This window comes from Juglans regia, chromosome 6 (assembly GCF_001411555.2).
Source record: "Juglans regia cultivar Chandler chromosome 6, Walnut 2.0, whole genome shotgun sequence".
NCBI classification, from domain to species: domain Eukaryota; kingdom Viridiplantae; phylum Streptophyta; class Magnoliopsida; order Fagales; family Juglandaceae; genus Juglans; species Juglans regia.
The window spans coordinates 38,577,256-38,711,426 of NC_049906.1; the positions used below are offsets into that span (position 1 = coordinate 38,577,256).

A 134,171-nucleotide genomic window follows, 5' to 3' on the forward strand; every position below is an offset into this window, starting at 1 on the left:
GAGTCTAAAGAGCTTTTTCATACCTATAAATTAATATTTATACCGAAAGTCTAAGGGGATAGATCGTGTCTACCCTTGTGGAGCCCATGTTCTCCTATTGTTCCCTTCGTCAAGGTCATTTAATGCGGCGTGCCTCTGCGACGACGTCATTAATGTGGCATATTGCTCAGTTAGTGGTGTCATTAATGCAGTGTGGTTCCCCGATTTGCTTTACTCTACTGATGTCTTCAGTGGTCCATTGATGTCACCTTATCAGAGGATCGAGGGTCCTCCTTACTTCCCGCTCATTAATGTGGGTAGGTACACAACGCTGGACTCTGTTCGAGGGATCTCCAGGATGACGAGTCTCATCCCCATGCAATCTACTCCCATATGGGGGTTGCATCCAGGGGAGTCTATTGCAAGCCGGGCCAAATGGCCTATTTGTTCTGGGTTGGACCTTCGTTTCTTATTCCCTTAGTTGCTTCTCACAAGCCCACTAAAAGGGGAGAGAAAATCTCTTACAATTACCTCGCCAATTCTCATCGGACTCGTACGATAGGAATTATTTTCAATCTTAAACTCATCTTGAGTCGAGGTCGAGGTCGCCCTGATGACGCGTGTTTGGCTCTGAAATTTGAGGGGGTTCCTTATAGCTTGGCAGCCCTATTAACAGTTCCCTTTCTGCCTTTGTGGGCACTTTTTTCAATAACTATACTTGTATTCAGTGGCGTCCTTTCAGTTGTGTCAGTATTGAAGGCGCCAGGCGACTCTTCGCCTTCACGTTGCTTTAGGGTGCGTATTTCCCGAGATTCGAAGCATCTCACACCCTTTTTTTCTACCATGGGGCATGGGAGATTAACCACTGCCTCCTTCCTTTAAGCGCGATTGAGCCGTTGTCTTGTCTTCTTTCTTTGTACCGTAATCTTCTCGCCCTTTTTTTCTTTTAACTTATCTTAGGAAATGGAGTGTTACATACACACACAATACCAACGTATTGATCTTTGATCTTAGATCTTCAAAACCCATCAATTTTCCTTTAGACTCCTTTCTTATTTCTCTGTTACTTTGTTCCTTTTCATCAATGGCCCTTGAGAAGACCGCCCAACCTACAGTTCCCGACGGGGTAGACACACTAGAAGTTAGCGATGACGGATCGTCCTTCTTGGGTAGCACTTGGCGTTCAAGCGTCCAAACCGCGACGCTGGCATCTCTAGCCTTAACCTACCAGATCCCTGAAAGAGTGGTCTTTGAGGTCCCTAGCGCATACGAGGGTGTCATCGACGCCGAGGGTCACTCTTCTAAAGTTGCTTTTTTTCCCACCATGTTTACATGTGGCTTGAGGCTGCCTTTCCCTCGCGCTATTTGTGATTTGCTAGATCGTCTCGGTTTGGTTCCATCTAAGCTTCACTCGAATGCTTGGAGGCTTTTGATTTGCTGTAGCATCATCTGGTGGCAAGTTTTGCTAGAGTCGAACCTGGAGCAGGTTGACCTCACCGGCCGTGAGTTCCTCATTACCCACAATGTTTTATGGCTTAAAGGGAACATTTGCAGTTTCAGGGCGTGCATGCCTTCGTTAATTTGGATTTGCGATACCACAGGGTGAAGGACTAGTCTCCGAAATTCTTTTTTGTGTCCGACCATGAATGGGAATTCCCGATTAGTCAGGTGAATCGCTGCGAGTCAGGTGAATGGAAATTCCCGATTAGTCAGGTGAATGGGGGAGGGTTCCTAAGGATAATGCGGTGGGTCCAATGGCTACCCCTGCTGATTCGGAGTGTATCACCATAGCAAAGGAGTGGGTAAAGAAAACCTTCGACAGCGTCTTCTCGGAAACCCTTCTTTCACAGGAGAGCATAAGGGTCTCTCTGCCTCCCCTTGGCCATGTTCTTCTTGACAATAGGGTGACTCTTGCCTGACCTTGGGTTACCTCCGCTCAAAAGCGTCCTTTGAATTCTCTTCCCATGGGCAAGGGAAAAAAACCTCTCTTGGAGGAGGTTGGGGTCAACAGCATGCCCCTTTCCGGAGTCTCAATTTCTGAAGGGCGAGCATTGCCTACGCCGGAGGCCCATCATCCTGTCATCTTGGTGGTGCCAGTGGAAATGTGGAGGTGCTGGTGTAATCCTCTTCTTTGGAACCCTTAGTACCGTTGGTGAGAGACATCCCGACCGAGGTCCCTGTTGTGCTGCCCGCACCACTCAGTGTCCGTGGCATGTCCTTGGAAGCTGGTGACCTTGAGGTCAGGGTAGGGGTGTCAAATCGTGTTAACGGGTCGTGTTCGTGTCGTGTCAAGGTATGTACATTACACTTAAGGGGTCAACACGAACACGACCCCGTTAAGGATTTTTTGTCAAAATTTCAAACCCGAACACGATATGGTAAGATAACGGGTTGACACGACACGACCCGTTATGACCCGTTAATGAATAAGAAATAAACTGACATGACACAAACCATTTCGTTTCAACCAGTTTACATTAATGGGTTGAACAGACACGATACGACACGACCTGTTTGACTTGATTGATTTTATATAAATATATAAATATAAATAATATCTATAAAAAATAAAAAACTAACTACAAATCTAAAATTACAATCCAAACAAATATGATCACACAATTTCTAATAATATTCATTATTAAAATTACATCCCAAATATAATAAATAAAACATATAATGTAAATATATTAATGTTACAATCCCAAATATAATAAAAAAATTAAAAACACAAATTTAAACAAATTTAGAACTTGAAGAAGGAAGTAGAGCATCCTCTTTGCCCTTTAGGTCTAAGGGTATAAAGGTAAATTTAATTTTCTTAATAGGTCATAACGGGTTGACTCGTTAGTGACCCGTTAAGCAATCATGCCTTAACGGGTCAACCAGTTTTGACCTGAACCCGTTAAGGCTAAACCCTAACCCGCTTTTATCGTGTCGTGTTCATATTGAGTTAACGGGTCGTGTCACATATTGCCACCCCTAGGTCAGGGTGCCTTAACAGGCTAACATGAGGGAGCGTCCCTTGGGTGTAGATACACTTGTCTCCTCCATTTCTACTACTCGTTCTATTGTCGGCGACCACGCTTTGAGGCTCACTCGGGGGCCCTAGTTCTAAGGTCGCGGCAATGCCTTATGTGGCGTATTTGCCCGCTGTCGTGGGACGGGACAATCTAGCTCTTGTGGTTGGTGGAGAGGAGCCAGAATTGCTCGGAGGCTTGGACCTCGTTATTAAGAGGGTGGTCACCACTGCCTCCAATAACCGTGCCGCAGAGGTTGAGCACCAAGCGGAAGGTGGGATCCTTCGAGATGTTGTGGTTAGCGAGGGTTCGGTAGGTTTGTGCAAAGATCTGCTCGTTCATGCGAGAACGATTGGTGAATTGGCGATCCCGTCTTACGTAGAAGGCGTTGAGGGCTACCTTCAGATCCTCGGGACTGGGGAGGTTGCTAACGGAGCCTGTCGAACTAAGGTGACCACACAAGCACCTGGTGGAGCGAGTTCGGTGGAGGTCATCCCCCTTTTGACCCAACTGGAAACGGGGGTTGTCGGGCTGGAAACCAAGTCGTCAAGTGCTTGTATGGCTTCTTCTACGAGGAATTTTTTTTGCAACTTCTTTTCTCGTCTTTTTACATTTTTTTGTTATTTTCTAGATTCTTTTTATTGACTGTTCCATGTTAGCTCCTCTTGTTGTCAGAGTTCCTATCATGGCAGCCTTCATCGTGAACGGCTAAAAGGCCGTTGCACAAGAAAACCAGGCCCTTCGCATGATGACCTGAATTGCTCTATGGTATGCTCGTGGCTAGAGGGATGAGAAGGAACAATTGGAGCAAGAGTTGAGGAAGGTCCAACTTGCCCTGGAGGAGGGTAGTAAGAAAACTGAGAAACTTAGTCGTCGCCGGAAGGAGTCAAAGGAGAAGGCGAAGAAAGACGTCAAATGGATGGGGAGCTTGGAGTGACTTGTCGCAGATCTGCGGAGCGACTTGTCCCAAGTGCAGGGCGTCGCCTCCCACCTAGACAGCCAACTAAAGTTAGCCATGGGTGTTCGCAATACCACGTGGGAACATGGGTGTGCTGAGGGCCTTAGGTCATTGTGGGACCACATTCTAGAGAGTCTGCAGCCATTTCCGTGAGCCTTTGAGAAGTATTTATGGGACCGCCATTGACAGTGAAGCCTTTGAGTTTGGCTACAAGCTAGGGATGGACGTGATCCCTAACGCCTTTATGGGTCCCGCTGTCCAGGCCATGTCCAAGCCTGCAGTTCCCAAACACGGCAACCTCGAGCCTAACGTCCCTGAGGTCGATGCTCCTGATGCCGAGGTCTTTGAGCATGACGCTGATGCGCCGACACCCTAGCTCATTTGCATCGTTGCTATTGTTTCACCTTGCTCTTCTTTCTTTTCTTTTCTTTTTGTAAATATACATACATGTGCTCAGTTTCCATGTGGCTTGTGTGTAACTCTTGATCATTAATACAACTGCCTTATACTTTGCTGTGCCAAGTTGCTTTTTTTGGGTATTCTTCTCTGATGTTTCCTTCTTCTTCTTCCCCCCCTTTTTACAACCGGCTTGGTGGTTTTGATGTAGGAAATTATGGGGTTTGCGTTAGGCGGGGGGATTACTGTCATCCAGAGCTTTACGGTCTACCCACCAGTGCCTAACCTATTACCGATGACCCCGTTGGTCGATGGCTCTCTGCTTATATTGTCCTCGTTCGCCCTTGTTAGTCAATTTTCCTCTTGGTGCCTTTAGCGACATTGTTTGACGAGGCCAATGACTCTCAACTTTTTATTTAAGCCAATTTCCTTCTTTTTGTCGTCTATCTCTCGTATGCACTTTACCCCGCTTATTCCTTTGGTTTTTCCATTTTGCAATGTCGTGCTTTTATTTTCATATGCAACTTAAAAAGAAGTGTTATCAGTGTATGTCGACCTTCATTTGCTACCGTCGACTTAGAGGGGATGTAAATCCCCACTAAGAGTTAAGCCGAGAAGACTTCGCCTCCGCAGGGAGAGGGGGTGAGGAGGCCGGGAAGCATTTTACTAACCTGCTTCTTTGTTCCTTCGAGCAGTATTGTAGTTGTGGAGTCAAATTAAATCTGCTCATTACTGCAATGGGGGCCGAGATAAGTATTTGGGTGACCAGGAGGCCATACCTGCTCTCCGTCATGGGGGGAACAAGGCGGCCTTTAGCTATACCTGTCCCTTTTGTCCCTACAGGAGGTAGGTTGTTAGAGCAGTTTGGGACTAGACTCACTTCCACCCGTTAACATTGTGTATTTAATTCTTGACTGAAAAATAAGCAGGCTATCACAACTTTATCCTTAGCTTCATAGGAGTTAGACTTCGCAAACCTAGGTCCTTTGGCCTATGACGCGATGTGTTTGCTGCTTTTTACCATGTTGTTGATGTTCACATTCATTGGTGCAGCCTTTGGGTTGTCGAAAGACCCGGCCTGCACTCCATCGAGGAGAGGTCAGGATGTCTCAGGCCAACCTGTCCCGAAGAGGTAACTTCTTTGGGTGGCCATGAGGCCAGTTCATTTTTTATTGCAATGGGAGTCGGGGTAAATAATCGATTGACCAAAAGGCTATGCCCACTCTCTTCTGCGAGAAGGTTCGAGAGGGCAACTCGTCCTTACTACCCCTCCGGGAGATAATTTGTTCGGGCAGTCTGGGACTGAACCTACTCTCGCTCGTTGACATCCCGTAGTTTGCCATTCAGCTAGGCTACTTGGCCTTCAAGGTGGCGCACCCATTACTTCGACGTTTTATTATTGGAGACTTTGTTTACATCGGGTAGTCGAAAGACTAGGCCCGCACTCCATTGGAGAGAGGTCGGGATGCCTTAAGTCAAACTCGCCCATTTGATTCTCCAAGGAGGTAACTTCTTCGGAAGGCCGTGGGGCTAGTTCGCTCTTTTGCTGCGATGTGAGTCAAGGTAAGTATTCGGGCAATTGAAAGGTTGGACCTGCTCCTTTCACCCTGAGACTGAACCTGCTCTCGCTCGTTGACATCGCAGGAAAATGTAAGATTTGGGTCAGGTTGGCGCTGAACCCACTCAGTCTTCAGGCCGCCACGGGGGTTGGACTAGCATTCCTCCTCTGGAGGGGTAGTGCAGCCTCTAGCGTGACTCACCCATGTAAATCCCCTGGGGAGGTAAGTTTTCAGGCAGTTTTCAATTGCACTCACTCCTGCCTGTTGACACTTACGAAGAAGGTAAGCCTTCATTTTTTAGTAACTGAATACTGACCCGTACTCCACTGCGAGAGGGGCAAAGCAGCCTTAGGCATTACACTCATCCCTTTGGTACCCTGCGGGGGAGGTAAGTTCGGACAACGATATAACTGGTCTGCTCTTCACTGTGATAGGGGTCAGGGTAAGTTGTTCTGGCTACCGGGAGGGCGAGACCCGCTCTCCATCACGGGAGGGGTAGAACGGCTTTCGGCCTAGTTCTCCCCTTTGGTCTTGCGGGAGATAGCTATTCGGGCAGTTTGAGACTGGACCTGCTCTCGTCCATTGATTCGCAGGAAATGTAAGTGTTGGATCAGGCTGGTACTGAGCCCACTCTTTGTTGCAGCGGAGGTTGAGGTAAGTTGTTTGGGCCACCCGGGGGGATAGGATCCGCTCTCCATTTCGAGAGGGGTAGAGCGGCATTCGCTGAAGGGCCTATATGTTCTGGGCTGGGTCTTCTTTTATTATTCCCTTAATTACTCCTCACTGGCCCACTAAAAGGGGAAAAACCCCTTACAAGGAGTATGGGACAAAAGTGGATAGATGGGGTTTTATTTTCATTTTTTCCCCTCCACCAAATGAATAAAAATGATTGGCAAAGTAATGGAGTGTTTTCGTCTTGAAAAGATGGAGGCAAATGGTCCTGCATAGTCATGTGCCTTTAAAGTTTGCATTATAAGAAACTTTGGTACAAGGAAAGTGAGGTTGGTGGGTTAAGCATGACAAAATTACCTTTAAGGAGGGATAGCACGCAGTAAAAAAAAGGTATAAGCAACCACATCAACATAATTTAGAAGATAGAAGATGGGAGAAAGAGCGAGAGGTGGCCACAAAAGAGAGACATTATAAAGAAACCATGTTTCACAAATTTCACATCTTAAAAAAATAAAACATAAACACCACCTGCCTACCCGTAAGGAAGAAGGTTTGCCCTAAAACCCTCAAAGATTTTTTTTTTATTTCTTAGACATTTAGAAATTAACATTGCATCAGAGCTTAAAGAATAGGTTCAAGTCCAAAGGGTAAGAACGGGTAGATTAAAGTGACAAAAAATAATTGTTATCAAATCCCACTCTAGTACCAACTAGAATATAACTTTTATGTTTATAGCATAGGAAATACCCTATAACTATTTATTTACTTGAAAATTTAGTCATTTATACATGTCAATATTTCCTGACTTATGAAAATTTGTATTGTCACAATGTTGGTAAAGGCATGTAAGCAAAGGTTTTCAGTGTGACGTGTCTGGTCCGCACTAATGTTTTGGCAGAGTATCACGGTCTTGGGATATGTACCGCACGGGTCACACCCTTCGCCTTGTGTGAAAGGTTGGGTACTCGTTAGCTAGGCACACATGTATAAAAGAATCACAACGGAAAAATAATAGTCATGACATAAGACCACCACTTTTGAGTGCCATAGATAATATTAAAAGCACCAAACTCAACATCATAAACATCCATAAGTCACACTGTCTCATCATCACAAAGTTATTACAACCATACAGTTGTCCACCAACATCAGTTAGATTATACAACTTAATTAATTATAGGATCATAGTTCAAATGAAGACAAGCCCCCATCTCATTTGTCGGGCCGTGATGGGTCTTCTTTCTTGTATCCGCCATCATTGCCTATGTCTGCATCAATGAATGAAATCATAGTGAGACTACCACGGTTACAAGAAATCTCATTAAGTATAAGCCATGACAAATCACATAATGTATGCAATGACAGTAATTATGCAAAGAGAGAAACATAAGGTAATCTGAGCAAAGATGCATGCTTGTTGAGATGGGAGAACCAAGCAAACGGTATTTCGCTTCAAGGATATGCAGCATCCTGAACAACATGAATTAATAATCACATGCATGCTTTTATATTAAAAAGAAGCGAGGATATCGAGAAATTACTATTCATAATTTTTAAACCTTGAAATAGTTAGAAACATAAGTATCGTGTTCAAGTCAAGTCATGAAAGTCCTTGATGGGAACCAAGGTGAGCCTAGTCTTAAAGATATTTTGCAAGTTCCATATGGGCTAATTACAAGTTCAAGGGCCAAGAAGATCAAGGATGAGGTAATGCAAAAATTGATACAATCTACTTGGAACGTGTTTAGCAAGAGTCCAACATTCAAGATGGGTTGGTTCTTGAGACAGGTTCTTCCACGAGTTTAGATTTTAATATAATCTAGGTTATTGAAATGAGTTCTCATCAGGTCTAGATTCTCCATCCATTGACTTGATTTTGGCTTTCTTGGGTAAGTTTTCAAATTGATTATAGGTTTAAGGGATTTCATTCCCACGGGTTCATATCAGTCCCTAGCAATCATAAATAAAATAACTTCAACACAATAACATTTCCAAGTATCCCAATGCTCAACATTAAAAAAATGAAAGTTCATAAGTCCAAGAACCTAAGGCTTTCAACAAACCCAAGCAACTGAGGACCCATCTCCTCCCATTAACCAAATCCACCGAGGACCCAGGCTATTCAATTAACCAAACCATTGAGGATCCAAGGCCTCATTCCTTAATAAACATATTAAACCATCCATTCTTTTTAATGTATGCACCATGACCTCTCCTATAAGGGTTGTGCACACACCTTGACTCTCTTTGCCACATTGCGGATCGTGCATATGACTTCGATATAAGCAACGCTTGGCTTTGCATACCTGTCCTTCCAAAACGTCATCTAGCCTCCGTCAACAGAGAGGCAACGATTTCAACCCGAGAGCGTTACTATCTTGTCTCAGTCCTTGATCACCCAGCGTCAACCTAAAATATGTCACTCAATTATTACATACTTTTAAGTGACCAAAGGAGCACCATCGAGATAATACCCCATCTCGAGTTGGGATAATGAGACACACACACACTCATTTTTGTTAAAACAACCAACATCCCCTTTAAAACATTGTCACAAAATCGAAATATAACCTTATAAAGATTTATCAAAAAATACACGTATAATATATATAGGATAATCATCCCAAAACATAAAGTGGGATAAAACCATGAAATCGCATGAATAATCTTTGTATGAGCTAACGAGATGACAAGATCCTTTCTCAATTACGTAAGCTAAATGCACATAGTGTACTATAATAAGTATACATTGTAAGCATCGTCAAAGAAGACACTTACCTTGAACAATTTGATAATGACCTCAAGTGTCTAAATGTGTGTGAGTTTAAATTTTAGAGAAGTATAGTTCATTTTCTAAAGAGGAAGTTAGAACAAACAAAAGAGAAAGAGAAAGAGAGAGAGAGAAAGAAGTTTTGAGTTTTCAGACTCAGAAAGTGAGTGAAAAAAGAGGCCGACGAGGAGAATAAAAGGGAAAAGAAAGTGTCACTAGTTTTCTGCCACAAGTCTTGGAATTGAGAGAGAGGTGGCTGTGATTGAAATGATGTATCTTTTCGTGTTCCACAAGCTCGGCCAAGGAGAGATGAGTTCCTCAAATGAGGTTGGTCTCCCAGTTTGCCGCTGGTGAATGTAGTATATGTGGTGATAAAGATTTGTGCCTGGTTGGGCGAAAAGTGAGTTTTTGATTCTCCTTGCAATGATGTGGTATTGGTAGGAATAAGGAGTTCGTGAGGACACTTGGTTGAGAACTTGAGAGATCATTTCGAGCACTTCTACATTATTTATGAGCACTCCAATTATTTCAGGGGCTCGCTCAAATTATAGATATATATATATATATATCAATGATAAATACATATTTGACATAATAAATTATAGGGTTAATTACACTTTACCTCCTTGAACTTTCACTCAATTGACAATGTATTTTAGAAACTAATAATTGTATTAAAGTGGACCCGTTTACTTTAAAAACTTACCAATCCTCCCATTCCGTTTACCAGCAGCGTCAAATGTAATGAAAATTCACTGAATGTACTGCTCATGTGAATAACATTCACTACAAAGATGTAATTTTTATCTAATTTATTATCATTGACTATATAAAATATAAAATAATATATGTTATCAATTAATAATAAATCATTAATCATATATAAAATATATGATATTATTAATAATTATGCATACTAAAGAGTAAAGTTTAAGTTAGTAAGTACTAGCTATCAACATCATAAATATAATTATAGTAAAATATTTTTTTAATGAGTTAGTTACATAATCCACATTAATAATTCACTTAATTTTAATTTAGTAATTTAAATAACTTTTTTTTATTAATTTATATATGGTTAATGAATATCAAATAATTTCATTGTGTACATAGATTATTCATATTTGCTTGCAATTTAGGTATCAAATAATTTTATATATGGTTAATGATTTATGATTGGTTAATGATTTATGATTTATTATTAATTGATAGCATATATTATTTTATATTTTATATGATCAATGATAATAAATTATATGAAAATTATATTTTTACAGTGAATTTCCTTTACATTTGATGCTGCTGGTAGACGAAAGGGGGGGATTGGTAAGTTTTAAAAGTAAGCGGGTTCACTTTGATGTAATTATTAGTTTCGGAGGCACATTGTGAATTGAGTGAAAGTTTGAGGGGACAAAGTGTAATTAACTCTAAATTATAGGACAATGCTATGGTGCACACTAAATGTGCACCCCAAGTATGCACATCGGGCCAAATAATTTTTTTTTTCCCTTTTAAACATGTTTTTTAAAACATCCTTAATCATTAAGAAAAAAAATACATATTAACTAATAGTCATTTTCTTAACAATTAAAAAAAATTAAAAATACATGAGGGGGCACATTTGGGAGTCATACTATTATTTTCCTAAATTCTAATATATATAATATATTATTTTTGTAAATATTGTTTTACACATTTGATCATATATACTCATATAAAAATTCTAGAACTTATATAGGATATAATTAAATTCAATACTATACTAATATGTGTTAATTATTATAAAATAATATATTTATACTATAATATAAATAGACTAATAATTTAGTATATGTAAATATTATATTATTACTAAGAGATTTACTGTGCATCAACTACTATTCACTCTCACACTCCACACCTCTAGCTTTTTCATAAGGTGTATGGATGTTTTTCATAGGGTATGGAAGTATTTTTCATGAGATGTGAGGTGGTGAATAGTGGTTGATGATAAGAATTCTTTTATTACTAATATAGATAATTTGTAAAATAAAAAAAATCGAATTAGACCAGACCTAAATCGGAAAAATAAAAAATTCCAATTTCGATAGTAAAATGGTTTGATATTGATTTTTAAATTTTCAGAAGTGGTGTATATACTGATTTGTTTTTCAATTTTTTTTTTTTTTGAAAGAAGAATTCCATTTATAGACCTTCAGAAACAATCATGAATACAATGGAGAATAATTCTCATATCAATAGAAGAGATGGAATGTAACAAAGCATCCCTAGCAAGCTTATGAGCAGCTTGATTTCCTTCCCTCCTAACATGTGAAACTGACCACTTTTCATAGCTATTCAACTGAATCTTGATATCTTCAATGAGCATACCCGTAGCTGACCAGTTCTCCTTTCTGTTGTTGATTGTTGAGATCAATGTTTTGAATATCGTACCGGAAGCAGTACCGGTCAAGACACTGAAACGAAATATTTCAATACTAGTACTGTTTCGGGATAGTCGATATTTGAATAAATTATATATAAATTATATTCTAAAATAATAGTCTATATATGAATAGATTATATATAAATACATATATATAAATTATAAATAGCCTAGTCTGAATTGGAGACAAAAAAAATAAGCTTGTAGTTTGAAAAAAAAAAAAAAAATTGAAGGCCGAAATATCGATCAGTATAGGCCGAAATATAGGCCGATACAGGCCAAAATTGAGGCTGGTACGACCGATATTTGGGTCGATAAGAAACGTATATGGTAACTGTACCAGCCCAGCGGCTGGTAAGGCAAATACCAGCCATACCGGCCGGTACAGTACGAGATTAAAAACAGTGGCTGAGATGACTATCTTGGAGTCGCCTTCAAGGATGATCCTTTTGATTCCCAGTTGTAGACCAAAACAAGAGGCTTCCATAGCTCCCATAGCCTTTGCCAACAAAGGGTTAGGAGGGGTCTATATTTCCTTGAAGTTTCCACAACCCTCCCATTCCAGTCCCATAGCATCCCAGTTGAGTGTATATATGTTTTCAGGGTGTGGGCTCCATGATGAGTTCCTATGCTGCACATAAATTTGTTGAACTGACTCATTAATAGGGCTAGAGTTCAATTCATTTAGAATTTCCTTAGCCAGTTTAGCTACTGAGTTGGGACATCTAAACTCTTGTTGGAAAATGAAATGATTTCTCCACAACCAAACTCTTCTAGCCACCACAACAAACTCTTCAACCAGTTCCTTGCCTCCTGAATCTTCCAGCTCTGTTATGAGATTCTTGATTGTAGGTTTGGGGGAGGAACATTTTTGAAGTTTCCTTGAGCATTGGTGCCATACATCCTGAGAAGTAGGGCAATTCCAAATGGCATGAATGACACTCTCCTCTTCCAGGTGGCATATAGGGCAGAAAGGCTTTTCCATAATCTTCTTCTTAAAAAGATTTTGGTTGGTAGGCAGTCCCTCATGGCTGGCTCTCCACAGGAACAGTTTGTCAGCAAGAGTGATCTGAAGGTTCTACAAGTTCGACCAAAACCTCTCATCATTAGAGCTACTAGAAGCCTAGCCCCTCACAGATTCCATAAAGTCCATATGCAAGTGGTAGGCACTCCTCACAGAGAAAGACCCCTGAGTAGTACCTAACCAAATTAGTTTGTCGGGGCTATTCTTATAGCTAATAGGGATCTGCTTGATCAAAGTAGCTTCTTTAGGTAAAAATAGATCCTCCACCATACTAGTCTTCCATTGTTTTGTGCCAGGATCAATTAAGACACTAACAGAAGCCTCAGGACTTAGTACCCTCACTGGACTCATAATTTTAGCATATGGAAGTTTTGAACCCATTTATCCTCCCAGATTTTAATAGCTTCACCATTTCCTACTCTCCACCTGGTGCCCCTTTTAACAAGTTTTCTAGCATCCATTATACTTCTCCAGATGAATGAATGCCTGCTTCCTAGTTTGGCTGAAAAATTTCACTGTGGGGAAAGTATTTAGCTTTCAATACTTGAGAAGCTAGAACTTGAGGATGATGCAGTAGCTTCCAATCTTGTTTTTCCAGCATTGCAAGGTTGAAGCTATGTAATTCTCTGAAACCCATGCCACCAGTTGCTTTCGATTTTCCCATAGTCTTCCAAGATATCCAATGGATTTTCCTTTCCTCTTCAACCTGACCCCACTAGAAATTTCTCATTACCTTGTTTATATCTTTCAGAAGGGACCAAGGTAGTTTAAAACCCCCATGCTATAAGTTGGCAAAGCCTGCACCACTGCTTTTAAGAAGATTTCTTTTCCAGCTTGTGATAACAATTTGACTCGATGGCTGCTTAACCTTTGTCTGACTTTGTCCAGGATAGACTTGAAAGATTTGTATCTTGACCTGCCTATTAGAAAGGGGAGTCCAAGATATTGTTCATAAGGAAGGCTAGATCTCACCCTTGCAATGTTCAAGATAATATACTAATTTGGTTTTCAAACCGACTGAACCGGCATGTTAGCCCCTACCTAAATAGACCATTATCGTCTTATGTTTTTTTAGAGAAATCTCTCTCCCATCTTTGTTTTAGGTGAGGTTTGGATATAATATTATATGTTATTATTATTATTATTTTAAGATTTTAAAAAAGTTAAATTATTTATTATATTTTGTATAAATTTTTGAAAAAATTATAATAATTAAATGATATGAGTTAGATGTCTTTTTGTATTCAAATTGGGCCTAGAAAAAATGATTATATGCATAAAGGTTGTTTGGATTTAGAGATGAGATGAAATTATTTTAGATAAAAGATAAAAATTGAAAATAAAATTATTAAAATATTATTTTTAATATTATTATTATTTTAAAATTTAAAAAATTGAATTGAAATTTAAAAAAATAAATTATTTATGATATTTTGTATTAAAATTTTAAAAAATTATAATAATAAGATAAAATATTTCTAAATCCGAAAAAAGATTCAGAATCAGTTCGTGGGAGCATGTATGCCATGTAATTTCGGAAGATCTGGACGTGCAGCAAAACAAGGTTGATAGTCGTTCCATCGGTCGATGCCTTGGTTACAACCATTGCGGCGCTTATCTTCCCGAATAACGCCCGCCGAAAAAGACCAGAAAGAATAAGATCAAAACCAGCAAAACGGTAATTGTTACCGTAATCATCCATGCCACGGCACCCTTTATTTTTTATTATTCATGTTTTTATTTGTCTCCCGAGAGATTCGTTCTGTTCTTCGGATTCTAAGATGTAATTGAAGAAGGGAATTTCCATTTGTTTGCCAGGTCTTGGTGTTGCTAAGATGTCGCGGGGAAAAAGTAAATCCCCCGGTTGGGCCGCCTTTGACCTCAAGCACCGACAAAAACAAACACTTGAGCCTCATATTCCGGAGGAGGATCCATTCCCACCCATAGGAAGCTCTCTTACCACTCCTGATCCGACAAATATTATGCAATTCTCGTCACTACTCATTCCTTCTCCAGATAATGGGAACCGCAAAAAAACAGCTACAACAGTCGGTGATTCTAGCAATAATTTCGTCCAGCAAGATGACCGTGTTTTAGCCGTCCAGAAGCTCAAAGAGCTCCACCAGTGGGCTGACAATAGTTTGGTTGAGGATGTCTTGGCAGCTGCGGATGATAACGTGGATAGTGCCTCCACTTTTTTGAAAGCAATGTTTCCCATTAACGAAACCCTTGAGGATGAGCCAACCGTAGTTGCGGAAACAAATTATACCTCTAACGAATTATGTGGCGCGAAGAGAGATCAAAATGATTCTTTGGGAAACACCACGAGCCTCGCCGACCGGAGCTCTACGCTTGAGGACTCTCTTCAGTACAACAGCCACGAATCGGAAGATCAAAACTTTTCTTTTGGAGAAAAGCTATCTGATGACACTAAACTGATTTTGGAGCGTCTGAAGTCTGTACCTGTTGAACCCGAGTGGGAAAAAGACGATATCTACTTGATCCACAGAAAAGATGCATTGAAGATGATAAGGTACATGTGATTGTGACGGCATGTGTTTGCATGATCAGGATGATGGCTTTTTTCTTTTTCAGGATAAGCCTTTAAAAAAAAAAATTTATATCCCAAAATCCCTGTTGTTATTGCTTGTGATGGATTTTGTTGAAACAAATGTTTTTCGTAGTTATTTTAATTAATTTTATGCTTCGATTGATGATGATTGCGGCATCGGTCTGTTTTAACTTAGTAGGAATCAATTTATCCTGATTGTGATTCCTTTGATTAGTGCTATAAACTACAGTACCTCTAGTCGATAGAAAACGTAGTTATTCAGTCTATGTAGATTAAAAAGAAAAATTACCGATGATTGCAACTTAGTTTGTTACGATGTAATATGGTTTGCAAACTTCTATTACATTGAGTCAGACAAAGTCATCAATCTTTGCCTACATCTAAACGCAATTTTCTTCAGTCTGAAATGCATTTTAGAATTGTTGTACCCTTGGTTGTTATTGCCTCTGACGGGTGTATTACTTATCAAGGGAAGTAAAAAAGGCACTGACTGATATGTAGGATTTCATGAATATATTATGGTCTTTAATAATAGACATTGAATTTTCCTTGTTTCCAACGAACAGATCAGCATCCCAGCACTCGAGGGCAAGCACAAATGCCTTTCTAAGAGGTGATCATCTTTCGGCCCAACACCACTCTATGAAGGCTCATGAAGAATGGTTGGCTGCTGAAAGGCTCAATGCTAAGGCAGCCAAGGAAATTTTTAGCATCAGGAATAGCAAGAAAAATATATGGAAATTGGACCTGCACGGTCTTCATGCATCAGAAGCAATTCGAGCCTTGCAAGAGCGTCTTCAGCAGATTGAAACCCAAGCGCAGCCAAATCATTCAGTATCTCCAAACAGGGTCGATATGGAGAGTGGAATTGTATGTTCCTCATCACATGAGTCATTTAACTGCCTGGACACAGAAGATTTAGATATACGGCAGGTGTTATCAAGGCAGAGGCCGGCATCATTACAAGTCATAACAGGTAAGTAGGTTTATAAAACTCACTGTAAACATATTCTAATATACCTATCTGTGCTGTATGTAAAGTTTCCATTTGATATTTTGCTGTCGTGCACATGCATGTGTGTCCAGATCTGTGCATTGTTTAAATTTACGGGTTCATTATTGTGATTGAGATACTTACAAAAGGGTCGAAAGGGTGGCAACACTATTTAGCTATCTTTTTTTTTTTTTTTTTTTGATAAGTAAGACAATAATTTTTTAAAAGTAAATAGGCATAGCCAAGTACACAGGAGGTATACAAACAACATACACCTAGTTACATAAAAAGGAGCTATTTAGCTATCTTCTTTTCGTTACCCTAGCATTTTTATTCTTTTTGAAAGCTGCGTGTCCAACTAAACATTACTTAGGACTAGTTTGAGTAGTGGAGTATTCTTATTATTACTTTTCACTACTATTCATTATTATTCACTACTATTCAATATTCTATCATTATTTTTTCATTATTATTCATAGAATATCTGAGATCACTAATTAGTGCCTGCATTAAATTTGATGAACTACGATACTAGAAACTTTTAAGTGCCTGCATTGAATTTGATGAAGATCAAGTGTATTGTGATTAATAAGGCCTGTAATGTTGAACCACTGCCCAATGAAATGAAGATTCAAATGCTTCACGCCTTGTTCAGACTTCGTAGGGGAAGTTTGAAATGTGTACTCCAGAATGGATTACAGTGCAGGACTGACACTAATTACTCCTGCAGGTATAGGAAATCATAGCAAAGGACATGCTGCAATTCCAACAGCCGTGAGAAGCTACCTTAATGAAAACAGGTTCAAACTATTTAAATGCTCTAGTTTGAAATGGTGTGGTTGAGTTTCTTTATTCTCTTTTATTTTCTTTTTTAAAAGTAAACGATCAGTAATGTTTTCTTGCAGATATCATTTTGACGAGTTGAGGCCTGGGGTGGTAACAGTTCGGACTAAGTTCCGTCAGCGGTGATTGGTGAAGTAACCAACTCTGCCAATGTGGAGTTGTGCACTTGAATCTTTAAGTGCAATGCAGTTCATTCTTGTAAGGACTTGCCTCCCGAGAAGAAGCTCAGCTGTTAATAACCTGTTTAGAATAGAGCCGTGTATATTTATTAGTGATAGGAAGCTAGTTGTGTGTTATTAACTAGGTTTGTATTACTAATCTAAATTATGCATTCTCTTAGTACAAGAGTCCCATTTACAAGTCTACTATGTATTTTGTAGAACCCTCAACCTTATTTTGTACAAGAGTCCAATTTACAACTGCCTCTCCTTTCTTTCCACTTGTTTAAAGAGAAATGCTTTAGTCCATGCTGTTAAACAGTTCAACAGTCCGTTCTTATTCATCAGTCCATGCTGTTATAAAATGGGGTCAGTCTTTTTGTTGGCGCAAACAATCAGGCGCACGAATTAGTACACCGGACCAAACCTCTCGAGAAGCATTCCCTCGAGCTATGTTACACCTTCCTTGGACACAGTGGCACTGGCAGGGGCCCATCTCGTGTGTCAGCCATGTAAATCACGTGTAGCAAACGCTTGCAATTTAATGCCAAATTCGAGTCACAAGTAGATCTAGTAATTTAACAATGACTTATATTTGTTGTTTTCATATTGCAACACGGTATTTAATATTTTACCTGCGCATTTTTGTAAAGAGTAGAGTATGATGCCTTTATTGTTTTGGTAACTTGTACCACCAGGCTTCTGTTTAACAATATCCAACCAGTTCTTTTCTTTAGTAGATCTAGTTTATCAGAGGAATGCCATTTGGCTACGACGGATATTAACAAGTGCGAATGGAAGTGGGCTTTGTAACACAAAGTAACAACAACAATAATGATAATAATCCTGATAATTCAAGTCGGTAAATAATGCTTTGTCGCCCCTCGTTTCAGATAATAAGCCACTCGATTGTACGGGCAACATTAGCAAGTGCGAATGGATTATTATTGTGGACAAACACTGAAATTAGACAATACTTCTTTCAAGGGAAAAGCCACTGAATTAGGCAGAATTATTCACAAACTTTTATGTCCATCCTTTGGGACAAAGCTCTATTTGTTGCGTGCATTCTTCAATCCAAAAGACAATGAAACATTGCTGATACTATGTAGAGCTCTTACTGTCCATAGCTTCCTTGAGTTTTCCTCCTAGGGCAAATGCCAAAGGAGGTACAGCATTTCCAATCTGCTTGTGCTTGTGTTTTTTCAACCAGCGAACTGGTAGTTAAAATGGTTTAACGCCCCAAGAAAGACAGAAAATTTATACTCCAATAAAGTAAATTTTTTTGTACTTCCAGTAAATGGTCTATAATTGCAGAAGTTAGTTTTGAAAATCCTAAAATGGTTTAACGTTGTTTCCATGGGTTGATCAAACTTGAAATTAAGATACAAGACAGGAGAGGAGAAGACCGGGAACCTGCTTGAGGGAACCTATAGAAGGATCATACATATATTACAGAAGAAAACGTGTTGGAAAATAGTGGGAGCATTGCATGCCGGAACATCATTCTTCTTTCTGATTTCACATTTATCTTCTATATCTAGAGCAACCATAGCATGTGTTTCTTCCCTGAAGTAGACCTGACAATTTGAACCATGAAAAAACCTTCAAAGAAAGGTTATACAAGAAATCAAAGGTGGAAATGCAGTTGAATTCGCTGAACATTATCACCAAGAAAATCAAAGTATCTACAAAAAGAAAGCCCAAAGAGCTATGCCATGCACTTAGAATAACATGATTTTCTTAAAGGAGCTCTTACTTCCTGAATGTCAGAGCTGTATGCCTTCTCGACTGAAATGTCTTCTGGTCTGAAATGTCTTCTAACTTTTAACGGTTTAACCTGTGTAGAATTTTTTTCAACTCTTTTAGGTTAGGTTTGGATAGTGAGTTGGGATAAGATGAAAGTTGAATAAAATATCGTTAGAATATTATTTTTTAATATTATTATTGTTTTGGGATTTATAAAAGTTGAATTGTTATTATATTTTATGTGAAAATTTGTGAAAGTTGTAATGATGAGATGGATTGAGAATGTTTTTCAGTCCAAACTGAGCAATTTCATTTGTGACAATAATCTCCAACACTTGCACACAACATAAGGTTTCAAACCCACTTTCCTTCCACTCTTGGAAGTCAGATGCTCCAGACTTTCCACCACAAAGTCATGGGGGCTGACATTGATATAATCATGAACAAAGTACTCAGTTCCCCTGTACACGAAACCAGTCTGAGATGAATTTAGTTTAAAAGTCTCCTTGTCCTTATGCGCTTCTTTTTATTTTGCAAGAGTGGCAAAAGCCTGACCCAAGACCCATAAATTCAGAGGGAAGAGTAATGAAAGCACCTTTACCAGGATAATACAAGCTTTTACAGTAATATTCAAGTGGCAACCCTTTTCTCTTCCTCTCTTCTGGTTGTGCTCTTATCAGTTTTATCAGCATTAGCATTATCCTTCCTACGTTGATGACCCCACGGCACTAAGCGAACATCTACAACAACTGTCTGTTTAACATCCTCCAATCCCAAGGTAATGCACTCATTTGTCAGAGATACCTCCCTATCATTAGCAGCATTGCCGATAACAGACTGAGAGCTCGCTGTAAAAAATAGAAAAACAGAGAAACTATAGAAGGAGAATGCAATCAGTACTTCTCATTATTGATCAAGTGAAAAAATATGCTATACAATCAGTTTGTTTATATAGATACAATGACTATTTACAACTTGCCATCTGGACCACTAATACTCATAGTTGGATAACTAACTTAACTACCTGTTCCATGAACGTAAGCCTTTTGTTTCTGTTTGGCTTCTTGAGCTTTTAACTCCAGACCTTCTATATGGTTTTGTAAACTCCAACACTCGCTGCAAAATTCTTCCATGGAACATTTTGCTTCCATCTGCTGCTTGAAGCATGTACTCAACAAAATAGATCATGGGAAGGTCATACGATTCATTTTCTTCCATTACAACAGCAACCCCTACAGCAATTGCATCACCGTGAACAATGGCGTTTTCATAACACAATTCACCAGTTGATGTTTTCCCAAATGGCTTCCCATTCCAGCTTATTTTTTTATTCATAGAGCATAATCTAGTTGTTCTTGAGATTGTAATAGGTTTCTGAGTTCCATCTGAGATTAATAGCTTATCCTCTTCACAATCATTATCTTCATTTTCCTCTTTCTCCTCAACTTACTCCTCATCTTTCAAATTACAAGTAATTTCTTCTAGTAAATTGTCTGGTGAGTAATTTGAATAGTACCCCCCCAAATTCTGTTTATTAGCCTTGTTGTTGTAGCCTGCATAGCCTTCCTCTTGGATTGCACAGGTGCCATTGCTGCTCTTGGATTCAAATTTGATTCACTCTTTTGCAGTATCCTTTTCTTCAATAACCACATTTGTTTTCATAACTGCTCTCAACTCATCTCATTTTATCATTACAATTTTATTAAATTCACATACAAATAAAATAAAAAATTCAATTTTTTCAAATTTCAAAATAAAAATAATATTAAAAAAGTATATTTTAATAATATTTTATTCAACTTTTAATTTTAATCTCATCTCTTCTGCGAAAACAAATGAGGCCACTCGGCTCTGGATCAGAAGAAACAAATGCACACCTTTTAATCTTCTCATCTGGAAATTCTGCAAACAACTGCAGTATTATTTGTCTATATTACATATACGTCCAGTGTACTTGGTTACTCCTATTGATATATATATATATATATAATATTTGAGTAATTCTACATACAATTGTGAAGTACATAAACATCGTGTAATCGCTTTGAAAAAGAGTGAGTTCTACTATTAAAAAATTAATTTTTTTCACGTAAGTCCCATGTTTTGTTCACTTTTTTCAAAGCGATTACGTGACGGTTGTACAATTCATAGTTGTAAATATTTTTTCTCATAATATTTTTACTTGTAAAAAAAATGTTTATCATGTATAGCCAATTGACTTGAATCATAGTTAATCTTGGACTGTAGGATAGATCAAGTTTATCTTGGACAACTGATTAGTGCTACTGGGAGGAATACTTGCTGACACGTATGATTCATATATATCAGGGGACAGTAGTCATTACCCCACCGAAGAAAGTCATACGTTACAACGAAGCAAATGGGAATGCTACACATCACAATTCCGTTTTTCAAACTTGGTTTGGGTCTTTGCAAAAACAACAAAAAAATCAGCCGGACAAATCGTGAACTTTTACTCTCGCAGGACAGGAGAGCGATTATTTGGAGGAATGCAGATACCAACGAATAATTTAATTAACAAAAGGAAATATATTAGAGTATCAGCACAGGAACACTGACTCGAAAATCTCTAAAAACAGTTGCATGTGAATTATATCATTTCTTGTTGTATTACAAAGGGCTCCACTTACGTGTATTTATCCACCAACAGCATATAGAATGGTCTCTATAATGTGGTCATATACATTGTTCTCGTCGATTGGAAGACTCAAATTTGCCTGTGATATCTGTATGGCTCAGCAAGTTTGCTTTCAATTACTGTTAAAAGTAAAAATCTCAATTCCATGAGTCCAAACACCAACTTGATCACCCACAACCATAGAACGGAACACTATAATATAAGAGATGACCCCTTAATCAACATTCAGCTGCTCTACTTATCAGGCATCACATGAGGATTGAGTCCCAAAATGTGCTCTGGCATGAAGTCATGCCGAGTCAGAATTCCAACAATTGGAGGCCTCTGCAATGCGTCAACAAAGTCACGTAAAAATTATGCTCACAAATTCATTGCAGTATTTCCAAGGGTAACTGGAGCTATTGTGCAACTTACAAAATCAAAAGGGCCGACCAAAAGAGTATGGCAGGGGACAAAGTTGTCCTCTTAGTTCTAAAAGGAGAATAAAACAAATAGATTGCACATAATCTCCTCCTATTTCTAGAAAAATAAAATGCAGCAATTTCTCCAAGAATAAAGGTGTCAAATAACTTGGAGATTCACTGAATATATCTTCATCTAAGACACACTAATCATTGAGAGAGAGAGAGAGAGAGAGAGAGCTTACCCCTTGGCTCTTCGGGACTACACACATGTGCCTGAGACCAAGTTGCCGAAAGAGAATTGCAGCTTTGGCTAGTGACATTGTCTCAACCACTGTGTATGGGGATGAATTGGTAATAGGATGAAGATCAACATACATCTCCATCTCTTCCTCTTCAATATCTAGATCCTCTAGTTTGATTCCCTTCCCGGACCCTGCCTTGGCAAAATCAAATGCAGCAAATCTTTGCAAGATATCATCTCCAGTAACCACCCTATCCCTCGAAAAATTCTTTCGTTTCAGCAAAACTAGCAAATGAGACCTCAAAACAATTCCACACAATTCGGGTGGCCCCGAGAGAGGTGGTTCATCAATAACAGGAAACCCATTATGCCCTGTTGTTTTCAAAGCATGCAATATATTTCCTACCTTTTCGATGCCAGAAAAGGTGACCAAAGGGCCAGTAATAACATCACGTGCAACCAAATGCCTCATGTAAGGTTCTGCATGGGCTTCCATGTAAGGCAGTCCCTTTATTTTCAGTATTTGGTCATAGACACCCTTGTTGAAGTTATCAGCCACGGTTTTAGAGATTAGGAGAACCAACATCACGAGAGGAAGCAATTGTAAGTCATTGGTGAGCTCAAGCAATATAATACACAGGGAAACAGTCATTCTCATGGTGCCACCAAGAAAGGAGGCAGCTCCAAGAAGGGCAAAGAGACCCGTGTCAAGCGTAGACATTGATTCAAACAATCTCCCAACAAGACGTCCATAGCAGGCTCCGGCTAGTATGACAGGGATAAAGAGACCCGAGGGAATAGCAATGCCATAAGTGATAATTCCCAGGCAGTATACAGCACCAAAGAAGATGAAAAGACTGGAAATATGAAATTCTTTTGTGGTACTAGTGCTGAATAGGTTGCGGATAGCATCATCATTAGTGTTTAGAAAGAGGGAGGCAAGGTCATTGTAGTATCCAGATGAGCATTGGAAGCTTTTATAGTTTCCAGACTCACCAACAGTGGGACAGCTCACTGTTAGATCGGTGGGGCAAGCGATGCACTTTGCAAACCATGGCAAGCCAAAAGAACAACATGATGTCAAGCAGGAGATGATGATAACCAGTAAGATCTTGAAAGCAGCACCTCTTCTGCAGCATCAAGGGAACGAGTGGGTGGTAAGAATTGGTATGAGAAGAAAATCATCTGACTAAAACAGGTTAACTGATTGCCATTGTTCCGTATCCAGTATTTTATGATAAAGCATGTGGTCAACTTTGACCACACCAGTGGGATTGGCATGGTTACATGGTTTATCAAAACAAGTAAAAAGGACGTTGATGATAAGTATAAATGGCTTGCGGTGCTTTCATTTTACCAACTACGGTTTCATGTTACCAACTATTTGTATTTCTTATATGAGTAAAAAATAGCCAACATACATAACTGAAAAGGAGAACATACTCGTTGATGATGCTATAAGTACGAAGGACCTTGTCCACAAAATAGTTATATATGCTTCCAAGAATGCCTCCAATAGTTCCTAGGAAAATTACTGCTAATATATCTGAGCCACTATATGTTGTCTTGGCAGAACTGACATCATACATTATAAGACCTCCTTCGCCAAATAGCCCACATTTTCCAGTGTTACAGTATTGTATGAAAGCTCTCAGAACTATGGCAACTACTGCTGTTGTGAAAAAAGTCCTCCAAAGAAGAGCGCTCCGCCACCTGAAATAAGGCCAAAGAAGAAGAACACATTGGTTTTCATACATTACAACACAACCGATAACGTTAACAAAAGAACAAACCATGAAAAACCCAATGAAGCTTGAAAATACATGAAGCTAAATTTTTACACCTCAGCAGTGATCCTATTAATGGCACTGTGATCCTATTAATGGCATGACTATCATCAACGCACATCCTCCAAGAACCATCTTTCTTAGGAGTCAAAAGGGCAGGAACTGCACAAGGACTTAAACTCTCACGGATAAAGCCTTTGTGAAGAAGTTCACCCACTTGCCTTTGGAGCTCAGCATGCTCAGTGGGATTCATCCTATAATGAGACAAGTTTGGAAGGGACGCTCCTGGGACAAGATCAATGGCATGTTGAATATCTCGTAGAGGGGGTAAGTGGTCAGGGAGGTCTTCAGGGAAGACATCCCGAAACTTCTAAAAAAATGATTGGGCCTCATCAGGGGCCACTATTGGAGACTCCAACGGAACCTCCATAACAACCACAACAAACACAACAGAAGCACCCACGAGTGTACGCTCAAACTCCATAGAGTTAATAATATTTAGCCCTTTTCGTTCCACAATTTTCTTTGTTTGCTGTGAGCCAACAGGTTTTGGGGGTAAAGAGTTAAGATGAATCTTCTTCCATTAAACACAAAAGGTACATGAATTGGATCGACCATGGATGGTCACATCTAAGTCGAATAACCAAGGCCTTCCAAGAATGACATGACCAACATCCATAGGAATGACGTCACACCATATACGATCCTTATATTCTAGGAACTGGATAGGCACCAGACAACGCTCTTTCACAACTATAGAAGAAGTATCAACCCAAGAGACACTATAAGGCTGAGGGTGAGGCACTGGTTGCAACCCAAGATGGGACACAATAGCCATAGAAACCGCCTTAATGCAACTCCCACCATCCACAATGATTTTACAACCCTTATCATTGATTTTGACATAAGTATGAAAGATGGCATGATGACGCCAATCATCAGCACCTTTAGGTTGGGTAAGGGTACAATGTACAACACTTAATTGGGGTGTGTTCGGAGCAAGGGGTACAGAACCTAGATCCATAGGAAGGGTTTGGATACAACCTAAGAAGGTATCCTCATCATCACCTAAATCATCAAACTCCTCAAGCTTAGGCTCATAGACTTGATCTTCTAACGGTTCATCAACTATACCCTTATGTTCCTCAATGACTAGGGTTCGACTAGGAAAATTGGAAGAAATGTGGCCAAAACCCTTACATTTGAAGCACTGCAAACGGGAGGAAGTCCTGGGAATTTCAGGACCTTTACCCTTATTTTCCCATGCGGGGGAAACATTAGATGGTGGAGGCCCTAAGAGAGACTTAGAGGAAAGAGTGGGCGCTGGGGTGATGGGAGGGCGGTTGTCACCACGCCTTCCATACGAAGTCCTCATAACCAACTCATAGTCTCGGACTAAAGAGTAAGCGTGGTCAAGTGTAGCGACATCCCGAAGGACAAGCTCACGCCTAAGATCATCTTTTAGGCCTTGTCTAAACCTACTCAAAGTCATGGCCTCATCCTCAACAATATGACATCTCATTTGGAATTCATCAAATTGAGTGACATACTCAGTCACTGGCCGATTGCCATGTGTAAGGGCATTCCATTGGTCTAGCAAAATTACCCCTGGAAGATTGGGGCAAGTACTTCTCTTAAAGACGACGTTTCATTTCTTCCCAACTGCCAACAGAAGGCGCATGACGCCTCTCAAGGAGATCCTCTACACTTTCCCAAAAAAGTTGGGCAGTGCCAGTTAATTTCAGACTAGCAAATTGAACTCTCTGATCCTCAAGGACTCTATACCAGGTAAAGAAACGGTCCATATCCCTAATCCATTGAGTAAAAACTTGAGGATCTAGGCAACTGTCAAAAGTAGGGGCCTCTAGCTTAATGTTTCTGAATAAGCGCTCTTCATGGCGAGTAGGAGATTGAGTACCCTGACAGTAATGGTCTCGTTCTCACTCATGATCATAATCCCTATCCCCACGATCATGTCTAACATGTTGTCGATCACCTCGTTGACGACGATAATGTCTATTATGGGACGCTTCAGAGTTGCCAGACGAATAAAGGGGTTCCTCAAAATTGTTCAACCTAGCAGCTAGGTCCCTGTTCTCCTCACGAGTAGCAGCTATCTCAGTTTGGACAACCGCTAATTGAATTTGTACATGTTGCAGGTTAGTGGCTAGTTGAGCTAATTGTCGGGTGAGGGCATCAAATTGGGAAGGATCCATGGTAAAGGTACTGGAGCTAGAGGTGACAAGACGACCACTACGCAATTGCATGCAATGCAACAACAGCTAATTGAAGTGCAATGAAGAGATCAATGAACAATAAGTGCAAGTCATGAAAAATATCAACTGAGCAAAATAATTTTTTTTTGGGGATTAAGTAAATCCAAATGAGACAAACAAATAATATTGATATTTAAAATAACAAGGCAAAGGTCAAATACCAATCAAGAAAATCCAATCACGTAGGATTGATTTTTTTTTTTGGAAAATTAATGAAAATGGCAAGCAATGGTACGGAATATTTTTTTTTTTGATCGGTAAACAAAATTTTATTGATCAAAAGTGATACAAAGGATGCCCAAGTATACGGGACATTTACATGAGCAATTTAAGTCTAGCTTAGGGATACAAGGAAATCGTGAAAAGACCTGCCCTGAAAATCAATTACAATTGACCAATGGAGTAAAGTATTAAAAAACAAAGTTCTAAGCTCTTCCATTGATCTCTCTTGATCTTCAAAGCATCTTGCGTTCCGCTCCCCCCAAATGCACCACCGTAGACAAATAGGTAGCATCTTCCATATGTAGGCAATTTGAGAGTTGCCCCTAATACCTCTCCAAGAGGCTAAAAACTCACTTACCTTTTCTGGCATCACCCATGCTAACCCCACCCGTGCTAAGACCTCGGACCATAAGGACCTGACAATCTCACAATGTAGTAAGAGATGGTCTGCGGACTCACCACTCTTCTTACACATATAACACCAATTCATAACTATGATGCCGCGTTTCCTCAGGTTATCTATGGTAAGAATCTTTCCCCACGTGGCAGTCCAAACAAAAAAGGCTGCCTTTAGAGGTGCCTTCGTCTTCCAGATGCTCTTCCATGAGAACGGGACTGAGTTGTGCACATGTAAGGAATGATAAAACGAGCGGGCCGTGAAAACTCCTTTCTTAGAGGGACGCCAATATAACTTGTCTTCTTCTTCCCTCGACATCCGAGTGGAGTACACAAGGTCAAAAAAGGCCGACAAATGTCATCCATCTCCCAATCTTGTGCATTTCTATTGAAAGTAAGGTTCCATTGGAAGGAGCCATTTGTAAAGCTAAGTAGATCAGCAATGGATGCATCTTTCCGTCTTGCTAAGCTGTAGACTCCTGGTTATACATCCTTGAGTGCCCGATCACCACACCATAAGTCATGCCAAAATTTTACCTTAACACCGTTGCCGACTTTGAAGCAAGTGTGTGCTGCATAGATGTCTCATCCTCTTTTGATATGTTTCCAAAGCCCTACTCCGTGGGGACCACTCACCTCATTGGAACACCACCCTCCCCATGATTCCCCGTGCTTCAAGGCAATGACGGTTCGCCAGAAGGCCTCCCGTTCATGGTGGTATCTCCATAACCATTTGCCAAGCAAGGCTTGGTTAAATTCTCTCAAATTCCGTATACCTAAACCTCCTTCCTTAATGGGGGAGCAAATTGTAGCCCATTTCACCAAGTGATATTTAAACTCTTCCTTGATCCCTCCCCACAAGAAATCACGTTGAATTTTCTCCATGCGATGAGCCACCTTGGCGGGAAGTGGGAATAGTGAAAGGAAGTATGTTGGTAAGTTAGAAAGAGTACTTTTTATGAGAGTTAACCGGCCCCCTTTAGATAAGTACATCCTCTTCCACTCAGCTAGTTTCCTTTCCATTTTTTCTATTATTTCATCCCAAATAGCTTTCGATTTGAATGCTGCCCCCAACGGAAGACCGAGATATTTCATAGGCAACTGAGATATCTTGCACTCCAGGATGGACGCCAGACTTTCCACATTGGGTACATGTCCCACTGGCACTATCTCTGATTTAGCCAAATTCACCTTCAAACCTGACACAGCTTCAAAGCATAATAGAAGAGCTCTTACAGCTCGAATTTGCTCATGTCTGGCTTCACAAAAGATTAGAGTATCGTCAGCAAACAATAGGTGGGAAATGTTAAGTGACCCTGAACTTGTCTCTCCTACTGAGAATCCTGATATGAACCCTCCCTCTACTGCCCCTCCAATCATCTTGCTGAACGCTTCCATCACAAAAACAAATAGAAGAGGAGAAAGGGGGTCTCCTTGTCGCAAACCTCGGGAGCTTTTAAAAAAACCTTTGGACATCCCATTCACCAATACTGAAAAGCATGCTGTGGAAATACAATGAAGGATCCAAGAACACCATTTAGAACCAAAGCCACATCTCTCCAACATATAAATTAAGAAACTCCAATTGACGTGATCATAAGCTTTCTCCATGTCTAACTTACAAAGGATTCCAGGCTCTCCGGATTTAACTCGACTATCCAAACATTCATTGGCTATCAGTACCGAATCAAGGATTTGCCTACCTTGAACAAATGCATTTTGAGGCTTCGAAATCAATCTTTCCATCACCTTACTCAGTCTGTTTGCCAATACTTTAGATAGAATTTTGTACATACCACTCACCAAACTAATGGGGCGGAAATCTTTCACTTCTTCCACGCCTGGCTTTTTGGGAATGAGAACTAAGAGAGTAGCATTAAGACTTTTCTCGAACCGCCCGCTTCCATGAAATTCCTGAAAAACCCCCATGATATCATCTTTAAGCACATCCCAACACGTCTGAAAAAAAGCCATGGAAAAACCATCCGGACCTGGAGCTTTATCACCCGCCATACCCTTGATCACCGACCGGATCTCTAGCTCTTCAAAAGGCCTTTCAAGTCGTTCCGCAACTTGTGGGTCAAGAACATCAAAGGCCATCCCGTCAAGTCTCGGCCTCCACTCAAATTGTTCCGAAAGCAATGTATCATAAAACTGAACAATGTGGTTTGAGATCTCGGAATGGTTGGATGAGACCACCCCGTCTATCAATAAGGTATCTATCGCATTGTTCCGCCTATGTGAATTGGCCACTTGGTGAAAGAACTTGGTGCTTCTATCCCCTTCCTTCAACCATAACACCCATGATTTCTGACGCCATGATATTTCTTCCAATAGAGATAGCCGTTCAATGTCCGCAACCACTTGGGATTTGCGGGCCCGCTCGATTTCAGAGAAATCCTCACCTCTTCCACACCTTCCAAAGCCTTAAGCTCCTCCATTAGAACCGATTTCTGGCTTTCCACATTACCGAACTCTTGTATATTCCACTCCTTTAAGTCTTTTTTCAACGACTTTAATTTGCAAGCCATTTTGTAACTAGCAGTTCCATGGAAGTGGTAAGAAGACCACCATTGTCTTATTCTGTCCAGAAACCCCTCTGACTTCAACCACATGTTCTCAAATTTGAAGTGCCTTGGACCACTTCTAATGCCCCCACAATTCAACAGAATAGGGAAATGATATGAACACAACCTGGGTAGTCTCTTCTGAATAAGCTCCGGGTAGTGTGCCTCCCAATCCGTTGAAATTAAAAATCTGTCTATCCTTGACCAAGATGGAAGATCTCGGTTGTTAGACCAAGTGAAGGAACCGCCTGCAAGAGGTAAATCTTGTAAATTCTGCTCAGAAATGAAGTTAGAAAAATCTACCATAGGTTGGTTGTAGCCCCCTCCACCCGATCTCTCACTCGGAAAACGGGTTACATTAAAATCACCTCCAATACACCAAGGTAAGTCCCAAAAGCTGCTAATACCGGCCAACTCATCCCAAAGTAAGCTTCGAGACCGATCAAGATTAGGCCCATAAACGCCTGCAAAAGCCCACTGATAGCCATCGATGACATTCATAAACGAACATGCCACCACATAGTCCCCCAAGAAATTTTCCCTATTTTCCACCACTCTTTTGTCCCACATAACTAATATACCCTCGGAAGCTCCATTGGACGGTAAGTAATGCCATCCCACTTGCACACAGCTCCACAAGCTCCTAATGATGCGAAGAGAAATAACTTCCAACTTAGTTTCTTGTAGGCAAACAATGTCTACTTTCCAACTTCGGAGGAGGGATCTAATATATAGCCTTTTGTTCACTTCATTGATCCCTCTCACATTCCAGGACATTATTTTAGGCTTCATTAACAGAAGAAGCGTCCCTCCCTTTTGTTCTATCTCTGCCCGAAGCGCCCTCCTTATTATCATAGTTAATGGAGCATTGCAACCGTTTCAGCTCTCTCTCTTTTTTAACAGCTGACTTCGTTACCGTGGATCTACCAGCTTCCATGGCTATTAGAAGGGCCATGAATTGGTCTTCATACCCATCACAGGAAATTCCTACCCAACCATGAAGCTCCTTTACTTTTTTTAGTACCCAATCTGATGCCTGAGGAGCTATTAGCTGTGGGAGCATCTGTAGGGGTGATGGGCTTCCCATATTCTCTTCCTCACTACCCACGGAGTCCATAACCAGAGCCAAACAGTCAGTACCCATCTCCTGTCCATCGACAGAGTCTCCTCCCGCCAAGGATGTGACCATTTTCTCCACTTCCGGCCCCAAAAACCCCTCGTTTGACCCACCCATGGCCTCCTCCACTACAGTCGACACTATCTGTGTCTGTTTAGAAGGCGAGGGCTCACCCACAGTCGATCCTTTTTGTCCCGAAATTTCTCCTTCCTCTAAGGTGAAGCTTCCCGCCTTTTCACTACTCGCAGACGTCGCCAATGGCTTCGGCGACGTTGTCTGTGCGTCGATGGTTTCCATCGTTATGGTCTGTGTACTGTTTGGGTCTTCGTGTTCATTCGAGGCAGCAGAAAATCCTCCTCCATGCTCCGAGACTGCATTTTCCGACGACGAGCCATCCATCGGCGTCACGGCAACTTCCGACGGGGTCGCCCGACCCTTCACCGCCGGTGGTGGCTCGGCCCCATCCCCTGATGGGCCATCGTCCTCCATCAGGGAACGGGGGCTTTTCTTCCTCCAGAAGGCTCCAACGTTCTGTTGGGCCTTAGTGGGCTGAGGCCCATCGCAGCCCACGGACGTTGCCTTCCCTCTGGGCTCACTCGGCTGGTCTAAGTTTTTCCTCCCCTGGCCTAGACTCGATCCCTCCCTCTCATTAATTTCAACGCAGCGTTTTAAGTATTCCACCCTATAAGTCAGCTCTCCCAGCTGCGTCTCCATTTCGCACAACACTTGCAGCAGATTTTCCTCTTTCATCCCAGCAACTACTCTGCCACCTCCATCCCGCAACTGAGCATTCCTCAAAGAAGTGACGGGTCCTGACTTCAACAGGTCTACTTTCTCAGCACTATTCCCGTCTCTAGTCCTCACCAACTCTCTGCCCCCTGCAAAATGTCTCTATACGAAGGAAAGCTTGAGTTTTGAGTCGTCGTTAATGGTAACGACCGCCTTGAAGCACCACCACTGCTGCCCTCCTTCAGCACCTCCACTAATTTTCTCCAGCCCATTCTGTCCTTGTCACCTGGGATGAAGATGAAATTTCGACGTCCCCCCCCCACCATACTCCACCAACGCCATATATTCTCCCCTGGAGTTACAACACCTTTGAGCAATGTATCCCCTGTCCCCATCCCGATAAGCAGTGTAGAATCCCTTACCTTCTAACAACAAGCACTCTTCCAACGCATTAGAGAACCAACGTACTGTCCCTAACCCCAAACTCAAATTTTTTACAACTTTCCATCCCTTCTCTGTAATGTTTACGTACCTCCCAACCCCAGCCACCTCAAACACTTTAGACTCAATACTGATGCACTTCATGGGTAGCAACCTATCGAATGAAAACTAAACTAATGCACCATGATACGTTAGGCTTCAAGGGGAGCTAAAGCCATTAACGAATCACCCCCAATCTTCAGGAAAAGAAGATGGAACAGAAAAAAAGAGGAGCTTGTACTGAGAGAAAAATTTTAGGAGAGAGAAAAAATAAGAAAATGAGAGAATGGGAATACAAGAAATGTGAAGCAAAATAAAATTTAAGTGTTGAATAAATTGGACAGTAGCAAATGTGGGGTAAAATTATCCATGGAGACTAATTCAGCCAAGGAATTCAAGGGGTTCATTCAGAGGGGTTTTGAATAAAATTACTACAGATGACAACAACACATAGAAAACAATTGATACCCTTTTAAAATGAACAGTTAGTATAAAAACCAAAGAGAGATAGGATACGATGACTCCCTTTTTGTTCACTGAGAATTCGAGGCTAGCTTTCTTTCTGGACATTTGGTTGAAAACAATCTACACAAGGTTTGCACTTTTCTTAAAACTTCTTCTGCTGCTATTTTTTTTTTCGAACTTGCTGTCTCTGGGTGTTTTTGCATTGGGAGAAAAAATAAACTCGTGCGTGAGAGGAGAAACCGAAAGAGGGAGAGACGTCTGCTGGAGGGAGAAGGATCAGAGCTGAGATTTCGTGTTTCTGGCACAGTCTGTCTCTGGTTTGGTAGTTTCGGTGAGGTCTGTCTCGAAGGGGAGCTGAGCTGTGGTTGAAGGTCACTGCCGACTCGGCAAGGACCAAAAATCACAGGGAAAAAATATAGAACTGGGTAACGACGGGAAGGAAGTCGGAGGGAGGGGAAGAAGCTCGTAGAGGCTTATCGGCATGGGCTTGTGGTCGGACGTCGATGAGCTGGTGACGGTAGTGGTGTGGGTCTGGTGTCGTTGCTGGTTGCAGCTCGAGCACAGAGAAGAGAGAGGTCTTTGGGTTGGCGAAACTGATGAACAAAAATTGGGGATCAAAGGTTACTCTAGTGTTTGAGAAAACAATAGCGACTGGCTCTTGCTACCAAATATGATGTAGGATAGAAGTGAGAACAAGAAATAGAAGCAAAATAATAGGAAATAGAGAAGAAAAGGAAACCAGAAGAGAAGAAAGGAAGAAGAAGAAAGCAAAGAGAGGGGTTGGAAGGAGGTGGCTGTGGCGCTCAATTCTTAATTCAAAACCTACTGTTCCAATGTTTCTTACAAGTCCTTAAATAGTAGGGCAATACAACCCTAAATAAAACAAATAACACATTAATAAAATAACAATAATAGAAGATGTCCTTAAATAGTAGGGTAATACAAACCCTAAACAAAATAGATAAGACATTAATAAAATAGATAAAAAACATTAATAGTAGATGTCCTCATCATAAACTCTGCAATAATATTAGTAAGGATTTGTCTTCCATACATTATATTAAGGTTGCGTTTGGATGTTGAGTTGAACTGAGATGAGTTGAGTTATTTATGAATAATAATGAGTTGAGATTGTGGAGTGAGTTTTGTGAAGCCCACCTAAGATGAGTTTAGATGTGTTTGGATGTTAAGATGAGTTTAGATGTATTTATGAAAAATTGAAAAAGGTTGTGGGTCCCGCGTGTAAAGAGGTATTAAGTTGAAAAAGGTTGTGGGTCCCATGTGTAAAGAGGTCTTGAGTTGAGTGATGTTTAATCATTTGAGAGTTGTGTGTTTGGATGTTGGGTTAGACTTAGATTTGAACTCAACTCAGATGAGCTCAGTTGCTTCCATGTTCCAAAGTAGCCATCCTAAGCATTAGAAAATCCCCCAATGTTATATTATGGAAGTTAGACTTAGGACTCACATCTTAGTGACTTTACAGGGCATAGCTGCTGTCAAAGCAGCCAAGGATTTCTTCCAAATCCACCTTGGGTTAGAAAGGGTAAGAAATACCCAACTTTTAGAAGCACTAAGAATCTAGGTTGCTGCCAGCAACCTAGACAGCCCTCAGAACCCTACCCCTACCTAGTACTACATGTATAGAGGCTTAGAAACATGCATGAGAGATTCATATACATACTACCTTGACATAATAGGCATGGCACACACAAAACACATGCTTTCAGGAGCCTGACAACAGCACAGCAACATCACACAGTTAATAAAGTCATGGATCTTCATGCTTAACATACTTAGAGGTAAGGGACACACTTAAAGCACATGCATGAAACCCACTCACTGCATGTAAAATGTTGTAAATATAGTTGTGTAACTCAAAACCAGATTTTTATCAAAGGTAGAAATTTCAGCATATAAAGCATATATATGATCAATCATTCAGTAAGCCATGTTTTCTTGCATATTGACACGTCATGATTGATTACTTCACTGTCGTATGATACACACACAGCAGCTAGTGACTAGGAAGGAAAATGTTTTAAACCATGTGCATACCCAAGACATCACATGCATAGTTGTTTAAAGATTTATCAATACTCTCTAAAGTTTTAAAAGGGGTTACTGTTAACAACCCCAAATGACTCTAAAAAGTCACATTTGAGCATGTTGGCATCTGTTTTTACCAAAAACTCATGTATTCCTTGAAATGCATAAAAAACGTGTTGCTGTCAGCAACCCTAAGTGGACCAAACAGCCACTGTTTTGAGATTTACATGCATTCTAACTTATCAAAAATCATTAAGGCACGTCTACTCACACTTAGAAAGCATATAGTTAAACTTAAGAGTAGAATGCACACCCAAGGTCGGTTTACTCATTGTCACTATGTAGACAGCAAGCAACACTAGAGTATAGGTCATGTCTTAGTCAATATTAAGTGTTTGCATTGAAATTAACATGGGATTTGTATGCAACTTAATAGGTGCATGAATTGCGTGCTTAGTTGATTCTCAAAGCTAAGGAGATAAGGTAAGTGGCATGATCATAACCTTCATGTGTGCTGTAACTATTCTATTTTGCATGAAAAAGTGTTGTTCATCTATGCTATGTATAGCCATATTCAATGTTAGCCCCCTTTTTATGAACCCTCGATGAATTATGAGAATGTGCTTGTGGATGCAATTATGTTTGATATGCTGATTTGGTTGTTTGTGTAGAATGGATGCTATGTCATGAAAATCACTCTTACGTTATATCATGCTTATTGAATGCCATGTCACGATAAACGTTTTTATGTTAATATGCCATGTCTAGTGCTGTGCCATGCATATGAGTATGACAAGCCCTGAACATCATGAAGTCAACATGTTCACATGCATCATGATAAGATAAGAGAAGCCCCGTGAATGATAAGTAAGTGTTAATGCTTGGCCTTATGTTATGGGTGGATGTGTAAGCCACAGATTTAAGTGTGGTCCACCATATGTTACGCTTTGATTTATGCGGTCAATGACAATTGGACAAATGCACATATGTTATGATGGCCGTTATGCAAGTGAAAGACAAGATTAACAAGTCATGCATGAAGCATATTAGATGCATGGAATAAATCATTCACTCATCCAAGTTATATGAATTGCCATGATCACTTCTTAAATTCCGCCTAAGTTACTACTGAATGATCCATATGCTATATATATGTATGATTATGCATGAAAGTTTTCAAAGCCAAGCCTAAGGTCAAGTTAAATTACGTTTACAGTATGATGTGCTATTACAAAGTCTTTGACTCTTTTTTTTGTTTGTTTTTTATGTTTTAATGTCCCAGATGATGATGGCGTGGACATGAAGCAAGAGGGCTAAGAGTCAATTTATTTTCCAGAGTTGGACCTTCAAATAAGTGTTATTGCCACATGGGACTAGTTTATGCTTACATTATCATGTTTTTGTCTTCATTTTATGAAACTTTGCTATGCCAAACTAGTTTTATGATTCAATAAATGAGGTATTATTATGGTGTTGAATCTCTTCACTAGGCGTAAGGTTATGAATGTACGTAACATTCCTGACCTACGGGAAGTGTTGTTACATAACCAGATAAACATAAATATGATTTGACTAGTTTACAGATTAAATCACATGGCCACATTATCTAGACCTGAAGATATAAAAAAAAGTCCAAGTATATCTCTTTCATACAATCTAACATGCTAAATTTTTCTATAAATCAACAAAACAAAGGAGACAGAATTTCAAACAAAATAGTGAAGAGTAACATATTGCATGTAGATTCCCTACACCATCTCATTTAATATGCAACATTAGTATTTCCGTCTCCATATATATCATTCTTAATTAACTCTTGCCAAGAGATTCCTATCAATACATGTCAAAAGCTAAGAATTTTGGTATCCCAAGTAGGTTTTTATATCGGTTTCCACTGGAATAGGCACTTTATACCTATTTCAATGGAAAAGAATTTAAAAGTGATTTCCTTTCTCAACAGAAAATCATTCAGTCAATTTGAGATTACAAGTACTTCTAGTAAACAAGGATCTAATGGAGCTCTACAACTTTCTAGCCATGACCCTTCTTCCCATCCATATACACTATATTTGAAAGGTTCCCATCCTTTAAAGGGAAAAAAAAACCACTAGATACCTGGCCATGTATTGACACGTACCAAGCTAAAGGAAGAATCATTTAAATAAACACGGGAAAGAAAAGGAAAAGGCAAATGTGCACATGAGAGAGAGAGAGAGAGAGAGTGAGGGATACCATGAAGCTGCCTCTTCTAGAGCAAACAGAACACCTCCAACTGGAGCACGAAAGGCAGCAGCCACTCCGGCCGCTGCACCACAAGTAATCATGTCTCGCCGGTCCCGGTCATTTTTGAAGTATCTTAGCCAAGTCCAAGTCAAATGGTACTTGCGAGAACCCCCTTGCCCAAGTAAATTGGCAATGCAAGCACCTGTGTGTACCATAGGCCCTTCTTTACCAACTACGAAGCCAGCAGAAACACCAAGAATGGAGCCAAAAATCTACCAATATCATAATTGCAAATATCATAGAAATTCCTGAATGGTTTTTTCCTTTCAAAAATAAGAAATCAGCTTAACTGATTTTAAATCATTTTGTATCACTATTCAAAACTATATCAAGTCAAACAAGAAAAAAAAAAGAGATCTAAAATAACACAGGCAAATATGTGAAAAGCTCATATTAGAGAGGCAATATAGATGATGATTTTTTAGATAGGATAGACTGGCAGAAGAATATCTGTGATAATCCTGATTAATTAATGAGGATTTATATGCAGTCACAATTAGGGGTGCAAATCGTCCGGTCTAGTCCGGTCCATCATTTTTCCGGACCGGACCGGACCGATAGCTAGCGGTTCGGTTGGTCCATTCGGTCTGGCATAATTTTTTTTTATTTTTTTAAATAATTAATAAAATTTTTTTATTTAAAATACTAAATTAAATTAAGTGACTTATTAATGTGGATTATGTAACAAACTCAATAAAAAAATATTTTATATAGTCAATGATAATAAATTAGATGAAAATTATATTATTAATTTATATAATTACTGTATAATTAACTAATTGATATTATATATTAGTTAATTCATAGAATATTAACAAGTGTTAATAACATATTTAAAATTTTCTATTGTTAATAGTGATAGGTTAAATGAAGATATATATAAAATATTGTTAATTTATAGAATATTAACAAGTATTAATAACATATTTAAAATTTTATATTGTTAATTGTACAATTATTATATAAAAAATATATTTTTTTTATTTTTCATTTGGTCCGGTCCGGTCCAGAAAAATCCTGGACCGTGGACCAGGCCGAAATTTTTCGGTCCTCTAAAACATGGACTGGTCTTAGTCTCGGTCTGGTCCGGTCTGGACCGAAACGGTCGGTCCGTTCGGTCCGACTGGACCGTTTATCACCCCTAGTCACAATTTAATTGAGACTAAGGCTTAGTTGCATTGAGTTGATTTTCAAACTTATTTCAGGACACAAACATGTGATCTGAGCTTCTCAAGGGAAGCTCACTTTTCTATCTATCTATTGTTTACAAGATATGATCATTTTCAAATTTATTCCTTCTGTGTTTGCAGAAGGGGGTGACACAAACTTCTATTCACCTTTACGAAAAGAGTGCTAGGAGCTAGTATTGAATAAGCATCGATGCCATTGAGATAGGCTTTGACCTCAGGAATACCAGACCCTGCTGCTGCTGGAGCAATGAAAGCACAAAGAGCTGCCGCAGCAACAGCTAAAACTACGTTGCAACCAGCATATGCTGCGAAAGCCTTGAAATATCTGCACTGGAACCATTATGGTGTCATTGTCGTTATAGAGAAATGGCATGAGGATCTCACATGCATACAAGACCAAGCATGTGGTCAGCAAACCGATGTAATTAGATATAAAGTGAAAATTAAAGTTATTCTTATAAAACAGTAACACGTTCAATATTATTTGAATCTCATGTATTCAACCATTTACCACAATAACATTATTTGAAAAAAGAAGGATAAGGAAAGATAAAACAAAACTGTGTAGCTAAAGATGCCTTCACTATTTAATGAAAAGGGCAAACTGTTATCATTCACTTGGCTCAATCTACACAGTGAAAAATCCAGAAATTGTGTGAAGTACTCAACCCCTAACAGTCCCACCAGAAAGTAATATCTAACGCGTGTCTGTGTCTCATCCAAGAATATAATTATACATCCTTCTTAGACTCCCATCTCAAGTAGCAGAGAGAACAAAAAAATTGAGCATGACATCTCTTGAAAATGAGACGAGGATGGTCAATTTCAGATAACGTTGGATATAAATAACTTATAGCAGTGTTTCAAGCCAGGAGTAGTCTCACTTGTGCTTAGACATGAGATCGCTAGTCAGCAGCAACTTGAAACCAGATATGTTCTCAACTGCAATATTATTGAAGAAGCCAACTAGTCCAGTACCTAGGCCTATAAGAAGTGCAAATGCCCACTTGAGTAAAACGTACTGAAATATTTGAACCTTCTTCCTTGACCTCCAGTCTTGCTTAAATAATTCATTTTCAATAATCCTGAAACAGAATAAACAATAACAGCCTTAGTCTTCAGCTTTGATATCAGTGAACAAACTCCTAGATAAAAGTGAGCTAATTCCTGAAGCTTCAATTTGTTGTTTTGGTTAGCATGGAAATTGACTGAAGGCTTATACACCGCCACATACAATACACTAATTTGAAAGAAGACAAGAATGTAAAGAAAATTTTGTTTGTGTAATATCTTGCAATATAGAACCATGTTAATTAATATCCATTTTTTGATGTCTAGCCCAATATGGTACACAATATTGCACATAGTACCAAAAAATCAGTTGGGTAATTCACTATGGACTTAAAGTCAGAGTCGCATTATTGCTTCTTTCTTTCCCTCTTTTCCCCTTTTTCCTTTTATAAGAAGCAAGGTTTTTATAGAATAATGAAATAATTGCAGAAATAAGGGATGGGAAAGAATTTTCATGCAGAAGCCCCACTTCTGGGCAAGAAATGTACCTATTCATAAAAAGAGATAAAGGTACATCTAGCATCCACAACCAGCTTAGAAGAAAAAGATCTAAAAGTATAACATGAGACCAGGAAATAACAAGCAAATCACCCTTTGACAGGAATTGACTCTCTCCTAACAATAAAGCACCCAGTGGATCTTCCAAGAAAAAATCCAACACGGCATGGTTTCTGTAATATACCAGCACATCTTTCATGCTAATTCAATCACAAGTGGCCAGCATAGTACCGGCTTGTAACAGCATGGTTTCTTAAAAAAAAAAAAAAAGACAGCATGGTTTCTGTATACTTAGCACATTTCTCATGCTAATTCAACCGCAAAGTGGGTAGCATAGTATCAGCTCAAATCTTTGCCCTTTCTTCACCGCAGAAAAAAATAAACATGACAGCTAAATATCCATCAAGACTCAGAAAACACCTGCCAAGATTTGTAACCTTTAGCAAAGGGAATGAGAAACAGGACAATGAATTGAAACATAAATGGAGCATTTTGTCCATACTTACCTTTTCATTCACAACAAACCATGCCCAAACCTTGACTTAGGGAGGAACTTTGGCCATCCAAATCAATGTTGGATGGAAAAAAACACAGCTCAGATCCTTACGAAGACAGTGGAAGAAAGATCTAAAGATAATAAGGCACAGTTTCTGAAATAACAGCATTCTCATAAAGAGTACAACTCAATGACTTCCAAAACTTGAAGAAAATTAGAAACTTCATTAGATCTCCATCCATATAAACTAAAGAAGAAACTGTCAAATATTCACTTGATCACAGCATAAGCCCCTAGTTTCATTCAGTCTAAAAGAACAACGAAGAGCTTCAAAAAGAAGTCATCCCCACCATTCTCAACAAAAAAGCTTTTTTGAGAAGATTTTAAAATAGTGCTTGCTAACAGAAGACTGACCAATTTTGAGAGGCCTTTTGAAGAGACCAAGATGCATAAAGTAGTGAAAGATTTGAATGGTGGTTAGGCCTTGGACCAGGATGGTTTCTCTATGGCATTCTTCCAATTTTTTTTGAAATGTGATTAGAGAATTTTTTTTTTTTTTGATAAGTAAAGTCTTATTCATCCAATCAACTGTCAATTACAAATCAGAATATGCCCTATTTAATTAGGAGCATTAGAAACTAAAAACTCATGGAGATTCATGCTATTAAAGTCTACAGCAATGGCCCAAGTACAAAGAGTCCTAAAAAATAACATTTTTAACTCCGCCATAGATCTCTCTGTCTTCAAAAATCCTCTCATTGCGCTCCTGCCACAAGCACCACATAATACAAATAGGAATCATCTTCCAAACCGCTTTGATCTGTCACACACCTCGAATTGCGGTCCAGCAAGCCAAAACATCCAGCATGGTTCGCGGCATAACCCACGCTATGTCCATTCTATTAAACACCTCATCCCACATAGTCCTGGCTACCTCGCAATGTAAAAGTAAATGATTCACCGACTCACCCCATTTTTTACATATGCAGCACCAGTCTGCAATGATTATGCTTCTTTTTCTCAGATTATCCGTAGTGAGAATCTTTCCCAAAGACGTTGTCCACACAAAGAACGAAACCTTGGGAGGAGCCTTATTGCGCCAAAGCTTTCTCCAGGGAAACTGTATCTCAGGAACTTGTGTGAGAACCTTGTAGAAAGAGCGGATAGTGAACACCCCTTTCCTTGCTGGACACCACCATAGATCATCTACATGCTGGAAATTTGGACGACAAGAGTACAAAAGACTATAAAAATCTACAAAACTCCCCATCTCCCAATCCTGTGCTGCCCGATTGAAATTGATATTCCAGTGGATGTTACTTCCTTCTACTTCCAAAACCTCCGCCATCATGGCATCTTTAGCATTTGCAATCAAGAAAAGGGTAAGAAACAAGTCTTGAAGAGCATTATTGGTACACCAAACATCCTTCCAGAATCTGATCTTGGAACTTGTACCCAATTGCATTCTTGTGTGTCGATGGAAAACCTCCCACCCTCTTCTAATGTGTTTCCATAGCCCCATTCCAGCTGCCCCTCTAACTTCTTTAGTACACGAACCCTCCCCTAAACCACCATATTTGTTCTCAATCAGTCTTCCATAATGCTTCTGGTTCCTTAATATATCGCCACAACCATTTGCCAAGTAACGCCCGATTGAACACCCTCAAATTTCTGATACCCAAACCGCCATTGGAGATGGGACGGCACACCATCTCCCACTTGACTAAATGGAATTTAAACTCTTCGCCTAAGCCCCCCCACAGAAAGTCTCTCTGTAGCTTCTCAAGACGACCCGCCACATTTGTCGGTATAGGGAATAAGGATAAGAAATAAGTGTGTAGATTAGAGAGCGTACTTTTAATAAGCGTAATCCGGCCCCCTTTTGACAAGTACATTCTCTTCCAACCTGTCAATCTCCTTTCTACTTTCTCAATCACTGTATCCCAAATAGAGCGCGCTCTCGAGGCTATACCCAGTGGTAATCCCAAATAACTCATAGGAAAAGACGCTATCTTACAACCCAGAATGCTAGCCAGCTCTCTCATATTCTGAACTTCTCCAATAGGCACCAACTCAGATTTAACATAATTCACTTTTAAACTAGACACTGCTTCAAAATAAAGTAATAACGCCTTCACAGCCCTCAACTGATATGGATCGGCATCACACATAATAAGCGTATCATCTGCAAATAGTAGATGCGAAATAGTAGTGATGCCCCTACTCGGCGAGCCAATCTGGAAACCACTAATAAAACCATTAGTCACTAAAGTTGAGATCATCCTGCTTAGTGCCTCCATAACAATAACAAAAAGTAAGAGAGATAATGGATCCCCTTGTCTCAAACCACGAGAGCTCGGGAAGAAACCCTCCGGACTACCGTTGATTAGCACTGAAAATCTTACCATGGATATACACCAACTGATCCAAGACCTCCATCTTTCTCCAAACCACACCTACCCAGTAGATATAAAAGAAAATCTCAATTAACATTATCATACGCTTTTTGCATATCTAACTTACACATAAGCCCTGAGCTGCCAGCCTTCAATCTACTGTCCAAACATTCATTAGCAATTAGAGCCGCATCAAGGATCTGTCTACCCTTTACAAAGGCATTTTGAGGCTTAGTAACAATCTTCCCCAAGACCAAACTTAAATGATTAGCAAACACTTTTGCGATGATCTTGTATGTCCCATTCACTAGGCTAATAGGTCGAAAATCTGTAATCTCCATGGCCCCTACCTTTTTAGGGATTAAAGCAAGAAATGTGGTATTGAGGTTTTTCTCAAATTTTCCTACCGAGAAAAACTCCTGAAACACCTTCATAAGATCCCCTTTTATCACCTTCCAACAATCTTGGTAAAAACCCATAGAGAATCCATCAGGGCCAGGGGCCTTATCTTTTGCCATTTTCCTTACTACATCATAAATCTCTTCCTCTTCGAAAACCCTCTCCATCCTAGCAACTTCTCCCGGCTCAATAGTGTCAAAAACCAACCCATTCAGAGTAGGCCTCCACCCCACCTTCTCAGCGAGGAGCTCTCCAAAGAAATCCACCACATGATCTTTTATTACCTCTTATTCTCTGCATTTGACCCCTGCAATTTTCAGCATCTCAATGGTGTTATTTCTTCTATGAGAGTTTGTAATTTTATGGAAAAACTTCGTGCTCCTGTCCCCTTCCTTTAGCCAAAGAGCTCTCGATTTCTAACGGCATGACATCTCTTCTTGTAGAATTATTCTCTCAAGACCTGCACCTAGCAAAATATTTTGTGCTTGCTCCTCCCCAGTAAGTGGTCTCACTTCTTGTAATCTTTCTAAATCTTGGATTTCCCTCCACTTAGTATTTTTATTTTCCTCTACATTGCCAAAAGACTATTGATTCCACTCCTTTAAGTCCCTTTTTAAAGCTTTCAGTTTATTTGCAAAAATAAAACTGGGAGTACCTTCGAAACGGTACGAAATCCACCATTGTTTGACCCTTTCCACAAAACCTTCAGACTTCAACCACATATTTTCAAACTTAAAAATACCTTCTACCGCTACGAATACCTCCACAATCAAGTAAAATACCTTAGAGAAAATATTGTGTGAGTTTTTTGCAAACTCCAGGGAATATGGAAATTTGAGAGAAGCTTAACCGCTACTTTTATTGCTCTAATACAACTGACGCAGTGGATATTAAAGATTACAGGCCTAACAATTTAGTGGTAGGACTTTACAAGATCATATCCAAAGTGCTTGCTAACAGATTGAGTATGGTGGTTGTAAAAACTATTTCAAAGTCTCAACCTGCCTTTGTTAGAGGTTAACAAATTTTAGACTCCATTCTTATTGGTAATGAGAGTTTGGATAGTAGACTTAGATCCAAAGTGCTTGGGGTGCCATACAAGGTGGATATCAAGAAGATGTGATCGTCTTGGCTAAGGAGAAGATGAAGGTAAATCAGCTGAAGGTTAGCAGGGATTTCATATTATATTTGGGGAGGAGATGAGTTTTTAGGGAAAGATGGTGATCTTTGGATAGCACATGGTATTTCTATGGTGTGCTTCTCAGTATTAATAAATTGTACTCCATATGGTTTCTTTAACAGTTCTCGTGGCTTGTGACAAGGTGATCCCTTGTCAAAATTTTCTCTTTAGTAGTGGTGCCAGCATTGAGAATGAATACCTTATCAAAACAAATTTTCTCTTTAGTATAGTCATGGAAGCTCTTAACGCAATGCTAACGACTTTGATTAAAGGGAGTTCTATTGCAGGATTCTCGGTGGGGGCTAGTAACACCCATGAAATCAACCCATCTCATCTTTTGTATGTAGAAACTAATTTTATTTTTCTGTGAGAATGACCTTGGTCACCTTCGGTGTGTGCGAGCTTTATTCTTACATTTGGAAGATATCTCCAGATTGAAGATTAATTTAGCTAAGTCAAAATTGGTTCTAGCAGGTAACATTACTAATTTGGATAGCTTGGCAGGTAATTTGAATTGTAAGGTGTCGTCCTTAACAATGAAGTATCTACGTCTTTCATCAAGGGCCACCTTTAATGCAAAGGCAATTTGGAATGAGATTATTTGAGAAGATAGAGCCTCGGTTAATTGGATGGAAGGGTATGTTCAAGGACCAGCTGGGATAGGCCTATGGAGGTTTATTAGGAAAGGTTGGGGGAAGTTTTCTGACCATATCAGATTTGAGAAAGGAGATGGATTCAATATTAGATTTGATGTGGAGATAGAATCCTCAAGGAAGTCTTCACAGTTCTACATAGTTTTGCTTGTGTTAAGGATGATTTTGTGCTGTTTAGTGGAATGTTATCAACAGAGCAGCGCAAGATTGGGAGATCTATGCTTTCAATTAGTTCTTGAATTTGTTATATTCCCCTAGAATGAGAATAAGAGATGAAACAAAATTTGTTGGGCTCCGTCCAAGAGAGGGCAGTTCAATGATTGTTCTTTATATAGCATTATAATTCCTTATGTTAACAATCCATTTCCATGGAAGAGCATTTGGCGAACGAAGCTTCCATCGAGAGCGGCTGTTTTTACCTGGACAACCACTCTTGGGAAGATTCTCACAACGGCTAATTTAAGGAAGAGATGTGTAGTCATGATCAATTGGCGTTATATGTGTAGGGGAAGTCCAATCATCTTCTTCTTCATTGCGATATTGCAAGCACAATGTGGAGTGACTTATTTGGGAGAGTTGGATCGGCTTGAGTCATGCCTAGAAGAATTTCAGAGAGACTAGGTGGCAGCCCGCAAATTGCAAAAATATGGTGGATGGCTCTACCTCATTTGGTGTATTTGGAACAAGAGAAATTATAGAACCTTCGACGACCATAAGTGGATGAAGGAGGAGCTCAAGAATTTCTTTATCAACACTCTTCCTTTGGACAGTATTTATAGACTTCAATGGACTCAACTTGCATGAATTTTTAGTATATTCTTCAACTCTTTTATAGGTAAAATAAAAGTTTATTAATAGAAAAGTAGGCGTAGCTCAAGTATGCAGAAAGTATACATAGAAAACACCTAACAACAGCTAAGAACTAGAAATGGATGCAAGCAAGTAATGAAAACTAGGCCCATAACAATCAATGACAAGCCTAAGACAATAGCGTGTTGAAAAAGAATTGCTTATACTCATCCAAGGAATGCTCCCAATCTTCAAAAAACCGACCCTCTCTCTCCATCCAAAGACACCACATAATACAAAGAGGAGTCTTTTTCCACACATTCAGCTATATGGATGTTACCGCTAGGACCCCTCAAGCAATAAAAAATGTCCACCACCCTCCCAAGCATAACCCAAGCTACACCATTCTGGTTGAAGCTGTCATCCCACAAAAACCTAGCCGCCTTGCAATGTAATAACAAATGATCCCCAGTTCCCCATTATTCTTGCACAAGTAACACCAATCTGTCACAATAAGGCCATGTTTCCTCAAATTGTCAATGGTGAGGATTTTCCCAAGAGAAGCAGTCCAACCAAACAAAGCAACCTTGGGAAGTACCTTACATCTCCAAATGCTCTTCCAAGGAAAATGATTACTATGTTGAACCGAAAGAGCCTTCTAAAAATATCGTATTGTGAATCTCCAACTCCCAGCCTGAATCCAGATCATCCCATCCTCTGCAACAATACCAATATTCACAGCACAACAATAGGCTGAGAAATTCTGCAATGAATCCAAGTTCCCAATCCTGGGCCACTCTAAGAAAACAAATGTTCCACTGAGTAGAGCTATTGGAATGATCCATCAAATCAGCCACCATGGCCTCCTTATCACTTGCTACCCATAAGAGACTTGGTCAAACACTCTTGAGGGCCCTAGTTCAACACCCAAAATCATGCCAGAAAAGAACTCTAGAGTCCATACCTACCTCAAAACTGAAAAACCTAGAAGCCACCCCCCCATCCATTTTGAATATTTTTCCACAATCCCACTCCATGAGAACCCCTAACTTCATTGGAACACCACCCCCAAACACTCCCATACTTAGAATCAATCACGACCCTCCACAAAGCCGCCTCCTTCTGATGATACCACTGCATCCACTTCCCTAGAAGAGCCTTATCAAAAGTCCTCAAATTACGAACCCCCACGCCAGCACCCGAGATCAGAGAACAAACTTTATCCCAACTGACCAGATGGAAATTAGCTTCATCCCCAACACCACCCCAACGAAAAGCCCAAAATACTTTTTCAATGGGAAATGCTACACCTGTAGGTAAAGGAAAAAGAGAAAAAATATGTTGGGAGACTAAGAGGATGCTTGGGGAATGAGATGAAATGAGAAATCTGTGAATAGTATTGAAATAGTTTAAGATAAGATGTTTTATGGGATTTTGGGAAAGGAGTAGGGCTATAAATAATTCGGTTCGTACCAGCAAAACTAACCGGATCGAAATTTTCGGACCAGACCAAATTCTGGACTAGTTGGTCTCCGTCCCAAAATATGTGGACCGATGAAATCCAGTCCCATCTCGGGGTCTACAAATTTTGGACTAGACCAGACCGAACCCCTATATATATGTATATTTTTAAAATATTTTTCATAATTTATTATATTATTTTTATATAGTAACTATATAAGTTAATGATGTAATTTTTATCTAATTTATTATCATTGACTATATAAAATATTAAATAATATATGCTATCAATTAATAATAAATTATAAATCATATGATAATCTATGTCATTATATGTAAATATTTAATACATTTATACATACTCTATTATTTACACTTAGGCCTCGTTTGAATTCAAAACCTAACTCAACTCAACTCATCTCATCTCATTATTATCTTTCTCAAATTCCCACACAAAATATAATAAACAATTCAACTTTTTCAAATCTCAAAACAATTTTTCCAAATTCCAACACAAAATTTAATAAACAATTCAAATTTTATTCTACTATTCACAAACTATCTTAACTCATCTTTGAATCCAAACCACTCTTTAATTAAAGTAATTACGTAATTTTTTTTTAAATACCTAAGTTGTAAGCAAGCATGAATAATTTATATACAATGAATTTATTTAATATTCATTAACCATATATAAAATGTATGACATTATTAATAATTATGCATACTAAAGAGTAAAGTCTAAGTTTGTACGTAGTACCTATCAACATAATAAATATAATTATAGTTAAATATTTTTTTAATGAGTTAGTTACATAATCCATATTAATAATTCACTTAATTTTAATTTTAGTAATTTAAATAATAACTTTTTATTAATTTATTTGCAACAAAAATAAAACAAAATAAAAAACTAATTAGGCTGGACCGAACGGATTGGATCGGACCGGACCGATAGCTACCGGTCCGGTCCCAATGGGTGTTCGGTCCGGTCAGGGAAAATGATGGCCTCGGACCGGACCGATTTACACCTCTAGAAAGGAGAGAAAAAAAGTTGAATAAAAAGATCGTAAAGTTAAAATATTGTTATAATATTATTTTTGTTTTGGTATTTGAAAAAGTTGAATGATTAGGTAATGATTAGATGAATAAGTTGAAAACTTGAAATGGAAAATGATTTGTGCTTGAGTGATATGTGAGAAGTAAATTATGAGAAATTTGATATGAGATGAGATGAGATATGTTTCCCAAACAACCCCTAAAAAGTGTGCCTTTAATTAAGGTGATTTTGCCCCCTTTAGACAAGTATGATTTCTTACATCCTACCGATCTTTCAATCTTTTCTAACAGGGAGAAGGTATGTAGCCTCTCTCGAACGGTGGTTTGGGTATTAGAAATATGAGATCTTTCAATCGGGCATTACTGGAAAAATGATTGTGGAGATACCATAAGGAATCCGAAGCTCTTTGGAAGATGGTGATAGAGAGCAAATATGGGGGTTTTGGGGGGGGCAGGGGTTGGTGCACAAAAGAAGTGAGAGAAGCATATGGAGTGGGGTTGTGGAAACATATAAGAAGAGGGTCAGAAGTGTTTTCTCGGCACACTAGACTTCACCTAGGAGAAGGAGCTAGAATTAAATTCTGGTATGATACTTGGTGTGGCAATGGCGCTCTAAAAGATACATTTCCCTTATTGTTCCGGGTTACAAGTGATGAAGATGTTTCAGTAGCGGAAGTCATGGGGAGATTGGGGGAGCAAATTCAGTGGAACATCCATTTCAGTAGTGATGCACGAGATTGGGAAGTTAGCAGTTTTGAAGCCTTCTACAGCCTTTTGTATTCCATAAACCCAAGCATTGCACATGATAGACTGTGGTGGATACCTGCAGCTAAAGGTTCCTTTTCGGTTAGCTCTTTCTATAAGTCCATCACTCAAGAGCCTTACACTCAGTTCCCATGGAGGAAGCTTTGGAGACATAAGGCGCCACCCAAAACGACGTTTTTTGTGTGGACTGCTGCATTGGGTAAGATTCTTACTACAGATAATTTGAGAAAACGTGGGTTGATCATCGCTGATTGGTGTTGCATGTGTAGGAAGGGGGGTGAATCAGTGGACCATCTTCTACTACATTGTGAGTTAGCTAGAGGGTTATGGAATGAGGTTCTTGGAAGAGTAGACTTGGCTTGGGTTATGCCTGAGACAGTTGTGGCGGTTTTGGCCAGTTGGAAAAACATGAGAGGTATTCAATAGATTAAGGCTGTGTGGAAGATGATCCCTATATGCATCATGTGGTGTTTGTGGCAGGAGCGTAATGAAAGGATGTTCAAGGACAAAGAGAGAATGATGGAGGAATTGAAACTTTTATTTCTTAGAACTCTTTGTAATTGAGCCATGGCAGTAGACTTTAATGGCTTAGATTTTCATGATTTCCTTATCTCTATTGCCCCTACTTAGCTAGGGCACATTATACATGTATCAAACTTTGCTTATTATTTGATTAATAGAATTTATTTACTTACCAAAAATCTTTTCTAACACACCATCCAATATATCCTTCACCTTAAAAGTGGCCCCCAAAGGAAGGCCAAGATATATCATAGGCAACAAAGTAACCTTACATCCCATAATACTTGCTAGACACTGAATATTGCTCACTAGGCCCATGGGTACCATCTTGGACTTCAGAAGATTCACCTTCCATCCCAAGACGCTTCAAAACAAAGCAAAATTGCCCTCAAATATTTAATGCAGCCATGGTCCAGATCACAAAAAAACAATGTATTGACCTGACCAAGATTAGAACCTCCCACCAAGAATCCTGAAAGAAAACTTCCACCAATTGCAGCATCCATAACAATGACAAATAGAAAAGGTGAAACAGGAAGCCCTAGTCTCAACCCCCGTGAACTATTAAAGAAACCCTCCTGAGATCCATTCACTAAAAACTGAGAAAAGACATTTGAAATACAATGCTTAATCCAAGAACAACATTTCTCTCCAAAACCATATCTCCCAAGTAAATAACACAAAAGTACAAGTTCACATCATAAGCATTCTCCATATCAAGTTTGCATAATAATCATGGCACTTAGCTTTGTGTAGACTATCTAGGCATTCATTAGCAATAAGATTCGAGTCCAAGATTTGTCTTCCTTCAACAAAAGCTTGGAAATAATACTCCCCATAACATACTCATATGATTGGCAAGGACTTCAGAAATTTCTTATAAACTTCATTTACAAGACTAATGGGGGGAAGTTCATCATTTTCGAAGCCCCAACCGACTTAGGAATAAGAACAATAAAGGTGACAGACTTTTCTCAAACTTACCAAAAGAGTGAAGTTCGTTAAAAACCTTCATGATATCCTCCCAATCACCTCCCAACAATGAACAAACATAGAAGAAAGCCATGGAAAAACCGTCCGGACCGGGCACTTTATCCTTAGCCAACTACTAATCACCTGATACACCTCATCAGCTCAAACAGTCTTCCAAGCCAATTAGCATTCAAATGATCAATAGACTCAAAAGCCAAGCCATAGTCTTGGCCTCCATGTAAATTGCTCCGTGAGAAGTCCTTCGTACTAAATGACTATATGACTCTTGATAACATCATGTTCAGTAAGGACATGACCATCCACTTGTAGCATCTCAATGGCATTGTTCCTCCATTGAGAATTACCCACCCAATGAAAGAACTCAGTGCATTGATTCTCTTCTTTCAACCAAAGAGCCCAAGATTTCAGTCTCTAAGAAATTTCTTCCATTAGATGCATCTTCCCAAGCTCCAAGGTAATGAAGCTTTTTCTCAAGATGTCCTCAGCAAAAAGAGAACCCAATTCCTCCCTACCCTCTTCAAAGAGAGACTTCTTTTGACCATCAATATTCCCAAAAACATCCACGATCCACAACTTCAAGTCCTTCAAAGCTTTAAGTTTTCCTGCAAAATAAACTTTCTAGTGCCCTCCAAATGATAAGAAGACCACCACAATTTTATCTTCTCCAAAAATTCATCAGCTTTCAACTACATAGTCTCAAACTTGAAGTATCTACTACCCTCATGAATGCTAGCACAATCAAACAAGATAGGAAAGTGATTCGAACAGACCCTTCATAATCCCTTCTAATACATTGAAGGGAAATGAGCCTCCCAAGAAGGAGATGCCAAGAATCCGTTCAATCGAGACCAAACCCGACTATCCCCCCTGCCAATGGCATATCCATGAGCTTCATATAAAAAATGAACTCAGAAAAATTGGCCATAGCAGAACTAATGAGATTATCTCTTGATCTTTCACTCAGAAACCCCGAGTGATATTAAAGTCACCAATGATACACCAAGGCACATCCCGCCAGCTGTACAAACCTACTAACTCATCCCGTAGAACTCTCCTGGTAATCCACATTCAGCCCACACCACCAAAAGTGCACTCCGACCCATCTTCTACATTCCTAAAAGAACAAGCCACTGAGAAATCACCAGTGCATTCCTCCCTTTTGCACTTATAAAAAGATTTATTTCTTATCACAAAAAAAATAGATCCCTTCCAAATAACAAACTTTGTCGTTTTCTCGAGCTGCCAATATGAAGCCAATCAGGTTCTATTAAGGCACTTACCTTAAACCGTGGAATGATGTAGCGAATGCGCTTTTAGAGAATTCTATGACCACTTATTAATCAAGGCCTTCTTGCTTTTTTAATGAGAATAAATTACTTACACCAAAGGCTTTCTTCATCAATGTCACATTTAGCGACCCTAGTGCTTACCAAATAAAGGTTGATAACAACATCCCACTTAACCAAGAATGAATTACCTGACTCCCCCAATCTAGACATAACTTGCTCTTTAAATTCTTTCAATTATAAAGGCCAGAACAAGAATTTTGTCATGTATCTAAGGGCTGAGACGTTTCCTGATAGTAGTTCGCCGAAGATGTACCGCTAAAATAAACAAGAAACAAGATCCAAAATATAAGGTAGCAGCAATAAACAACACCACTTCAATTAGGGTAGCAACCTCCCCCGGCCCTGGAACCAACACACAAAAAATAAATAAAAAATAAAAAACAGATCTGCACCCTGCCACGGTCACATAGTGCGGTGAATAAAAGGAGAAGACGAGGAGAAGGAGAATAGAAGGAGACTAGAGGGGTCATGCGGCTATAACCAAAATTAGGGGGAAAGATAGAAATTAGGGTTTTTTTTCACATTATACATTGCCTAACCCAGAGGGTGGGCGGATACCCCACCCGCAACCCGCTTGCTTAGAGATATATCTTTGACGGGTCGTCCGCCTGTCCACTAGCAAGATGGGCCAATTGGGAGGGCGTGTGGGTCCGGGTGACCCGCCCCCCACCCCTAGTCTTCAATTAAATTTTGAATATGCCCTCATTATGTACTCTGAAAATCGTTAGGCACCAATATGTCCCCTCAAGCATCTGTAAGTGAATTTGCTCTTTGTATGTGAAGAAATTGATGATCTCCACCATAATCAAATTAAAATTTCAATGAATATTATCGCCTTCAAAGCTACCTCCAACCATATTAAATCAAAACCCCAACTCAAACTTCCAAGTTGTAAGGACCATTGACAGTCACCTTTAATTAAAATTGTCAAAGCAAAGGACTTAACGTGGTTACATTATGTTTTTCCATGCATAGTAAGCTTATAAATGTATGGACTTGATATAACTTGTTTAACTTGGAAAAATTATTCTTGAAAAAAGCAATGGAAAAGCAATCAATTGGGGTTGCTTACTCGTAGTCAAGGCTCTCAATGGGGCAAACATTAGCACCAACAATGGCAATCTGAGAGGTGGTGTTGGTCCTTTTCACCAAAAGCGGCTCTGTGTATGTCATATTTTTGTCAGATACCTCTGACCAGTACCTGTCAATCCCCTTCCTATCCAACAGGCCCTCATTTTCAATGTCATGCACATCATCAACAATATTTTCTTGATCCATATCCTCACGATCTATGCTTGAATGAGCTTTTTCCGCAGCTTGCTGTTATACTTAATATGTATGTCTACCTGCAGGCACACACCACAAAATCCTAATGATGCTTGAGAAATTCGGTTGGCACATTCAAACCTAAACTGAGAACTGTAAAAACATATGATGATCCCAACAGCTCCAAGAAAATTAGGCAGAGCAATGAAATCTTAGACAGAGTAAATAACAAATTTAAGTAGATAAACAGAGAGATATAGGAACAAAAAAGAGATAGCAAATCCATTATGGATAAACCCCAGAGAAAATAAAGCGTTGTGTACTTACAATAATAGCTTTGATGCTGTTTTCGCTTGAACTCCGTTAACAGTCGCACCAAAATCTACGAAAGACTGATTCGGGGATTCCGCTACTCACAAGTATTTAGTTGCAATCCGATCTCCAAATCATGGTAGTACTAATTTCAAAGGAACGATCAATTTCAGGACCATTTGACATAAGTATAAGAAAAGTAAACAGACTACAAAAATGGGAAGGAGTATATGTGGACCACCGCTATCAGCGTTGACGATAAATATATATTATGGCTGTGGACGATGAAGATGATAAAGACAGCGACGTTGTTCCGATCCAGCGATGTTGGCGGTAGTAGGTGAATCTCAGGAAGATGGGCAATTGCCGTCCAAGTATTTACTCACCTCGCCTGACCAAAGAGCAAGTAACGCAAAAAAGTACATCAATAATCAAACCAACTAACCACGGGTTGTTTGCAGCTTGCTAGTTGTTGCGAACCGTGCCTCTTTGAATAAATTTATTCATGGTCATTTTTCTTATATTACTCTTATTATCTCATAATTTAGCATAACGTAACATTAAATGATAAATTTATAAATAAAATATAATGAATAGATTCTAATCATCTAATATCATATCATAAAATGATGAGAATTAAAATCATAAAAATTGAAATAATCGGTATTTATTTAATTTTTAAAATTTTATTTATTTATTAATTAATTAAGTGATATTAATATTTTTTATTTTTTAAAAATATTTAAACACATAAATTGAGAGGGTATAGTAGAAGTACCCTGGCTTTTTAATGGCTTGGACGCAACTTTTACAGCCTCAGCAAAACCTATACCACGGACTTTTTCATTATGACTAAGGAAAAAGCTATGCTTCCCGGAAATTTTTTAGGGTGAGTTTAGATGTTGAAGTGAGTTGAGTTGAGTTGAGTTGAGATGATAAAATATTGATAAAATATTATTTTTTAATATTATTATTATTTTGAGATTTGAAAAAGTTGAATTATTTATTATATTTTGTATTGGAATTTGAAAAAGTTGTAATGATGAGTTGAGATGAGTTGAGAGTAGTTTACTAACCAAACGCAGCTAATCTCCGTTGACCTTTCGAGGTGGCAGCGTCCACCCTTACTGACGACTAGAATACTGTGTAAAAAAACGTTCAAAAATAATTAACATTAGATTAGGCTTACGTAGTAAGTTAAGATGAGATGAATTAATATAAAAATTAAAAATTAAATAAAATATTATTTTTTAATATTATTATTATTTTAAAATTTAAAAAAATTAAATTATTTATTATATTTTATAAAAAAATTTATAAAAATTACAATAATAAGATGAGATGAATTAAAATTAAACCCTCAATCCAAACGAAAAAAGTTTTTAAGAGTCCAGAAATCATATTTTATAAACTTAAGTTTGACATATTAACTTACGTTAAATTTTAAAAATATTTTATTATAAAATATCTCTAACATTTCCTGTTAAATTATGTAATTTGCAAATTTTTTTTTTTTTTTTTTTAAGATCTAACACCTCTTAAAGTAATTATTAGATACCTCTATATATAGTACGAATATGTGTTGCTTCCATCTTATGACAACATGCTATATCAATTAAAAGTAATGCTCACGTAATTAATTTTAATTAAACGACATGTTGTGATAGGATAAAAATACCACATCATCTATACTAAAATATTTAATAATTTTCTCAAATTTTAATGCAAAAATTTTAAGGATACAACTAGTATACAATTCCCGTATGGTTACATAATAAAATATTATGTATCCTTTTTTTTTTTCTTATACAGTATCACATGACCAACTTGTTTTAATTCTATTATTTTCTCTCACGTTCTTGTTGATAGAGGAAAAATTTTAGAAGATTTGCATTATCTAAAAATTGTACAAATGAATGAAATACACGAAATACGTTAAGTAATACAACTAAGGTACACGTTAATTAAGGTGCACGTGATTACATGTGATGATTAGACTAAAATTAATATCATATGCACAAGTAATAGCCTCTGTCAAGCTGGAGTGTGTAAATTGATGACACCCAGCATGCCACGAAGAAAATGAAACTTGTCTGATGACAAATGTTTTGAAAAAGTCAGCCAATTGATGTGCAGAAGAAACATGAAGAGTGACTACAACTTTATCTTGAACCATATCTTTGACTAAATGACAGTCTATCTCAATGTGCTTAGCTCTTTCATAGAAAACTGGGTCAACAACAATATGAAGAGCTGCTTGACTATCACAATACAATACAAGAGAAGAGGAATCAGGACAAGTGGCCCAGTCTAAATCACAAAAGCCTCTCAATTGCAGGGAAGAAGAACTGGGAAAGAATAGTCATTGGCCTGCAGTAGCTTTAACATATTTGACTACTTTAACAACTGCATCATAATGGGACTGCCGAGGTTGATCCAAAAACTGACTCGAAGTATCAACATAATAAGATAAATCAAGTCGAGTAAGTGTCAAATAAAGAAGACAGCCAATTAACCTTTTGTAAGAAGCTGGATCATCCAGCAAAGGACATGCAAATTCTGTTTTAGAGAGCCATTTTGATCCATTAGACAATTAACAGGTTTCCCAGCTAATAGACCAGTATTAGAAACAATTTTAAGAGCATATTTTCTTTGAGAAAGGGATATACCCTTAGCATACCTTGCAACTTTAAGCCCCAAAAAATATATCAAAACACCAAGATCTTTCAGCTTAAAGTGTAAATGCAAGAAAGCTTTAAGATCAACAACAGTTTGAGAGTTATTGGAAGCAACAACAATGTCATTCACATAGACTAACAATGTCACAAAAGAATCACAAGAACATTTTGTAAAGAATAAGTAGTCAGACTTTGGTTGATTAAAACCACACCATAAGTAACCCGAGTAGAAGAGAATTTGGAGAACCATTGTCAAGGAATGCATTGTTTACATTCAATTGATGTAACTCCCAACTATGTATAGCAGCTAAGGCAAGAAAGCAATGAACAATAGTTAGTTTTGCAATAGAAGAAAAAGTATCAAAGTAATCAATTCCCTCTTTTTGAGTATACCCCTTTGCAACAAATCAAGTTTTATACCTTGCCATCAGATTTCAACTTGCACTTATAAACCCATTTATAGCCAATGGGCTGTTTGCCAGGAGATAAATCAGTTAAGGTCCAAGTTTTATTAACTTCAAGAGCACTGATTTCAGCTGCCATTGCATCCCTCCAATGAGGATATGTGATAGCTTGATGAAAGTATTTAGGTTCATATAGAGAATCAATTGATGAACAAAAATGTTGATATGAAGGAGAGAACTTTGAATATGACAGATAGGAATAAATGGGATAAGAAGTACTTGAATGTGAAGAACCATCAACCAAAAGAGAAGTAGTAACTTTGTTATTGGATATCAAGGAAATAATGCTGCAAGTAATCAGATGGTCTCCAATTTCTTGTGGATGAGTGAGATTTGATGGTGGTGGATACTGAGATGTTGAAGACTGAGGTATGTCAAGAATAACAAGTAATAAATTATGTACAGATGAGTAAATGGGAATATCTGAAAGAAGAGTGGGCAATACAGGGTTTGAAGATAAAGAAGGAATTTGAGTTTCAGATGACTGATGACGAATAGAAGAATATATTTTAAATGGAAAAATAGTTTCATGAAAAATAACATCACGAGATATGATGATCTTATGAGTATGGAGGTTATAGAGTTTATAACCTTTAATACCTGTGGGATATCCTAGGAAGACACAAACTTCTGGTCGAGCTCGAGCAGAAAATTTATTATAGGAAGGATTGCCAAGAAAAGAAGCATAACAAAGACAATAAAAAATCCTAAGATGTTTGTATTGTGGTTTAGCAGAAAAAAGAATTTTATAAGGTGATTTGTTTGAGAGTACAAGTGTGGGAATTCTGTTTATAAGGTAAATAGTAGTGAGTATGCAATCACTCAAAAAATGTAAGGGAATGTTAGATTGAAAACGAAGGGCTCGAGCAACATTTAATATATGTTGATGTTTTCTTTTAACAATAGCATTTTGCCAAGGAGTATAAACACAAATGTGTTGATTTATCATGTATAACTCCTTTACTAGCAAAAAATGATTTCATATCAATTTCCAATGCATTATCAGTATGAATGGTTTTAATTTGGGTATTAAACTGAGTTTCAACAAAGACAAAAAAAGATTGTAGATATGATCGAGTTTTAGACTTAGATTTAAGCAAATAGACCCAAGTACATATACTATAATCATCTAAAATAGTTTAAAAAAAAAATACTTGAAACCATTATATGAAAGAATTGAGAATGGACCACAAACATCACAATGAACGAGTTCAAAAATTGAATTAGAGACTCATGTACTTAATGGAAAATAAAGTCTTTTCTGTTGGGCAAGAGAACAAACATCACAATGACTATTATTAGGATTAGTATAGTAAGAAATATCAAAAGACAAGTCATGCAATCTGGAATCAGAAATATGTCCAAGGTGACAAAGCCAAAGGTGAGAACTGTTTTTGACTGAATTACAGTAAGGAAAAGAAGTGAAATTGCAAGAAATAGAAGTGCCTAGAACTTGTAGTAGATGGTACAATCCTTGTGAAAGTATATATACTCCAATCGTCCTCCAATTGAAGAGGTCTTGAATATAACAAAAATCATGTGATAATAATAAGAAGCAAGATAACTGAGAAGTCAACTTGCTGACTGAAATGTGATTAAAAGTAAAGGTTGGAACATAAAGAACATCAGTCAGAACCAAAGAATCAGAAAGTCTAACCATGCCAATATATGTAACTCGAGTACAAGAACCATTAGGTAATTTAATAGAGATATTGACAGAAGATGTTAGAGAGGAAAATAAGGAAAGAGAACTACTAATCATATGATTGGTTGTGCTAGAATCAAGAATCCAAGATTGTCGATAAAACTTGTTTGTTTCAACATTGGGTAAAACTAAAGATTGAGAGGAAGCAGTAATCGAAATACCTAAAAATGGAGTGGGTGGAAAGGAAAAAACTGTACCTACTTGATTTACAGAAGATGGGATAGAATGAGATTGAAGAAATGTAAGGAGCTGTTGACATTGCTCTTGAGAAAATGAAAGTTTGGAACCGAAACCAAATCTGAAATAGATTGGCTAATAAGGGCCAGATTAGCAGTGATATTTCTAGGTTCTACTTTATATCCAGGTGGGTAACCATGGATTTTGTAACATTTATCGATTATGTGACTCGGTAAACCACAGTGTGTACAATAAAGGCATTCTTTGCGAGTAGCAAACTGCTTGCTATTCTTGGGGCCATCAGAACCTTTCATAGAATCACGATTGCTAGAATCACGGGTAGTAAACATAACAACAACTTCATTGGAAGGTAAAGAGTCAAGAAACAATCTCACATTATTTTTCTTCTTGAAGAATAAGAGAAAAAACTTTTTTTATTGGAGGAAGCAGATCAAAAAGTAAGGCCTGACTCTGTAAATGAGCATAAGCCTCATTGAGTCCCATCAAGAACTGTAGAACATAATCCTCTTGTTGATATTCAACAAACATTTTCATAGCACCACATGAACACGGAGGCATGGGGCGAAAATGAACCATCTCTTTCCAAAACATTTTTAGTCTAGTGAAATAAGAAATTACAAAGGATGTTTCTTGAGTCAAGGAGGTAATAGCTTTCAGAATTTGGAAAATACAGGGCCGATTACTTTGGACAAACCGTTCCTTCAAATCATTCCACATTTCTTCAATTGAATCAATGTAGATGAAAAAATAAGTGATTTCCTTTGGGAAAGCATTGAGTAACCATGAAAAAACACGTGTATTACATCGAATCCATATGTGATATATTGGATTTGTTTCAAAAGGCATCGATAGAGCACCATCAATAAAACAAAGTTTGTTTTTGGCGATGAGAGAAATAGACATGGATCGGTTCCATGTGAGATAATTTATCTCTAGTTAGTGGTTGGGAGACAAGAAATGCTCCAGAATGATCACCACTGTGAAGGAAGTAAGGATTCAAATAATCCTCATGAGCATGGTGTGGAACAGTGGAAGAAGAAGAAGAATCGACGATGGGCATACTGAACCGTCACTGAGTTAGGGTTAGGGTTGCGTCTGATACCATAATAGAGGGAAAATTCTAGAAAACTTGTATTATCTAAAAACTGTACAAATGAATGAAACACACGAAATATGTGAAGGAATACATATTTTACTTCGTCATGTGCTGTCTAGTATGGCTTTACATATTTTTGCAGTTTTACAGGTTCCTCATTCTATTATTAAAATTTTAAATCGACTGTTGAGCACATTTTTTTGGGGTGAGATTAATGGTAAAGGAAAAAAAAAGTGGGTGGCTTGGGAGAATATTTGTAAGCCAATAGAGGAGGGTGGTCTTGGTTTGCGGAATTTGGGGGATATTCAAAGAGCGTTGCATATGAGGTTTGCTTGGAATCTTTTGAAAGGAGAATCTTTGTGGGCTAGTTTCTTTAAAGGAAAATATGTGGGAAATTCGAGTTGGTGTCTTATTGATATGAGAAAAGGTACGAGGTTTTGGAAAATGATTGTCAAAAGTATTCCGAGTGTTTTTAATAATTCTAAATGGAGAGTTCGAGATGGTAATATTTTATTTTGGTATGATAAATGGAGAGATGAGGGTCCTCTAATTGATGAGTTACAGATAGTGGGTAATCCGATGTTGCAAGTTAAAGAGTGTAAGTTGTCCAATAGTTGGGATGTGGAGTTTTTGAGTACGTTAGTTGGTCAGGATAAGGTGGAGAGTATTATTGAGGCTTTGGCTGGGTGTAAGGGAGGATCTGATGTATTGATCTGGATGAAGAATGACAATGGGAATTTTTCGACTAAATCCGCTTGGGATTATATTCGGGTTCAAGGTTCTAGTATGGAGTGGCATCCTTGGGTATGGCATAAATTACTTCCACTTAAAGTTTCGGTTTTAATGTGGAAGGTGTGGTTCATGGCATTAAGTGTTGATGATCGTCTTCGGCGCATTGGGATCCAGATTGTTTCTCGTTGTGATTGTTGTGATGAAGGTAATTATGAAGATCAAGATCATGTGTTACTTACAGGGGAATTTGCATCAGCTATATGGCACTTCTATGGATCTATTTTTGGTATTCCTATTGGTCGTACTTGGAGGGAGACGGTTCAAATTTGGTTTCGAAGGGCATCTTTTAATTCTCAACTGGGATTAATAGTGGGGATTTTACCGTCTATTATTACTTGGCACCTTTGGACTAGACGTTGTGCTGCACGTATGGAGGGAAGGTTCCAGTCTATTTTTTCGGTTCGGCTTTCTATTAGTAGATGGATGGGAGTTGTAGTTCGAGATATGAAAAAGGTTAGTAATTGTTCCAGACATGATTTACAGGTTTTACAGTCATTGAATATTCCTGTTTTGGTTCCTATTAGAAAGCATGTACAACCAGTGGCTTGGCAAAAGCCAGCTCATGGGTGGTTTAAATTGAATACAGATGGGAGTAGTATGGGTAATCCTGGTTGTTCAGGGGTGGGCGGTATCATTAGGAATGATCGTGGTCTTATGGTTTATGCTTTTAATTCTTCTATTGGGATCGGTACAAGTAATAGAGCGGAGTTGTTAGCTGTTCTTCAGGGGCTCAAAGCATGTAAGGAGTTGGGGATTAATTTTGTGGAAATTGAATTAGATTCGCAAGTGGTGATTTCGTGGTGGCATAGGAGAAGGTGTGGTGTGTGGTATTTAGAAGATTTTTGGGAAGATACGTTGTCCCTCATGGATTCTATGGTGTGCGTTGTTCGTCATGTTTATAGAGAGGGAAATAAAGTTGCGGATTGGTTGGCTCGGAGTGGTGCATTGGGTCTTAATTCAGAGTGGAGATTTGTTAGGGAGGTGCCTAGGGTGCTTCGTGGTTTAATCCGTTTGGATAATTTGGGTTTGCCTTCTTTACGTTATCGTTAGTGTCTTGTTCTTGTGTAATGTTTGTCCGTTTTTAGTAGGTTTGTAATTTTGTTTTGTAATTTTGACATCTGGTAATATTGTTTGTAATACTAGGTGTCGGTCTGTAACCACGGTATTCCTCCGCCACAAGTGAGGGTTATTAATAAAATTTGGGACGGGGTCACTCATGGACAGGTGGCTTCGGCTCTTCTATAAAAAAAAAAAAAAAATGTGAAGGAATACAACGAAGGTACACGGTAACTAAGGTGCATGTGATTACATGTGATGATTAAATTAAATTTAATATCATATACACTGGTAATGCTCATTTGCTTCATTTAGAGCACTTCCATTTGGATCCCCAAATCAGGGTTTGAATTTTGGGATGCTATAGTAGATCTCCATATTTGGAGAGCCACTATGCATTACATTTCTCATTGTTTATTATTATGACCTCTCTCTCTCTCTCTCTCTCCAGCCTCTCGCGTTCAACTCTCTCTCGCACCCTACTTGTCCATCGACGATAGCCCCTCCAATCGTCTTCTCCAGTAAGTTTATGCCTTACCTCTGACACGCACAAACTCACACACACTTTCTCTCACGCATGGGAATGTTATGAGAAAAATGGATTCTCGAATTTGTTTTTACTCACTCTCACATAGCCTAGTGTTCCATTGGTGATTTCTGAGCCATATGATGAAAACCCTAGCCTTACTCTTTTTGGGTCTCTGTCTGTGCTTGTTTAGGTTTTCTATAACTAATATTTTGTTTGTAATTTGGCAAGATTTATGTTCAATCAATTCAGTTGCCATTTGATTCTACATCTTGTTTTATTTGTACTTTGTGTAATATGTGTGAATTGAGATTTTTACTGTATAAGTGTTTGTGTTATGTTCCTTGCCTTGGCTTTTCTGTGATTATTGGCTTTACATGATTTTGTGACAATTTTCATTATTGTTTGATGAGTTTTTGTAAACTCAAGCAATTTGGGCAAGCTCAGGCTTGAATTTGCTTCCATTGTAGCTTTGATATTTGGCTTACACAGTTGCTATGATATTTGGCATCCACTATTATGATTTGTGATTTGTTGATTCCTCATTTATGTTGTTGGGTCTCTGATTCTTTAAATCATTGGTTATTTGCTTTGATCTTGAGTTATAGCTTTGTCTTTTGCAGCTTTTGGTGTTGATATACATGGATTGTCGTTGAGGTTGTATTTGTAATATAATGAGGCTGTGATGATGGTTGAATTGAATGGTGGGAGTGTAAAATCAGCAGGTATTGTGAATAAGGCTTGGTTTCTATAGCAGGGTAACCGGGATGACCATATTTATTGTAAAAGTTTCACAAAGGCAATTGAGATTAAATGTTTTGTAGCCTTTTGAGCTTGTGCTCATTTCCTACACTTGAAATTAGACCATTTTGAGTCCCTGTTCTTTAGTTTAATACTTGGTTGTGGTATTTGGCTTTGTTAATTTCTTTTGTGCTGTGATATATCCATACTTAACATCATTTTCTTCTTAATTAAAAATGTCAGCCCCAATTGCTATATAGCCTAACTTGTTATGTGCTAAAAGTGCTTTATTCATTGAATCATTGTCTATTATATTTGACTTTGTTAATTGCTAAAAACATATGGTATACTTTTGGCAGCCGCTTATGGTGGAGAATTCACTAGCCATGCTTCTTTTTTTTTCCTGGATTTGTTGGTTGATTTTCTTTTTGTGCTGTGATATATCCATGCTAACATCGCATTGTGCTTAATAGCATAACTTGTTATGTGCTTAAATCCAACTTTCTTCATTGAATCATTGACTGTTGTAGCTGGCCTTGTTAATTGCTAACAGCATATGGTATATTTTTTGTAACCCTTTGTGGTGGAGGATTAATCCACTAAGCATGTTTATTTATTTTTTTTGGATTTGTTAGTTGGCTTTCCTTTTATATTGTGATATATCTGTGTTCAACATCCTTTCTTCTTAACTAAAAATGTCAACCCCTTATGCTCAATATCATAACCTGTTGTGTGCTAAGTGAATGCCTTATTCATTGAGGCCCTATTTGGATGTTGAGATGATCTTAACGCATCTCATCCCATCTCATCTCAACATCCAAACACCACTAAAACACAAACACTTCCCAATTTAAAATTTTCAATTTTTTATCTAATCATTATTTAATCATTACAAATTTTTCAAACTTCTAAATAAAACACAAAAAATAATTTAATTTTTTCAAATCTCAAAACAAAAATTATATTATTTTAACTTTATAATATTTTTATTCAACGTTTTTTTCTTTTTTTTTTCCAAAACCCTATAAAACATCATAATTCAAATAATTTTACTACTATTCACAAATTATTTTAATATTAGTAACAGATTTCTCATCTCATCTCAACATCCAAACGAGACCTAAATCATTGGCTGTTGCATTTGGCTTAATTAATTGCTAAGAACATATCATATACTTCTGGCAGCCCCTTTTGGTGGAGAATTAATCCATTAAGCATGTTGTTTCTTTTTTGGGATTTGTTGGTTGGCTTTCTTTTTGTGTTGTGATATATCTATATATAACATTATTTCTTCTTGTTGTTGCTTGTTTGTTTGCTGGGCTATTTTTCCCTTTCGGCAGTGATGATGTCCAGCTTCATTGAGGACAAGGGAAATTTGGCACATACTCCACGGTAGGGTAACTCGGATGGCCAATATCTATTAAAAGTCTACAAATATTCGCAATTTATTGTTGTAGCCATTAAGGACAAAACCACTTCGTTTATGTCACCATGCTTTTCCTAAGCCAGTTTGCAAAATGTTGTTACCATTGATTTTGAGTTTCTAACATGTCTAAATTCTTTCATTGTCTACAGTTTTATAGAGATAGATGGAAATATGTTTTTCACGAACATCCTGAATCAAGACCCTAACACTGATCACACTTTCTTGAGTCAAACTCAACACAGTCTAGTGTTGGTGGAAGACTCTCCACCCCCACCCCAAGTAAAGGTTTTAATAACAAAAATAAACAAAGGGGTGCCAACTTCATTTAAGAGGAAGACAAACTACTTGTCTCCACATGGTTAAATACTAACTTAGATGCAATCCAAGAGATTGATAAAAAACTAAGTCCAAATTTGTGGAAATGAAATCATCTTCACAAATGTTGACCACTTTGGATAAATACTATCAACAAGGTAGTACTCCATAGTGTAGTCATTATCATTAATTGAGTAATTGACTGGAGGAGCACGCCCTTGGGAAGTTGAGTGAAAATAAAAGATCTTTCCAGCGTATTGATATCATTATAAGAACTGGGTAATCCAAAAAAGGCATGCCATATCCAAAAATCATATGATGCAACTGATTCTAATATAATAGTTGGTTCAGGACTGTGACACGAGTATATACTTTTCCATGCATACGAATAATTTTTTCACTTCTAAAGCATGCAATCAATGTTTTCTAGCATCCCTAGGAATTCACGTTGTTCAACAATAGCAATCAATCGAGCAATATTATTAGTATTTGGAGATTTCAAATATTCATTAGAAAAAACATTTACGACTGCTTCCAAAAGTTTTTTCAAGCTCTCCATTGCGATTTTTTCTCCAGTCCATATGTATTCATCATTGAAATCAGTAGTTACTCCATATGCAAGCATTCTAAGTGCAACGATTATCTTTTGCAGGGAAGATAGATCGAGTCTTCCAGGATTATCTCTTCTTTGGATGAAGTATAGCTCGTAAGCCTTTACATCAGGCTTAATACAAAGAAAAAGAGAACGATCATATGAAATCTCATTTGAAATATATTCAAGCGATATATTGGTATTTTGCAAAATAGTCATGAAATAGCCGTTCGTGCCCTTGTATATGATCATGCCTAATGTACTTACCACGTTGACGAGTATCACTACGAGTAGATCTTGATCCTCCATCTTCGTTGAGAATTATCTCCAACTCATCTTCAGAGTCTAAGTGAAGAAGGAATTTGTCAAAGAAAGAACGAGCAATTTAAAGACTAGAGTTCATAATGAGACCGGAATGAAAATTTTCTCTTAATTTCAAATAAAACTTAGGTTGGTCTGAATGTCAATGAAAGAATAAGGCTCTGTTTGGTTCCTGAGATGAGATTAAAACCATCTCAGTTGGTTACGTACAAAAAGGGTGTTTGTGTATCCAAATGGTTAGTTAAATCTATCTCACTTGATTTCATATGATCTCTCTGTTTAATGAGGGAACATCATATGTTTGTCTTTTCTCCCTGTTTGCCTCCATCCATGCTCATCTCCCTGTCTACCTACCTCCATTCCCTTCAATCTTTCACACTGCCTCCCTCCATTCCATTGAAAGCCAACCCTAACACGAAGCTCAACGTTGTTTCCTATCGTTTGTTCCTCCATTTCGCATTGCACATTTCACAAAGAACCGAGATTGGAACAAACAGTCGACAATGCCTTGTAGAATCCCGTATAGAGCAGCCATTGTGGTGGTAGGGAAGCCCGTTGGTCTTGCAAAGGCAGTGATATATCCATGCTTAACATCTCTACCAAGGCAGGGATGTCGCGTGCTTGGTAAGACCATGGTTGTTCTTTGTTTTACTCGCGTGCTTAATCTGCCCAAATAACTTTTGATACAATCGGTACCTAGAGATTCCCTTACCCTCTACCCTAAGGAAATTTTGGCTTTGTGTACTTTGTGGAGATTTTGTAATCTCTTCAATAGTGGTTATTCGGAATATTGGCATTTCATAAATTTTGTATAATTCGAATTAAATAAATTTGGAATAAACTAAAGTTGAGAATTTTCAAAGCTGAAATCAAGAATTATAATAGTATATTTCTATCGCTATTTTATGTTATCATTGAGATTTTTGAATTAAATAATTAAAAAAATACAGTTTCTAATTTTCCAACTTATAACCTAAAATTATTATTGTGTATTCTATGTTGATAATTGATAGGAATGTTTATAATGGTATAATTTTGTGATTTTAATATGTTTTTGGGTATTTCATTTAATAATTGATACTAGTTAATTGAAAATATATTCATAAATAATACCCAATCATTAAAACACTTTCTAATAATTGGACAGACCCACCACTATATCAAATCTTCATTAAGAGTTAAAACCATCTCATCTCATTTCTACATCCAAACACACGCATTTTTACAAATTAACTCTTCTCATCTTAACTCAAATCATCTCTCTACTATTTACAGATTTTTCATCTCATCTTATCTGACTATCCAGATAAGACCTAAGTGCTGTTATTTATACACCAAAATATTACCGTTTGAAAATATAACCATTAGGGAAATGACAAAAAATATTATCGTTAGAAGAAGGAAAAAAGCATTACAGTTGAGAATTCTAACCGTTACAAAATATTAACATTGGAGAAGGTGAATTTTGACAAAAAAAATTAAATTATTCTTAAAAACATAATGCCCATTATTATCGTACCCGCAAAAAAATAATTTAAAAATTCTTGTTTAAAATATTCGCTAGATAGTAATAGTTCAAAAAAGATGGAAAAAGACAAAAAATGGAGTAGTTAAGATTGTAAAGGGACGTGAGAGAAAAAAAATAATAAAAAAGAATAGAATATATTTATATAGAATAGAGAAATGATAAGGAGTGAGATGTAGGATATTTCGGAAGGATGAGAAGTTAAAATATGGAAATATGATTTTTGACTAAGATTTAGGAAAACAATTGGTCATCCCAATGTGGATGCTAATTTCCATAAAATGTAAATAAAGATGATTTATTATGTTACATTCTAATTTGCATGGAACATAACAAACATAATTTTAAAACTCATGTTTTGTTTAAAAAATAAAAAAAATAAAAAGTTAAGAATGGGCCACTTGTTGTGACTAGCTGATGGTCATGTTCCAATCACCACAAGGATGGCTGGAAGCCTATGGTGGCCAAAGTGGAGCAAGGTCATGTCCACCCTATGGTGGCATCAAGGCCACCCATGTTGATGTTTCGGTGGCCCATCCTAAGATTTTTATTTTTAACTTTTCTTTTAAGATTTAAAGAAAAATTAAAGTTAATAGGTGACAGCTTTTGAATGAGTAATGTATATTGGATAATGGTGATAAAATAAAAATTGACCAATAGTTTTATTTCTAAATGAAGGTGGTGTATGACCAAAACTACCTATTTTATAATGTACATATAAAAATAATAACTTATACCATTAATTTCATATATATATATATAAAATATAAAAAGTTGTTTTTATGATAAATAATATATATGTATTTTATTTTAACTTAAAACTTTATAATATAATTTAGTTTCTTTACCATTGCTACTCACCGGTAGGGTAGCTCCGATGAGGGAGAACGTAGTAAACTGCAAAAGTCATGAATGATCAATCACAAGAATTTAGGGGTGTAAAAAAAATCGAAAAATCGGTTGAACAGACTCAACAGGGGGATTCAGTCTGGTTCGCTACCGGTTTTCATATTTTTAAAAACTAGTTTGAACCAAATTGGACTGATATATATATTTTTTGATTTTCTATATTATATAAATTTTCTATATTATATTATATGCTAAATTGTTAATCAATATAACATGAAGTTTTAACCTTACTATTCTTATCTATTAATCTCATAACTAATAAGTTAATCTTACTAATAATGAATAACTTAATATCACTAATAAGTTAGACACTACTTATATTATACTAGTATAATAGACACTAATGGATTAGTAATTGTTAATAATAAATACTAAAGTCTAACAATTAAGTTTAGTATTCATGAAAAACATGTGTAAAAATGGTAAACCAGAAAAATTGAAAGTTTAGGTTTCGGTGATGGTCCATATCGGTTCCAAAACTTATCTAAAACCGGACCGAATAGGACCAATTACACCCCTACAGAAAGTTGAGGTGCAATCAAAGACAATAATGTTATCTTCAGTATCTACAAATTATGTACATCCTCTAGAGAAGATATAGGAAAATTGAAATTTTACTAAAGAAGGGGGAGTCTTTCCATCTTAAACTACTTTTCATTCACCAAGTGATAGTGATATTGAAATGGGAAGTCAACCCAATATAGCTGTTAGAGAGAATGTGTAGCAAAAGTCTCAGAGGGAAATGAGGTACATGACAGCATGGACCTAGGTGTGATTGATATAGATAAGGTCTCTACTAATTCTCACGAGGATCCTAGATCATGCATCAACTCAGTAAGTTCTACTAATATTTTCCTTATGGATCATAAAAATATTGATGCTAAACCAGCCAAGAATACCAGGTGGAAGAGACAAGCAAGATGGAACTTTTTATTAGAACAAAATGCTCTTGTAAGTATGGACACAATAATCATGAAAGGAAGTTCGAAAAAGAGAGGGATTTCTGTTTGTGTAGATGTTAGCTTGGACAAATCATCTTCTAAAAGGTCCAAAACTAGGCTCACTCATAAAAGGAGCATAACTCACATTGGATTGGTAGAGGATGCTAGGCAACTCCACCGGTAGCAATGAATTGCTTAAGGTGGAACTGTCGAGGGCTTGAGAATCCTTGAACACTTAGAGAACTCCACCATTTGGTGAGAAAACAAAGTGCCCAAACATAGTTTTTCTCATTGAAACTAAATGTAGTAGGAGGAAGGTCGAAAATGTAAGAAATCATGATAGGTTTGTTTAAAGTTTTGTGGTGGATAGGGATAAAAAAAAAAAAAACCAGTGAACCGGTAAACCAGACCGGACTGGACCGAAGTGGTAGGTTAGGTCCAGTAATGGGTTCGGTCTAATTTGGTACCGGTTCCATTTTTCTCAAAACCGATCGAAATCGGTCTGGTTCCAATTTTCTTTTTTCTAACACTAGACCAAACCGGACCGGACCGGTTCGTATATATATTTTTTAATTTTTTATATTGTATAAAATAATTTTTATATTATATATAATTTTGTATTATATGATAAATTACTAATTAATATAATATTAAATTTTAAAATCCTATATAAATAACTATATATTATTACTATAGTCTATTGTATTAGTAGTTATACTAATACTATATCACTATATATTATAATATACTATAATATATCATTATATTGTATATTATAATATATCACTATAGTCTATAATACAATTATAATTTATATTATAATATACTACAATATATTATCATTATATTATTATATACTATAGTATATAAACTATATTATATATACTATATAATATAGCTAAAAAATCAGACTGGAATCGGTAAAACCAAAAGTACCAGTTTAGGGGTTTAACCACTGCGGTATCGATTCTTCAAATCTCAAAACCGGTATATATCGGTCTGGTTCTAAAATATGTCCAAAATCGGACCGAATTGGACCGATTACAATAGTAGAGGTGGAATGGTGGTTTAACGTTCTTTTGAAAATCTCAAATGCAGGTAGAATTGGATTATTTTACTCAAAAGCACAACATTATTAAGGTCACCTTGAATGAGAATGGGAGGAAATGGTTACTAACTAGTTTTTATGGCAACCTGTGATTGCTAAAAGAACAGAAAGCTAGAGGTTTAAAACCTCTTGATAACACTGTCTAGATGTGTATAGGGGATTTCAATGAGATACTTAAACAAAATGAGAAATATGGAGGAGCTATTAGACCTTATGCTTAAATGGGACATTTCAGAGAAGCTATTGAGGAATGCAATTTAAGTGACTTGGGCTACCAATGGGACATATTTACTTGATGTAACAACAAAGAGGGAAGTAAATTCACCAAAGAAATACTTGATAGAGCACTTGGCAATTCTGAGTGGCACAATTGCTAAATTGAAACCAGTGTCAGACCATAATCCTATATTCATCTCTATGCATAATATGATGGGAACATGAAGGAAATTGAATACTTTTAGGTATGAAGTAAGCTGGGCAAAAAGAGGGGAGTGCAGGGACTTAATTAGTGAAGCTTGAACTTGTTCTACAGATGGCCTGAAAAGATGCAAAGGGAGTTTGGTTAAATGGAGCAAGGATGTGCTCAGAAATTAGAAGGGAGTTGTTGAGGCTAAACTAGAATAGATCAAATACCTCCAAGGGGCTAATCTTGGCAATCATAATATGAAAAAAAAAAAAAAAAACTAAAGAAGAAGGTAGATCATTCGCTTAAAGAAGAAGATTTAGAATGGAAGCAATGAGCAAAAAAAATATTGTTGAAGGAGGGGGACATAAATACAAAAATTTCTCATATATGTGCTAATAAAAAAAAGGAAGCTTAATACTATCAATAACATCACATATGAGGAAGGAAATTTTGCTGCTTCACCATTGGAAATAAGTCAACGTTTCGAGAACTTTTACCAAGAGTTTTTCGCTACCTCTTATCCTGAACGTATTGAAGATTGCATGCAGCTTGTATGAAGTAGTCATAGAAGGGATGAATGGGAATTTTGTAAAACAGTTCACTAATGATAAAGTGTTAAAAATTACATAATTAAGTTGCTAAATGAATGATTTGTTTAACAAAAAAATGAAGTAAGCACTTAATTATATAGTAAATTTTAATACTTGACTTAATGTTAAATTCTGATTAATATTCCAAATTTTATTCTGATATTTTGTTAATGTTGCAGGGCATTGTGGGAAAGATGTTAAAAATATATGGGTATTCTTGGAATTACCCAACTGACACGGCAACTACAAAGAATGTTTTGAAAACTCATGCAAAACACTAGTGACTTGAGGGGCAGACATGAGGATGGTGGCTTCCAGGAGACGCAGCACGCAGGATGAACCTGGGCTGGATCGAGCGGCTCAAAGTGCGCTGCAGAGGCTGGAATGGTGCAGGGCACTCAAGCGTAAGAGGAGTAACTTGAGATGCGAATTGCAGTTGAGGATTGGAGTCAAAACGCAAGGGGCTGAGGATGAAACGCGGATCTGTGCTGGGCTGAGACGTGCGCACTGCAGGACGAAACGCGTAGCAGAAATGGAGAGGTGCTGAGCAAAACGCACAGCAGCAGACGCACGACGTGGATCGAGCAAGTCACACACGTACAGCAGAGAGCCAAAACGCACGAAGCTGAGAGTCAAAACGCAGAACGGGGCTGGACGAAAGGGGGCTGAAACGGCAACGCACAGTCTAAAAAGAAATTTTTCTGTTGTGCGCCGCTCTCTTGTTTTTTTTTTTTCAGATTTATTTTTCCAGTCAGCGTTCCTCTTCTTCTTCATTTTAATTTCCAGTTCTTTTTACAGTTATTTCATTTTATTTTCCGCTTGTTTTTATTCTTCTTAGTTTCGGATTTCAGCATCTTTGAGGGATACAGTATATTTTTATTCAGCAACTTTCCTTTGAAACAGTATTTAGTGATGTTAGATTTTAATCTTCTTGAGCATTTTGTTAATCTAGAGATGATAGGCTAGATTTTTAGCTTGGGATTCAATGAGTAACCAAAGACTATTTGAGGTTGGATTTTCTTCAATATTTAGTGCTTTTGATGATTAACTTGATGGATTATATTTCAATGTGCATCTAGAAAAGATTAGATTTCTTTGTTCTTGGTTTAGATCAATTGTAGACGTGAAGGCACAATTGATACTTGAACAAGTAACATCACTTTGATGTTTTTCTTTCACTTTTCTATGATTGTCATATAATTTGTCATGTAGTTTTATTAAAATAAAAATTGTGATTCATTGCTATATTATCCGACCATGATTTCTAGGAATGAGAGAATGGTTGAAGAGAAGTAAATCCATCACCAAATTAGTGAGCGAAATTTGCATCCCAAGTGTTTGTTTAATTGTTTCTTACAAGTTTAAGTCAACTTCCGTACATTTTCTTTAAATCTCTTGATTCTTAGCAATTTTAGAAAAATAGATTCACTTTTATTTTCAGCTTTACTTATGCTTGAACTTCCCGACAATTTCTCTCATAATTCATTCCACACTCTCTCAGTAAATAGCCCCATTTAGGTGTTAATATTGTGAGCGGTTAAATTCTAAAACTTATTTTTCTTTTCTTATTATTTTTGTTCATAGCTAGCTCATTTAGTTTACTTTTTTTCTTATCATTTTAAACTTTCGTGTCACTACAAACGGTAATATGTTGTCTTGCAAAAATGAAATGTTTGCTAAATTCTCATTGTCCCTGTGAATTCGATCTTGGGATTTACCCTTGTATTACTTTGACAGCTTCTACGCTTGGAAGTCGAAATTAAAAGCTGATCAACTACCATAAAAGTCCAAGAAGCTATTTTTCAGATGAATCCCATAAGTTCTTTTGGCCCTGATGTTTTTCTAGCAGCATTTTTCCAAAACCATTGTGTTACGAGCACGAGCGATTGATCGCGTAATTGGTGGTTCAACAGGAAAAGACATAGGATCAGCCCGGAGTGCTTTACCTATTGTGAATAAATCAAAGGAAAAAGTGGTTTGTTTTGTGAGGGACCCCACTTTGGCAACACGTTGCTGGAATATTTTCTGATTCCTTTATTCATAGCCTTCTCTTACAATTTATAGCCAACTCCTTATTCACTATCCAAAAATATGGATGATAGCATATTACGTAAATTAAATGCTAATTGATATACTTTCGAAAACAGAGCAATACTTTCTAAAACAGAGTAATATTGCCTAAACGAATTATTTATTATATAGCCATAAATGTGTTGGAAGCTCCTTCCTTTTTAGCTGCGCACCTTCCATTTTAATCCTCCGTAACATTCCTTCCCTCTTCAAGATTTTCCTTGTCCTCAAGGAAAAATTTCAGAAATTAAGCTTTGATCACCCGTAGTCTACTACGACTTCTTCTTCTTCTTTAGAGAAAATTCCTTCGATCAAAAATAATTTTTTGTAATGATGGCCGGGCACAAAGTTCTCGTCGCAATTAAAGCAGAGTCCTTTTTTCCTCCTTTCTTGTAACTCGCCAGGATTGAGACACTGAATAGGTGGTGCTTTTGTTCTTGATAAACTTGCCAAAGGCAACGGGGGTTCCGTTGGTTCCATGCACTCAAATTGTTTGGCCTCTACTGTCAATAGTTTCTTATCGTGTCTTGCTTCAAATAATCGGGACATGCCTATAGCATCTGTGATGGACGCTAGCCTTGCAGCTTGCACATCTGTGCGTATGGGCTCCTTGAGTCCGTTGATGAAGCACCCCAGTTGGTGCGCGGAAGCCAAGCCTCCCACTCGACTCAAAAGTTGCTTAAATTGTAACTGATATTCTCGAACTGTTCCCGTTTGGCGCAACTTGCTCAAAGTGCTGAAATGATCCTCAAACATGGTGGGTTGGTAGCGAATACGAAGTCCTCTTTTTAGCGCCTCCCAAGATGTGATTTGTTCGGTATCTTTAAATAATTGGTACCACATCTGCACCTCCCCCTCTAAGTGATAAAATGCTAACGGTAATTTTTCAATCTCTTTCGTTTGTTAGTAGTTGAAAAACTGCTCCACCCGGTAGATCCAACTGGTCGGATCGTCTAGGCCATTGTACCTCGAAAAGTCCAACTTGTCCAGTTTGGGAACTGCTGAGTTGTTCCCACTGCCATAGTTCCATCCATTCCTATTCCTTGACCCCGATCCTTCTCCATCACCCGAACTCTTGTTGGCCAAAGAATCCACTTTCGCACTTGTCTCCTCGAATATTTTCATGAAGCATTCCATAAGGCTCCCAAAATTAGCCATTTGTTGTTCCAAATGCTCAACTTGAGAGTTCCCCATGACCTGCTCTGATGCCAAAATGTGACGAGCACGAGCAATTTATCGCGTAATTGGTGGTTCGACAGGAAAAGACGCAGGATCAACCTGGCGTGCTTTACCTATTGTGAATAAATCAAAGGAAAAAGTGGTTTGTTTTGTGAGGAACCCCACCTCAGCAACACGTTGCTGGAATATTTTATGATTCCTTTATTCGTAGCCTTCTCTTACAATTTATAGCCAACTCCTTATTCACTATCCAAAAATATGGATGATAGCATATTACGTAAACTAAATGCTAATTGATATACTTTACAGAGCAATATTTGGATTTAGAGATTTTAAAAATTTTTAACATTGCAATGTTGGCAAAGCAATGTTAAAGATTGCTGCAGACCCTAAACTCACCAGCAGCACGAGTTCTCAAGCTTAAATACTTCCCAAAGTTTGGTTTCCTTCCGGTAAAGATAGGTAGTAACCTTTTTATTTTATTTTATTTTTTATGTTTGGAGAAGCTTACTATCAGCAAGATCCCTTCTTGAGGAGGAGACTATTTGGAGAATTAGCAATGGTGAAACAACAAGGATATGGATAGACAAAGATCCCTCAACCTACATCCTTCAGGCCTCAAAGTGCAATTAGAATACTAGATGCATATGCTAATGTAGCTGCTCTTATTGATATAGACACAAAGCAATGGAAACTCAGATTGCATAAGGAGGTGTTCTCAGTTGCTAAAGCATAAACTATCTGCAAAATCCCCACAAGCCATTGCAATAGGCCTGATCAATTGATATGGAGGTGCATTGCAAATAGAGTCTTTCACTAAGGAGTGCATACTATCTTAAAAGAGAATTACAAGAAAGATTACAAGGTCAACCATTATGTAGCAATTCTAAGAGTGAAAGCTGGACAAGGATTTGGAAGCTAGCACTCCCAAATGCAAGAAAGGTTTTCTTATGGAGAGCTTGCCTCAATGCAGTTCCCACCAAGTTAAGCTTGTTCAAGAAGAAAGTAGTAGATGATCCCAGTTGTCCTTTTTGCTTACAAGAGCCAGAATCAATTGAGCATGCTTTAGGGGAATGTACCTCAGTAAGAGATGTTTGGGGGCAATGCTCAAGAAAAATTTAGAAGAGTAGGGTTATTAATAAAGGTCTTAAGGACACTATGGAAGCAATGGGAGAGATGCTAGATAAGGAGGAGTTGGAAGAGATGGCAGTAATGTTATGGAGGATCTGGAAGATGATGAATGATTATGTTTTTAAGCATGTTTTCACTCACCCTAATACTCTGGTGAAGCAATCAATCTAGCTACTGCAAGATTTAAAAGAGCTGGTCTCTAAGGTGACAAACAAGGCAAAAAACTCAACCAATCCAGAAGGTGGCTAGGAGGCTCCTCTAAGGAAAGTTTTTAAAATCAATGGGGATGTTGCGTTAGACAGTGTTCAGTGCAAGGTAGGGATTGGGTTCATAGTGCGTGATTTGGATGGTAATATTATGGCTACAATGAGGATAAAAAGAGTCTTGTTCCCAAACCCTTTCTTAGCAGAGACTTATGCAACTCTCCAAGCAACTCTTTTCGGCATTGATTTGGGATTGAGGAAAATAGTCTTAGAGGGAGATGGTCTCAAGGTGGTCAGGGCTATCCAAGGATCAAAAGCATGCTGGACTAGCATAGGAATGCTCATTTTAGACATTGAACAAATGCTCAAAAATTTTGATTAGTGGTCAGTTAAATACATCGAAAGGGAAGTGAATGTAGTTGCTCATACTTTAGGAAAAAATGCTTTGGGCATCACTGACTTGATTATTGATATGGAGGAAACTTCCCATTGTATTCAATCTCTGTTATAGAGGTTATATCAATAAAATTTAATTTGATTTAAAAAATAAAAACTCCCAAAATCATCTCCCACTTCAAAACCCCAGCCTCCTGAAATCCATCCCCATCTACCCCTTATTCCCATTTCGACATCGCAGACCCATACAATGCCTACAGTAAGTGATGACACAACATGAAGAGGAAGTCGCGACCCCAACAGGGTTAAGTTGAAAAATCTATTTTCTCTGTTTTTTTTTTTTTATTTCAACTCCTCCATAGTCATAAATTGTAGTATTTATCTTCTTCTTCTTCTTCTTCTTCTTCTTCTCCTTCTTCTTCTTCTTTTCCTGATTTAAGCTGTTGTCTAGAAATTCTTGGGGTCTACTAGACTGACAACGGATGAAAATATATGCTTTTGCGGCATATGAACTCCGACGAGGACATTGTGGACTAATAGTAACCCTGGCCAGTACTTCGTTGGGTGCGCTAAATACAATGGAAAATTGGTATGGTTTGCTCACATGTATTAAATTGTCTTTTACTGCATTATTTCCTCCTTGAGATACATCGATGCTAAAAACGTTAGTGTACTTTGGCAATCGGAGCGTAACACGTCAGTGCATTGTCATATAACCATGTTTGTTTAAGCTTGTTTTTTATTCGCAATTTTTATTGACAATTTTGTATATTGTGTACAGGTAGAGGTGCAATGCAACTTCTTTTGTTGGATAGATAGAAGAAAGTTTTCCCGTGGGTTCGGGGCCCTACCTTCTCCCCCAAACCACCCCACAAAAAAAATCTGTGGCTTCTCTAACTGAGTAGCAACACTAACATGTGGGGAAAAATAGATGTGTAAGTTGGAGGAAAATACTTTGAATCAAGGTTAACATACTACCCTTGGATAAATATATTCAGTTCCATCCAGCCAACAAACATATTGATGCACAATGGTTATGGTAAAAAGGTGACAAAGAGGCATTGGGAGTGTATGAGATAGTTTAAAGATACAACAATGACCTCTATATGGATTTTCTTTGTTTCTTTACTTGAACTATGAATTGGAATTTCTTATTTGCTTTATAACATAGACATGATAGATTGGGTTACTTATAAAAAAAAAACATATATTCTGGGTTGGATTGTGTATAACCCTATTTTATTTTAGATTCATTATCAATGGGCATTTGGATGCAACTCATTTAACACCACCAATAACTATGTCATTTAATTCTCCAACTGTACATGGGAGACGTCGATTGTCTGCACGAGCTTATGTGCTTTAAGCTGCACGTTGTTTAACGATATATCGCAATCTACTTATCCAAAACATAAATATGATGTGTTGTAATCTACTTGTTAAAAACATAAATGACATATAGTTGTCGGCATGCTTGGCTCTTCAATCTACTTGAGGGTTAGCATAATGAATCATTTGTTCTGTTCATTAAGGGAACTAGGAAGGGGAGCAGGAGCAAGTACTATGCACCCCAATCGACTCCGTTTGCAATGTTGTGCATTTTATTGTTATAAGGTCTTATTTATTTTGTGGATATATGGCAGAGCTTTAGCAATCTTAAGAAACAATCTACCTGACCAAGTAGTCGTTCAACGCAGAGGAGAGACTATTTGCTCTAGGAAATTGCATAGCTTGCAACGAACATGTTGTCCTTACACACATATCTCGACAGGGTTTCATTATGTTTTGAGTTCCTCTTTGAAACAGATCGGCTGACCTTGTGGGATTAACAGCCTCCAATTAGAATGAAACACGTAAGCTACTTCATAAAAGGTAAAATACACCCTTTTTCATCTGATTGCACCCCTGAAAGCCATTCACTCGTGCACCTCAGGTCCTCACTGCCTCTAACGAAAGCAGACCTTGGAGAATGCAGAAAAACCAGACGTCCTTCAAGCCGTCTACACCCATGGCCATTAGATAAATAAATGGGGAAATGAGCGTCCTTAAGAATAAATTGAAGAATGTTCTCTCTGATAAACAAAGCTGCATCTACACCCCCATAGCCATCAAAGACCTGCAGCAGGACAATAAATTATAATGATCAACAAGCTGCATTGTTTATTCATTGATATAATACTTGAAGTAATCGACAAGTCAGAACTATAATTTCTAAATAGACGAGTCCGGCAATTTAGTTACAGACCCCATAGAAAGCTCCAGGAGAAGAAAAGTGTTCAATTGGACCTAGACATTCAAGAAGATTATCTACACAGATGTGCTCATCCTCCATATATGGTTTTGGTCCAATCTTCGAACAGCTTCCAGAGTGAAAAACAAGTTCAAACAAGGTATTTCCATCTGATGGTGACTTTGTATTCTCTGGACTTGGTCAGGGTGGAAGACGAAGGGGGCACCAAAAATGGAAGCTTGTTTTCTTTCGGTCAGTCCATCGCTTGTTTTGGTCAGTGTGGAAGACGAAGGGGGCACCGAAAATGGAAGCTTGTTTTCTTTGGATTTGGTCAGTATGAGGGGCATGGGACTTGCGGAAGCTTTTCGTGGAGTTTTTTATCTTCTGTAAAATGAATGCATGATATGTAAATTGAAACACTGACGTGGAGGACTATTATTGGAGGGATGTTATTTGGGATTGGACAGCCCAACCTGCTTGAAGGTATTCCTTATGTTTTAGAGTCATGCTACCCATAAGCCCCACATCCTGTACACTCACTTTAAAAACATGTCATTTTACATTTTTATCCTATTTTATTCACAAACGTGTCTGAAATCATTTTCATTATATGGGTAAAAAAGTAAAATGAAATGTTTTTAAGTGAGTGTACAGGATGTGAGACTTATGTCTAGAATTTTTCTATATTTTATATATAACTAAAATCTTAGGCTTTGAAGTATTCTTCGTTTGTTTCAGTCAAACTTTTATTCTTCATACAAGTCTATGAAACACATCTTTGGTTGTTTAGAACTAAAGGTAGCAATATGTGACATGACCCGTTAACCTAATACAAACACGACACGATAAAAGCGGATTAGGGTTTAACCTTAACGGGTTCGGGTCAAAACAGATTGACCCATTAAGACACGATTGCTTAACGGGTCATAACGGGTCGTTAAGAAAATTAAATTTACCTTTATACCCTTAAACCTAAAGGACAAGGAGAACGCTCCACTTCCTTCTTCAAGTTCTAAATTTGTTTAGATCTATATTTTTAATTTTTTATTATATTTGAAATTATAACATTAATATATTTTCATTGCATGTTTTGTTTATTATATTTGAGATGTAATAATGAATATTATTACAAATTGTGTAGATCATATTTGTTTAAATTGTATTTTTAGACTTGTAGTTAATTTTTTATAGATATTATTTATATAAAATCAATTAAGTCAAACGGATCATGTCGTGTCATATCATGTCTGTTCAACCCATTAATGTAGACGGGTTGAAACGTAACGAAACAGGTCGTGTCAATTTATTTCTTATTCATTAACGGATCATAACGGATCGTGTCGTGTCAACTCATTATCTTACCATGTCATGTTCGGATTTAAAATTTTGATACAAAATCTTTAACGGGTCATATTCGTGTTGACCTATTAAGTGTAATGTATATACCTTGATACGACACGAACACGACCCGTTAACACGATTTAACATCCCTATTTAGAACAGAAATTGGCATATGAAGATAGCAATGTAGCAGGGGAAAAGGGACGACAATGATTTAGTATCCAAGCTTTAGGGTATATTGAATTAATGAGGATTTGGGGTTGCGTTCAGCTTATGAACCCTTCTCCCCCCATTGTCTCGACATATCAAGCCCCCTTTCACAAAGTTCTCTCGGATTTCAAGGAAGTGGCCATAAATTACCGTGGCATAAACAAAAGGGGGGGTTGGGGGGATGCATCCCGATTTGAGAGCCAGAATGAAAATGAAGAAATTACTTTGGACATCGACAATTGGGAACAAACAAATGTGCATAGGTGGATGCATGAATACTATGTGTGAACACCCCCCGAGAGAGAGAGAGAGAGAGAGAGAGAAGAGCATGGAGGTAAAAAAAAAAAAAACTGTTGCATACTCTTGGCGATTACAACTCAAAACTCATTCCTTCTTATAAATACTGAAAATGGCAAACAGAAGCCACCCTATTAACTTTGGCAGCCACCCAGGAAAACAACTGCGTAACTAGAAAACCACAAAACCATATTCTTTCCGAGTTGAAATTTGCTGTAGAATATATGTACGCTACTTGTTAAAGAATAGACCCCTCTTCTTTCCTTTTCTCCTCTCACCAGCCTGAAAAGAAAAAATATTACATTGTGAGAAGGACAAGTCAAGCCACCTCTTAACCCAAGTTAGCTTAATCCAAAATTGACTGGATCCAGTTTGTCAAATAACCAAAAGATACGCAATTAATAGAAGCATAATTTCTTATCCCACCAACTGCCAAGGTAAGAAGCATACATAATAAATACATAACAAACCTAAACATTCTAAAATCTTGTGAACTAATCAAGAAATCCTCGTTTATAAATTTTTTAACCACTAAAAATCTTAAGCAGTCTTTCTGAAAAATAAAGACACCCAGATGTCACCCAGTTGTTTTTAGGGATTTAAGGCTTGTTGTCGTAAAACATGATCAACCCCAATGTGGCCCTTTGCTTTCTCCTACCCCTTTTCTCTTTTTTTTTTCTTCTGTTTTTGATCAGTATTCTTTCTTCTTATTTTTGAGAAGTATTGTCTTCTCTATCCTCTCTTTATCTTTCTTCCGTTCTCCTCAATATTATATTTTATCCTCCCCACTATCAATTTCTCAACTATCATCTCTGAATTTGAGACAAAAACACACAATGTGGCCCAATATCTTTGCTTCTCTCTATACTTTCTCCCTCTCCACTTCCATCTCTAACCAGACAAGTAATTGTCTGTTTTTGCGTGGGCCAGTACCCCCAACTGCTCCAGAGAGAGACACCATGGCACCCCAGAACCGACATCCCAGCAGCAGCATCTCCTTCTGTTTGTGGAACACGTCCCTTGGATTTCCCACACGACAGATCAAGATAGTTCCGGTACTATTAAGGAAATATGTAGGTAGCCCTAGATACACAACCAAATTAGGGGTCTCTACAAATCCATTTATTCCTTGATGATCTGTGCCTTGTAATATCAATATTGCAATTGCAAGTTCCACAACATTTGAAAAAAAGAGCGCGCGCACACACATACACACACACACCTGTAGGTACATACAAATGCTATATTGAAGTAGATGCAAAGAAAGAAAAAAGTTAATGTTCTATGTGGCCAAAAAATAAAAAAACACAGATAGGAAATAGAAAATTATACCCTTAGGATGAATAATCTCAAGGTGAGCACAATGGTATCTCTAGAACTGCATGAGTAAAAAAAAAAGGAGAAAAGCAAAGAGTCATTCAAATTGAAAAAGAAAAACAAGTCATAAAACAGACTACATTAAAGAGAACAACAATTAAAAATTACTATAAATATAAACCATCAAACAAAGTTTAAAGAAAAAAAAAAACGCTGCACCAGGTTGAGAAGCAAAGCTTTAGATTCGTGACATCTATAATTACCCAATAACTTAATTTGGAGCTATTCTCAGGAGGCAAGATAAATATATCCTTCCCATTTGAAATCGACTATATCATAGCTGAGTGTCAATCAACATATGAAATACGAGAACTTGGAAGACTTTACATTGTCTTCTCTCTCTCTCTCATTTCATTTGATTCTTTTATTCTTTTTTCATTCTCTTACATCTCTTCATCCTCAGCCCGAAGCAAGCCCCCTCAGCCACGCAATGTTGTTTACAGCCCTCAGCCATGCAACACATGAACACATTGCCTCAGTGTCTCCTCCGTTTCTCTCTGGTTTACAACCCTTAGCCACACAACTCATCGACCTCAGCCATTTACAGCCTTAAGTATGTGACTGTCTGTCTCTAACTCTGTCTTCGTGTCTTGGTCTCAGTCTCTCAGTCTCGTTGTTTCCTTTCCATCTCTCTATTTAGAGGATCTCAAGCTCTCCACTGAGAGCAAGCAGCATCTCACTCTCCGTCTCAGTCACCATTTCAATTTCTCGATCTCATTTTCTGTGTCTCAGTCTTGCCTTGCCAAGTCAGGTGAGTTAGTTGGATTTAAAATTTTCGTGGGTTTGGAGTTAAGAGTTGAAATTTGTGGATTGTGGAGTTTGGATTTGTGTGTCTACTGTCTTCTCTTTTATGTCTGGTTTAGGGTTGCAATTTTGAAGTCCTCATTCAATTTAGGGGTCAAATGAAACCTTAATTGGATTTAGGGCTTCTGAACCCCTGATCAATTACAGTTTCACTAAGGGGCAGGGGCCTAGGCGAGTGGCCTCCCAATCCACTGGCCATTCAACGGATACGGGTGGGCATGGGTTGGGACGGGTTGCTCTCGCTGATTTAGGGCAGGTAGCAGCCCTAAATGACAATGACAGTAGAAAGATAAGCTAAAAATTGGAGAGGTATGAAGAAAGATTCTCACTCAGACAGGAGATGAGGATGATTTCTGCCCCAGCTCCATGAAGCATGGAAGAGGACTAAACCTAATCGTATGCATGGTTTAACATAAGTGTACCCAAGTTTCTATGTCGCTTAAAGAGTATTATTTTAAACCCCCTTTTCGCATGCTTTACTATAGCATATTTTGACTAATCAGAAATACTAATATCGGCGAGCCACTGACATATTCAAGTAGGATTTCTATTACTACGGAAACTTCCTATGGATAGGTATAGGACATGGATACATTTGAGACAAAAGCAATTAATTATACATACAATTAAATCGAACACAAAAAAAAAAAAAAAAAAAACTTGAAAAGAAATTTTAGAAATTAGAAGTGAAACAAAAACTGGAGTGTTTTGCGCATGACGACCAAAACTTTCCTCTAAAAAACACAGCAACTGATTAGTGTAAAAGAAAGACGGCACTGGCATACAACAAGTGACGCTTGAGTGCATGGAGCTCTTAATCTGAAACTGGACATAATATCCTGCCTTCTTTGCGTCTTTCCTAGGGGCTATGCTATTTTGTGCCTCAGTGTTTTTGTTTTAGAAAGCTTTCATGCTTAAAACATCAGGAACGTGGACATTAAAGGGCAAGGGATTACGATGGTGTATAAGCTGACATAAGATTCAGGTGTCCTAAGTGATGGATTTTTCATAGATCTGGGCTGTTGATGCATCTTTAATTTTTTATGGGTTATTTATGATGGATCCAAATAATGCAATTTTTTTAAAATAAAAACTGTAACTTTATTAATAGAAAAATACAGCAAATCAAATTAAGCTCCAAGATCTGACCTAGTCACAACCCATGCCACGTGACATCGGTCTAAATTCCTACCTCATTTCACGTTTCATGCTTATTTGAATTTGGAAGAAAAAATAAAAAGAGAAAAAAAGTTAAAACCTAGCACATATGACGTTTTGTTGGGCCTAGCCCACCTGCTGTACAAAAAATACTTAACTGTAAAAGGGGGCATTAATTTTAACCCTTACTTTTCTTAGCTGTAATATACCATCTAACTTTTTATGCTTGTTAGTTACCTTTCAATTCAAAAGCTTTTAAACATAAACAAAATTAATTTATCCTGATGTCCCTACCATATTGTAGTCACAGTTTTCATTGCACCTATATTGTGTCGCATACTCGTATTGGTACTTAGGTTCTATCAACATTAATTGGTCTATAATGATTTTCTTTCAGTGGGAATCACCACCACATACAGTAGGCTGCACAAATAAGGAACATAGTACAATAAGTTTACTTTATTTTAATTTTTGCTTTGAGAAGCACTACTTACATACCCGCTAACATCGGTTGAGTTGTTATCGGCTCGTAAGACTTGCTCAACACCACCGGAGCCAGTTATTAAAAATTCTGAATGATGTCCATAGGGAATTGTAACCTGCAAAAAGCAAAAAAGAAGAAACTGAAATCAAGAATTACCAGAAACTTTATTTTGAATAGATTTAGTTTATATTTATAGTTGGCACCCTATTAGAGATCCCAATGGATCCAAAGACCAGTGACATCACAAAGATATGGTTGGCAAATTAATCAGTGTCAAAATATTAGCTTATATGTCAAAAATCCTAACATTATCAACAAATCAAGGTATCTTGTTCCTTTCAATACCACATATGCACCTAAATGCTCACATTTACGTCTATGCATGGATGGATGTGGTTATGTGTTAGGTACCAGAGCATAAGTTCAATGCCAGGGCATGTAAGCCCTGTACGTTATAGTCCCATAAAAATCATAGCCATGCATGCAAAGAATAACCAACAACCCAAATTAGTGTTGATTTTTATCAGGTAGGATGTCACATGAAGTGCACTTCCAACAAAATCAAGAAATTTCCAGTTTCATTGTAATGTTTTGCCGCTTCCCTCCACAAGGTATGAACAATTACTTTTTTTTATAAGTAACATTTTTATTAATAGAAATCTAGGCGAAACCCAAGTATTATACGTGGCGTATATGAAGGAGACAGCTAGTTGAGAAGAAAAAGAAATAGATACAAGGAAATCATAAACATTGAACCCATTAAAATTTATAGCCATTGTCCAAAGAAATAGCATGTTGGAAAAGAGGATTCTAAGCTCCTCCAAGGAACATTCCTTATCTTCAGAACTCAGATTATTTCTTTCCCTCCAAATACACTACAGAAGCCATATGAAAATCATCTTCTAAATTGCTACAATTTGTGGAACACCATATAGACTCCAGCTGGCGAGGAGAGCAGCTGCCTTCCTAGGCATAACCCATGTAAGTCCCACTCTATTGGAGAAATCATCCCACAGACCTCTGGCAACCTCACAATGAAGCAACAAATGGTCCACTGTTTCGCCACTTTCCCTGTACATACAACACTGTTCACTTAAAATAATCTGCCATTTTTGTAGGTTGTCCATGACCAAAATCTTACCCAATAAGGCTGGCCATAAAAAAAAGCCTTTAAAGGGGACTTGCCCCAAATTTTCTTCCAGGGGAAAGAATTGTTCTTCTGATTGGCGGTGACATTATAGGAGTGAACGGGGAAAACAGAATCCACAATATCTTATGCAAGAGCCTTATCTCCACATCAAATATCATGCTAGAAGCTTATCCTGGAACCGTCCCCCACCACAAATCTGGTGTGTCGAGAAAAAATCGTCCATCCCTTTCTAATGTTTTTCAACAGGTCAAGAGGATCAGCCCAAGGGAACAACTTTAAGTAATGGGTGAGTGCCATAGTGCATAAGGACTAGACTTCTATAAAGCTGAATGAAAGTAGATACTAATACAATTTAAGCTGGCAAAGATCTTCATAAAAATATCAAAATGATTAAGCAAGAAACATACACTGATGGTTGGTGAAAACTTTTCAGTGATTACAACACCACTTGGTCCACTACACTTGACACTGTAACCTTCCCTCTTAACGGCCAATGTAGCTGGTTCCCATATATCAAGGTATCCAATCTGTAAACAGTTGTTTATAAAATTGTTTAAGCCTCTTCTCAAAATGATAAGTTGAAACAAAAGGATTTAAGAACTCAATAAACTTATTGGAAACACAAAATAGAAACTAGGGGATTTCCACAGAAGCCATACCGACAAAGATACTTTATATGAAGCATGACCACTATAAAGAGCCTTCTCTATGTGGTTTTGCATTTCAGAATCTGGAAATAAGTCAATAATTGTAACGCCTTCAAGTTCAATATATAAAGCATAAAAAAAAAAAGATATATAGGGAAAAAAAGATATATAGGGCTATCTTGTTAAATGGAAAACGAAAGGGAACAAAATTCAAAGAAAACATAATGTAGGCTACCCACAGCAAAAGAAGCGTCCAAATAAAAGAAAAAGTTTTAAGTCCTATTGTGCATATAGAAACGATTCTCAATTTGGGACAAACTTGACCAAAAACAAAATGTCCCATCTTGGGAAACTTGCAATCGCCTTTCTCTTTTCAAATTGTATACAGCTGTCACCCTTTTGAGAAGTAGAATCAGGAATGATACGAAACACAAGAAGGAAGCAAAACCAAATACAATAAGGTAAATATGAAGTCTCATTTGAAGCCCTAGAATGAGGTGCTATTAAGATGTTAAGCCCTAACAGTATCTCGTACATATTCAAGGTTTGATCATATTAGGAGTGGGGTTTTAATATAAGTGGAAAAATTTACTTATCCAGCCAGAAAATGTTGACAAAAATATGAGGTGATGAAAAACTAACCCCAAACCCTATAATAACAGATGAAATACCTCAAAGTTAGAAAACTTGTTTATTGAATTTTAACAATGCATTTTCTTTTTCTTTTTTCCTTACATTTCCCCAACATTTAAAAAAAGCAATTCTCCAAAACTTCACAATTGAATAAAAAACATGTTATGAAGGATAGTCTGGCTGTGGGCAATAGGTTTCCAATGAGACAAACAAGTTTCATTAAGCAAGCCAAACAAGTGAAAGGGGAATACAAAGCCCAACTCAAATGCATAAGGAAACCAAGATTTCAATATAAATACAAGCAATGCTTCTCCCCCCTCCCTCCTCTTCTTCCAAAAACCAAGTTTAAGAAACCAAGAGCACCCCGATAGAAAGAGTCAGCGAAGAAGAATGCAAAGGTAAGCAAAGTTGAAAACATAAGTGAAGGCCATGAAAGGCAAAGTACAAAAAATTCAAACTAGATTCATCAGACGTAAATACTTACCACAAGTGATCTTTTTGTGCTCATTGGCAAAAACCTTTACAAGCTCTCCCTGTATTTACAAAGAGAAAAATGAATTCATATAACTTGGAGGATAATGATTTTATTTAAAATCCAAACAAATTTCACGTACAACTATTAATATCTGCCAACTGCAAATAAAATATTAAAAGCCTAATACACAATTAATTTTTTTTTACCCAAATTACTAAAAAATTTAAGAAGCAAGCCGGATATTAAGTATTTTACCAACTTACAACTTTCTAATATCTTCAAGCCTCAAATCATAATGAGAGCTCAGAACCAATATCGAGAAGGAAAGGTTAAATACACATGCAAAGTGCTAGAGATGTGGATAGGACAGGCTGCCCAGCAACTGAAATATAATATAATACCTTGCGCTTCCTGTCATCCAGAGGCTGCACTTCAATAGCAAGATATGTATCAACGTCATCAGCAGTGACAAGATAGTTTGGTTGCTTTGCTCCTGTCATCAGAAAATCCATAAGACCCACATTCTACATAAGCATAGGAATAAAACACAAGAAGAAGCGCTCAAGGAAAATAAAAAGAATACCCTCAATGTAATTGACAGATCCATCTTCCAAGTGCCGTACCCACTTGTAGAGGAAAAATTATCACATTAAATAAATATCAGTATAAAGCATAAATATTCCAAAAAATGAGATGACAAATTCAAATCACCGATCCTTGAAATGCACCTCAAAATTACAATTCGTTGTTCCATTAATTGAATATCCGCATGCCTGGAGCTGCTGTCCAGGAAGTGCTTCACCTGATATTTGAAGTCCCTCTATTGCCGGTAATGGATCATCATCTGCAGCTGAATATTGGAAATCTAATAAATTTCAAATAGCCAACAGCAATGCTGAGACAACAATAGAACTGAAAGCAAAATAAGAGCTACCTTCAGAAAAGGAAGAAGAAGGCTCTTCAAGGACTGCTGGTAGATAAGGAGAAAATGAGGAGCCAGAATCGTCAATCGCAGTAGTGTAAGGGGAGTTTCCTGAACTCCAGTTTGCAGAAGGTTCTCTTTCATTCTGGTTTCCCTCTGATTCTGGGTCATCCATCTCATTGTTACTGACAGGTTCACGAAATGTTACCTGCTTACTGGTGGTTTCTTCACTATAACGTGCATCATGCGCATCACTTTGAGTAACATCAAGCTGTACAGAAATATCATGGGCTGCAGAATTCCTGGTACACAAACAAGACACATCAGGAGGACTACACATAAAAGAGACAGAAAAGAGCATATGCAGAACTTGCCATGCAATAATTAGCAAGAACTGATTATCAGTATATGACCTTGCAAGACATCCAAGAAAGTTACTATTTTTTCAATGTGAACAGAAAGTTAGTTTGGATACATGCAGAAACAAAGGTAAGGGTTTTTTTTTTTTTTTTTTTTTATAGGTAATATTATAACAAAGGTAAGGGATTTAGGGGAAGGGTCCATGAAATATGGAAAGCAAAACCCATCATCTAAATCATCCTTAAATAAATCTAATATCAATGCAAAAAAATTTGTAAACCAACAACCAAGCTAAGGGCCCCATGTACTGAAAAATCCCTCTCTAAAAACATAAGAGAGTGTTTAACAGTACACTTCAATCTTGTAACCACGGAGAATATTTTTTTTTTAAGTAGCAATCGACTACAAGCTCACAGCCAAACCATCACTGGCTACAGAAACTGCATAATATCAAAACTAGAAATACTATCATCTTATGTGAAAACCATGGCAATTCTGAAACTTCAGTACTTCAAAACAGAATGAGCAATTCTATTCATCAGCTACTATTCAGTCCCATACCCCACACCTATAGCTTCTTTTTTTTTCATAGGGTGTGGGGTGTGAGATAGTGAATACTGGCTGATGAGAAGAATTTTTCAAACAGAATATGTCCAGCAAATCAGCACTAGAAAAGAAAATGATAAATTAGATACTCTGTTTGTAAGCACAGATTGTGTCTGTTTAGTGTGAGATCCAAACCTTCTTCACTAGGTCATGCAAACAGTCAAAGGCATCAATCAAACAGAAAATGCATGCTACACATCTTCTAACCCAAATCCTTGCAGATAAGCATTCCCAATCATAGCATACCTCGATGACAGCTACATGCAATAAGAAATTTGACAATAGTTTGGCACAGAGAATCTGAATTCCAGTCCCTATTGCCATAGGTCACCATCCAAACCAATACCTACCTTCATCTATAACCCTTTGAACAGTCACTAGAACTGCACAGAAATTAGACAACTAAACAGAAAAATGAAAAAAAAAAATATCACACCTACGAAGCTTTGTCTAGCACCATGTGGTCAAGCTATTTCCAGAAACTAGCTCCATGTACTTCCATGACTAACCTACTATAACCTTACACCTTATTTTATCTCTGGCAAATCTCTGTGAACAGTACCTGTCAACTGTGCCATGAACAGCATCCATCAACAATATTTTGCTGTTTGTGATTGTTTAAGGACCTTGGAAAATCACTAGGAATTTCAAAGAAAAACAGAAACGAGAAAAAGATAAACAAATATAAGCATCACATTCACAAAATACTCAAAAGCAATAGATGCCAGAAATTTGCAGTCATCTTTTTTTTTTTTTGATAAGTTAACAACTTTTATTAAACACAATGTAATAGGTGAAGCCCAAGTACACAAGAAGTATACAAAAGAAACACTTAGTTACATTCTAACACTAGAAAAGCGAAGACAAAAACTCGTATACAAAAAATTTGCAGTCATCTTCTTCATCAGATATAGTAAAAAAGGCAAAAATATACTTGCTACCCTCTAATTAACAAGTATTTTGTAATCTCTATGGGTTGGCTCAAGTGGTAAGGATCTTGGTGTTGGTGGAATGCTCCCTCCAGGTCTAAGGTTCAACCCTTAGGTACAACGTCCTATTGTTGAAAAGCCAATGATTTACCTGATTTGTGTGATGGGGATGAGTTACATGGGTCTGGGGTTTAATCGGATAAAAGATATGTTGCATTTGCACGGTCTTCAGGATTCCTCATTGTAAGAAAAGTTAATTAAGTGTTTTGTAATATGCACCTTAAAATACAAAACTGATAGATTGCACCCTCCAACTACCATTGATTGCAAAAGAGCACCCTCATCCAATTCCAACCGTTAATATGAATGAAAATTGGTGAAAATATGTGACATGTTAAAATGAATGAAAATAGGTGAAAATATGTGACGTAACACAATCTTGACAGTCGGATCTCAATGAAGGGTGCACATTTCAGATCTTCTCAGTAATTGGAAGGCGCAATGTGTCATTATGTGCATGTCTATAGGCGTCAAATGCCCCTAATAGAGTTGGGCTTTTCGGGCTGAAGCTACCAAAGCCCAAACCATATAACTAGTGAACCCCCATATAAAACCTCATAATATACCATCTTGTGTACTTGAGCTATGCCTATTCATATCAATATAATTATTTACTTATAAAAAAAAACTAATAACATAAAAAAAAAAATTTAAACTAAAAGTAGATCATGCAAGCTCCCAAGTAGGCTCCACATAATCTAATGTGCCAAACTATTTCGGGGAACCTCTCCAATGTAGGGCTCTTCGGACTCATCCCTGCAAAGTAAATCCCGGTCCCGTGCATTGCATCCTCGGAAGTTTCCCTATACAGAACTGGTTAAATTTCTTGCTTTTCACAAGGATGTGTGGCCCCGAAAGATTGTTTGCACCCATGAGATGTTGAACCTTGGACCTTGAAGGGAGTGATACCCCAAGACCAAGGCCTTCACCACTGGGCCAACGCCTTGGGGTTTGTGCCAAACTAAAATTAGGGCATTGGAAACATCTTTTCATAACTTTTGTATAACTTATAAGGGTGCTGCCACCTAAACCATCAATCTGTTAAAATGTACAAGGGGTGAAGACTTAACATTTTGTTTGTTGCCATATTTAAACAAACAGGATTTTCATTACATGATCCTAAAAAGGTTAGGTTCATCAAGAAATGATAGAAGAAACAAAGGTGAAAATGGGAGGCATTGAGGAGATGAACATTGAATCTAGCATTGAATAAGGTTTTTTTTTTTTTGGGGGGGGGGGGAATTTGGATTGTGGGGATGGGAAATCACTCCCAATCTCCCTAATGTTTACCTTTCCTTTTTCTATTGGATAATCAAAGCACACGAAGTTCTCACCACCTTTTCAATTCCCGAAGTCCTCGTCGGGCCAGTCTATCGTAGGTGACACAGCTCATGTCCCACATTTTAGGTTGACATTGGCCCTAACACCAATTGTAATGCCCCAACGGAGGCCCAAATCCCAAACCACATTTGGGCCTCACTCCAAAAGGACTAGTCAATCATACAATAGAAGCCCTGCATGTTTGTTGTAAACTACCGGTGTACTTAGGCAATGCTTTTTATATCAATAAACCTTTACTTTTACTTATAAAAAAAATAGAAGCCCCATTGGAATCATCATAAAGGGTAAAAAATTTCCCTCCTAAGCAATGTAGGATCCTATACACCACCTACACTCATAAGTTAGTATGGGGTATCACAAAGGTCATGATTTGTTTCATACTTTCTTTTCCATTTTCTCCTTTTTTATTGGCACCGGGTGTCCAAGAACAAAGTTCCCACTACTCCCGGGGTGCACAGGTCCTCGACAAGAAGCTTCGGCAAGTGCACCTCGGATAATACAAGGGGAAGTTCCTCCAGTCCGATAACCCCTAGAAATTGTTTGCACCCAAGCTGATTAGAACCTTAGAGCTGAAGAGAGTATACCACCAAGACCAAGGCCTTTACCACTTGATCCAACCCTTAGGGGTTCAGAAAACCAACTTCAATACAAACTTCTTTTAAATCTAAAAAACTCAATCTCCAAAGAAGCTTTTCATCAATCATTGGCCAAGACTTCTGTGAGAAAAACACATAATAAAACTTTATAAAACTCCAATAAAAATCTATCTACTCACTTTCACAAACCCCAATAAAAATATATCTCAAAATTTTTGTATCCAAACAATTTCTCATGTTTCCTACCCAATTTTACAAAACCCAATAAAAAAACAACTCAATTTTTTTCCCCAAAGCTTTTCAAAAATTCTTAAAAGCTCTAATAACTAAACATGGTGTAAATTATCCAAAAAACTAGAAAAGTGTTACACATATCCAACACATATCATCAACAAATTAGTTACTGCTCAAAAGAGCTATTGCTCGTGTACCCAAGGTATATACAACAAAAAAGGAAAAAAAGTAATAATTTTTTTTTTTTTGATAAGTAAACAATATTGTTAATAATGATAGGCATAGCCCAAGTACACAAGATGATATACAAGAGATAAGATCTATCTAGGTCGAAGTAGAGGAAACAAGAAAATCATGAAAATTTAGGCCATTAAAATCTAAAGCTATGGCCCATAGAAATAAAGTACGGAAAAATAAAGCTCGAAGTTTCTCTAGTGACCGCTCCTTATTTTCGAAAGTCCGATCATTACATTCTTGCCATATGCACCACATGATGCAGATCAAGATCATCTTCCACACCTCCTTAATTTTTGGGACACCTCTCGGGAGAGTCCAACTAGCCAGTAGCTCAACCACTGTTGCAGGCCTTACGTACAATAACTCCACCCGGCTAAACACTTTAGTCCACAAGGCACTAGCTGTCTCACAATGAACAAGAGATGCTCTACTGTCTTGCCGGATTGCTTACACATACAACACCAATCTATGATGAAGATCTAGCGCTTCCTTAGGTTATCGGTTGTCAAAATCTTCCCCAGGACTGTTGTCCAAGTAATGAATACCCCTTGAGGAGGCGCCCTATTCCTCCAAATTTTCCTCTATGGGAATTGACTGTTTGGTAAAAGTGTAAGGGACTTGTAGAAGGAGCATACCGAGAAGGCACCCTTACCCATTGGTGTCCACCATAGCCTATCAAATTGCTGTCCATTTGGCACCACAGAATATAAGAGGCTGGAGAAAGCCTCAAAGCTGTCTACTTCTCAATCTTGTGCCGCTCTACTAAACGTGACATTCCAATGAACTTGGTCACCTGATCGAAGCATGAGGTCCGCTACTGAAGCTTCTTGATCACGTGCCACTCAGAATATAGCTAGAAAAGAATCCTTTAAGGCATCATCCCGGCACCATATGTCCCTCCAAAAATTTATCCGGGAACCCTCGCCCAACACTAATTTAGAATGGCAATTAAACACCCCCCCCACCCACGCCTGATGTGCTTCCAAACCCCCACTCCATAAACCCCATTTACCTCTCTGGTACACTAACCACCCCACAAGCTTCCATATTTACAATCAACCACCAATTTCCATAGGGCTTCCGGTTCCATGTTATACCTCCATAGCCACTTCCCGAGTAGGGCCCGATTGAATGTTCTCAAATTTTTTATACCCAACCCACCTGACGAGATCGGCCTGCATACCTTCTCAAAAAGTAATAAATCCTGAAATATAAAATATAAAAACCAAATGAGCAGCCCTCCAATGGTAAATGGTTTTGAAGAAGAACTCTTACAGAATTGTGCCATTGTCTTCTCACTATCCTCAAAGTTCTAGTCATTTCTCTCTCTCCATATACACCATAACAAACAGCAGCAAATCATCTTCCTTAATGTTGCACTCAATGGAAACTAAACCTCTATTCGAACATGTCAATAGATCCACCGCATTGTGAGGCATGACCCAATCTATGCTGAACAAGCTAAAAAGAGAATATGAAAGAGCACTAGCCACCTCACTATGTAATAAAAGATGAACTATTGTTTCCACACTCTTCATCCACATGCAACACCAATTTATTACAAATAAAGAAAGCCACTTCTAGAGGGGCCTTGCTCTGCCATGTTGGGAATGGGTTACTCTTATGGGAAGATTACACATCCTATAATAATTTTACTTCGAACACCCCATGCTTTCGAGGGGCCTAGAAAAGCTTGTCCTCACCACCCCTTCTCAACTGAATAGGATACAAGCAACCCTTCATGATATGACCACGAGTCCAAACATATTGACTTGAACTGCAAAATAAGACTTTTTTTCAAGGGGAGAGTACAGTAAAAGGCACGATTCGAGGCAAGAGGAAGTCGAAGCACAATGGAAATAGGATCCACAAACCAAAGGTGACAAAAAAAGAGGAGAAGAATCTCCACCTCCCAGTCGTGTCACACCATAAATATACATCCTACATGAGAGAATCACTAGAAAACTATTAGTGGTCCACAACAGAAGCTTCCTTAAAAATGAGAAATGTTGAACAACTCGAGGGAAACTGCCTCAAGCGTCTGATCCCTACACCATACATCATATCTTTGATCCATCTACCAGCACAAATATTGTACAGTAAGCAAACTCCCTCCAACCCCACTTGATATTTCTTAACAGACTACCCCACAACCACATTAGAACTCCACCAATCCCACAAGCTACCACAGTTCACATCCATAACCAATATACAAAACTTCATATCTTTTTTTTTTTTTTTATAAGAATATATTTTATTAATATCAAAACCTCTCTATCTCTAGCTTAACACCATAGTCGTTTCCCCAATAGAGCTCAAATTTTTAAACGCGCTAAACTTCGGACTCCAAATCCTCCCGAAGAGACCAGAGATCACACCTTAGTCCACTTTACCAAATGAAACATAAACTACTCCCCCACACTACCTTCCAAAAAACCCATTGTGATTTCTCCAAGTGATTTGCCTGCAAAAAGTGCAGGAAGAGGTACAAGAAATAAGTAGCAAAGCCAGACAAAGTACTCTTAATCTAGGTAATCCTACCACCATTAGATAGATACTGCCGCTTCCATCCAGTCAAGCAATGATTCATCTTCTCAAGAATCCCGTACCAAATAAACTTTGCATTACAAAGACTTCTCATACATAAAATACCAGCTGGCAATGGAACGCAAGGAAATAATGCAGAGAATTTCATTACTCCCGCTGGATTTTCTTACATAATATACAATAACTGAAATAAAATTTTTACAAGCAAACTATCTGTCATTTTGTTCTTGAATCCCAGCAAAGATAACTACAATTTTTTTTTTTTATTATAATTAGTAAGAATTTTATTATCAAGAATAGGCACAGCCCAAACACAGGAAGTATACAAAGGAAATACCTACCACACACTAGAAAGCAGGAAACTACGACAGAAATAGATTCAGTACATTATCATCATTCCTTACAAAGATCCTAGTCCACAAACTCAAAGTAGAAAAGAAAAAATAACGAAGATCATCAAAAGAAGGCTCTTTGTCTTCAAAACATCTCTCATTGCTCTCCAGCCATCAACACCACATTAAACACAAAGGAATCATTCTCCATCTGGCAACAGCACATTTCCTTGCCTCGAAACCACGCCAATATGCAAGGAGATCCACAATTTCCTTAGGCATCACCCAATATAAACCTGTCCGACTAATAACCTCATTCCACAACGACTTTGCCATCTCACAATGTAAAAAAAGATGATTTACAGATTCACCATCCATCTTGCACATGACACACCAATCAGCTATACACAAACCACATTTTCTAAGGTTATCCGTGGTCAATACTTTCCCTGGAGCAACCATCCAACTGAAGAATGTCACCTTAGTAGGTACCTTCACCCTCCAAATGCTTTTCCAGAGGAATACACAGCCAAAATGACAATTAAGCACCTTATAATAAGAACTGACTGAAAACCTGAAATTTCCAGCATGATCCCACAATAGCCTGCCCTCTCTTTCCTGAATCACTTTGAGTTATAAATTCTTCCCAGAAAATCTGAAACAACAGTCACTTCCCAGTCATTTGCATCTCTAATAAAGTCAACATTTCATAGAATATTATTATCCTTACATTGAAGGTAATCTGCCACAGCAACATTTTGATCCCTTGCAATCCTGTAAAGAGATGGAAAATCTGATTTAAGAGCTGATTCTCTACACCAAATGTCATGCCAAAAGATAATCCTCTTCCCTTCCCCCACCTTAAATTTAATATATTTAGAAAACTCCCCCAACCTTTCCTAATACCCTTCCATAAACTCATTCCATACGCTTCTCTAACTTCATTAGAACACCAATCCCCCCACTCAATTCAATATTTAACAGCAACAACATTCTTCCATAAAGCATCTCTCTCTTCATGATATCTCCAAATCCATTTTCCAAGGAGTGCTTTATTAAACAACCTCAAATTTCTCACCCCCAATCCTCCACAAGAAACCAGTTGACAAACCTTATTCCAACTAACCAAATGAAACTTATTTTTCTCTCCTACTCCTCCCCATTAGAAATTACGATAAATATTCTCAATTCTACTAGCAACCCCAGCTGGCAAAGGGAAAAGTGAAAGAAAATACGTAGGAAGATTAGACAACGTACTCTTTATCAAAGTAATTTTTTCCCCTTTAGACAAATATAACTTTTTCCATCCAGCCAACCTTTTCTCAATCTTCTCAATAACCCCATCCCATATCAAAACATATTTGTGAGGAGCCCACAAGGGAAGACCAAGATACTTCAGCGGCAGTGAAGCAATCTTACACTCCAAAATATTAGTCAAATCTGAAATATTACCATGGCTCCCACCGGTACAATTTCAGACTTGTTTAGGTTAATCCTGAGACACGAGACAGCTTCAAAACATAACTACAATTCAAAGGTACTATTTAGCATAGAGCCAAAAATAAAATTTTTACTGCATAGTGCCAACAATTTAGTTAATGACAGGTGTAACAGCACAAAGTGCTAATATTTATTCAAATCCATTCTATGAGATAGCTCTTGCCCCAACATGAATGAGGCTAAGCAATCTTGTGACATCCTAAAGCTTATCACAATACCATAATTTTATGATGCATGGCTTCCAGCCTCTAACAACATTTATGTTTAAAACAAAACTAAGAAAAACATTCCCTTGGACAATAATCAAAGAAATAGAGAACAAAAGCGAAAAAAGAGTGAGTGCTCACAAAAAGCAATAGATGGCAGAAAAAAGAAACGGTTAAATAGCTTCATTCTCAACACACAGCTTTTTATGAGAGAGCTTTGTTCTTTTACTTAATGAAAAAAGAACGGAAAACATACATGGGCTTATTAAGTGTCTAAGCCACCTTGGGAGTTAAGAGTACTACTTTTCGTGTGTGCTTAATCGTAATGAGCTTTGTCCACTCCTCTCTGCCTAATTACATAGCAAAAACATGAACAGATAAGTTCTAGTCATGCTTCTTTCTCCAAATTAAGGTGTTTATAACCTGATATCTTATAAACATAAACTAGCAATCATACTTTTGAATTCTACCCCTCTTCTTATTCATACAATACAAATTGTTACATATTTGACGCAAACTAGGCTTGCATTATTGAATAAGATCATATTAGTTCCACTCAAGTTTCTTTTTGGACATACAGTTGCAAATTTGAGAGTAAAGGTTGTAACAAACAATGCAGAGAAATAGAGTCAAATTTGTTTTTTGGAGGTATGCAGAGCCACTTGGTGGTCATAAAGACAATGGAATGTCAATTTATCCATAAAAATGTGTAGATGCATAGATACCAGTGCAAAAGGTTCGTAACTCCCTCGCATTAACATGCATTTTGACAAGTCATGTATACAAGACCATTTAACATAAGAATCTAATGAAAACAGAACCCACCAACATATTCAGATGGCATATTCAGATGGTTGTAATTTGTACATTCAGTTCAAGGTAGCAGTCTCCATTTTGACCAGGCTCACCTGCTTGCAAAAGGTGAATACCTCCCCAAATCATCAGGTTCCAGATTCTTTGCTACAACACCACCCAAACCACTTTGATGGCGACCTGATAGCTCCCAATCTGTGGGTGTATGAACATTAGAAGAAGAAACCGATATCTTTCCATGAGAATATGCTGGCTGAGGGACCAGTTCAAGCCCCTTTTTGTTCTGAAAAAGAAATTACAAAATTGAGAAAATATTTATAACATGTAAAGAGGAATAGCAAAAAGATATAGGAGCATACGGCAGTTGTCAATCCTACACCAATGGGGTGAGATAGTGACTGTGGAGCGAAATTCGAGTGGGGCACATCTGGACGCCAGGGTGCTAATTGATACTGTGACTCTTTAAGCTTTGACTGACAAAAAGGAATCAACATGATTATAAGAAAATCAAGAGAACAGTATATGCAAAAGAAAAAAAAAACTGTACTTGGGCTTTCCAATAACTAAAAAGTATATCATGCCTGAATCTAACTGGGCCTTGTGGTGGTGGAGGAATTGGTTCGGAAAAAAGAGGAATTCTAGTTGTAAGATAACCAATGAAACTGTCACTGGAATCAAGATCCCGATCCAAAAGAAATATATCATATATCTGGAGTTTCTTTTTGTATATTATATTATGCTCTGATCCGCAAGGACCATGATTGGGATGTGGTTGATCGTCTTTTTCCGAGGAAGAGGCAAAACATAATCAACTTGAATTCGGGTAGTTATTCGAAATCTTAGTGAAAGATTGCATTGGTTGTTTTATGTTTGCTTTTCATGAAAAATTATCAGTTGGAGTGGTTTCTTTTAACAAGTAGCTGGGTCAACTATTTAATCAAATGATATTGAGCATGCTTACCATCTCTTCTTGAAGAACAAGTGAGTTATTTCTTTGCTGTGCTCAATTTCATATGTGGCAATTCTGCCAAGATCTCTCTTTAGTTAGGGGAAGAATCGCTCGAATCAGATTTTTTAGGAACATATCGAGAGAGAAATGGAATTTTGAGGAATAACCGAAGGAATTCCTTGTTGGCGAAGTGCGAATAGAATGCTTGATAAATCAAGGACTGGCTTCCCTTTTGTTCCATGTCCTCGATATAGTACCTAAGACTACCATCCAAAATGTTTTTTGAAAAATTATGTCACATATCATTTACAAGTTCGACCTTAGACTCGAGAAAGTTGAATGACTCCGCACGAATATCATTGTAAGTTGAAACATTAAAAATATGTTCGAGTCAGGGTTCGCTCAACATGGCATGGAACAGTAGATCTTGTAAGCATACTCTGAATTCTAGTACGGGAAAATTTGGATAACTCCATTTTTTTTTATCCCCAAGTAAAATTTGGATAATTCCATTGATCTAAATCATTAGCGGAACAACCTCTCCATCGAGTTCTTTGAACTCCAAATACTATCTTGTTTTATAAGTAATAAAGTTTTATTAAGAAAAGTAGAAAAAAGGAGTGAAAACTTTAGCACAAACTATGTACACAATATGAATGCTAAAATAGGAATAGTTTTTTATTTAATAATTGAATATTTTAGTGTAAAAAAACTCAAAAATGCTAAAAAGTAAAATATTCAAAAATGCTAAAAAAGGAATAGAGAAGCCGCCAATTATTGTCATCCAATAAAAGCACAATGAAATTTTTTTGTGACTTTAAATGTTCACACCTTTCTCTCTCTTCATGCACCACATAACACATAAGGCAGCGAGCTTTTGATATCAAATTATTCTGGTATGAATTGAAGGAGCCTTTCCCGAAAGTCAATAATTCCTTAACTGGCCTAGGGATCACCCACATAATCCAAACACAGAGGAGAACAATGGCGCCATTGTTTCCCAAACAATGGCACAATGAGAAGATGGTCCATGGTCCATGGCACAATGAGCTGCTTCCCTAACGTCAAATAACAAGAATTTTGAAAAAAATAATCCAATTTTTCCAGACATCAGCTTGCCAATAACTTTTGCAACATAAATTAACGTCCAAGCATCTCCCCCCTCTCAAGGTCTATACTCCAAAAGGACTAGTCAATAATACAATTGAAGCCTTATTGGAACCATTATAAAAAGCAAGAACTTCTCCTTCCCAAGCAATGTAGGGTCCCATACACCACCTACCATTCTCATTCAATATTAGGTATCACACAACTTATTCCTCAAAAGAATCCATTCTATCTTAAACAACCAACCATAGGACTAACAAAATATACAAAAAGGTGAAAGTTGCCCCCACCTCAAGCTCTAAATCCTATATTCAGTACTAAAATCTAGGATAGATTAAACAAAGGGACGGAGGTAAGAATACAACATTTTTCAACCAAGTGGCTAATTCAAACCGGAGAAACAACACTACTAAATATCTAGTGCCTTTGGCCATTTGAGATTCGCCCCATGTGCCTTTTTTTTTTAATTAACTTCTTGTGCTATTAAATTTTTTGGATCAGATCAATCCGAACATTTTCAGTCCATCTCAATTGACAAATGACACGTGTAACACCATGAGCCCGCCACGTTAAATATTTTTTCCAAATTTTAAATAAGTTTTAATAATTTCCATATTAAAAAATCAGAAAATAAAAAATAAAAAATTGGTGGTTTGTGGGAGGGGAGACCTCCCCCCATTGGGCCAACGCAGCCACCACGTGGTGGCCAAGCTCAGGCCACTGTGGAGTGGCCGCATTACACATCACATTACCTCACCTCATCTCATCATTACAACTTTTCCAAATTCTCACATAAAATATAATAAACAATTCAATTTTTTTAAATCTCAAAACAATAATAATATTAAAAAATAATATTCTAACAATATTTTATTCAACTCATCTAAAACCATCTCATCTCATCTCACTATCCAAACGAGCCCTTGCCCATATGCTTGGTTCTAAGGCGTATCTTGCCTATGAAGTATTCAAGTCTCCTATTAGAGGCATCGTTTTAAGGCCACATCCATATGAGATGGTATTATTGAGATATATGGAGCATTGTTTGGCTGGTTGAAAGCGACTGGATCATGTTGATCAAGAGTGTTCTTTCTAACTTGCCTACTTATCATTTGCCTATTTTCTCCATCCCTGTTGATGTAGCTCATTGTTTTGAGAAGCTTTACTAGAATATCTTTTGGTGGGGAAGTTGGTGATGAGTTCAGGCTCAACCTAGATCTCACTCCAAGACTTGTCACCAATCTCATCAGGTCATTTACAAGTTAGAAACTTGCTTATATTTAACAAAGTTCTTTTGAGTAAATGGTTATAGTTATATGTCATGGAGATAGAGGCATTGTGGCAAATGGTGGTGGAAGTCAAATATGGAAGCATGTGAGGACGGTGGTGTTCAAATGAGGTTGGTGAGCATTTTGGGGTTAGAGTGTGGAAAAAAATTAGTAAGGGTGAAAGGAATTTCTCTCAATTTTTTAGATTTGAGGTGAGTGATGAGTCCTAGATCAGACTTCAATACAATGTGTGGTGTAGGTATCAGCCTTTGAAGACAATTTTCCGAGAGTAGTTTATCATCTTTTGCTGCAAGGCTACAGTTTCAGAGCGGAAAGTCACCTTTATTAGATCACTGCATGATAGGGATGTGGAGATCTCTTTGTTATTTAATCTTTTGCATTCTCTTAGGTTGAGAGGAGGCAATGAGGACAAATCTGTTGGAGCCCTTCCAAGACGGACTTTTGAGGTTTTTCTCATGCACCAAGCCTCCGCGTTGGCTCCTCCATATCCTTGGAAGAGTTATTGGAGAAATAGGCTCTTTATACTTGTCAGGAAAAAAATAGGCTCTTTCAGAACACATTTCACAACAATCTTGTAAGATGAAGGTATTTTTGTAAAATGATGTTACTTTTATAAGGTGTTTTACAAAAATACGCCTCATTTAAAACATAGTTGTGTAAAGTGTTGTGAGAAATGTTGTGTGTAAATCATTTTCCAAGATTTTAATGTTGGATAACTTGAAAAAAGAAGTAAATTATGGTTACGAATGATGTTGTATGTGTAAGCAGCATGGGTAAAGTACTGAACATGTTTTGCTTCATTATAAAGTGGCTAGGGATGTATGGGATAGAGTAGGCCATGCCCAACGAGTTGAGTAGTTGGCTTGTTACTTGTTAGTAAAGTCCATTTGGACGTCATTGCAACTTAGTAGTTTGGAGTGTTCCCTTTGTGATTAAGGTGGTGAATTTGGAAGAAATGTATGCTTGAACTTTTGAAGATTTCTATAGGACCACAATAGAGTCAAAAGCCATTATGTTCAAATTCCTTTTCAGGTGGCTACTCACAACGGCTCATATTTCTCTAATTTTCGAGAATGTAGGGGCTTTAGTTCTTTTTCTTCTTCCCACTGTTTGTGTGTTTTCTATTGCATACTTTCCACATACTTAGGTTGCACCCCATGCGCTTTTAATAAGATTGTGTTACTTAAAAAAAGGACATGTTTACTACTCAGTCACCAAATGCAACAAGTTAATACAAGCTCAAGTTGCAAATTAGCCAAAAGGATCTCAAATCTTGTAAATATACCTCAGTAAGAAGGAGCTTCTCCTGCAAATGTTTGAACAAGACCTGCAATAAAGCATAAATCACATGGATTAAACATCATGCATGTGAGTATCAACTACAATGAAAGCTTAAGGCACTCTACCCAAAAAAAAAAAAAAATCAACTTGAATTGGTTAAACGGCCTCTATCATCCTCATTAATAAAGTTCTTCTTTACTGATAAAAAATAAAATGTCTATCATCTAATATATCTATAGCAACTAACCTATCAAAAAAATATATCTATAGCAATGAATCATCCGTTGTCAAAATCTTTCCCAAAGTTGTTGTCCAAGCAAAGAACGCCGCTTTGGGAGATGTCTTATTTCTCCAAATCCTTCTCCACGGAAAGTGATTGTTCTGCGATTGTGTGAGAGATTTATATAAAGAACGAACCGAGAATGTACCTCTTCATGTAGGTACCCACAACAACGTGTCAGAGCCATGAGGGCTCAGATGAATGGAGTACAAGAGTCTAAAGAAGTCCTCAAAGCTGTCAACTTCCCAATCTTGGGCCGCCTCGGTAAAGCTCACATTCCACTGGACTGAGTCACCATCAATCCCATGAGATTAGCTACTGAAGCTTCTTTCTCACATGCAAGCCTAAAAACTAAAGGGCATGGGTCCTTGAGGGCATTATCGCCAAACCATAGGTCATACCAGAATTTGATTCTAGCGTCATCTTCCAACACAAGTCTAGTGTGACGAGTGAAAACCCTCCACTCTCATCTAATATGCTTCTAGACACCCACTCCATGCGCCCCATGTACCTCCCTAGTGCTCCACCTCCCCCACAAGCCTCCATACTTGAAGTCAATCACCAACTTCCATAAAACTTCCGGCTTCATATTATATCGCCACAACCATTTCCTAAGGGTCTGATTGAAAACCCTTAAGTTTCTAATACCCAATCAGCTAGAAGAGATTGAGGAGCATACCTTATCCCACTTCACCAAATGGAATTTGAATTTATCCCTCAGTCCACTCCAAAGGAAATCACGATTAAGTTTCTCAATACAGGTTGCCACACTTGCTGGAATTGAGAATAAAGATAAGAAATAAGTTGGTAGATCAGACAGATTGCTTTTGATTAGGTGATCCTTCCACCCTTCGACAAATATAATCTCTTCCAACCTGTCAATCTTCATTCAATCATTTCAATTACAATATCCCATATAGATATAGCCCTTGAGGCTGTGATGGAGATGCAAGACGAGTCATTCGTAATGCCACTAGGAGGGCTAGGTGTGCCGAGGCTAGGAGGGTGGCATTAGGGTGCATGCATGGCTCGGGTGATGGGTCCTTGGGCGCCCAAGACAAGGTCAACTAGAGAAAGATCAACTTGTTAGCCAATTCCTTGATTTTGGGGGTTGGTAGGCAAATCCCTTGAATTGAAGGGAGGAGGCAAACCCCTTGATTTTAGGGGATTGGGCAGTTGCTAGAGGGTTGGCTGAATATCTCCTTCAAATTAGGGAGATTATCTATTTGTTAATTTGTTTTAGTTTGTTTCCTTTATTTTAGGCATTTGATAAGATTGTTTCCTTAAACTTAGGAGTTTGATTTATGTTTGAGATTAAGGTTGTTAGAGGGAGTAATTGGGGCAAGGATGGCCAAAACCCTAGTGAAACCCTACTATTAATTTCGGTTTTTGGCTTGTAATTTAGGATTATGCTATTTTGAATGAATGAGAATTTTCTCTTCCAATCTTTTGAGAATTGAGTGCTAGCCTGAGTTAGTCTTAATTTTCACTATCATACCAATCAGATCTTGGTGTTGCCTTGAGGTAACCCTAGATCCAATCATCCAACACGCCACAAACACTTGAGTAAGAGTGATGCTTCCATCATTAGTGCTTTCATTGAGAGTGTCCAACCCAAGGAGAGGAAGCCATGGCAAATTGACAACCAACTCATAGGTAGCGGATTGAGAACCTTGAAGCCACTTTGGAGGCACAATAAACTGCCACCAATGAAAGGCTTGGAAGGATAGAGGAGGTGCTCCACCAATTGGTGGATCAAAGGAGGAATGGAGATAGGAGGCGTCATAGGAGAAGAGTCAAGAGACATCATAGTCTTGAGGGCTCCGTGGGGTCAAGCAGAGGCCAACACCGGGAGAGGGTAGAGGACTTGGATTCATCCACTCAAGATTCCTCAAGCACTAATGAGTAATCAATTGGGGAAAGTGAAAGGGAAGAAGAGAACCGAGGTGAGAGGAGAGGTGCAGGTAAGGGGGAAGTTCTTAAACCAAAAATGGACTTTCCCAAGTTCAATGGTGATGACCCGAGCACTTGGGTTAGTAGAGCTGAACAATACTTTGAGCACAATCACATGGAGGGCCATGCTAAAGTGTCCTATGCCGCCTACTTCCTTGAGGGGGAGGCCAACCAATGGTGGCAATGGATGAGGAAGACCTATGGGGCTCAAATGAGGGAGTTGAAATGGACAAAGTTTGTCAAGGAGCTTTTGAGGAGATTCGGGCCAACCGAGTATATGGACTACCATGAGACTCTCTCAAAGATCAAGCAAACCGGATCTTTAAGAGATTATCAAAAGGAGTTCGAATACTTGTCCACTAGAGCACATGGGTGGTCGGAGAAGACTCAAATTGGGACCTTTGTGGTGGGGGGCTTGAAGAGTGAGTTGGCGGCGGAAGTGAAGCTCAAGAAACCAAAGACCTTGATGCAAGCTTTGGAGATTGCACGTATCAAGGAAGATCAACTTCAAGATTTGAAGAAGACTAACCAGTTTGAGGTGAGGAAACCACCCCCAATGGTTTCCAAGTTTGGTGCAAACGAGATTTTTGGCAAGGACTTCTCACCGGCAGGTCCTAGTAGAGGTGCATCAAGTGGAACCAAACCCTTATCCGCGGATGTGAAAAGGCTATCTTAGGAAAAGATGCAACGACGAAGAGAGAATGGGCTTTGCTTCAATTGCAATGAGAGGTTCACTATGGGCCACAAATGCAAAACCAAGCAAATCTTTCTCATAGAGATGGAGCCGGAGGAAGAAGAAGATGTAGGGGAGGAAGAGCAAGGGCAAGAGGAGCAAGATCAACAAGAGGCCGAGGGGGGAGACCCTCTTATTTCTATTCATGCTTTGGCAGGTGTTGTCGGGACTAGAACTATGAGAACACAAGCACACATTGGCAAGATGGAAGTAACGGTTCTTGTTGATAATGGTTCATCTCTAAACTTCATCAATTCTAAAGTGGCTGAGAGCTTGAGGTTGCCTATGACTTCTATCACTCCATTTGAGGTCAAGGTAGCTAGTGGAGAGAAGTTGATGTGTAGAAAAGTATATAAACAAGCATGTTTGAAAACACAAGGCCTTGAGATTGTGGTGGATTTGTATTCTTTGCCTATAGTTGGGTTGGATGTTGTGTTGGGTGGGCAATGGTTAGAGGAGCTATGGAAGATAGTGTTGGATTATAAAAAAATGACTATGAAGTTTATGATGGGGGGCAAATGGGTGACCATGAGAATGAGTGGAAGAGGGGGATGCAAGGCCGTGGGGCCTAATGAGATGGAGAAGATTTTGAGGCAAGGGGGGCAATGCTTTGCTATTACATTTTCCTCCCAATCGAGGGGCTTGAGTGAGAAGTGGAAGATGGGGGGCTTGGAGAGGGAGTTAGGGGCCGAGATGCCTAGTGACTTGAGGGAGTTGTTGGGGAGGTTTTCTAGAGTGATGGAGGACCCGAAGACACTTCCACCCTCAAGGGAGTTTGATCATCGCATTCCTTTGAAGGAGGAAGCCAAGCCGGTTAATGTGGCCCCTTACCGGTATGCTTACTACCAAAAGACTGAGATTGAAAAGCAAGTCAATGAGATGTTGGCTAATGGGCTCATCCGGCCAAGCACTAATCCATTCTCAAGTCCGATTCTCTTGGTGAAGAAGAAGGATGGCACATGGAGATTTTGCACCGACTACCGAGCCTTGAATGAGGCTACTATCAAGGATAGATTTCCAATTCCGACCATTGATGACATGTTAGATGAGCTTAGAGGTTCTATGTTCTTCTCCAAACTCGATCTAAGGGCCGGATGCCATCAAATAAGGGTAAATGAAGGGGACATTAACAAGACAGCTTTTCGAACTCACAATGGCCACTTTGAATATTTGGTGATGTCGTTTGGTCTATGCAATGCTCCTTCAACTTTTCAAGCATGCATGAACCAAATCTTTAAACCGTATTTGAGGAGGTATGTGTTGGTATTTTTTGATGATATTCTTGTGTATTCAAAGACATGGGAGGATCATTTGGGGCACTTGGAGGTTGTTTTGGGGGTGCTACTTGACAACTCTTTCTATACTAAGTTGTCTAAGTGTGCATTCGGCCAAAGGGAGATTGAGTACTTGAGGCATTTGATCTCACATGAGGGGGTCAAGGTGGATGCAAGGAAGGTTGAAGCTATGGTAGCTTGGCCCAAACCGAAGACTATCACCGAGTTGAGAGGCTTTCTAGGGCTCATAGGTTACTATAGGAAGTTTGTCAAAGATTATGCTTCCATTGCAAGACCACTCACCAACATGCTCAACAAGAATAATTTTGTGTGGAGTGAAGAGAGGGAGAAGGCATTTGAAGCTTTGAAGAAAGCCATGACAACTACACCCGTCCTTGCTATGCCTAATTTTGAGAAGGCATTTGAGCTACACACGGATGCAAGTAATGTGGGGGTAAGGGCTGTTTTGACACAAGGAGGGAGGCCACTAGCCTTCATTAGTAAGGCCCTTGGTGTTCAAAAGAAAGGGTGGAGTGTGGATACACAAGAGATGCTTGCCATCATGGAGGCCGTGAGAGTGTGGAGGCCTTATTTGTTGGGAATGAAGTTCTTGATAGTCACGGATCAACAACCATTGAAGATCCTTTTGGAGCAAAGAATCACCACTCCGGATCAACAAAGGCATGTATCTAAACTACTTCGTTTTGAATTTCAATTGGTGTATAGACCGGGTAGGGGGAATCGGGTGGCCGATGCCCTATCTAGGAGGGAAGAGGGTGAGGTATTAGAGGCCCTCTCGGGTCCTTCATGGGGAGTTTGGGATGAGATTAGAGAGGGAGTAAAAAATTATCTAAGGTGTAAGGAGGTGATGGAGAAGCTAGATGTGGATGCTAAGGGAGTAGAAAATTATGAGATGAGTGATGGGCTTTTAAAATACAAGGGGAGAGTAGTGGTGCCGAGTGTGGGGGAGCTTAGAAGGAAGATCTTGAGCCACTTTCATGATATCAAGGAAGGGGGACATTCGGGGGTAGACCGTACTTGGGTAAGGGTGGCTAATTTGTTTTATTGGGATGGCATGAAAGGAGAGGTGAGGCAGTATGTGAGGAGGTGTGACACTTGTCAAAGAGTGAAGCGTGAGAGTAGCATGCCCAAGGGGTTGATGCAACCCTTACCGATCCCTACTCACGCTTGGGAAGATGTTACCATGGATTTTGTGGAGAGGTTGCCTCTCTCAAATGGTTGTGATGGGGTGCCTGTGGTGGTGGACTGCTTGACCAAGTATGCCTATTTCATTGCAATGGTGCATCCATGCATGGCCAAGACCATTGCTAAACTTTGTGGATCAAGTGATGAAGCTTCATGGACATGGGATGCCGAGAAGCATAGTGACTGATAGAGACCGTGTATTCATGAGCAATTATTGAAAAGAGTACTTCAAGATGCATGGGACGGAGTTGGCCCGAAGTTCAACCTATCACCCCCAAACCGAATTAACCAGCTGAAATAGAGTAAGATGACATTCCACATGGCTGGAATTTTGCAACACACCACAACCCGGTCCACTTGAAGACCGATACAAACGACCTGGTGGATGGATTTAGAGATAAAGGATTTGTGTCCTTGAAGGAACTCAAGAAGAATTTGGCACGTGCTCAAGACCAAATGAAGAAGCACTTTGACAAGGGGAGGAGAATGGAGTCCTTTGAACTGGGTGAGTGGGTCTTTCTCAAGTACCTACCAAGAGAGCACAAGGTACTATCCAAGGCAACATTGATCAAGTTGAGGGCTGAGTATTTTGGCCCATATCAAGTGTTGGAGATGTGCAAACGGCTTGCTTACAAGTTAGATCTACCGGCTGGGGTCCACATTCATCCTATTTTTCATGTCTCACGGCTAAGGAGGAAGGTTGGAGATCCAACCAAGGTGGTGAGTGAGATGCCCACGGCGGATGAAGAGGGAAGAATGACAATCCAACCCGAGAGGAGTACAAGCTTGTGAGGAAGGGTGGCCAAGTGAGAACCGAAGCCTTGGTTCAATGGAGGGGGCTTCCAACCGAGGATGCTACATGGGGGAGTGTTCGGGTACTCAAGGATCAATTCCCAGATTTGGACCTTAAGGACAAGGTTGGTCTTAAGGGGGGAGGATTGATGGAGATGCAAGAAGGGTCATTCGTAATGCCACTAGGAAGGCTAGGCATGCCGAGACTAGGAGGGTGGCATTCGGGTGCATGGATGGCTCGGGTGATGGGTCTTTGGGCGCCTAAGACAAGTTCAACTAGAGGAGGATCAAGTTGTTAGCCAATTCTTTGATTTTAAGGGTTGGTTGGCAAATCCCTTGTATTTAGGGGAGGAGGCAAACCCCTTGATTCTAGGGGATTGGGTGGTTGCTAGAGGGTTGGCCGAATATCTCCTTTAAATCAGGGAGATTATCTATTTGTTAATTTATTTGAGTTTGTTTCTCTTATTTTAGGCATTTGATAAGATTGTTTTCTTGAACTTAGGAATTTAATTTATGTTTGAGATTAAGGTTGTTATAGGGAGTAATTGGGGCAAGGATGGTCGAAGCCCTAGTGAAACCCTACTATTAATTTCGGTTTTTGGCTTGTGATTCTTTATTATGCTATTTTGAATGAATGATAATTTTCTCTTCCAATCTTTCGAGAATTGAGTGCTAGCCCGAGTTAGTCTTGATTTTCACCATCATACCAATCGGATCTTAGTGTTGCCTTGAGGTAACCTTAGATTCAATCACCCAAAACGCCATAAACACTTGAATGAGAGTGAGGCTTCCATCACAGTGGTCCAGTGTGACTGTATGGTGTTAGTTTGTACGTCCATGATGATAAACAATATTTAAATACAGAAAATAAAGAAAGATGAACACACAAATTTACATGGTTCGATACTAGGCCTACATCTACAAGGGTTTGGTGATGGGAGATTCCAATATAATAAGCTTGTATACAGTCTCTCATAACCTTTCATTTCTCATTGTACAATGGAAACTGTAAAGCTATTTGCTGGAGAATAAGTTCTCTTTAGAGCTCTTTGGCTAAAGAAGAAGTTCTGAAGTTCGAAGAAGTCGAAGTCGAAGTCATTCCAAAGAAAAAAGTGTCCCAAATCCGTAGGTTCCCCTTACATTTTATCTCCTACCCATTTCCTTCAAGTCATTTCCTTCATTTTCTCTCCTGATACATTGCTTTTACTTGTTTTATGTCAAATCCCTCATTTTCCTCTTCTGACATTATTTTCTCATGCCTCCTAACACCCTCATGCCTCTAGTCCCTTCTTGTCCCTCATTCTTCTCTAAAATTTTGTCTTCTCGTGAGTCCCCCCAATAGCTGGGCCTAGGAAATTTCATGGGCCGGGGAAAAATCCTCTAACAATGCAGTTCAGATGAGATGAGATGAGATAAAATATTTTGTTAAAAGTTAAATAAAATATTGTTATAATATAACTTTTTAATATTATTTTTATTTTAGAATTTGAAAAGTTAAATTGCTTATTATATTTTGTGTGGAAGTTTGGAAAACTTATAATAATTATATAAGATAAGATGAGATGAGATAGTTTGGTTTTGTGTATACTTTTAAATTGTAAACTGAAGTAAGTTGTACACTTAAATTAATTCGTGGAAATGTGTGACGTGGGTACCGATTGAACCATATTCTCTCGTTGTCTCATTTGTTTTTGTAGATGAAAGTTGAGATAAAAATTAAAAATTGAATAAAATATTATTAGTATATATTTTTTAATATTATTTTGTTTTATTTATTTGAAAATTTTAAATTATTTATTTTATTTTGTATAAAAAAATTTAAAAAAATTATAATACTTAAATGAAATAAAATAAATAACAAAAAAAAATTGTAAAAGCAAACGAGTCCAAGTGTACAGTGTGCCCAGTGCCGTAAGCGGCAGGTGAATTCTGTGGGGACGTCCCAGCTACCGATTGATGTTCCCGAACATCCAACATTGGCATGCTGCTGCTTTAATTTGTCCATACTCGTCGTTTCTGGCTTTCAAAGCTCGAAGCAGAGCGATCTATCTTTAGTTAAAGTAGGCTCATCGATTCTTCATCTATATCTCTCTATATCTGTGCATTAATCTCGAAAGGGACAATGATTAGGACTACTACGGTGAGAATCGTGCGATCCGGATAGAAAAAATCGACCAAACCAGCCAATTTGGTCCAGACCAGACCAAACCGAGAATGGTCCCGATCAGTCTCAATCCAAATTTTATAAGATTGAATTCATTCGGTCCGGTTCTTGATCCAGGAATTTTTCAGGCTGGACCGGACCGAATAAAAATTAAAATATATATATATTTTATAATATATATATTAATTATATAATTTTCAATTAACCGATTAACCTAATCCTATCACTAACTCACCATTAAGTAATTATTAACTAATACTAATATTTATACTAATACAAGTATTATATTAATAGTTTAGACTCTAGACTCTAATATGGTATAAAAGAAAAAAATACTAATAGTCTAATATAGACTATAGTTATACTTATACTAATATAGTTATAACTTATACTAAATCACTATAACTAATATTAGTATATTACTAATATATAGCTATACTATATTACTAATAGTCTAATACTAATACTATTATATAGTTATACTAATCATAATTCATAATAACTAATCACTATAAATCTATAGTATTAATGTATTATTATATAATATATAGTATTAGTATCACTATATCATTATAATATACACACACACACTATAAGTCTATATGTAGTAGTAACAATAACACTATAATAGTATAATATTTAGTATTAGTATATATTAATATATTATGAGAGTTATAGCATAATACAGTATATAGTATTAGTAATAATTTAGTATCAATGTATTATTGTATAATATATATTCCACGATTAGTATAGTATTAATATCACTATAAGTTATAAGTTATAACTATATATACCTAATAGGCTTATAGGCAAATACAATGATTTAGTGTTAGTATATATTAATATATTATAAGAGTTATAGCATAATACAATATATAGTCTTAGTAATAATATAGTATCAATGTATTATTCTATAATATATATTCTACGATTAGTATATATTAATATATTATAAGAATTATAGCATAATATATGTATAATAGTATAGTATTAATATCACTATAAGTTATAAGTTATAACTATATATACCTAATAGGATTATAGGCAAATACAATGATTTATTAATCATATTACAAATTAACATATACAAAATGTAAAAACTTAAAAATTTAATATATTGAAAAATTGAAAATTATCAAAGATTCATAGAATCATAAATTATAAATTTATAATACATTGAATTTGAGTCATTGAGATACTCTAAGTTAGAAACAAATTAGCAATTAACATTTAACATCATTAATATAATTATCATTAATTATTTTTTTAATGAGTTAATTAAATAATCCACATTAAATAGCTTATTTAATTTTAATTTTACTAATTTAAATAATTTTTTTAATTAATTTATGTGTTAAAAAGATAAAAGAATCACACCAAAGTTATAAAACACACATGTGACTGTGACATATGAGCTGTTAGCCTGCTTTCCTAGAAACAGCGCCGTTTGGCACAAAATTGGACCCAAACGACGCTGTTTTAGTCACTGCAAGCGAAAAAAATAACTGTCAACCCTTTTTTTTTTTTCAATTTAACGTCTCTAAAACGGCGCCGTTTGGATCCAAATTTGGACCCAAACGGCGCTACTGTAGGGAATAACCTATCCACGCTATCGTCTTCCCCCCCTTTCCCCCGATTCATTTCTACTTCAGTTTTACTTTTCCTTAGGGGTGATCTCGGTCTAGTCCGGTCCGATCTTAGGTGGTTTTGGGACCGAACCTATTCGGTCTAGGGATTTCCCACCCTGGACTGGACCGGACCGGACCGGACCGGTCCATTTTGGTTCGGTCCGGTCCAAGGTGGTCCATTAGGTCTAGACCATGCCCAAATTGGGTCATTCAGCCCATCTAAATTTGGTTTTGTTTGGACCCAATTTCAATTATTTTCGGCTCACTTCAAATTTTATACATTGCTTAGCTAAAAATACTAAAAAAAAAAAACTTGATCTTGAAAAATACAATGATAAAAGAAAACTAATCTATATAAAAAACTAGGAAAAATAATAATAATACAAAATTTATTAGAAATTAGAAGTTACAATCCAAAACTTAACAGCTTAACATATAATGGGTACATGGCATGAAGACCATATTTTTCAACAATATGAAGACCATATTTTCCAGCTATATGAAGATGTTCCTGCACAGAAAGAGAGAGATTTAGCACGCCATAAGATCTATTCTGCAACTCGTGAATGCAAGTAGGAGTGCCTTAAAAATTAGATTATGTTGCTACAAAGTGTTTTCAAAATGCATTTCGTGGATTTTAAATTTTTCTCATGGATTTTAAATTTTAACAGTCGCTTCTAACTAAGCTTTGCCAATCCTGTTAGGGGTGCAAACTACTAGCATCTAAGTACGAAACAAGTAAAGATTGAGTTGCAAATTTTGACTTCTCATGTACATTATAGAAGTCCATAACAACACTCACATGAGCATTTGAGTGAGTGCACAAAACCATTAAGCAAGTTTAAGTACCATGTCGAAAAGCAACTATTTTGGCCAACTTCTTGTTCAGATTCTGCAAGCCATCACTCACCATATTTGCTCCTCCACCCAACAAATAATTGCTACAAATAACGTTCATCCAAAGCATAACGATCAACATATGAAGCAGCACAGAAAGAGAGAGAGAGAGAGAGAGAGAGAGAGAGAGAGAGAGAGAGAGAGTATAGAGGAATCAGTTGTAATGAAACTCCATGTTTATCCATTCATTTGTTTTCTTAATAACCCAAGTCTTTTCATAATTATACTATCACACCATATCAAAATAAAATGAAAAATAAGTAAACATCAGGTTTTTGTTATGGTATATAAACTCATTGTACTCGCAACTTCTATTGTAAAGATTCAAAATTCAAAAAATTTATAATGACACTAAATCAAACTATATGTGGTTTCATTACAATCAAAGGGAAAGTGTAAACATTAAATCATAATTGATCATAAAAATGCTGAATTATTTATTCTTTACTTCATGATTGTCCATGATCATGTCCCACAATACTGCAGCCATAAGAATTTCTCTTTTGTGGTCCATTCCAACCAATATGACCATCATATTTTCTAACAAAATGAAATTAGCTTGATGATAAAATCCAAGACCAAAAATGATAACCAACAATATTCTCATCTCTTTAGTCTTTAATCAACATTGGGTGTAGGGCTAATAGGCATTGAATTTGACGCCTCCACAGAATCAACAAAGTTTGGGTCTCCAACAAGTTCTATCTATAAAAATTTAAAACAAAACAAGTTAAAATGTTAAATAAAGTTACATAACATAGAAGATAAAATAAAATAAACCACAAAAGATATCAAAGGTAATTTTATTAAATACTCATATCTAGCTGCTTTTCAAATTCCTCCATTTCATCCATTAAAGTCCTAAGGCTTATTGGAGTAGAAGAAGAATGAAGCCAGTTTTGTGCACATATGGGACCCTCAACACTCATTGGATTTAAACTACTTCAGAAAGGGTCAAGTACATGACCCGCAGTGCTAAATGTAGATTCAGAGGCCACCGTAGATACTAATATTGTGAGTACATCTCGTGCAACTTTTGAAAGTATGCGATATCTAACTGAATTCACCTTCCACCAAATTAGAAAAGTTGTACTTCATCAACCTGCATCTTTTGAATATATATATATATATATATATATATATTAACTTGACAAGGTTTCGTATAAAAACAATATATTATTGAAATAAGAGGAAAACATGATAAATTGTATTATGATTTTTAAGAAATATATCAGGAATTATAGTCTTATTATACTTTTATTATATTGTGTTATTCTGAACCTTATGATTTGTGATCTTAATTCTGCTTCAATCTGCGAACTGTCCATTGCTGAAATGAAATGACAGAGAGAGAGAAATGAAAACAACTCCCACATCTTCTCTTAAAGACATATGCATGATTTAACTCTAGCTTTATGAGCTGACAAGATTGTATTGAACCTCTTTAACTATATATCTTATTTACTCTTCAAAATGTTATTCAACATCTTTTTGCTTGTACATGAATTAATGTTTGTTTTCTAATTCTTTTGTCATTTTATCCTTTTTATAGATGGAGCCTTTACAAATGATGTGCAAGAGTCAACACCAGACATGCCCCCACCCCCACCCCCATCCAATGTAAGTGATAAATCAGTTGGTGGGTCACAAAGAGATAGAGTTAGGTCTTCTGTTTGTGATCACTTTACAATAATACCAAAAGGTGATCCAAGTAAACCTAGGGTTGTATGTCATTATTGTAGTACTTCGTATACATGTGATACGAAAACCAATGGTACGAAAAACATGAAGTATCACATTGAACATCAATGTAAGAAATGTTCGTTTAAGAAGACAGATAAATCCCAGATGACTCTAGGTTGGAAGGTGGAGGGAGGAAGTGGTAGTGGTAGTGGAGGACTTGTGCCTGTTACATTTAGGGCTCGTTTGTTTTCAGAGATGAGATTAAAGTTAAAAAGTTGAATAAAATATTGTTAGAATATATTTTTTAATATTATTGTTGTTTTGGGATTTGAAAAAATTGAATTGTTTATTTTATATTGTGTGGGAATTTGGGAAAGTTGTAATGATGAGGTGAGATGAGATGTTTTTGGAAAACAAACAAGGCCTTAGTGTTGAGGCTTGCTGACAAACCTTAGCAGATACGATTATTCTTGATGACTTGCCCTTTAGGCATGCTGAAGGGGAGGATTTTAGGAAGTTTATGCTTGTGGTTTGCCCTAAGTGGGTAGGGATTTCATCTCGTATGACAGTTGCCAATGATTGCTTTAGTTTGTTTTTTAAGGAAAAACAAAAGTTGAGAAATGCTCTTCGACGGCAGCAAATTTCCCTCACCATGGATACTTGGACATCCGTGCAAAACCTAAATTATATGTGTCTCATAGTACACTTTATTAATGATGAATGGAAGTTACACAAGTGGATTATTTCATTTTGTTTGGTTGAAAATCACAAGGGTAATACCCTTGGTAAGGGCATAGAGATGTGTTTGCATGATTGAGAGCGACCAAAAATACTTGCACTCACACTTGAAAATACAAGTTCTAATAATGAGGTTGTTTCTTATTTGAAAAAAAAAACCCAAGTATAGGAGAGACACGGTCTTGGAACATGAAGTTTTGCCTGTTCGATGTTGTGCCCACATTTTGAACTTAATCGTTTTTTAGGGGTTAAAAGAATATGATAAGTCTATTGTGAAGGTGAGGGGTGTTGTGAAGTATGTTAAATCCTCCTCTCAAAGGTAGAGTACATTTAAGAAATGTGTGGGGTTGGAAGAGATTCAATCCAAAAACCAAGTTTGCGTAGATGTACCGACTAGGTCGAACTCCACCTATCTTATATTGTAGAAGGTTTCAAAATTTAGAATGATTTAATCAGTTGGCGGAAGAAGATCCGTGCTTCCTTGGTAGTATTGGAGATGACAATGATGACGATGTCGATGATGAAAATGTGGACCATGTGGTGAATACGAGAAAGTCAAAGAAGTTAGGGCCTCCCAATGCATCCGATTAGGAGAATGTATAGTTGTTTGGGAGGTTTCTTCAATTATTTCATGATGCAACTTTACGCTTCTCGAGGGGTGAATATGTTACTAGCAATGTTTTTTTCCCAGAGTTGGTTACTATTAAAGATGCCATTAATATAGAGTGTGAAGAACGAAACCCCGTGGTGGGATTAATGGCCACAAATATGAAGAGAAAGTTTCACAAGTATTGGGAGAACTTGGAAAATCAAAATCGGTTGCTCTATGTTAGTGTTCTTCTTGATCCTCGCTACAAGATGTGATATCTTAATTTTGGGTTGGGAAAAATGTATGTACATGATTATGCAAACAAATTAATTTCAGTTGGAAGGTAAGAAATGCATTTATCCGCAAGTATGAGACATACATGGAAAATGAAGAAGGACATTCTCCTCAGCGCCTTCAAGTTCCCCACATGAAGATGTAACTCCTTCAATTGACAAGATGGAGAATAGAAAGGTAAATTTGATGGCCCAAATTAAGCAACAATTACAGTCAGAAGACAATTTGGAAAGTAAGTCAGAGATTGATAGATATCTAGCTAAAAGATGTGAGGATCAAGATGATAGTTTTGACCTTCTAATTTGGTGGAAGGTGAATTCAGTTAGATATCACGTACTTTCAAAAGTTGCACGTGATGTACTTGCAATATCGGTATCTACCGTGGCCTTTGAATCTACATTTAGCACTACGGGTCGTATACTTGACCGTTTTCGAAGTAGTTTAAATCCAATGAGTGTTGAGGGTCTCATATGTGCACCAAACTAACTTCGTTCTTCTTCTACTACAATAAGCCTTAGGATTTTAATGGATTAAGTGGAGGAATTTGAAAAGTAGTTGGATATGGGCGTGTAATAAAATTACCTTTGATATCTTTTATTGGTTTATTTTGTTTTATCTTCTATGTTATGTAGCTTTATTTAACATTTTAACTTGTTTTGCTTTAAATTTTTATGTATAGAACTTGTTGGGGACCCAAACTTTATTGTTTCTATGGAGGCGTCAAATGGAATGCCTACTGGCCCTACACCCAATGTTGATTAAAGACTAAAGAGGTATATTGTTGGTTATCATTTTTGGTCTTGGATTTTATCATCGAGCTAATTTCATTTTGTTAGAAAATATGATGGTCATGTGGGTTGGAATGGACCACAAAAGAGAAATATCTTATGGCTGCAATATTGTGGGACATGATCATGGACAGTCATGAAGTAAATAATAAATAATTCAGTATTTTTATGATATGAATTAATGTTTACACTCTCCCTTTGATTGTAATGAAACCACATATAGTTTTCATTATAAATTCTTTGAATCTTTACAATAGAAGTGGCAAGTACAATGAGTTTATATACCAACAAATCCTGATGTTTACTTTTTTTCATTTTATTTTGATATGGTGTGATAGTGTAATTATGAAAAGACTTGAGTTTTTAAGAAAACAAATGAATGGATAAACATGGAGTTTCATTACGACTATTCCTCTATACTTTCTCTCTCTCTTTGTGTTGCTTCGTATATTGATCATTATACTTCGGATGAATGTTGTTTGTAGTAATTATTTGGTGGGTGGGGGAGCGAATATCGACACAATACTTAAACTTGCTTCATGGTTTTGTGCACTCACTCAAAGGCTCATGTCAGTGATGTTTTGGGCTTTTATAATGTACATGAGAGAAGTCAAAATTTGCAACTCAATCTTTACATGTTTCGTACTTAGATGCTAGTACTTTGCACCCCTAACAGGATTGGTAAAACTTAGTTAGAAGCGACTGTTAAAATTTAAAATCCTTGATATGCATTTTGAAAACACTTTTTAGCAACATAATCTAATTTTTAAGGTGCTCCTACTTGCATTCACGAGCTGCAGAACGGATCTTATTCACGAGCTGCAGAACGGATCTTATGGCGTGTTAAATCTCTCTCTTTCTATGCAAGAACATCTTCATATTGCTGAAAAATATGGCCTTCATATTGTTGGAAAATATGGTCTTCATGCCATGTACTTGTTATATGTTAAGTTATTAAGTTTTGGATTGTAATTAGTAATTCGTAATTTGTAATAACTTTTGTATTTATATTTTGTATTTTTTGGTTTTTCTAGTTTTTATATAGATTAGTTTTCTTTTATCATTATATTTTTCAAGATCAAGTTTTTTTTTTAGTATTTTTAGCTAAAAAATGTACAAAATTTGAAGTGGGCCCAAAAAAAACAAATTTAGATGGGCTGAATGGCCCATTTTGGGCATGGTCCAGACCGAATGGACCACCCTGGACTAGACCGAACCGAAATGGACCAGACCGGTCCGGTCCTATACATTACTCAGTCCGGTCCAGGGTGGAAAATGCCTGGACCGAATAGGTCCAGTCCGGTCCACAAAACATTCGGTCCAGTCCGGTCCACAAAACCCCCTAAGACCGGACAGGATCGGACCGAGATCACCCCTAACTACTACATTGTGGATTAAGAGTACTGATGATATATACACACACAAAAATTCTATACATATAATATTATTCTTATTCTGCTTCTGCTTTCGTATTAAGATGTTATATGTTTAGGCTGGATTTAGAAAGTGTTTCATTTCATTTTATCTCATCTCATTATTATAGTTTTTTTTCAAATTTTTAAATAAAATATAATAACTAATTCAATATTTTCAAATATAATATATATATATATATATATATATATATGCGTGTGTGTGTGTGTGTGTATTCTATGAATAAAAGAGCCTATATGGGATAAATGTTATGACACTTCTAAAAAAGTGACTTCCCTTTCTCGGGAAGAAAGCATGAGGTTCCAGTGCCTTTGTTCTATCAAAGGTTAAAGTCTCACCTTTTGTGAGCTTGTGTAACATTTCATTTTCTATTAATGGTCTTTGGGTGGTAATACGTAACGGAGGCTGAGCATTTGGCATCACGATGGGAGAGGTCACACCTTTCCAAAGAAGAGAGCGCTTGTTTCCATTTCAAGCAGGAGAACACAAATGGAGAGGAAAAACAAGGCAAATACTGTATAGTGGGGAAGGCTATGATCGAGAAGGGAGTTAATAGCGATGGTTTTAGGATTACAATGTCTAAAATATGGAGGTTGGAAGGGTGGGTGACCTTTAAGGAGCTTGGTGAACAATGCTTTTTGATTGAGTTTCAGAAGATAGAAGACAAAGAAAGGGTCCTGAATGGACATCCATGGTTCTTTGACAGATACCTCATCACCATGATGGAGGTGGATGACAAGGGATCCATAAAGGCATTGCAGTTTCGCTTTAAACCCTTTTGGATACAACTCCACAACCTTCCACTATCAGTCATGACAAAAAAGTTTTGGAGAGCAGTTTGCAGAGTCCATAGGCCCTATCATTAGAGTTTATGCAGAGGCAGATGGTTGTGCATGGGGGAGGTGTCTTAGAGTAAGGGTGGCTGTGGACCTCAACAAACCATTGTTACAAGGGAAATGGTTAAAGCTAGACGACAAGTAGCACTGGGTTTCTTTAAAATATGAGATTGCAAAATTTTTGTTTTCATTGTGGTGTTCTTAATCACAAAGGAAAAGGGTGCTTGAGATCACGTACTGCTCAACAAGGAGATACACAGCCCTCAACTCAGTTTGGTCCATGGCTTCGAGGACAACCCAAAAATACACACATCTTTAATACTCGTAGATATGGTGGTTCTAAGGGCGAAAACAACCAACAGAGGGGTCAGCAAGGTGGAGAGGGCACTTTGGTCCAAGAAGTTTCACTGCACAATGTACCAGAGGTCTATCCAGAAAAGGTGGCAGAGGAAAAGGAGAAGGTGACAACGGAAAATAAGGAAGGAGGATTTCGTGCAGGCCCATATCAGCCATCAACAGAGGGCAAAGCAAGAGTAGGAACTTCTAATGATCCATGCCTCGGGAACATGTTTAGAAGCCAAGAGATAAGTCAACCCTCTAACCATGCACAGGCTACCTTCGTACAGGAGGGTGATAGGTGTTTAGAACCCTCTGTCCTCGAAGAGAACCATGGTCCACACGTGGGGATGGATGTTGCAGCCAACCTAATATCAGGGACTTACAGCCCTCATGGACCTACGAGGGAAATAGTTTTTGAAATGGGAATGCGGGAAATCACTAAAGGCAGTGTGGTAGCACCTACTGCTGAGGTACGTGGTTTTAAAAAAAATGATAAAAAAAAAAGGGTGTTTCTGGATAATTTACATGGAAAAGATATTACTATGGCATCAGTTAATGTTAATGGTATACGTACATTGAGGAAATGGAAAAGGAAAGCTCGTGAGTGTGTAAATAACACAGAAGGCAAGGGTAACTCGGTCTTGGTTGACATTTCAAACTGTATTGCGAGGAACAAATATGCGAGGGGTTGTAAAAGGAGTTTACCTTTGCAAGAATCTATTGCAAAGAAGACAAAGAAATGCTATGACACCAAAGGAATTCCCATGGCTAAGGCAGAGGCTGGTTCCCAGACTTGCCATCATCAATGAGCATCTTGGTGTGGAACTGTCAAGGGCTTGGGAACCCTCGGACAGTTAATGTCCTTAGGAACTTAACTAAGGAAAAGTACCTCAGCTTAGTTTTCCTAGTGGAAACTAAATGCAGAAGGAATAGAATGGAGGTAGTAAGGAGATGTTTGCATATGGATGGGTGTTTTTCAGTGGATTGTGTGGGGTTTAGTGGGGGTATTGCTCTCCTTTGGAAAGAGGATTGGAGTGTTAAAGTCATCAATTATACAAGATGGCATATTAGTGCTTTGATCCAGGAGGAAGGAAGTGGACCAACATGGCAATTCACAGGTTTCAATGGACATCCTGACAAAGGGAAGAGTAGCAGTAGTTGGCAATTGTTAAAGATGCTCAAACCAACTAGTTCTATAGCTTGGTTATGTGCTGGGGATTTTAATGAGATCCTCCATCAAAATGACAAGATAGGTGGAGCCAATAGACCATACAAACAAATTGAGGATTTTGGACAAGCTGTGGAATGTTGTGGTCTCAATGACATACAGTCATATGGGTAGGAGTTTACTTGGTCGAATAATAGAAATGGTAGGGATTTTACAAAAGAAAAAATTAATAGAGCTCTTGGAAACAAGGAATGGAATGATCTCTATATCCATGGTGTATGCAATGTTCTCCCTGCCATTAAGTCTGATCATTCTCCCTTCTCAATTAGTTTACATAACACTAATCATGGGAGGAAGAAACGAAGATGGTGCTTTAGATATGAGATGGCTTAGGAACTGAAGGAAGAATGCCAGCAGCTGGTGAGTGAGGCATGGCAAAAAACTTGTACAACAGATTGTAAGGCCAAACTACTAAGGACCAACCTTGAGTTATGCCAAAAGGATCTTTTGATCTGAAGGCAGACACTTAAGCAACAAGAAGATATGGTTATCACAAAGGGGAAACAAAGTATTGGGCACCTTCAGAACACTGGTACAAGTGAGCACTTAGCAACTATGAAACATATTCAAGAGGAGGTGGTATCCTCCATAACAGCAAATGATATCAAGTGGAAGCAAAGAGCGAAGCAACACTAGCTCAAGCATGGGGACAAGAACACTCAATAATTTCACATGCAGGCAAGCCAGAGAAGGAAGATCAATGTAGTCAAAAGTATAGAGGATTCTCAAGGAAGATGTGTCACTAAACAGTCAGAAATTGGAAAGGTCTTCACAGGTTTTTTCTCCTCTTTATTTACCACTTCCCACCCTTCATCTGTTGAGCACTGTTTGCATGCAATGGACACTAAACTAGATATGGACATGAAGGCTTGGCTTTTAAATCCTTTCACTAGGGAAGGCATCAATGCAGCTGTATTTCATATGAACCCTTTAGGGTCACCAGGTCCTGATGGGTTCCCTGCTCAGTTCTATCAAAAACACTGGGAGGTAGTTGGTAAACAAGTGTGCAGTTATGCTCTTAACTTTCTCAATCATGGTGGCTCATTCAATGATGTTAATGATACATATATTTCACTTATCCTCAAAGTTCAAAGCACCAAAAAAGTAGCTGATTATAGGCTTATCAGTCTTTGTAATGTATTATACAAGATTGTGTCTAAAACCATTGCAAATAGACTGAAAAATTTACTGCCCCCAATCATTGCCCCCAACCATAGTGCATTTGTACCTGGAGGGCTCATATCTGATAACACCCTGGTAGCCTATGAGATTCTACACTTTATGAATGAAAGGCAAAAAATGCTTCATGGCCCTTAAATTGGACATGAGCAAGGCATGATCGGGTAGAGTGGAAATTCATTGAAGCCATCATGATCAAGATGGACTTTCCTGTACACTGGATCCATATCATCAGGCTTGCCTCAATTCTACATCTTACTCTATTCTTGTAAATGGAGAACCTTAACAGCGTTTTTTGCCTTCAAAGGGCCTAAGACAAGGGGACCCCTTGTCCCCTTATTTATTTATCTTATGTGCAGAAGCCCTCGCTTCTCTTCTAAATCAAGCTGAGGCATGTGGCAACTTTACTCCTATTTCAATTGGTAGCGGCCCAATCATTGTGAATCACCTTTTCTTTGCTGATGACTGCCTCTTATTCTGTCAAGCAAAGCATGAGGAAATCAAGTGTGTGCTTAATATCCTTGAACTATATGAGAAAGGATCAAGACAGGTACTAAACAAGGACAAATCTGCCATTTTCTTTAGTAAGAACACTGCCCAGGTAACTCAACAACAGATCTTGTAGCTAGCAGGTGTACAATCCACTTCTAGTTTTGAAAGATATCTTGGCTTACCTGCTTGGTGGGTAGAAAAAAGATTGCCTCTTTCCATTCCCTAATTGACAGAACCTGGACTCGAGTTACTAATTGGAGGACTAAGTTTCTCTCTGCAGTAGGAATGAGATTTTGCTCAAGGCAGTCCTCCAAGCCATCCCCACCTATGCAATGTGAATGTTTCTGCTACCAGCATCTATTAGCAGGAAGTTGAATCAGATTCTTAGGAAGTTTTGGTGGGGATTCAATGAAGACTCCTCCAAAATTCAGTGGGTCAATTGGAAGCAACTTGACAGCAAGGAAATAGGAGGACTTGGGTTTAGAGATCTAATATGCTTTAATTTTGCTTTACTCTCAAAGCAGGGATGGAGGATTCTTCAAAATCGAACATCCCTAGTGGCACAAATATTAAAGCAAAAGTATTTTAACAAAGGTGATTTGCTTGAAGCAAAGTTGGGGACAGGGCCTTCCTTTGCATGGAGAGGCATTCATGCTGGCTTAACACTGTTAAAGAAAGGTCTCATATGGAGGGTTGGAAATGGCCAAAAGATAAACATTTGGCAAGACAGATGAATACCTTCATTACCTGGCCAAAAGATCTTGGCTCCTCAAGAAGCAGATTGCTGGTGTGACAAAGTTAATGATATCATTGACCCTCAACTGAAGCAATGGCAGGAATCTCTCCTCTTTGAACTTTTTACTCATCAGGAAATAGAGGGTATCAAAGCCATTCCCATCAGTTTAGGGGGGAGAGAAGACAAATTAATATGGCAATTTACTCCTAATAACATATACATAGTCAAAAGTGGATACCATCTCAGCAAAGAAATGGAAAGAGAGCAAGAAGGGGAATCATCAGGCAGAAAAAGGGACTGCCAAGTGTGGAGGACAATTTGGAAACTAAAAGTACCTCCTACCACCAAGGTGTTTCTATGGAGAGCATGCAGTGAGGCTCTCCCCACTATGGCTAATCTGAAAAGGAGAAAGGTAGTAGAGGACAGCCTCTGTCTAATATGCAACAAAGAACCTGAGACTTCTGGCCACGTTTTATGGGGATGTATTGGTGCTAAAGACGTGTGGTGTCAAGGTCCAAAGAAAGTGAAGAAACTATCTCTTCAAAGTGACCTGACTTTCAATGTTTGGGCAGGCCTGGTTGGCACTCTTGATCCAGTGGAGCTAGATGAGGTTGCAGTCACAATGAGGGTGATATGGTCTAAAAGAAATGACTGCTTGCATGGGAAAGCTTTTAAACACCCACAGGAAGTCACAGATCATGTCAGGACAGAACTTTTCTCTCATAAGGAGGCCCGCAAACAGGAAACTGGTCTTAATTCAAAGCCTCTGGCAAGGGCTCATAGATGGACAAAACCTGCAGTAGGGATTCTAAAAGTCAATTGGGATGCAGTTGTGCAATCAAGGGAAGGGAGAATTGGCATAGGTGTACTCATCAGACACCATCAAGGTCTTGTGATAGGCGCCCTTCGTGCTAACAAAATCTTAAGTGGCAATGCTTTTGATGCGGAAGCCTATGGGCTCCTTATGGCAACTGTTTTTTGCAAGGATCTTGGACTAAGGCAGTTCTGCCTGGAGGGGGACTCAGAACAAGTAGTGGACCTACTGAACCAAGATAGTTCCAATTGGAGCATGGGTGGATGTCTCATAACAGATGCCAAAACTATTCTAAATACGGATGCTACTTGGTCAGTTTCCCATGTATATCGTGAGGCTAATATGGTAGCTCACATGTTAGCAAAGGCTGCACTGGATTGCATTGAAGATGTTTATGATATTGAGATATGTCCAACCTTTATTCTTCCTTTGGTTACTAAGGATATGAGTTGATCTAATTCATTTACTTTGTACTATCGAGTTTTCATGTAAGTGTTTAATGTTGATTAATGAGATCAGGTTTATTATAAAAAATAAAAAATAAAAAAAAGAAAAAGAAAAAAAGAACTTATACGGATGAACAGTAAATGGTTTATTTTATCCTTGGTTTTCTCCAAATTGTTTTTTCAATTTTACCCTCTTCATTTCTACTTTTCTCATTTTTTTTCCTTGTCATTTGTTTTGTTTTATTCACAAATTTATGTTTTTATCCCTTTGTTTAATAGGAAAATTTACGTCTTTGCCCCTATTTAGACCACACACACAAATCCTAACAAACTCCGACTGCCTTGCCCATTCTTTTCTCAACAAAATATAGTTCATTCGCATCGAACAAAATAAAACCCAAACAAAATCTATTCCAATTGAGAAATGTTAGGGAGCCCGATTTGGGCTCCCGTTTTTCTCTCTCGTCTGACGTGGGAGCAGTGTTTTTGGTACCGTACCGTACCGGCCGGTACGGCCGGTATATGCCGTACCGGCCAATCGGCCGGTACCGGTAAAATAAGTGTTCCGTTTCGGCCGAAATTTCGGCCGTACCGGCCGGTACATGACTGTACCGGCCGGTATTTTATGTTTCGGCCGAAACACAAATTTCGGCCGGTACGCTTTTCAGCAGTTGGGTTGATGGCATTTTTGTAATTTTTGCAAACTCTAAAGGGCAATTTTGGAATTTTACCACAAAATCAAAACCTACTTTCGGACTCCAGAATCTCATTTCTCAATCTCTGCCTTCTAATATCCTGAACTCAATTCGGCCGAACCATTTCGGCGCCCAGGCTCACGGCTCCCAGTCCCACGCCTCAGTCACGCACGAGAGCCAACGGCCAGCGGCCCAGCAGTCCACCGCACGACGCCGACCACCACCAGGCCTCAACTTGGTATTTTATTTTTACTATTTTTTTTGTTTATATTTATAACTTAATTTAATTATTTTTTTGTTACTTTTTTGATAAACAAATCAGAATTGTATTTTGATAGATGTTTTAGATTATATTGTTATAGTGTTTGTTTGTATTTTTATAGATATTTTAGATTATATTGTTATAGATGTTTGTTTTTATTTTGATAGATGTTTTAGATTATATTTTGATAGATGTTTGTTTGTATTTTTAATTTTTTATAGATGTTTTAGATTATATTTTGATAGATGTTTTAGATTATATTTTGATAGATGTTTGTTTGTATTTTTATAGATGATGTTTTAGATTATATTTTTATAGATGTTTGTTTTTATTTTGATAGATGTTTTAGATTATATTTTTATAGATATTTTAGATTATATTTTTATAGATGTTTGTTTGTATTTTTATAGATGTTTTAGATTATATTGTTATAGATGTTTGTTTTTATCTTGATAGATGTTTTAGATTATATTTTTATAGATGTTTGTTTGTATTTTTAATTTTTTATAGATGTTTTAGATTATATTTTGATAGATGTTTTAGATTATATTTTGATAGATGTTTGTTTGTATTTTTATAGATGATGTTTTAGATTATATTTTTATAGATGTTTGTTTTTATTTTGATAGATGTTTTAGATTATATTTTTATAGATATTTTAGATTATATTTTTATAGATGTTTGTTTGTATTTTTATAGATGTTTTAGATTATATTGTTATAGATGTTTGTTTTTATTTTGATAGATGTTTTAGATTATATTTTGATAGATGTTTGTTTGTATTCTTATAGATGATGTTTTAGATTATATTTTTATAGATGTTTGTTTTTATTTTTTATTCTTATAAATGTTTTTGATTATATTGCATAAGTAGTTTAGATTTGATGAGTTTCCTCTTAATGACTTACTTATAAGTGTTAATTTGTTATACTTTAATAGTTATAAATGTCTAGTTGTCAATCAACTGGTGGTATGACTTCAACTCCATCACTTGCTCCTGTAAGATCAGAAGATCCAGCATGGGCCCATGCACGTGCTGTGCCAGGGGCAAGAAATAATACTGAATGTTTATATTGTAATAAAATAATTAGAGGTGGCGGGATCACTCGGTTGAAGCATCATCTAGCTGGAATTCCAGGCGATGTAGAAGCATGTAAAAATGTGTCTGAAGATGTAAAATGGCAAATGAAGGAGTTGCTTAATGAAATGAAAAAAAGCAAAGAGAAGAGAAGGAGAATAAGGTCAGAGATTGGAGGCGATATAGATTTAACATCTGATGATATTGACGATCGTAATAGTATGGAGGGACAGTCTCAACTTTCAAAAGGTAAGGGGAAGTCGAAAGAATCTGGAACTGGAGAGTCAGTGGGGGGATTGAGTAGATTTTTTGCTCCAAGAACAACTCCTGGGGCCCAACCTTCAATTAAGAGTTCTATGTGTTCAAATGAGATGATTGTAAAAGCAAAGATGGCTGTAGCACGCTGGTGGTATGATGCTAATCTGCCTTTTAATGCTGCTCAATCTAAGTTTTATCAACCAGCTATTGATGCCATGACTACCATTGGGCCAGGATTCAAAGGCCCATCTTTATATGAGTTGAGAGGAAATTTGTTAAAAATGGCTGTGAATGAGGTTCAAGATTATTTGCAACAAATTAAGAAGATTTGGAATGAGACCGGTTGTTCACTAATGGCAGATGGTTGGACAAACCAGAAGCAACAATCAATAATCAACTTTCTTGTTTATTGTCCGAAAGGTACAATGTTTTTGAAGTCTGTTGATACATCTGGTCTTAGAAAAGATGCTGAAACATTGTTTAATATCTTTGATGAGGTTGTTCAAGAAATTGGAGCTGAGAATCTTGTGCAGTTCATAACGGACAATGATGCAAGTTATAAAGCTGCAGGAAAAAAGTTACAACAGAAGTATGGCTCTTTCTACTGGTCCCCATGTGCAGCTCATTGCATAGATTTAATGTTGGAGAATTTTTCTGATCCAAGATATTTTCCCCTTATTGATGATACCATAAAAAAGGCAAAAAAGATAACAAAATTCATCTATAACCATGGCTGGGTTTTGGCATTGATGAGAAAAGACTTTACCAAAGGTCATGATTTGTGTCGTCCTGCAGTTACAAGGTTTGCGACAAATTTTTAAGTATCCAATGTTTGCTCTTGTTTAAGAAAGAACTCAGACAAATGTTTACTTGTGATAAATGGATTGCATCAAGTCATTCTAAGAGCAGCATAGGGAAAGAGATAGCTGAGATTGTTTTAGAAGATAAAGAGTTTTGGGTTCAATGTCAATTCATTGTTAAAGTTAGTGAACCTTTGGTTCGTGTTCTACGACTTGTTGACGGGGATGAGAAGCCTGCAATGGGATACTTGTATGATGCAATGGAAAGAGCCAAAGAGAACATAAAAGCAAGATGCAATAACAAAGTCAGTTTATTCAGTCCATTCACCAGGATCATTGATTCCAGATGGGATAGGCAGCTTCACAGTCCATTACATGCGGCGGGTTGTTTTCTTAACCCTGGAATTTACTATAGCCCCAATTTTAAAAATAAAAATGATGTTATAAGAGGCTTCAACAGCTGTGTTATGAAAATGGAACTTGATCCCGATAATCAAGACAAGATCATTGCAGAACTTGACTTGTATAAGAATGCAATAGGTGAGTTTGGACATTCTTTAGCAATCCGCCAGCGTGATAAGATTAATCCAGGTATTATCATTTATCAATATCATTTGTTAAATAGTGTGACTTTGTACTTTAAATTTTATCTTATTTTATTTTTACTTGTATTTAATTAATAATTTATAATTATATTATTGTTATAGTTGCATGGTGGACCCAATTTGGTTGCGAGGTTCCAACGCTTCAAAGGTTTGCTGTTCGAGTACTAAGTCAATGTTGTAGTGCAACTGGATGTGAGAGAAACTGGAGCACATTTGATTTTATTCATTCGAAGAAGAGAAATAGATTAGTGCATAAACGTTTGAATGACTTAGTATTTGTTCGTTATAACTTGAAGCTGAGAGAGAGGTAAATTTTTTTAATACTAATGTTTTCACTGTTGAAAAATATATAACATTTTCACTTATGTTTGATTTTATTTTGACAGGAGCATAAAAAAGGGAAGAGATGCTTTAGATCCAATCAATCTTGAAAACATTGATTTGATGGAAGAATGGGTAGGTGAAGAATCTGAGCTTCTTGATGGAGAAGATTTGGATTGGGCAAGTATTGAGGAGCCATTGGCCTCACTAAATGAGGAAGACAATTATAATATTGGTGTTGATGTTGATGATGGAGATGACGTTGATGAAAATATTTTGATTCACATGTCGAATCCTGATCCTTATTGTCTTTTTGATGAGGATGATCATCTTTGATGACGTAGTGAAGTTACTGATTTTATCATGATAATATTGGTATTTATATTTTATAACTTTATGTTAGTTGTAACTTAAAACTTAAGACTTGTATTGAGAATATTGAGTTTGACTTATTTTGTTGTTATTTTGGAATACAGTTAATGCTTGTATATATATAATTTATCCAGGTTTAAATTATTCCAAAACGGTATACAAAACGGTACCGGTACGGTACGGTACCGGTACCGAAACGGTATCGTGACCGAAATATTATGCCGGAACGGTACACGAAACGGTACCGGTACCGAAATATTTCATTCCAGTGCCTTGACCGGTACGGCTTCCGGTACGGTATTCAAAACTTTGCGTGGGAGGCCAACTGGCTTTTTTTTTTCTTTCCATTTCTCCCCACTGGGTGAAATACACGAAAAAAATATTATCTGTTTATGTGAATAATATAATTGTTTAAGTCCAATTTTTTCTTTTCATGTATTTCATGTTACTTTAGCGTTATTAGTTTAATAAAGTAACATTATCATGTTAACCGTTTGAAAAATGAAAAGAAGAAAATCTATTAGTTTATCAGTTTGTACATCAGATTGTAAAATTATTTTTATTAAAAAGTAAATCTATCAGTTTGTGAGTTTATTTTGTGTAATCTCTTTGTATAACAAGTCTAAATGATAGAATGATAGTTTTTCATCTTTTCATTTTACAAATAATTAACATGAAAATGTTACTTTATTAAACTAATAATGCTAAAATCACAGGAAATAAATGAAAAGAAAAAAGTATACTTAAACAGTTATATTATTCACATGATCAGGTAATATTTTTTTCATGTATTTCATCCAGTGGGGAGAAATGGGAAAACCAAAAAAAAAAAAAAAACAGAAAGGCCAGTTGGCCTTCCCGCGTCAGATGGGAGAGAAAAACGGGAGCCCAAATCGGGCTCTCTAGCATTTCTCATCATTTTATCATCTAGAATTATTATACAAAGAGATTACACAAAATAAACTCACAAACTGATAGATTTAGTTTATAATAAAAGTAACTAATAATGCTAAAGCCACAGGAAATACATGAAAAGAAAAAAGTGGATTTAAACAATTATATTATTTACATATACAAGTAATATTTTTTTTGTGCATTTTACCTAGTGGGGAGAAATGGGAAGACACAAAAAAAAAAAAAAAAGGAAAGGTCAATTGGCCTTCCCACGTCAGACGGGAGAGAAAAACGAGAGCCCACAACGGGCTCCCTAGCATTTCCCTAAAATGATAGTTTTTCTTCTTTTCATTTTACAAACAGTTAACATAATAATGTTACTTTATTAAACTAATAATGCTAAAGTCATAGGAAATACATAAAAAGAAAAAAATTGGACTTAAACAGTTATATTATTCACATGAATAGGTATATTTTTTTCGTGTATTTCACCCAGTGGGGAGAAATGGGAAGACCAAAAAAAAAAAGAAAAAAGGCCAATTAGCCTTCCCAAGTCAGACGGGAGAGAAAAACGAGAGTCCAAATTGAGCTCCCTAGCATTTCTCTAAAATGATAGTTTTTCTTCTTTTCATTTTACAAACACTTAACATGATAATATTACTTTATTAAACTAATAATGCTAAAGTCACTGGAAATACATGAAAAGAAAAAAGTGGACTTAAACAGTTATATTATTCACATGAACAAGTAATATTTTTTTCATGTATTTCACCCAGTGGGGAGAAATGGGAGGACAAAAAAAAAAAAAAAAAAAAGCCAGTTGGCTTTTCCACATCGGACGGGAGAGAAAAACGAGAGTCCAAATCGGGTTCCCTAACATTTCTCTTTCATTAAACATTGAAATATTTTGCTTACTAATTTGACAATGTTAAAATAGTTTTATAGGTCTATAATTTAAATAGATGGTTGATTAAAATGTCACCTGACTAATATATATAACTCAAAATTATCGCATTTAAGATAATTTATATTATCCTACTCTCATGTGTTCCATCATATACCAGAAAAATACGTACAAACGAGAAGTATTACATACATAAAAGGATTAATTAAAAATAAATTTACAAACTGGCTAGGGTTCATGTAATTCATTATATTTACTTTATAATAAAAATAATTTTACAATCTAACATACTGCATCAAGCCACGTCTGTTTATGAGTTTATTTTTATATAATTCATTTAAATATAAAGTATTTATCAGTACAAAATAGTACGCAATTCTTTTTTTTTTTTTTTCTTCACCCTTCAAGCAATGTAATTTTTAATGAAAAATGTATTTGTAAGTTTATTTCTGCCCACTACAGGTGGCTTAGATCGAACCACCTATGGTAAACAGTCGCGGCCTAATCTAGGTTGCTTAGGCTGGCCACCTCGTCGTGGCAGTTACTAAGTAGGGATAGATGTTGTATTTATTTAAATTTGAAGTTTCTTAAAAGAGAATTATTTTAGTTGCAAAAAAATTTTATAAAAATAAATTTATAAATTGAAATGATTTGATGCGGTACATTAGGTTGAAAATTATTTTTATATAAAATAGATCTAATGTATCACGTGAAATTATATTAATTTATAAATTGATTTTTGTAAAATCTTGTTATAATTGTTGCATTTCTCTTCTTAAAAAGTATTATTGTGAAGATGGTTGTTTGATTTTTTGATTTTTTTATTTTTTGGTGTTTTTGAGAATCTTGAAGGGGTCTTAGAATTATATCTTTGGGAGGAAAAGTCAAAAATTATCTTTGACTCAACTCACATCTACGGATACGTTGGAGTAGACATCTTTCTACCATTGAAGAACAAACAAGTGGCTAAAAAGGTGGTTGGTTCTATCTTATCTTGTAAGTTATAGAAAAAAGGAAGATGTGAAAGATAAGAATCGGACTTGCAGCAGCTTTGCTTTTATTGCGAGAGGAAGAAAGGAAGATCATGATGCAAAATCCAACTTATTGAACTTCAAACTTTTTGGATGCAGCACTTATTGGTTCATTTATTATAGGCAACTTTAGTTGGGTGTTCCTCAACCTCCAGAACCCCGGAAAGCAAGAAATGAATTATTTGTACATTCCCTGCCCCTGTGATCAGGTTGGAAGTTTGATCTTCTCCCTCTTTCAATCAATTCTACTGAAAAATATTGTTTAAATTGCTATGGGCCCTGGGCAAGTTTAATGTCAATTACAATTTTACATTCAGCATGTATTTAAGTCTTAAGATAGCTAGTGGATCTTGGGCCTTAATTTTATTCTATTGTATGTCTTTAGTTGTGATAGCTTGGGCCCATGTAGGTGTCATCTTCTTTATGTAAGAGTCAAGGGCTCAAGGGTTCGATTTATGAGAAAGTTAATACAAGTTTATTTCCTCTTTTCTTATTATCTTCTTCATTTTATTCAATGGAAGTGCTCCACTCGAAGTGAGCAATTTCTATATATTTCTCTGTAAGCAACTTGATATGTGTTATAAGTGGTATCCAGAGCCCGCCTTTCCTTGGCATCAACTTTATCAATCATGGGAATGGAAAACATCATCTCATCTTTACTAAACATCAATGAGTTAATGGAACACAGTCTTCAACGCTTCGATGTTATTCAACAACATCTTAAAGATATTCACGAGAGTCACAACAAAATGCACCAAGTATTTCAACAATCCCTTGACGAGTTTGCTAGCAACTTTCAAGAAAGCATCAACCAATTAAAAGAGCAAACATGTGACATACAAGAGGATGATGATGTTGTTGTGGATGAAAAAGAAGAAATCAAGCCCCAAAACTACGACATACAAGACGAAGAACAACTAGATAAACGACGGTGGAAGAAAAAAGCGAAGAAGAATGAGCTGCACGATCGATTCCTAATGGTGAAATTATCAAATGTGAACTCAACATTCCCAGGGGTGATGTTCATCGAGATAGAGGTTACCATCGATCTGTTTATGTGGGAATTTTTGCGGACATCACCCAGATTTCAAGATCTGGGTTGTGGATTTTTTAACCCGGAGGAAATGCTTTCCAGTTTTTCATCTTCGCACCCCCACTTCTCTCCCATGGTTATTTCTGGATGGATGGATTCACACAGAGTCAGAATGCTCAAGTTATGGTCCTTGATGCTACCAATCATCCATCTGAACTCGACAAGGAAACCATTATCGGTCCTCACAATACGGTGCATGAGGGTCGAATTTATTAGTTGAAGCTATTTTGTTATAAGGATTACCCAGAGAAGCCCCTAAGCGTTCATTTCATTCATAGATTAATATGTCTTGTGTGAACCATGAAACGGAGGTGGTGCAACCAAAGAAGTTTGGACTTCTTGCAAAGTGGCAACGAGAGTACACCATGGAGGATATATTGACCTAGCTGAAAAAGGAGATGGCCGCACCACACAACAGGAAGCTGAAAAATGATATATATCTGAGAGGTAAGAAGTCTTTCTCTCCTCTTATGCTTGATGTATTGCTACTGAGAGGTGTGTTTGAGCCGTTTGATAGAGGAAAGAGAAAAGTGATTGTGGGGAATCATTGTCTGAACAAAACTTTGAATAATGTTTTTCACTTTTTTTATTTGGATTTTGATCTTAAAGAGGATGGGAAATACATGTTAATTTTGATGATAGTGATAAGAATACGTCGGGATCTAGGGATGAGAATTCCATAATTTCTGGAACTTTGGATGGTTTGCAAGGAGTGTCTTCCATGGCTGGATTATCGAAGCTTCAGCAAGGTTTTGGATCTTCTTTCTTATCAAGGATGTAACCTTCAGACAGAGAATTTAAGGATCATTCAAACAAAGGAAAACCCACGCCCATTGTGAAGAAGCATTCTGAGTTCAACAGTTACCCCATTTACCTCTAGACCGAGAAGACGACTGAGAAAGAGACCAATGATGATGAAGAACCTTGGTATGGTATGGATTTTTCTAGTATGGATTTAGATCTACCCATGGATCCAAATGAACCTACAGACTGTTTATGTAACCAAGTTAGCTACGACGAGATGGTTGCTTGTGATAATCCCAATTACAAAATAGAATGGTTCCATTGTGGTTGTGTTGGTCTGAAAGAACAACTGAAAGGAAAATGGAGAACGTGGCTGGTGTTGCAAGTTTCAGTAGATACAAATCTTGCCCCTCAACTGTTTGATGTTTTGCCACTTAAAGTTGTTTTCAAACCTTTTGATAGAGGAAAAGAAATAAATCTTTTGGAAATGACTTATGAGGGCAGAGACACCAATGAGCTACTTTCTCCCAAAGAACTCGAGTATCTGGATGTTCCTGTGTGTGAAGAATCCACCAGTCCTGTGAATAAAGCATTGTACATATCAGAGAATGATACACCATCTTTAGTAGGGAACACGGCCCTATCTCAACATTACACAAAAGCCACAAGATTTAATTTGTTTACTGGAAACCAAACTCTTGATCAAGGAGACAAAAGTTTCAAGACGAGTGAAACTCCTATGGTATATTGTGGTTTTTACAGTGACAATGGAGGCTTTAAAATTTCTAATGAAGACATAGAATACATGCAAAGTTGCAGAGCAGTGGGGTCTACTTGTGCATTTGGTGGTGGAGATGATCTTTATCAACCTATTGGAATGTCAGAGGTATCATTTAGAAAGGATTGCTATGTTGC

General features: G+C 37.6%; 3 protein-coding genes and 1 long non-coding RNA gene across 10 annotated transcripts in view; 2 read left to right on the top strand and 2 right to left on the bottom strand.

Annotated features, from left to right (window-relative positions):
* The first annotated feature begins 14,310 nt into the window (after nt 1-14,310).
* LOC108982423 lies at nt 14,311-17,653 on the top strand. The gene is made up of 5 exons (XM_018953802.2): nt 14,311-14,481; nt 14,622-15,336; nt 15,942-16,351; nt 17,100-17,169; nt 17,275-17,653. Exons 2-5 carry the CDS (start codon nt 14,639-14,641, stop codon nt 17,336-17,338), a joined length of 1,242 nt encoding a protein of 413 aa, XP_018809347.1. The 5' UTR covers nt 14,311-14,481; nt 14,622-14,638; the 3' UTR covers nt 17,339-17,653.
* Nucleotides 17,654-21,654: 4,001 nt separating this feature from the next.
* On the bottom strand, nt 21,655-53,627 carry LOC108982434 (chloride channel protein CLC-c-like). Of its 5 annotated transcripts, none has more exons than XM_018953811.2 (9): nt 53,432-53,624; nt 53,206-53,335; nt 52,685-52,958; nt 38,866-39,066; nt 38,129-38,306; nt 36,741-37,003; nt 23,867-24,136; nt 22,425-23,553; nt 21,655-22,102 (listed from the first exon to the last, which is right to left on the bottom strand). In XM_018953811.2, the coding sequence occupies exons 3-9, from the start codon at nt 52,888-52,890 to the stop codon at nt 22,013-22,015; spliced, it is 2,337 nt and encodes a 778-aa protein (XP_018809356.1). In that variant the 5' UTR covers nt 52,891-52,958; nt 53,206-53,335; nt 53,432-53,624; the 3' UTR covers nt 21,655-22,012. The 5 variants fall into 5 exon arrangements, with proteins under 5 accessions (XP_018809356.1, XP_018809388.1, XP_018809370.1 ...); XM_018953843.2 differs by lacking the exons at nt 52,685-52,958; nt 53,206-53,335; nt 53,432-53,624 and adding exons at nt 39,644-39,723; nt 39,849-39,970; nt 40,057-46,836; XM_018953825.2 differs by having other exon boundaries at nt 38,195-38,306; nt 53,206-53,627.
* A 25,918-nt stretch (nt 53,628-79,545) lies between these two features.
* The window catches only part of LOC108982470, an 80,872-nt gene continuing 26,246 nt past the window's right edge, over nt 79,546-134,171 (bottom strand). The window contains exons 9-20 of one of the 3 annotated variants that reach the window (XM_018953862.2): nt 97,407-97,520; nt 97,143-97,330; nt 87,299-87,588; nt 87,093-87,214; nt 86,948-86,990; nt 86,766-86,857; nt 86,374-86,422; nt 85,269-85,339; nt 85,017-85,136; nt 83,474-83,574; nt 80,969-81,014; nt 79,546-79,918 (exon numbers count right to left, since the gene is read on the bottom strand). In XM_018953862.2, the coding sequence (XP_018809407.2) occupies nt 79,868-79,918; nt 80,969-81,014; nt 83,474-83,574; nt 85,017-85,136; nt 85,269-85,339; nt 86,374-86,422; nt 86,766-86,857; nt 86,948-86,990; nt 87,093-87,214; nt 87,299-87,588; nt 97,143-97,330; nt 97,407-97,520 (1,287 nt within the window). In that variant the 3' untranslated portion in view covers nt 79,546-79,867. Of the gene's footprint in view, nt 79,919-80,968; nt 81,015-83,469; nt 83,575-85,016; nt 85,137-85,268; nt 85,340-86,373; nt 86,423-86,765; nt 86,858-86,947; nt 86,991-87,092; nt 87,215-87,298; nt 87,589-97,142; nt 97,331-97,406; nt 97,521-134,171 lie in introns of all 3 variants that reach the window. The other 2 variants (XM_018953871.2, XM_018953879.2) reach the window with 2 other exon arrangements.
* Nucleotides 132,680-134,171, top strand: part of LOC118348731 — a 14,369-nt gene continuing 12,877 nt past the window's right edge. Inside the window, exon 1 of the long non-coding RNA XR_004801709.1 lies at nt 132,680-132,741. This is a non-coding gene — a long non-coding RNA (uncharacterized LOC118348731). The remainder of the gene's footprint in view (nt 132,742-134,171) is intronic.

What these genes read in the sequence shown, in the direction of transcription:
- LOC108982423 (XM_018953802.2), top strand. Translation starts at nt 14,639, where the DNA reads ATGTCGCGGGGAAAAAGTAAATCCCCCGGTTGGGCCGCCTTTGACCTC. An exon ending in GATGCATTGAAGATGATAAG is followed by an intron (nt 15,337 to 15,941) that starts GTACATGTGATT and finishes TCCAACGAACAG; the next exon opens with ATCAGCATCCCAGCACTCGA. An exon ending in AGCTACCTTAATGAAAACAG is followed by an intron (nt 17,170 to 17,274) that starts GTTCAAACTATT and finishes GTTTTCTTGCAG; the next exon opens with ATATCATTTTGACGAGTTGA.
- LOC108982434 (XM_018953808.2), bottom strand. Translation starts at nt 52,890, where the DNA reads ATGGATCAAGAAAATATTGTTGATGATGTGCATGACATTGAAAATGAG. An exon ending in ACTTATAGCATCATCAACGA is followed by an intron (nt 23,554 to 23,866) that starts GTATGTTCTCCT and finishes TTGATGCTGCAG; the next exon opens with AAGAGGTGCTGCTTTCAAGA. An exon ending in TAGTCCCGAAGAGCCAAGGG is followed by an intron (nt 22,103 to 22,424) that starts GTAAGCTCTCTC and finishes GACGCATTGCAG; the next exon opens with AGGCCTCCAATTGTTGGAAT.